General features: G+C 44.0%; 7 protein-coding genes, 2 long non-coding RNA genes and 7 other non-coding genes across 16 annotated transcripts; 5 read left to right on the plus strand and 11 right to left on the minus strand.

The window, feature by feature from the left end:
- Nucleotides 1–4171: 4171 nt before the first annotated feature.
- LOC147576443 (uncharacterized) lies at nt 4172–13006 on the minus strand. The gene is made up of 2 exons (XR_015240807.1): nt 11042–13006; nt 4172–4804 (listed from the first exon to the last, which is right to left on the minus strand). It is a non-coding gene; the product is annotated as an uncharacterized LOC147576443 (long non-coding RNA).
- Nucleotides 12621–48370, plus strand: OSBP (oxysterol binding protein). Its single transcript, XM_025915308.2, has 14 exons — nt 12621–13125; nt 17766–17974; nt 20657–20907; nt 25919–26117; nt 26373–26475; nt 26798–26852; nt 27031–27162; nt 32842–33087; nt 33362–33482; nt 41849–41952; nt 43192–43287; nt 44047–44228; nt 45368–45588; nt 45687–48370. The coding sequence occupies exons 1-14, from the start codon at nt 12758–12760 to the stop codon at nt 45827–45829; spliced, it is 2430 nt and encodes an 809-aa protein (XP_025771093.2). The 5' UTR covers nt 12621–12757; the 3' UTR covers nt 45830–48370.
- A 3182-nt stretch (nt 48371–51552) lies between these two features.
- TRNAF-GAA (transfer RNA phenylalanine (anticodon GAA)) lies at nt 51553–51625 on the plus strand. The gene has a single exon. It is a non-coding gene; the product is annotated as a tRNA-Phe (tRNA).
- A 3341-nt stretch (nt 51626–54966) lies between these two features.
- Nucleotides 54967–55039, plus strand: TRNAK-UUU (transfer RNA lysine (anticodon UUU)). Its single transcript has one exon. It is a non-coding gene; the product is annotated as a tRNA-Lys (tRNA).
- A 2167-nt stretch (nt 55040–57206) lies between these two features.
- TRNAF-GAA (transfer RNA phenylalanine (anticodon GAA)) lies at nt 57207–57279 on the plus strand. Its single transcript has one exon. It is a non-coding gene; the product is annotated as a tRNA-Phe (tRNA).
- A 952-nt stretch (nt 57280–58231) lies between these two features.
- TRNAK-UUU (transfer RNA lysine (anticodon UUU)) lies at nt 58232–58304 on the minus strand. Its single transcript has one exon. It is a non-coding gene; the product is annotated as a tRNA-Lys (tRNA).
- A 1175-nt stretch (nt 58305–59479) lies between these two features.
- Nucleotides 59480–62394, minus strand: LOC147576446 (uncharacterized). The gene is made up of 2 exons (XR_015240808.1): nt 61627–62394; nt 59480–60652 (listed from the first exon to the last, which is right to left on the minus strand). It is a non-coding gene; the product is annotated as an uncharacterized LOC147576446 (long non-coding RNA).
- Nucleotides 61414–61496, minus strand: TRNAL-UAA (transfer RNA leucine (anticodon UAA)). Its single transcript has one exon. It is a non-coding gene; the product is annotated as a tRNA-Leu (tRNA).
- On the minus strand, nt 61843–61928 carry TRNAR-UCU (transfer RNA arginine (anticodon UCU)). The gene is given in 2 exon segments: nt 61843–61878; nt 61892–61928. It is a non-coding gene; the product is annotated as a tRNA-Arg (tRNA).
- TRNAV-UAC (transfer RNA valine (anticodon UAC)) lies at nt 62211–62283 on the plus strand. The gene has a single exon. It is a non-coding gene; the product is annotated as a tRNA-Val (tRNA).
- A 10047-nt stretch (nt 62395–72441) lies between the features above and the next one.
- Nucleotides 72442–73377, minus strand: LOC112852046 (olfactory receptor 4D9-like). The gene has a single exon (XM_025915523.2). It carries the CDS (start codon nt 73375–73377, stop codon nt 72442–72444), a length of 936 nt encoding a protein of 311 aa, XP_025771308.2.
- Nucleotides 73378–86381: 13004 nt separating this feature from the next.
- Nucleotides 86382–87317, minus strand: LOC112852041 (olfactory receptor 4D9). The gene has a single exon (XM_025915513.2). It carries the CDS (start codon nt 87315–87317, stop codon nt 86382–86384), a length of 936 nt encoding a protein of 311 aa, XP_025771298.2.
- Nucleotides 87318–97114: 9797 nt separating this feature from the next.
- Nucleotides 97115–98050, minus strand: LOC112851848 (olfactory receptor 4D11). Its single transcript, XM_025915307.2, has one exon. The coding sequence runs from the start codon at nt 98048–98050 to the stop codon at nt 97115–97117; it is 936 nt and encodes a 311-aa protein (XP_025771092.2).
- A 9646-nt stretch (nt 98051–107696) lies between these two features.
- LOC112852043 (olfactory receptor 4D10) lies at nt 107697–108632 on the minus strand. Its single transcript, XM_025915516.2, has one exon. It carries the CDS (start codon nt 108630–108632, stop codon nt 107697–107699), a length of 936 nt encoding a protein of 311 aa, XP_025771301.1.
- A 17694-nt stretch (nt 108633–126326) lies between these two features.
- LOC112851847 (olfactory receptor 4D11-like) lies at nt 126327–127282 on the minus strand. Its single transcript, XM_025915306.2, has one exon. It carries the CDS (start codon nt 127260–127262, stop codon nt 126327–126329), a length of 936 nt encoding a protein of 311 aa, XP_025771091.2. The 5' UTR covers nt 127263–127282.
- A 7292-nt stretch (nt 127283–134574) lies between these two features.
- Nucleotides 134575–135603, minus strand: OR4D6 (olfactory receptor family 4 subfamily D member 6). The gene has a single exon (XM_025915517.2). The coding sequence runs from the start codon at nt 135517–135519 to the stop codon at nt 134575–134577; it is 945 nt and encodes a 314-aa protein (XP_025771302.2). The 5' UTR covers nt 135520–135603.
- Nucleotides 135604–141987: the final 6384 nt, after the last annotated feature.

Consider the following 141987-nt stretch of genomic DNA (forward strand, 5'->3'; position numbering starts at 1 on the left):
CGATCGATCCCCACATCAGGCTCAGATCCTCTGTCCCCTTCTCTCGCTGACCTTCCCCCATGATCCCTCTCTCTCACCTCTCTCTCAAAAAACAAATAAATAAATAAACCTTAAAAAAAAAGAATGACTACCTCCATTCTTTCCTCCTCTAACTCCTCCCCAACCCCCAGATCTCTTTAGAGTTCATCCCTGTTTGAAATGGGTTACACCTGCTACTCTCTTTCATAGCACCTGGGTTGTCTTCCACATTACTGTATGTATGTACATAATTATATATTTTCTCTATGCGAATACGATATATATCCATTTCTGTGTTTCTTGTTTAATACTCATCCCAAGATCCTCTGTGTTCCATGAGGAACTAGAACCTATCTGTACAGTCACCGCTCTGTCCCCAGCACTTGGCTCAAGCCTGGAGATGCTGCTCCCATAAATGCTCTATAAATATTTGTTACATGGGTGAATAGGCTAGGCTGTGTGAGGGAACCGAAGCTGAACCAGATACAGAGCTACAGATCACACGTTGGGGGAACGCACCCCTTGGTAGCTGTGATATGTCAGGAACATAAATGACTTAAGGAGAGACAACTAATGTCACAGGACATTCTACGTCCTGAGGAAGGAGCATTCCGTCTAGACAGGGAAATCAGGAGACCCTGTAGGGGGAGAATATTGTGCTGGGCAATGAAAGAAGGAAAAGCATATACGAAGCCACCAGTGTGGGAAAGTGCAGGGCAAATGTGGACGAAGACGTGTGGGCCAATTTAATTGGAGCATGGAATACATCAAGACAAAAGAGTAAGAGACTGGCTGGAAAAGAAAAGTGACACCAGAGTGTCAAGGACCTGATTTGTGAGGCTAAGAAATCTGGGCTGTAGGGGCGCCTGGCTGGCTCAGTCGGTAGAGCATCTGACTCTCTTTTTTTAATTTTTTTATGTTTATTTTTGAGAGAGAGAGAGAGAGAGAGAGAGAGAGACAGAGTGTGAGCCAGGGAGGGGCGAGAGAGACAGACACACAGAATCCAAAGCAGGCTCCAGGCTCCGAGCTGTCAGCACAGAGCCCGACGCAGAGCTCAAGTCCGTGAACCGTGAGATCATGACCTGAGCTGAAGTTGGACACTTAACCGCCTCAGCCACCCAGGCACCCCAGAGCATCTGACTTTTAATCTCAGGTTCTTGAGTTCAAGCCCCACATTGGGCATGGAGCCTACTTAAAAAAAAAAAAAAAATCTGGGCTGTATTCTGGAGGCAGTGGTGGGAAACAACAATGACTCCGTTGAAAACATTAAAAAAAATTTTCTTGGGGCGCCTGGGTGGCTCAGTCGGTTGGGCCTCCGACTTCGACTCAGGTCATGATCTCACAGTTTGTGAGTTCGAGCTCGGCATCAGGCTCTGTGCTGACAGCTCAGAACCTGGAGCCTGCTTTGAATTCTGTCTTCCTCTCTCTCTGCCTCTTCCCCACTCACATTCTGTCTCTCTCTGTCTGAAAAATAAATAAACGTTAAAAAAAATTTCTTGGGGTGCCCAGGGTGGCTCAGTCAGTTCAGTGTCCAACTTCAGCTCATGTCATGATCTCTGGGTTTGGGAGTTCGAGCCCCACATCTGAGCTGTACTGACAGCTCAGAGCCTGGAGCCCACTTCGGATTCTGTGTCTCCCTCTCTCTCTGCCCCTCTCCTGCTCATGCTCTGTCTCTCTCTCTCAAAAATAAATAAACATTAAAAAAATTTTTTTTAAACTAAAAAAATTCTTTTCAAGAAAAGTAGAAGTAATAGTATTCTACAAGAAAAGTAGAAGTAGAAAAGTAGAATCTACAATTCTACAAGTAGAAGTAATAGTATAAAAAACACCCATATTCTTCTCACCAACATTCAACAATTAACATTTTGCCATATTGCTTTTATATATATACAGATACATAAATGTATTTCAAAGTGTTTCTTGGCTTGCTTGCTTTCTTTCCTTTTCTGGATGATTTCAAAGGAAATTATAGACATTAGAACTCTTCCTCCTAATCATTTCTCCAAATATTAAGTGTTTTCCTTCATAGCCATCATACCAGCATCACATTGAATAAATATAACTGCCTGACATCATCTAATACCAGCCATTTTCTAATTTCCCCAGTTACCCCAAAATGTCTAAAAAGCTGGGGTATTTTTTTTTTTTTTTCAGAACCAGAATCTGATCAAGCATGTGGTTGTGTCTTCTAAGTTTTTAAAAATTTAAAACAATCACCCCGGACCCTTTTTATTGACATCCATTTCCTTAATCTTTATGTCTTCTATAAAACCTGTTGTGTTGCAGAACGCCTCACATTCCTGATTGATCTGATGGTCTCCTTGGGGGTGTTGTTGAACTTGCTCCCTCAGCCTCTATAAATTGAAGGTTAGACGTAAGGGCTCGATTGCATTCAGGAGTTTTCAGCATGTATGGCAAGAAAACTTCATTAAGGGATGCTGGTCTGCTTCATGCCTCAGCACACCAGGAACCTCATAAAAACACATTTTGTCCCAGGATGAATGATGCTAAGTCAGAGAACTGAGTGAAGGTGGGAACAGCCAGATTTACAGAATGTAATTCTCCTTTGTGATTGGCAAGTAATTTGAGGGACGTGCCTGGCCACCCAGCTCACATTTTCGTAGCTGTTTAATTTAGCAAACATGTTCAAGTGCATTTCATCACCACAGCATCCCGGTAAGGTTTTATCCCTGTTTAACAGAAGTAAAAACGGAGGCTGGGAGTGCTTACCGGACTTTTCCAAAGTCACAGAGCCAATAAGTAGCAGAGGCAGGACTCAGCATAAAGGAGTTCACTTTAACTCAGTTTTTAAAAAACCACAGCCTACATCTAATTGCAGATTGTTTCAAAGTGTATCCTTTCTCCAGAATTCAATAAATATTTCTCTCCTTTATGTATCACATTTTCTTCTTATTTTTTAATATTTAGTCTTGGGGAGAGCACAAGTGGGAGGGGTCGAGAGAGGGAGACACAGAGGGTTTGAAGTGGGCTGTGTGCTGACAGGCTGACAGCAGTGAACCCGATGTGGGTCTCGAAGTCACAAACCACGAGATCACGACCTGAGCCAAAGCACGCTCTGTCAACCGATTGAGCTACCCAGGTGCTCCTATATCAACATTTTCTTTAAAAAAAAAAAAAAGAAAGAAAAAGTATTTCTCTTTACTTTCTTGATACCAGAGAGGCTGTGCCAAGCAAAAGCAATTTGTTTTACACTGTCCTAACAGCTGTTTCTATTGTGTGTTTAAAATTAGCAAAATGTGGGGCGCCTGGGTGGCTCAGGTCATGATCTCGCGGTCCTTGAGTTCGAGCCCCGTGTCGGGCTCTGTGCTGACAGCTCAGAGCCTGGAGCCTGTTTCGGATTCTGTGTCTCCCTCTCTCTGACCCTCCCCCCTTCATGCTTTGTCTCTCTCTGTCTCAAAAATAAATAAACGTAAAAAAAAAATTTTTTTTTTAAATAAAATAAAATTAGCAAAATGTAACAGGTGCAGGATTCCCCAAAGCTCCCTTTGTAACAATAGCTCACAACATCCAATTTTTACATTTTTAAAAAATGTTTTTTATTTACTTTTGAGAGAGAGAGAGTGTGTGGGAGGTGCAGAGAAAGAGGGAGACACAGAATCCGAAGCAGGCTCCAGGCTGCGAGCTGTCAACACAGACCCCTAACCCGGGGCTCAAACTTGTGAACTGCGAGATCATGACTTGAGCTGAAGTCAGATGTTTCACTGACTGAGCCACGCAGGCGCCCCTAATTTTTTTTTTTTTTTTTAAGTAGTCTCCACCTCCAAAATGGGGCTTGAACGCATGACTCTGAGATCAAGTAAATCTGAGCTGAGATCAAGAGTCGGACGCTCAATTGACTGAGCCATCCAGGCAACCCCGAGACATCTAAATGTTACATGAGTTACTCAATCTGTGACTTTCAGAAATAGGGACACCCACCGGTAGGAGGAACACACACAGTCAGGTCCTCTCAAGTCTATTTGTCTCCCCACAACGTCAGCAACTCGTGGGACGGAAGTAGGAGTGTTGCCGGGTGAACTAGGGAGACCCTGGGCCCTGAGGCCTCTGCTCAGCCCATCCATCCCAAGGATGTCCCTGGAGGCTCTTGTTCCCATTATAAGAAAGAATACAAGGACGGACCAGACATAGTGGATGAGCAGTTGCAAGCAAGAAAGTTTATCACAATGACACTATGCTCTGGGCTCCAGGGAGAGCTGCACACTGTGGGGTTTGGGTGTCTACCTTTTATTGACAGCTGTTAACTTAGGGGGTGGAATATTACTTGAGGTGGGGATTTCTTGGAAGCAGGATTTCGTACCTTTTCTTCCTTATTTGGTGAGGGCTTTCCAGCCTTCTTTGTCAGCCGGCTTGGTTTGATCTGGTTTCTTGTGGCTTTGTTTTGGGCCAGGACCCACCTCTGACCTTCCTAGAAGGGCGCTGGCCACAACTTCCCCTTTTTTGGTCTCCAGGTATCCTGTTAGAAACTAACTAGCTGCCTACTCTAACATTCCCCTCCCCCACCATGGACTCTGGGCCCTTAAAATCTTTTCAGGGAAAACGGGCGATGGTACATCTTCTGTAAATACTTTATGCTGGTGTGGGAGGTTGACCCTGCCTGAGGGCTCCAGAAGTCCTTGCTATCTGAATTTTAGGAAACCTGATGGGCAGTGGGGAGTAAAAGGAAGTCACAGGCTTGGTCCAGAGGGTGTTGGTAGGTTTCATCTTCAAGGCAGATAGATTGGAATCCCTGGTGCAACCATCACTTATAAATGAAGTTGTTGGGAGTCTGGAAAAGACAAATTAAAAAAAAATTTTTTTTTAAGTTTATTTATTTATTTTGAGAGAGAGAGTAAGCAGGTGAAGGGCAGAGGAGAGGGAGAGAGAATCCCAAGCAGGCTCCTCAGTGTCAGCACAGGGCCTGACACGGGGCTCAGACTCACGATGTGAGATCATGACCTGAGCTGAGATCAAGAGTCAGACGCTCAACAACTGAGCCACCCAGGCACCCCTGGGAGATAAATATTTGACAAGAAAATTAAACAAACAAGGTCCAAAAAGCAAAAGTAACAATATAGCCACTAGTGGCCCTAAAAAGGGCAAGAACCAGGTTACAGATGGAAGGGTCTCGTGTACAGCATCCCAAATATTATTAGCAGTATCAGCCCTTTTGCCCATTTGGTGTAGCCATGTGGCTGGATCATAGAATTTTGGGATGTTTTCCTCCACGGGTCCAGTGGTGTTGATGTAGGTACAACATGCTCTGTTAATGACAGCACATACCCCACCTTAAAGCCAGCCATAACCACATTGGCCAAAGATGGAAAGGACTTTGGAGAGATTGGAGAAATACAATGAGGTGGGAAAGCTAGTTTATCCAATGCTCCCATCAGATTTCTCCAACATGCAAATTTGATATGCAAATCCCCCCCACCCCCACCCTTACCCCCACCCCCAAAGAGCTAATGCACCAATGGTATCTACTCTTCCAGCCAGTATAAAGCCTATTGCCCTTCCAGTTCTGGTTGTGGGAGTGGGCAGAATTATATACATGGACTCCTGGGGGAGCCACATATCCTGGGGTACAACTGCCTGACGTTTGAGGTTATCAATGCATTGAAATCCTTGGGCCAATACAGGCTGGGTAAAGACTGGTCCCTGTAGGTTGGGAGAAGGACGTACACAGATAAGGAGACAGTTGGGAGGGGCACAAAAGTTTGTGGGGTAATTCACTATTCCTATCTCCTGGAGCTGTTGGGCCCACCTGGAAGAGTTACTGTGTGTGCAGCTGGGGAATAGAGATTTCCCCATGGCTCCGTATCCTAGGTAACTGGAAAGTAATGGTTGTGAAGGGAGAAATTAAACAGTAATGCTGAGTGGTGTCCAGCTAGGCCATGATCCAAAACATGGGTTTATTGGGTTTTTACTTGAAAGGGTGAGATTAGCACACCAAACCAGTGGGTGGCATTATAATCTGTGTCATTTAGATTTCCTAAGCAGGCATGCCGCATTCCATGCTTGGAGCCCTGAACTGAGACACTGGAAAACTGTCTGCTGGTCCAAGGGTCGTTGGCAAAGTTGTACAGACTGCCCCCAGAGGTGATGCTATTTGGCAGCTGACCCATCTTCTGGATCTGTTTTTATGGGTTGAATTACTGGGAGTTATCTGGAAGCATGGACTTTGAGCTTAGGAATAATTGGGGTCCAAATCCCTGAAATGGGTGTTGGGAGGGGATAGGTCAACACAGGTCCCATTAGGGCAGATGAAAATCCCTTCTTGGGAAGGGGAACGTGGTCCAGTGTAGTTTTTCTGATGGAGAATTGTATTAGGAGAATGAGTGGGATAAAATAGGGAGTAAGAAAGGTCCTTCTGAGAACATAAATGACAAATCTAGCAATTGAAAAAGTTATTTCCCTGGGAGGTTATGTTGGAACCATTCTGTGGAACTGCATGGGTTAGAACAGTAATGAGAATGAGGAAAAAACAAAAACAAAAACAAAAACAAGACTTTTGGGGCCATATCGGAGGGTTAGACCCAACAGAAAGATGTCATTGTTTTGTTTTCTTTTGCTTTGTTTGAAGGGAGGTGGTTTAAAGGTAGCAAGAAAAGCAACTCAGAGGTCCAAGTAGACAAAGGTTTGCAAAGAGGAGAAGCAGTATAAGGAAAATCCAGTCAATAGCTAACATTATAAAGCAAATATTCATAGTAAGATGTCAATCACTTATCTTCTTGGAGATGTAGCATAGATCTTCCACTGGCTCACAGGAATAGGATGGAATGTCTTCACTCATCGATTGTGGGTAGTCTGGAGCCACTAGTTTTATTCTCGACAAATGAATCCACCTAGCTATACCTTAGAGCTTAGCTGCTGTTGGGGTGCTGAGAAGAACCTGGAAGGGTCACTACCATTCAGGGTCTAATTGAGCTGAACGTAAATCCTCCTTCCAGGTCTTTAATAAAACCATGTCCCCTGGCTTGATCTGGGTAGGGACAGGTTCTTTCTTGGGTTGGGCACAAGTAAAGATGATCTACTGGACCGGTTCTAACTGATTAAATGTCTTATAAATTCGTGGGTTTCTGAATCAAGTAGCAGATCTGCTGTTAAGAAAGGAATTTCAAAGGGGCTGAGTTGGAGGTTCCTTTTTGGGGCCATTCTCAATCTCAAGAGGGCTATGGGCAGGAGTTTTGTCCAGGATTCTAAGGTTTCCTGGAAATATTTGTGGCCAAGATTTTTTAAAGGGTTTGATTAGCCAAGGATTGGGGTCTCCAGGCAGCATGGAGGTGGTCATGAACTCCCAAGGCAGAAGATACTTGTTGAGTCACTCTTGCAGTAAAGAATGGGCTGTTATCACTCCGCAGAGACTTTAGGAGCCCAAAGCGTGGGGTGATTTCCTTTGGTAGAGCTTTCATTACCTCTTGAGCTTTTTCTGTTCTACCAGGATGAACGTCTACCCAACCAGTGAAGGTGTTCACAAAGACCAAGAAGTATTTATATCCCTGATGGGGGCATCTGAGTGTGGTCTACCTGCTAATCTTCTCCAGGGTGTGTGCCTTGTCTTTGGATGGTCTGGAGGAGTGGAGGTGGTCTAAGCCCTCCCCCAGAGGTGTTCTTGTGACCTAGGTTACAGGTCCTGGTGACTTCCTTCATCACCCTTGACAGGCTAATTCCTGAAAAGACTCTATTAACTAAGGAGGTTAATGTGTCTCTTCCCACATGAGAGGAGTCACGTAGTCCCTTGATGATTTTCCATTGGAATGTCTGGGGAAGCATCACCTTTTTGTCTTGTGTCCGCCATCCCTCCAGATGTAGTTGGTGGTCTTTCTGCTGAGCCCAGTTTATTTCCCTCTTTGTATATTGGGGCCTTTGTGGGAGGATTGGCCCATGAAGGAGTAAAGCTACCTCTACTGGGAGTTTGGGGCCCTAAAACCATCTTTTGGAGCTTGTTACATGTATTTGGGGCTGCCTGGCTTATAAAATGAATTCCCAGCACCAACTGTCCCTCGAGGGTATCCAGATCTACATGGGTGCTTCTGTGGCCTTTCTACCAGACGGGACTGAAAAAGAGCAGGATTTTCATCAGGTCCTTGGGTGATCTCCCTCACCTTATCATGGTTTACTAGCTTGATGATACATCTCTTCATGCCTTCCAGGAGGCACAGTACCATGTGGTCTCTGAAGGCTAGTCCCTGCTACCTGGGCTGATAATTCTGATAAGGGTCTATCTGAGGGACAGCTGTCATTCTAATGGGACATCTGTTAGGCTAGGTAGCATGAAGGACATCTGCCCAGATGTAGAATCGCTCCTCTGTACTGCAGCAATGAGAGAGAATGACCAGAAGGTCCTTCCAGGTTAGATCAAAAGACTAGAGTCAGGCTCCGGAATTCCTCAGTAAATTTGCTAGGAACCTCAGAAAACTGGCCTAAGCACTCATGGCACTGCCTGAGATCGGACATCAAAAAGGGAACATAGAAGGGCACCAGGGTGGCTCAGTCGGTTAAGCATCTGACTCTTGATACTGGCTTAGGTTGTGATCTCCCGGTCATGAGATCAAGCCCACATCAGGCTTCATGCTCAGTGGAGCCTGCTTGGGATTCTCTGTCTGCCCCTTCCTGGCTTGCTCGCATGCGTGCACTCTCTCTCTCTCTCTCTCTCTCTCTCTCTCTCTCTCTCTGTCTCAAAATAAATAAACAAACTTTAACAAAATAAAGGGGGTGGGGAGCACCTGGTGGCTCAGTTGGTTAAGCGTCAGACTTCTGCTCAAGCCATGATCTCAGGGTTTGTGAGTTCTAGCCCCACATTGGGCTCTCTGCTGTCAACACAGAGCCTGCCTTGGATCCTGTCTCCCTCTCTCTCTGCCCCTCTCCCACTCAAGCATGCACTCTCCCTCTCAAAAATAAACATTAAAACCAAATAAAAAGAGGAACATACACTCTTGTGGTCCCCTAAGGTCCACCTGCCATCTCCTGGAGGGGGCAAAGAAGCTCTTTCTTTTGGCCTGAGTCTGGTAATGGAGGGTAGATGGATTGATAGGGTGGGAGATTAGTTGCTTAGGCTGAGGAGCCAAAGGCTGTTGGGGTGTTAATCTGGTCTTGGGTTGTTTCGAGGGGGAGTTACTGAGGGGAGCTACTGCAGGGAGAATTTCTTTCTTGGGACCAAACATGTAAATGACCCCTTCCCACTGTGCATGTTTTACATTTCTCAGGGTCATCCCTGAGGGCCATAAAGGCCTGGATGTAAGGGATCCCTACCCACTCTTCTTGTCTCTTACTGGAGAGATCAAGTTGCAATCTAGTTTTATAGTTAGGACTATCATTTTCTGACTAGATCTCTAGCTTATATGGAGGCCAAGGAATGTTACAAAAGAAAACGAGCATTTTCCTACTTAGGCTGGCTTTCTTTCTTTCTTTCTTTCTTTCTTTCTTTCTTTCTAATGTTTATTTTTGAGAAAGAAGAGAGACAAGAGTGTGAGTTGGGGAGGTGCAGAGAGAGAGGAAGACACAGAATCCCAAGCAGGCTCCACACTGTGGCACAGAGCCCCATGCAGGGCTCAATCCAAGAATCTCAGCTGAGATTCAGAGCAGGATGCTGGACACTTAACTGCTGAGCCACCCAGGTGCCTCTCTTTAGGCTTTCTAATGGGAACTGATCCCAGTGTCTCAAAATATGTCCCAGAAGAAAGTCTTTGGGTATGGAAGTGGAATCTCCCATTGTCTTCAGGGAGAGAATTGACTCCTGTTAACTGAAAAGGAACAACTAAACCAGGCCTCCCAATACTAGAAGCCTGGAGTACTATTTCCCTGAGGAGAGTTAGCTCTCTCTCTCTCTCTCTGGAACCTAATAGGATCTCAATCGGGAACTCTTCTAGAGAGTTCCAAAGGCGAGTGGACTGTGGGCATCCCCAGCCTGCTGTCCATTCACCCGGTCATCATGGCTGTGGCCAGCATGCCATGTGATGACCCAACAACAGCCCTGGTGTCCCAGGGCCCACGTCTCTTCCTGGCGTCTGCCATCCGGAGAGTGACAGCCTTCCGGACGACCCTAAATGAAATGATGCCTGATAATTCACCCTGATGTCCCAGGATGGATCCCTTGGAACCGAGATCATCATGATTTCAAGATCACTGAATATCCCACTCTCCTTCTGTTGATAGGCCTCTTAACAGTTGGTGGCAAACAACAGCCACCAGAGACAGGGGTCCCTTTGAGTGTCTAAATATTTCTTGCCTGACCTGTTGAAGTCTCCTACTTGGTGGTTAGCTCTGGGGAAACTAACCTCTATTTTCCAGTTCTCTTTGCATCCCTGAATTATTTGGGTGGAGCCACATTTAATTAAGTGGTGGATAAGGCCTACCCACAGATCCACAGGGAGAGCTCTCTATAAGTGGGGTCCCTTGCCAGGGAGCAAAAGGGTTATAGCTTATTTTACAGTGATCTTTGCAGTCTGAGTTGGCAATCACGCAGCACCTGTGCAATGGGTGACAGACTGTCTCCCAGGTCCCTGTGCCCCGCCACCAAAAGAGAGTGCCTATGTAGGTATAAGAGGAAGCGGCTGAAGCCACACAAGGAGGGGTCAGAGTGTCCCTGACCAAGAAGCAGATTCCTGCAGAGACAGCCTGGGAATATCAGTCACCTAGGGACTGGTGCAGAGGATCGTTGGTGTCGCTTCCACGAGAGCCCATGAAGCACTCTCTTACATGTCTGGGAGCACTAAGGAACAGTCCTATGTGTGCATACCCAGAGGAGCCAAAGTTTTAATTACCAGTGAGATGGAAAGCCCTATGGGATTGCTGTGCGTCCTGAGAAATAATCTCAGACACTTCCATACAACTTTTAGTCACTTAAGAGTGCCTTTCAGCTGGAAGGAGCAAGTGTCCCTTTATTCTTTGGAGCTGAACATTAGTTTCTCATAAATGCTACCAGACCATCCGGTTCCCAGGTAGATCAGAAAGAGAGAGAGAGAACAAAGGAATGGTGACTTGACTAAGCAACACACCAGCCCGAGTGGTGGAAGTTGAGACTCACCGATGAAGAGGGTCCCTCAACACGCAGGTTACCTCCTTCTGACTGGTTCCCCAAAAAGATGTTGCCAGGTGGACTGGCGAGACCCGTCCGTCCCCTGAGGCCTCCACCCAGTGCATTCCAAGGATGTCCCTGGAGGCTCTGGGTCTCATCGCAAGAAAGAATTCAAGGACGGACCAGACATAGTGGATGAGCAGTTGCAAGCAGGAAAGTTTATTAAAGTGAAAGTATGCTCTGGAGAGGTGAGAGCGGGCCGGCTCCAGGGAGAACTGCACACTGGGGGTTTGGATGTCTACTTTCTATCGACAGCTGTTAACTAGGGGTGGGATATTTATTACCCGAGGCGGGGATGTGTTGAAAGCAGCGTTTCGCGCCTTTCCTTCCTTATTTGGTCAGGGGTTTCCAGCCTTCTTTGTCAGACACTTTGGGCCAGTCCAGTTTGATCCGGCTTCCTGTGGCTTTGCTGCCAGGACGGGCCTCTGACTTTCTTATAGCTGCGCTGTCCACGACTTCCCCTTTCCTGGCCTCCAGGTATCCTGTTAAAAGCTAACTAGCTTCCTACTCTAACCGGAGCACAGGACAACCTAGAATCACGAGATAAGGGGTGTGGTGCGATGATGAACAAACCAGGGAAGGGACTTAGGAGGATCTTGGATCCAGGAAGGAACTGGGGAAGCTATTACTGGACTTCCCAGGAATCCCGGTCTCCAGCTCAGATCCGGCTGCTAGCAGGAGGCCCTACAAGGTAGCTTCTCGGGCAGTGGCTAACTGCTGAGAGTCACTCTGCCCAGCGGGAAACTACGATGGTCTTAACTCTGGAAGAGGGAATGCAACACTGCACCTAAGTGGAAAAAACAACAACAACAAAAAAAAGCGTTTGGGGAAGAGAACTCGCTCTTCGCCCACTCCGAAAAGCTAGAAGCAGACGAACACGCCTCCAAGCTCTTTCCCGGATTTTAGTGGTTGCCTCCAGCCAGCCCCTCTCTCAGTACGTCTCTGTTATTGGTCAGCATTGCCAAGCATCAGCAGTCACAGACAATATCCGGAACCAATCGTCTCCAATCCCCACCCCGTCTCTCCGCCAACCTGTGAGTGACATACACGCGAACCAATGAGAAATGAAAGTGGGGATAAGAAAACGAGACTCCTTCCCCTTTTCCTCAGCTTGTTCAGCAAATGGTAGAAAAGGCTGAGCAGCTGATACCAACCACCAATCCGTAAGGATGGAACGGGGACGAAGAGAAGAGTGATGGGAGGGGGTGACGTGGCAGTGACGGAGACATACACTGAAATGAGTGGCGGAAACCCCGGCCAATCGGTGGTCGAATTGGCCGGGCACTCTGCATTCTCGGGTCCTCCCCGAGCGCCGGAGACTTCGGGAAAGCACCAATGAGCTTGAACATGAGTCTGATTGGCCTTCATTCGAACCAATCATCGGCGTGCCTGGAGGACGCGTCCCACCCCGGGCTCTCACTGGGCGGTGTGGGATGACAGGCCCGAGAGAAATGCCAATGTCCTAGGGGTCCTCCGCAAGTGACGCTCGGCGGCACCAATCGACTGCCTCCTTCCCGGCGGCCGAGCCCTCCTCCCGCGGCGGGCCTGGCGGGGCGGGGACGCTGCGCGGCCGCGGCTGATGCGCTAGCCGTGTGGGGCGCTCCGGGCGGCGACGGCGGCTCTCGTAGGCGGTTCCGGTCCTGTATCTCGGGGCGGCGGCGGCTCATGGCGGCGACGGAGCTGAGAGGGGTGGTGGGGCCGGGCCCGGCGGCCATTGCAGCTCCGGGCGGCGGCGGCACCGGTCCCCCCGTGGTGGGAGGCGGCGGCGGCGGCCGCGGAGACTCGGGGCCGGGCTCCGGGGCCGCGCTGGGCACGGTGGCCGCGGCGGCGGCGGCGGGCGGCCCGGGCTCCGGCGCCGGGGGAGTGGCGGCTGCGGGCCCGGCCCCTGCGCCGCCGGCGGGGGGCTCCGGCGGCTCGGGCGCCGGGGGTTCGGGCTCGGCTCGAGAGGGCTGGCTCTTCAAATGGACCAATTATATCAAAGGCTACCAGCGGCGGTGGTTCGTGCTGAGCAACGGGCTCCTGAGCTACTACAGGTAACTGCTTCCGGGGCGCCGTCCCCCACCGCAGCCCACAGTCCCCGCGCCGTCACCCTCTGGAGCCGGCCCCGCAGCCAAGGTCGCCCCAGGCCCCTTTTCGTCACCTGCGCGCACTGACAGCCCGCGACGCGAGCCCACCTGCGCGAAAGTGAACGCCCCGGGGCTTCCCTCTCCACCTGGGTTACCCGCTCTTGGTGCAATACCTTCCCCTCCGTCCCTGGCCTTTCCAGTTGTTCGGAGAGCATCTACTCTTCCATTGTGTTTGCGCCAGCACGGCGGTGCAATGATGAATTCTGCGAGGAAGGCGCTGTCGTAGGTGCTAAGGGGCACATGTAGGAGAGCAAAGCCCCGGCATGGTTCGCAAGGAACTTGCTGTGAAAGTCCCAAATCTTAGCTGTCTGTGCTGTCTTAGCTGTCTCCAGAATTCAAGGTTATTAGCAGCCTTTGATGTACCCGCCGTTGCTGTCTCCACGTTCAGGCACAAGGACACCAGGCACAGGGTGGCCTCCGTATCTCTCCCCTGTCTTTATGTCTCCCAGACTTGGCATATGCTTTCGCCTTCTGAACAGCCCATAACGGAGATGTGCCCTCCAGTGCTGCTTTTATTTACGCTGACCCCACCTCCCACCATGGGAATGATTCCAGTGGTCTCTCCGGTATTTCCGGGGTCTCTTTGGTTGGTTCGCTTTAAGTTTTATTAAAAGAAGAATCCATGTCTTTGGTACGATTACTTCTGTTCAACAGTGTTTTGGAATGTTTAATATATATTCATGGCAGCTCACAAGCTTGCCATAACTGTAGCATGCTTTTGGCTACTCCGGTTACGCCAGATAGAGGGGTTAAGATGCTGGATGTGGAGACAGGACATAAACATTTCCTGAGTACTGGACAGTTTGGGTAGTTTCATTGACTCCCAACAATAACCCTGGGGATCAGGAGATATTCCCATCTTACTGATGAGGAAACTGAGACTTAGTCTGGGCAACTATTCTAAGGTCTTGAGCAGTCAGGATTTGAAACCGGTTGTCTTCACACCATCATAACCTAAAACCCAAGTTAGTGTTACTTGAATCAATCAAATAACAGATAATTGCTTGCCTATAGCAAGTAAGTTTCTAGATTTCTGTTGCTATATACAAAATGTGTATAGTTTCTAGATCACAGTACTTTATACAAAATGTACAAAAGTTTCCACTGTTACTATATACGAAATGTATATAGTTTCTATATCACAGTACTTTATACAAAATGTATAAAAGTTTCCTTTAAGGGAGGGGCGCCTGGGTGGTTCAGTTGGTTGGGCGTCTGACCTGACTTTGGCTCATGATCAGGTCATGATCTCGCAGTTTGTGAGTTCAAGCCCCGCGTCGGGCTCCATGCTGACAGCTCGGGGCCTTGAGCCAGCTTCGGATTCTGTGTCTCCTTCTCTCTCTGCCCCTCCCCTGCTCATGCTCTGTCTCTTTCTCTCAAAAATAAACATTAAAAAAAAAAATTTTTGTTTTTAAAGTTTCCTTTAAGGGAGACTTTGCTTAATATAATGGCACTTCTAATTGAAATCTTTTTTGTAAAAAAGTCCTATTTGAGACCCAAAATGCTGTTAAGAGCAGCTCACTGTATTTCTTTTCCTCTGCACGTAGTCACTCTGCTATCAGGAGAGGTAGGGTGAATGAATCTCTTCCTCAACCCCACCGTATCAGCACTTAGAGGATTTTGAGGGGAAATTGAAGGTGGGAGTTGGAGGTTGTTGAGGGTGAAAAATGCCTTAGCACATCCTCACTGTTCCTGCCACATTGTGAACAGTTCTGTGGGTCATTTGCATTATTATATTCAGAATTGATTTTAATTTTAACCCTCTCTCAGTACGCATCCAGGATGATCGGTTTAAGGTTCGATCACACATCTAAAGTTTTAATGTGTGTTCCAAAGTTTTTCTCCTATTCAAGTTCCTGTTTTCCTATTATGCTGACCATCATCCTAAAGTTCGGTTGATTTGTATCCTAACTTGGCTTGTAAGTCACTATTAACACTGCTCATTTTCTTAAGTTGTGTATCAGCTGAGGACTTTACTGTGTGGTCTTTTTTCTCCAAATTCTTATCAGATCATCTTTCCAGGCCATTTGATTCTTTGATCAGTACCAGTCTTAATACTGATCTTGGTTGGACATTAATAACTTCTCTGTTGCTATCTCTTCAAGAACTTGTAACCACCTTTAACTTCTGTCTTACAAGAGTTAGGGGCACCTATCTGACTACAGATCAAACTGCTTCCAAAGCATACTGAACCACATATTGGGAAATATGCCATAGGCCTGTCTTTGCCAACTAAGATGGTCCCACCCACAAACCAACCAAGCAACAGGAACCAGGGTTATCAAATCTATGCACTACCTTCAAAATCACAGTGAAGTTCTTCCTCCCAACTATACTGGTGGTTTATTCTTCTTGACAGGGTTCTCTGTGTCCCCGTCTCCCTACAGTTATTTAGCTAATTTGTCATTTCTCCTGCTTTTCATGCCTCCAAAACCAGTCGTCTCCTCTATATGCCTTTTACAAAATACTGCTTTCTTTTTAACTGAGACCATATACTTCCTAGACCCATCCTGTGATGAACTGTCCTCATAGGCTTTGACAGGCCACTTCCCTCTTTTTACCCATCCTTACATACACAGATACATGGATGTCCCATTACTTAAAGCCGTATGTAGAATCCCGGCTTTCCCAGACACATGGTGACAGGGCCATAGCATTAGTCTTCCTGACTAGCTTCCAGAGATTGAGTTACTATTTCTGCTGGCCTTAAAGGGAACTTTCTGGTCAGAAGGCAGCACCTAATTAATACTGTGGTGCCTGAAGAACTTACCTTGCACTCTCAAAACCATGTCTTTCCAGCCTCTGCACTAATCATTTATAAACAGAGGTGTATCGGCCTGAACCCAAGAGCTCCTGAGTCAAGCCTGCCTTACTCCTAGGGTTCCTTGGTATTTCTGCAACTGCTACAGACTTTAGGTGATTTGAGAAACTTCTTTAGTTTATGAAGATGACCCAGGCAGAAGAGATTCCTAGGAAGTGGCTTGTGAAAAGTTCCAGCACGCTGTGAGGAACGCAGTACAGGGTCCGAGCAGCACCTTTGGAGTAGAAAGCCAGGGTGAGCTGGCCTGTCAGCTGCGGGTCTGAAATTCAGCCTGCATTATTCATAATGTAACTGAAGCCTGGGGGCGGGGGAGGGGAGGGGAGGTAAGGATAGAAAAAACAGGGATTCACATTACATTGTGGCAGGTGCAGGGGTGAAAAATGGCCCAGTCCAGTGAGACCCCCCTGGCCATCCCCTACTGCTCATTTGTGCCTTTGAGGAAGAAAAACCAGTTTCATGTGACACACTGAACAATAGCAAATCTGTCTTCCTAAGCACAGTAAACAGACTTTCTCAAACATACCAAGTCTTCGTTTCTGGAGATGGGGTGTGTGTCATTTCTGGCACGCAGGAGCTCTGGACGTGCCAGGTGTGTTGGGCCGCTTGGCTCCAGTGCAAAGGAAATGGCTCTGCTCTGCCCTGTGGCAGTTGGCCAAGGACTTTGACCTCTTTATGTTCCAAGTTGGTCAGGGAAAACTGTGGTCTCACCAGGCAGGTCTCTGGGCAGAAGCAGCGGGTGGGTGGAGGGGAAATTCACTCAGTTTGCAAGGTATACTGAGTCGTGCTAGTAGCTTGGTATTTTACATGAAGTAGCTCGTAGCCTGTTGTCACCAAGCAGTGATGTAAAGTTCAAAAGTTAGTCTATTAATAGAGCCGTCAGTCAGAGATGGGGAAAATTTTTACACCCAGTCCTCCGAGAACAGATTTGCTGAATCTTTCTTAGCTATTAATAGGATGGCTTAGGAGTTCCCGCCAAGCGAGGCCAGCGGACCTTTGGCGAGAACATATTCCAGAGAGAGTATACTACCTGGTGATTCTTTTAGGATTATTCTTTACCCCCACAGAAAGCTAGTCCTTTCTCTTTCCTGTCATTTGAGCTGCGGTCGATATTTAATACCCTAAGCATCTCAGCATTCCTTACACTTACGCAATATAATTCTAACCGTAGTGTGACAGTTCTCATTAAGGCTGAGTTACAGTTGGGGGGGGGGTGCAGTATATGTAAAATGCAGCTATTCTTTAAGGCGATGAGATTGTTACAAGAAATTTTGTTGCGTGAGTTTACAAACCACTATTTTATAACTATACCCCGCTAAATAAAAAGGAATTCCTGCCTACAGAAGGGCACAAGGGAACTTGTTGGGGTGATGGACATGTTCTACAATTTGTGGAGGCAGCTACGCAATTGTATACATTTGTCAAAACTCACTGCCTTACACACTTAGCATTGCCGGATTACCGTTGTAGGTCGTGAATGCTCCCGCGAAGGCTATTTCCAAAAGGCTGAGGGAGAGAGCTCAGAACTCCGAAACAACACTTACTGGCCGTGAAAGGAGAGCCCTACTGACGGTTTCTGGAATTTGAGGGAGCCATCTGAGGGAAAGAGTAGAACTTGCTGTTGCCTAGGACTGCCGTATTTTTGAAAAGGGTTATGAGAAGACAACGTGGTGAACGATACCCCATCCGTCAACTTTCTCCTTAGCTTGTCTTCATCTCATTATTGTAGGTCAAAGGCCGAAATGAGACACACCTGCCGTGGTACCATCAACCTCGCCACGGCCAACATCACTGTGGAGGACTCCTGTAACTTCATCATTTCCAATGGGGGTGCTCAGACCTACCACCTGAAGGCGAGCTCAGAAGTGGAGCGACAGCGCTGGGTGACAGCCCTGGAGCTGGCCAAGGCGAAGGCCGTGAAGATGCTGGCGGAGTCGGGTAGGGAGCGAGGCACGCCGCGTCAGGGACGCGTCCTGTTTGCCCCTGCTAGGCACGAGTCTTACCTTCTCCCTCGCTGTCGTTCAGTTATCAACCGTCCCCTAGTGTGTCCGGCTTCTCTTCGTCACGCGGTGTCTCTCCCTGCAGCAGTGGCTTGCAACGGGGGGGGGGCAGTGCTGCCCTGCAGGGGACACTAGGCAGTGTCTGGAGACATTTTTGTTGTCATAGCTGAGGCCTGGTGGTACTGCGGGCACCAGTGAGTAGAGGCCAGGGATGCCGCTAAGCCTCCTGCAGTGCACAGGACAGCGCTCACAACAGAGATGGATCCGGGCCCAGATGCCAGTAGTGCCGAGGTTGAGAAACTATCCTGGAGGCGTGACAGGTGTCTTTTGGCTTTTAATGCCATTTGACCACCTTAACAGTTTGAGAAATAATTATTTTATGGCTAGGGCAGTGTGAAGATGATTACAACTCACAATTTGGTTCTATCTTTACTTTTTTCTTTCTCCCCTGACAGTTTCTTACTTATTTTTTACATTTTTTTTTTTTTTTTTTTTTTTAAGTAGGCTCCATGCCCAGTGTGGGGCTTGAACTCACAACCCTGAGATCAAGAGTCACATGCTCTACCGACTAAGCCAGCCAGGGGCCCCTTTCTTATTTTTTGTTTAAAAAAATTTTTAATGTTTATTCCTTTTTTGAGAGAGAGACACACATAGATCATGAGTGAGGAAGGGGCAGAGAGAGAGGGAGACACAAAATCTGAAGCAGGCTCCAAGCTCTGAGCTGTCAGCACACAGCCTGATGTGGGTTTGAAACTTACAAACTGTGAGATCATGACCTGAGCCAAAGTTGGACGCCCAACCGACTGAGCCACCCAGGCACCTCTCTCATTTATTTCTTAATTGAGTTGAAACAAACCATCTTTATAGATTACCAAAATCATTACATGTGATACTTTTTTTTTTTTAATGTTTATTTACTTTGAGAGAGGGAGAGATCTCTGTGCAAATGGCAGAGAGAGAAAGGGATTGAGAGAAAGAATCCCCAGCAGGCTCTGCACTGCCAGGACGTGGGGCTCGATCTCACGAACTGTGAGATCATGACCTGAGCCGAAATCAAGAGTTGGACGCTCCACCGACTGAGCCAGCCAGGTGCCCCTACATTAGATACTTTCTGTGAAAAATCTTCATTTTGCTACCTTAGTTTCACTAAAAAGAGCAGTCTCAACATTTTTTCTTCAAGGAAAAGGCTAGGATTTCCCCTGTCCCAGTTGTTGATAGTTTAATCACACTGAGCTTATTCACTCAGACCTTGACCAAGATGGTTACCTGCTGGCTGTTGTTCATCTCCTGTTTTTCTTATCCCTTGTCACCTCCCACACTGGATTTTATATCTGTTGGTCAGTGAAAGGAAAACTCTCTGCTTGTAAGTTTTCTTGTAACGGGTTATATTTTGACTTTGGTCCTGCCTCTCGGTCTAGCAGACAGGGCAGGCTTTCCTTATTTCTTTTGTTTTGATGTTAGTGCTGATGTTAGCTCCCCCAAAGAAAGTGACACTGCTGGAAAAGCGTTTTGCTGTTGCAGAGTGTTAGGTAGAAAACTGCTAGCGAAGGGTATGACATAGCTCTCTGTTGGATGTTTTGTTGGAGGGTCATTTAACACGAGACCTTGCGTCGCTTTCAGTGCTATGATGGCTTTCGTGTCAAATGAGTTCATCACAAAGTTTCCGAGCTCTCCTTTGGAGAAGATAAATCAATGGGTCTTTTGGTGATGTGGACATTGTTTACCAAGAGCCAGACTGCAGCTCTCAACCCATTTCATACAGAGTTCTCCCATCACCCAACAGATGGTCGCTTAGACTGGGTTGGAACCCTCAAGCTTGAGTTCAAAGGCTCAACAATTCATTCCCAAGGCCAGGGGCCATTTAATTTCTCCCTTCTGTCCTCCGGGTCATTGGTTCTCAAAGTTCAGCGTGCATTGGAATGGCCTGGGCAACTTACTCAAAATGCAGGTCCTGGGCCTTGCCTCAGACCAGTGTAATCAATTTCTGGGGGTGAGGCCAGAGCTTCCTTGGCACCTTTTAGAAGAATCCCAGGGGTGGAGGGATTGAATGTAGGGGTCAGAAGGTATAGACTTTAAGTTATAAAATAATTAAATACTGAGGAAGTAACATACCGCATGATGACTATAATTAACACTGTGTAGTATATTTGATAATTGCTAAGAGAGTAGATCCTAAAAGTTCTCATCACAAGGCAAATAAACATTTTTTCCTTTTTTTTTTTGTATCTATATGAGATGATGGATACTAACTAAATTTATTGTGATAATCATTTGGAAATATATGTAAGTTCAATCAGTATGCCTATATAGTGCCATGTCAATTATAACCCAATAAAACTGGAAGGAAAAAGAAAAGCAAAATAAATGCTTGTTGTGTGGCCCAGGGCAGGGGGGTGAAAGGAAGAACCACCCCAGGTGTCCGTGGCACCACACGGCAGTCAGATCGGTGGGGGGCTGTGAACCGCACTGTAGTCGAATCATCTGGTAAGGGCGAACACCTGGTGGGTCAGATCGCCCGGCGTGAGAGCCGGTTTAGTTGTAGACAGTTGGTAGGGTTCCGACCCTCAGCCCTAGCATCCCGTAACTGGAGTCCTCTAACTCGCCCTCGGGCCCCCTGCAGATGAGTCGGGAGATGAAGAGTCTGTGTCACAAACCGACAAGACCGAGCTGCAGAACACCCTCCGGACGCTGTCCAGCAAGGTGGAGGACCTGAGCACGTGCAACGACCTGATCGCCAAGCACGGCACTGCGCTGCAGCGCTCCCTCAGCGAGCTGGAGTCCCTGCGGCTGCCCGCCGAGAGCAATGAGAAGATCAAGCAGGTCAATGAACGGGCCACACTCTTCAGGATAACGTCCAATGCCATGATCAACGTAAGTGCAGCTGGCACCTGTGTAGCTTTTTTTTTTAATGTTTTTAAATTATTTTTTTAAGGTTATTTATTTTGAGAAGGAGAGAGAGAGAGAGCGAGCAAGTGCGCGTTAGCGGGGGTGGGGAAAGGAGAAGTGGGGAGAGGGAGAGAGAATTTCTGTCTCAAGCCGGCTCCGCACTGCCAGCGTAGAGCCCGGTGTGGGGCTCGAACTCCTGAACCGTGAGATCATGACCTGAACCAAGACACCAAGAGTGGGACACACAACTAACCAAGCCACCCAGGCGTCCCCTTTGTTGCTTTTTGATTCTTCTGCTCTGGAAAAGTCATTCTCCCCAAGTGCCGGAAAATTGTAATTGATAAAGCACAGAACCTTAGGTCCTGCTTCACTGCTCAGGGGACTTAAGTTACATTGTTTGTTGCATGAAATAGAACAGGCTGCACAGATGGAATGACTTTCATGCTCTGCTCCAGCCATGGGTCAGCCCACCGTCCCAGCGTGGGAATTAACTAGGAGTCCAGAGGTCCAGCCTTGCTTCTGCAGCTGGCAGGATATCTGCCGGTGATGTTAGTTGAGTCCCTTAACCTCTCCGGTTGTGGTTTTGTCTATTTGTTTTTAATCTAGCTTTATCTGTTGGATCTGAGAGGTCTCCATGGGTCCTTTTTACAGTTGTGTTTGAGCTTCAGGTCTTACCGTACTTTGCTAGTGCATTCTGGCCTACAGTGTGGTAAGTGGGGGCTGGCCATGTGCTAGGGAGAGAGAGCTTTATAATACGAGTTAGTCCCATCTTTAGTCCTTGATTTCAGGGGTAACTCCAGGTGATAGAACAAAATACTCCAGTTTGGGTACTTTGCTTTCAAAAAGAAGGGACCAATCCTTCTGCCTCCTTACGGCTCCAGCCTCGGGTGGCTGTTGGTTTGTGGGCATTAGTGATGTATTTCAAATAGGAGGTGATAGTTCTGAAGTGAATACACGGTTTGAACAGTGCTGTTTCTCTGATGGTGACCAATTCTCACCTGGCTGGTTGTTTCACTTAGCTTGCACATGAGAACACCAGAGTATGTGTCCTAAGGCAAGTGAAAAGAGTATTCTGAGAAAGGGCTTTATGCTGGCTTTTCCTCTAATTAAATGGGATGAAATTACTTCACTAGGGCCAGGTTTTCGCTTGTTCAGAGAGTGATACTAAGACGTCTGCTTAGAACTAGTTTAGTTCACATGCCTTCTAGAGATCAAAGGTCTTCTCCTGTGACCAAGGGAAAATTTAGTTTTTCTCACTTAAAATCCCTTTGTTACTTAATAGAAAGTTGTTCTAACCTATCATTTTCTGAAGTGTTGAACATTTTCTTCAGTGCTCTGATTCACACCGGGTAGAAGAGACTAATTATTTTTGTCCACTTAAGGACTTCAGGAAGATCACCTGTCTCCCAGGACCATTCTACCAATGAGCATGGATGCTTGTGTTTCTAATGTCTAGTCATGTGCTCTTTTCCAAACTGTCCCACTTCTTAGTGACTGTATGCCTGTTTTTCAGGTCCTTTTATGATCAGGAAAATCTCAAATCATTCAGGTCAATTAACTTTGTTTATTTATTTGTTTATTTTGAGAGAGAGACCAGAGAGAGAGCAAAGAGAGAATCCCAAGCAGGCTGTGAGCTGACAATCTGGGGCTTGAACTCATGAACTGTGAAATCATGACCTGAGCTATAGTCAAGAGTCGGACATTCAACTGACTGAGCTCCCCAATAAATACACTTTTAATTAATTTATTTAAGTGTTTATTTTTGAGAGAAAAGAGTATAAGCGGGGGAGGGGGAGGGAGAGAGAGAGGGAGACGCAGAATCTGAAGCAGGCTCCAGGCTCCAAGCTATCATCGCAAAGCCCCATTCAGGGCTCTGTCCCACGAATCGTGAGATCATGACCTGAGCCAAAGTTGGACACTTAACCGACTGAGCCACCCAGATGCCCCTAGATATATTTTGTAAATAGAATAGCTCAGGACACAACAGTCTCCTGACAGTGAGTGTTGCCTTTTATCCATGTCATGTGAACACCCTGCTCCAAGTTTTCTTCTTCTCTGATGTGAAAATTTTGCTAAATCAAACACCTCTTGATTAAAAGATTTCCCATAAAACTGAAACTTAGTTTGGATTTTTTTTTTTTTTTTCAAAAATGCTTATCTTTGTTCCTTGGGGGCAATTCTTCCCAGGTTCTAAATGTTCAGAGTTTGTGTTGAAGGGAATGATCCCTTGAAAGCTAGAGGGAACTTTTGTTTTGTCATTCTGTTCTCCCCAGTACCTCCTGTGCCCCCTTCACAGCTGGTTGTTGCTTGCGGTGCATTTTTTTTTTTTTATCATTGTGTTGCTTCCTTTGTATTTTTTAGGTGATGATGGCAAGGCCTTAAAATTAACATGCTAACTTCACATCTCAAAATAGGCCAAGTTTTATCAAAGGAAGAGTACATTGCACTCAATTTCTTGTTTGCTTAGGACATAGCTTTTCTTATTACCAAAGTGAATCTGACCAAGGAAGTAAATTTGACACTGTTAGCGTATCCATTTGCTTATTCGGCAAGCATCTACTGAGCACCCTCTGTGCTCTAGGCCCTGTGCTAGGGAATATAAAACAGTTGTGGATGTGGTGCCTGCTCTCCGGGAGATTATTCTCTAGTGAGGGGACAGAGAAGTAACCAGATCTTCATAGAGTGGTGCTAAGTGCCGTGATGGAAAGGAACACAGGCTGCTATGGTGTAGTACATTCAAGGTGTTTAGCTTAGAGTGAAAAGATTAGAGAAGGTAACTCCTCAACTAAATTCTGAAAGACCACAGAGAATCTTCCCGTGAAAAAAGACAATTAAGAGCTTGGGGCCCTGAAGTCCCAACTGCCATGGTTAACCACCTCCATAACCTGCTTCCTCTGTGAACTCCTGTCCTTTTCTATAAAACGGTGACAATGCTAATAGCCACTCAGAGGGTTGTTGAAAGGCGTTTAGTAGCTAATTGACAGAAAGTGTTCAGCAAAGTGCCTGATGTATAATTGTCTCACTAAATTTTAGTTATGATCAGTATGGAAGGAAGTGAGGAAGAAGAATAGATCTAGGCACAGCTCTGGCTGTGTGGATCCCTCCCTCTCTCCCAAAGTCTGGGAACTACTAATTGACTATTAGAACAAGGAAGTAGCTAGAGATAAGGCTGGCCAGGGATTAAGTGTGGGGGAGGGGAGGGGTGCAGATCCTACTCAATGGGCTTGGTAGAGTGGATTAGAAGCGGATAAGACCGATTTTGATGGAGGCTTAACTATGATAGCTAACACCTTATTGAATGCTTACTGTGATCCCAAGATTCTGAGTGCTTTACATGTGAGGCAACCACTCTTTGAGACAGTTGCTGTGGTTATCCTCTGTTTACAGATGAGGCACAAAAAGGTTAAATAACTTGCCCCAAATTCCATAGCTAGTTAGTAGGATGGAGCTGTGATTTGAACCCCGACGGTGGACCTCTACAGTAGGTACTCTGTACTGCCTCTGAGGGTGGAGGATGGAAAGAAATGTCCACAGCTCCCAGAAATAGTAAAGAAGAATCAATAGCACTTGATAATCGGAAATGGTAAGGGAAGAAAAATTAAGAATCAAGGATGCCTCCTGGTTTCCTGGCTTGGGCAGGGAGTACTGTTCTTGGTACGGAGAACAAACACCAAAGGGAGAGGCAAAGTCAGAAAGGGAATGTGGTGAGTTCACGCTGGGCCCCAGTGATTTTGAGATTACTTTGAGCCGTTGGATGGACAATTGGATATTCTGTCTCCATGAACACAGAGCTGGAATAGTCATTAGCCTATAAGCAGAGGTTGAAACCATGAAAGTAGATACTCTGTTTACCTTTTAGTTTCTCCATAACAGGGCATAGACTTTTAAGCTTACATTGCTTCTTTCCTTCATTATTCATGAAGCAAACTTTATCAGGCTCCTACTATATGCAAAGCCAACTAAGTTAGGAGCTGGAGATATATATATATAATTAAGGTATAAACGGTGTCTTCAAGTTGCCCATAATCCATCTGGAGGACAGAACATCAGTCGCGATACCGCTGTGGATGGCATAAAACAGATGTGCAAAGTGCTATGAAATGCAGAGGAGAGATTGGCCGCTTAGGAGATCGTCACAGAAGAAGTAACATTTGCCATAGACCTCAGAGAATGAACAAGACTTGGCCAAACAGAGGAAGCGGGCAGGAAAGGGCATTCCTGGCAAAGCAAACAGCATGTGCGTGTGGTGGGCAGGCCTGAAAGAAACAAGTGTCCAAGAAATGGTGAGCAGTTCAGTGTGGCTCCACCCTCGGGAGGTGCCTGGGGAGGAGGATACAGGGCAGGTGGTGGCCACATCTGAAGGGTCATTTGCTTTCAAGCCAATAGTTAGGTTCCCAGTGGGGAGCCCATGAAGGGCCTAATATGATCAGATCTGTGTTTTGTCTCTAGATCCCTTCTTGGATGCCTCAGGTAGCTTCTAGTTGTTAAGGTTAGTTGTTTCTCTTAGACGACCAAAATAAAAATCAGTCACATTGCCCCATATTTGATCTAATTCAGGGCAGATTCCCTATTCTCAGCATCTGAATTCCTCAGCTTGAGGTGACCTGAGCTTGGTCCCGAATGTATTGAAAGCAGTTTTCCTCTGCTTGTCCTCATTTTTCTTTTAGTCAATAGATTTCTTCTTTTGGTTCAGTTCACGTAGCTGCCCTTTGTGATGTTGCCACAAATACTTCGTCTAGGTTTACTGCTCACTTGGCATTTGTGTAGGCCTCATGACCAGGAATATATAAAAGAACCGTGATGACCATGTTGAGCTTTTCTCCTGGGGCTGACCTTGATTGCTTCACGGTCCTGGCCGTGGAATAACAGGGATTCTTTGGCCGTAATATGCTAAAGTTCCTAGAATAAAGTGACTTAATGGGCTTGCAGAGGCCTGCGGGGGGAATCTCTGACTGGCTGAGTTGAGCTGACCCCTCTCCACTCTTTCCCCATACAGGCCTGCAGAGACTTCCTCATGTTAGCCCAGACCCACAGTAAAAAATGGCAGAAGTCCCTCCAGTATGAAAGAGACCAGCGTATCCGCCTGGAAGAGACCCTGGAGCAGCTGGCGAAGCAACATAATCACCTGGAGAGGGCCTTCCGGGGCGCCACCGTGCTGCCTGCCAACACTCCCGGCAGCACTGGTTCCGGAAAAGGTAAGACGCTTGGTCCTCGGGGTCGCCTGTTCACAAGTGAGCCAGGGCCGTCTTCTGCCCTTGATAGAACAGCTGCAGACTCTCGAGAACCAGTGACTCCTGTGACAGGGAACTGGAGCCGTTTACTTCTCCTGGCTTTTCCACTGCTTTCTATCATGCGTGGCCATGTTTGTGGTTCGCGCAGTAAAGATCCTGTCATGCCTGGTTTGGGTAAAGCCGAGCCATGGTGAGCGACAGGGCTGCTTCTCCCTGCAGATCAGTGCTGCTCTGGCAAAGGAGACATGAGCGATGAGGATGATGAGAATGAGTTTTTTGATGCTCCTGAGATCATCACCATGCCTGAAAATTTGGGCCACAAGTAAGTTGTCCTTGCCTCCCCCGAAAAATGAGCACATCTGACCTTCGATGTTGAGAGATATTTAGGTGGGAGTATCGTAGTTGTCAGGGTTAACTAAGATCCGGACTCTTTTCCTTAAGCGAGTGGAACACCGTCAACTTTTTTACATGAGCAAGTTCTCCAGAGATGTTTAAATTCACGCACTTTGAATCTGAGTGTTGTCGCTCGGTCACCCATTACATTACCGAGTTGTGCTTAACATTCCACTCTGCAAAGACGTGGCGAGGAGCGGAGTCTAGTTGTGATCTGTGTTCTGACTCTCGTGTGTCTCCCGCCTGTGTAGACGTACTGGCAGCAACATCAGTGGAGCCAGCAGTGACATCAGCCTGGATGAGCAGGTAACTCTCACCTGGGAGCCATCGGGTGAGGGACTCGGGTGTGATTCCCAAGGATTGGCGTGTAAAGGGCTAAGAAAAACAGAAAATGCTGATTCTTTAGTATGGGGGAAGGGGAGCTTATAAATACCGGGTTTTCTGTTCTTTGTGGGTAATTGAATGGCTTTGTTTTTGCCCTCAGTACAAGCATCAGCTGGAAGAGACCAAGAAGGAAAAGAGAACTAGGATACCATACAAGCCAAACTATAGCCTCAATTTATGGAGCATCATGAAGAACTGCATTGGGAAAGAACTCTCAAAGATCCCCATGCCGGTGAGGTTCTTACACACCCGGGCTTGCCCCGTGACTGCCCCACCCACTTGAGAGGCAGCTCGTGACATGGTCTTCGTTACCCTTATAGTCATAAACTGCCCCTTCAAATTAGCTGCCTTAGTGTAGTCTATGGATCTGGTGTGTTTCCAGAGCATTTAGAATCAGATGCATTGGTTTATAATGTTTATGAGCAGATTCCTAAGCTAGATGTGCCTGGGGGCATGCACAGATAAATAGGGCATAGTTTCTGTTTTTCAAAAAGCACATAGTTTAAAAGAGATGGACATGAAAACAGGTAGACAGTTTTACTCTCTGTGGTAGTGTTACGGGAAGCACTGTGCATACACAGGCTTGGGGAGCACAGAAGCATCGTTCCATCTGGGAAGATGAGGACCATCTCCATGGTGAAGTCAGTGTTTGGGCTAACCTCCCTGCCTCCTGTCCTGCCCTCCCCCAGTCTGTCCACACCGTTATGAAAATGGCTTTTCTTTAAAAAAATTTTTTGTTTAATGTTTATTTAGTTTTGAGAGACAGAGCATGAGTAAGGAAGGGGCAGAGAGAGAGGGAGACACAGAATCCAAAGCCGACTCCAGGCTCCAAGCTGTCAGCACAGAGCCCGACACGGGGCTCAAACCCACGAACTGTGAGATCATGACCTGGGCCCAAGTCGGACGCCCAACCAACTAAGCCACCCAGGCACCCCTGAAATGGCTTTTCTCAAATTACAAAAGTAGTCATGTCACTCCTTAGCCTAAAATCCTTAGCTGGATCCTTTTTGCTTTGAGCATAGTCCAGATTCCTCAGTGGGCTTGATACTTTCTCTCTTGGACCAGTTTCCACCCACACTGGCCGTCTAGTCACTCAGTTACCTTCAGACATGCAGAGGCATCTTGGTTTTTTCCCCCGCAGGGCATTTGCACAGACTGCTCTTTCTGCCAGGACTTACATCTGCTCTCCACCCACCCGTGCCGCTTTTCTTTTCCCAGGGCTAATACTCTTTTCTTCAGGATTCAGCTATGGCATCATCTTTTTTAGCAAGCTTTCACCGTGTGTCCGGTCAGGGTGGGAGGGCTGTCCTTTGTGTTCCAACAGGTTCCGTTGCTCGTTCATTACATAAGCATTTACTGAGTGCCTGCGATCTGCCTGGTGTTGGGCCGGTGTGTCAGTTAGGTATGGGGTCAGTGTAAAGAAACATCTCAAATCTGTTTGCGTAAACCCCGGGGTCAGCCAACTGTGGGCCTCAAGGGCGAATCTGTCTGCGACCTGTGCAGCCTGCAAGCTAAGAGTAGTTTTTATATTTTTAAATATTTCCAAAGAATCAAAGGGAGGATAAGATTTCATGATGTGAAAATTGCGTAAAATTTCGATGTTCGTGACCCTCCAGCTTTATTGGAGCGCGGTGATGCCCATTCATGCATCATGTGTTGTCTGTGGCTGCTTCCATCCTGCACCAGCCGTGTTGGGTCAGTGTAACAGGCCACATGGCAGTGTCATATGGGATAGTAAATATTTAGGCTTTGAGGACCATGTAAATATTTACTATCTAGCCTTTCACAGAAAAAGCTGGCCAACCCCTGCCTTAAACAAATATTAGCTTGACTCATTCTCATGTTAAAGTCCAGAAGTAGGTGATCCAGGGTCCGTGCCATACTCCACACTCTCAGGACCAGGCTTCTTTCTGTCCTGTTGCCCTGCTAGGGCCTCAGTTCCTAGGTCTGAAGTGGCCGCTCCTGCTGGGACCCTCAGCGTCTCTCATTCCAGCCAGAAGGAAGAAGGAAAGAAAAGAGCATGTCCTGTCTTTTCAGGGTGCTTCCTGGAAATTACATAAACTATCTTCACTTTAGTCTCTTTGGCCAGAATTTAGTTCTATGGCCACAGCTAGCTGAAAAAGAGGCTGGAAGTGAAGACTCCTACCTTCAGTGGCAGGACCTCGTTAAAAATTGGGGGGTTCTATTTCTTGCAGAAGAAGGGCAGAATGGAGAGCGGGGAAAATGCAGAAAGTATTCCCTCCCCTCTTGGGTCTTATGGACCAGAGCGTGGTTTCTGCCTCTCCACAGACGGTGTTCCTCATGGTCTATAGAGACTGTGTCTTGTTGGTTTTCGTATCTTTGATGCTTAGCCGGTGCCTGGCACATACATACATACCATTCAGTAGATGTTGAAGTGATTCATTAACTGGTCTTAGAAGACAAAGATTTAGGGGCACCTCGGTGGCTCTGTCAGTTGAGTGTCCGACTCTTGATTTCAGCTGAGGTCATGATCCCAGGGTCATGGGATCGAGCCCTACATCAGGCTCAGCACAGAACATGGAGCCTGCTTGGGATTCTCTCTCTCTCTCTGCCCCTCTGCCCAGCTCATGCACTTTCTCTCTCTCTCTCTCTCTCAAAAAAAAAAAAAACAAATAGATTTATAGGTAGGTGTGTAAGAAAATGTCAATCTCCAGACAAGAAAAGGCCATGAGTTAGCATGTTAGAGACACATAAAACAATTGGTTCACTAGCGGCCTAAAAAGAACCCCACCTGCCCTGGAGCCTTGCAGAAAGTAGTGGGAAGGTGGGCTGGAAAGGCAGGCCATTGCAGCCTTGGAAATAAAGTTCCTGGGGTGCCTGGGTGGCTCAGTCAGTTGAGCGTCTGACTTCGACCCAAGTCGTGATCTCACGTTTCATGAGTTCGAGCCTTCGGATTCGGTGTCTCCCTCTCTCTGCCCCTCCCCTCTCGCTCTCTCTCTCTTTCTCTCAAAATAAATAAACATTGAAAAAAAACCCTTTTTTTTTAAAGAAAGAAAGAAAGAAGTGCAGTTTCTGCTTAGAAATAACTTCTGAGTCTCGGTGACCTCTCTCTCCTTTACCAGTAGTTCCTTGTTGACATTGCCACTAGGGCTGCGCAGTCCTGGACCTGTTTGCCTGAAACTCTAGTCCTCACCCTTCCCTGCTTTATGCTGTGTCACAGGAGAGTCGATTCCTCCAGGCGGTTTCTCAGGCTTCTGTGCCTTGGCGTCCAGTTGGGCTCCACCAGTGCAAGGCACGAACGCGAGTTTGGAGCGAGAGAGGTGGAGGGACCCCAGGGTACTGCCCCATCCCCCCTCCCCCCCCCCCCCCCCCCCCGCCAGGTTCAGCTTCTGCGGGTACCCCTGGCCTCTGAGCCCTGGTCCTCCCACTGCTTCCCTTTGTTCCTCCAGCCCAGAGCCGTGGCTTCCTGCTGTTGGAATCTCTAGGGTTGTCTTTGTTGGCTGCCTGAGCCTCCATCAGCCTAGTACCAAATTCCCTCCTTCCTTCTGCTTTAAATCCGCAGGTTTGTTTGTTTCCCTGTTGGGCTTCTGGGTGATAAAGTGACCAATATGAAAAGTTGGGCGCTTTTAGAGAAACTCTGGTTCCTGGAACAGTTGCTGGGGGCCTGGGCTGTGCGAGTGAGAACAGCGAGGGCTTAAGGCTGCACCGATTCCAGCCCTAGGCTGTGTGCCATGTGTCTTGTAGCCATCGGTGGAACACATTGCCCGTCTCGTTTTCCTCAACACGCACGGAAGTGTTACTTCGTGTGGCCTGAAATTCTGCCGATGAGAGATTTTGTTGGCCTAGTTTCTAAGGACCTTCTGTAAAAAAGGCTCTTGAGGATTTGAGCTGTGTTAGTCCATTACCCCCTCAGTGTCCGTTTTTCTTCCACTGGTTTTCTCGAAGTGTCTCTCAGTGTTGAGAAGATGGTTTTGGAGTGTGGCGCCCTTTTTAGTTGAGGCAGGGGTAGATCCTGCTTCCCAAAAGAGGAGCGTTTTTTTTTTTTACTTTTTTTTTTTTTTTTTTTTTGAGAGAGAGAGAGAGAGAGAGAGAGGGGGGCAACATGAGTGGGGGCGTGGGGGAGGGGCAGAGAGAAAAGGAGACATAGAATCTGAAGCAGGTTACAGGTTCTGAGCTGTCAGCACAGAGCCCAGTGCAGGGCCGAACCCATGAACGATGAGATCGTGACCTGAGCCGAAGTTGGACGCTTAACTGACTGAGCCACCCAAGTGCCCCAAGAGGAGTGTTCTAATGTTGGTCCAGTGGCTCTGCATTCGTGAGGAATTTTCCCAGATAAATGCTGGGTATATTTCTCAGAGAAAAAGTAGGCTCTAAGCTTGCTTATTTATTTATTTATTTATTTATTTATTTATTTATTTATTTTTCAATGTATAGATACATAGAAACAAACATGATAATATTAATACTGGCTCTCTTTGAGTGACATATCTCAGGTAAATGTTTTCCTTTATACTTTGTTTTTAAAGTCGGTTATAGTAAAAATTATAAGACACTTCACAATTGAGAGGACAGTCAAATATTATAGTAGTATGTGGCTCGGGTTGGTGGGTAGAAGGTTGTACAAAAATACAGAATACAAAAATAGAGAAAAAGAGCATAGGAAAGAGAAGTGTTTTTGTTTTAACTGAAATATTACTCTAGGCCGGCTCCCAGTGAAAAGGGAGTTGCTTTCTTCCTTCCTGTCTTCTCTGGATTCAGAACTCAGGCTAATGTCACTTGTTCAGTGATATTGCTGTATTGTAAAGCTAAATCAGCTTTATGGGGTAGCCTGGGAACCTAACCTGTTTTTACAGTAATTTTTTTTTTTTAATTTTTTTTCAACGTTTATTTATTTTTGGGGGGACAGAGAGAGACAGAGCATGAACGGGGGAGGGGCAGAGAGAGAGGGAGACACAGAATCGGAAACAGGCTCCAGGCTCTGAGCCATCAGCCCAGAGCCTGACGCGGGGCTCGAACTCACGGACCGCGAGATCGTGACCTGGCTGAAGTCGGACGCTTAACCGACTGCGCCACCCAGGCGCCCCTACAGTAATTTTTTTTTAAGTAGTAAAGTCATCTTAAATTCCAAACGGTTAGTTTAGAAGTTAACTCCTGCGGGGATGGAGAGACAGTGTCTCTTTTGTTCACTTCTCTCCGTACCTAGTGGGTAGTACAGGGTCTGGAAACGCGCACACACACACACACACACACACACACACACACACACTTGATCCTGTGGTTGAAAGTCCTAAGTTGGCTCTAAAACTTGAAAGGCAGAAACACTCAGTCCCCTGTCAGCCTCCATCATGAACACTCCGGTCCACAACACGACTGTCCGGCCTCAGGGAAGAAATCAGAATCCTGCCCTGATGTAGAACTCAATCAATAATTCACAATCATCTCCTCTGGGGTGTAGAAGCTAACTTTTGTAATGTTTTCTTTTCACCAGTCAGGACGTGCCTGTACTTATTTATCAGCCTCTCTTTTCACCCTCAAGAATTTTAAATACCTCACTTCCTCTCTGGGTATACTTGTGCTAAAATACATTTCCTCTTTGATTCATTCCTCCTGTACCTATTTGATGACCGTTTCCCGTGGGTGAGGCATCGATAGCTTATGGCTATGCAATGATGAACAGAGAGGCACGGTTCCCATCTCAAAGAGCATACAGTTAGTGAAATAAATGAAAACAGTAATGTATCTTGCTCATTGACAGGGTCAGTCGACCAGGGAGAGAGGGTTGCTTGTAGCTTAGATCTCAGAGCTGGTCTCCTGAGCAAAGGCGTCTTCTCTTCCCAGTGATTTGCTTTATCATCTCGACATCTTGATATGTCTCTCCACCCGCAAAACAATGAAACGGTCTCTTATGGATGTGTGGGCAAAGTTTTTACATCTGTTCTTTTCCTGACAGGTGAACTTTAACGAGCCCTTATCCATGCTTCAGCGCCTTACTGAAGATCTGGAATACCACGAGCTGTTAGACCGAGCTGCAAAATGTGAGAACTCTCTAGAACAGCTCTGTTATGTTGCAGCTTTCACCGTGTCCTCCTACTCCACTACTGTCTTCCGTACCAGCAAGCCATTCAACCCACTCCTTGGGGAGACCTTCGAGCTGGACCGATTAGAGGAGAACGGGTACCGATCCCTCTGTGAGCAGGTGAAGGAGCCTCGGGACTGTGATGCGTTTACTTTTTGAAGAAAGGGGTGACTTTCCAGTTGATCCCCCTGGGTGTCCTATTTGCCGAAATTCGGTCCCTGTCATCCCAGACTGCCATCTCTTTTCCTCCAGGGCTTCAACACTGGAGGCCCTGGTATTCACCTACTGTTGTGGGGATAAAAATGTCAAGTGTGAATTCGGGGTGTTTATCATCAGTTCGTAGGCAGCATCTTTTCCTTCTCCTTCTTTAATTTGAACCACTGATTTCTTCAAGGTGAGTCATCATCCCCCTGCTGCTGCACACCATGCCGAGTCCAAAAATGGCTGGACGTTGCGTCAGGAAATCAAAATCACCAGCAAGTTCCGAGGCAAATACCTCTCCATTATGCCCCTCGGTAAGGCCGCCATCCTTGTAAGAATTAGTCCTCCAGGAGTGAAAGATTTTCTGGCATGATGGAAGTGGTCCCTGGCTTAGGAGTCAGGAGACTGAAAGTCTGATTTGGGCACTGAACCATCCTCTCTAGCTCTGGGCAGCTCGTTTGACTTCTCAGCTATCAAATGAGTGAGGAGCCAGGAGGCTCTTTAAGGATCCATCCAGGCATGAATTCTTTATCTTCTTAGCTATATTTAGTAAATCTTTAAGCAGTGTTTTAGAATACATATTCTAGCGCATGCTTAACGCCTTTTCTATCAGCCAGTGTTGTTTCCTGTGTTACACTGGCAATGTACTTCATACCAGTCCATTTACTCGTAAATCAGAAGTCTTGTGACTGCAAGGTTAGGTCTCTCAGACGGTCCCTCCCCTTTTCCTCTCCTTTCTCCCCTCTCTCTTCACCACCGGAAGGGTTAGGTATCATTGATGTATTGGCCGAACTCCAGGTAGGATGAAACTTTGTTTTAAAAGATCTTACTGGATTATAAGTTAATTTTGCACCGAGATCAGAAAGATCAGGCCTGGGAATAGGCATCCTGATTTGCAGTGTTGGAGACTCGCTACACTTTAGGGGAAATGAGATTGTTCACAAAGCGTCCTAGAGATTCTCCGACGCTCACTTGAACCAGAGTAGCCACATTTGGCCGTGTGTGTCCAGAAGAGTGAGTGCCGAAAAAGAAACACGAGCGGAAAGAGAGAAACCAAGTAGTACCTCCCTAGAAACAGAGCTGCCAGGAACTGCCTGAGCTCCTGGTGGCCTTCCATTTCCTGGTTCTAGTCTTCCATGAGGCCTAGCCGTAGCACGTGGCTAGAGTTGTCTTCTTTAGTAAATTCCCCTTTCTCTCAGAAATACAAAATATAGCAGGTATAGAAATTTCCTAGAAACTAGAAAGTAGCCAGAGACCAAACCCAGAAACGTTGGGAATATATTAAAAGGAGAAAAGAAAATGGAATGTTAGCTTTACCGCTTCATGGTTAATATGCAAAAAGATCTTAGATGAAAAGGTGACGATGATTTTGTTCTTAATGTTTATTTACCAAGGCCCTGAAAACGGTTCCAATTGCTTAATTGTCTTTGATGCTAATAATTTCACAAGTATTAGGTTGAGGGTAGTAAATGCTTGGGATGTTCTTACCTAATTTGCACAACTAGGATATTAGTGGTCCTATTGCAGTGTGACTTTCCCCCCATGGAGAAGAGTTTCAGAGGCCTGGTGAGGATCTCCAAAGGGACAGGTTATATTTAATTCTAAGGAGGGTTGTATTCATTTTTTAAAGTAGCAATAAATCTAATAAATAGCAGTAAAATAGCAGTAAATCTACCAGTGAGCTGCTATACATTTTGTCTATGAGTGGTCTAATCTGGAGTCCTTTGAGGGGTAAATATTTGAATATGATATATGTGGTGGATCTAATTTTTTAGAGTCAAAAATTACCTTTGAAAGGATTCCACTCCTATGGTTATTTAAGGATTCAGGTCACCAGGATGTGCTGTTGTCTTAAGTTCCTTCATCCATTAGATACTGAGTACCCACCATGGACCAGGCGGGAAGTATAAGTGAGCAAAACAAAGATCCCAGCCTTCATGGGGAGACTGAACAAAGAATTGACATAGTGACCGGAAACTGAAGTACAGAGAGTGGGATTTCCAGGCATTGGCCTTGGGGATGTATTTAACATTTTTGGATCAGTGAATTGGAAGGAGAATCCTGCAGTGAAATTTTCGCATCTGCAGTGGCACTCGACTCCCCTAGGGTAAATTGTTAAGCCAGTAGCTGTCACTGAAGAATGATTTATGGACAGAGTTGTGAGAGAGTAAGCGGACAGATGGTTTTTGAGGTGGTGGCAGAAAGTCTGAGTCTCCTTGTAAAGTAGGGTAGAAAAGTTAGAACTCCTGCAGTCTGGAAAGAAGAACCCTTCTGGAAAACATATCGGAAGTGTACAAAATGATGAAGATAGTGGCAGAGGATACATGTGAATCTGCTCATCAAGTGCCAGGGCACTGGAACCAGGTGGTAGCATTAATGTTGAGACACATTTATTTTAAGATTTTTATTTTTAAGTAATCTCTACACCCATCGTGAGGCTCGAACTCATGACCCCGAGATCATGACCACCGACTGAGCCAGGCAGGTGCCCCTAAAGAGACACGTTTAAGTGGGTTTTATTTTGTAGTTTTGGAGCTCTCTAACCCAAGAAGAACCACAATTTGGGAATATGAATGAAACAACTCAACTCAGCCTGTTGATCTCTGCATCAGTGACACACTACTGGGCTCCATGGACCCTGAATTTGCTCCTGAATGACACATTAGTAAAAAAAAAAAAAAAAATTCCCCTGATATATTTTATCCATTCTTCCAATTTCTACTCTTTGATTAGAGTGATTACTTATAATTAATATAATTATTGATTAGGTAGGATTTACATCTGCTATTTTGGCTTTTTTTTTTTTCTATATATCCTCTGTCTTTTTTGTTCCTCTCTTCCTTTTTAGTTCCTTATTTTGTGTTAAATAGATATTTTTCAATTTACCATGTTAATTCTCGTGTTGTTTCTTTTACTATATTTTTAAAGGTATTTTTCTAGTGGTTATCCTGGGTAGTGCAGTTAACATCTAAGCATCTTGTTGAGATTGATACCAATTTAATTTCAATAGTGTACAAAAACTTTGCAGCTATTTGGATCCATTATGTCTTTCCTCCTTTGTGCTTTTATTTTCATGTAAATTATGACTTTTATACATTATAATCCCATCATTATAGGTTTTTTGGTTTGTTTTTAGCAGCAGGCAAAAGTTTATTAGAGTATAAGATTAGAAAAGAAGAACAGTAGGAAAGCTCTCTTTACAGAGAAGGGACACTCGAAAGTGAATGCCCCCAGTGTAGTTTTATAACTGTTGCTTTATGCAGGTGTCTTTTATTTTTTTTTTTTTTTATTTTTTTTTTTTTATGCAGGTGTCTTTTAAATCATGCATTGGAAAAAAGAGTTGCCAGCAAAAAATACAGTCATACTCTTTTCTTCTTTAATAGTTTAATTATAGTTACCTTTACCAGTCTCTTCATAAAGTAGATTTAAGTTGCTGTCCCGTGCCCTTTCATCTCAGCCCGGAGGACTTCCTTTGGTGTATTTCTTTCATTCTTCTTCCTCTTTTTTTAAATGTTTATTTATTTTTATTATTATTGTTTTGATTTTTCAATGTTTATTTTTGAGAGAGAGACAGAGAGAGAGAGATGGGAAAGGGGCAGAGAGAGAGAGGGAGACACAGAATCACAGAATCTGAAACAGGCTCCAGGCTCTTAGCCATCAGCACAGAGCCCATTGTGGGGCTTGAACCCACGATCCATGGATCATGACCCGAGCTGATGTTGGACGCCCAACTGACTGAGCCACCCAGGTGCCCGATGTTTATTTTTGAGAAAGAAAGCGGGGGAAGGGCAGAGAGATTGGGAGACAGAGGATCCAAAGTGGGCTCTGTTCTGACAGCAGAGAGGCTGACACAGGGCCCAAACTCAAGAACCGTGAGATCATGACCTGAGCCGAAGTTGGATGCCCAACCAACTGAACCATCTGGGGGGGGCCCTCCTTTGGTATATTTCTTGAAGGGAAGGTATGCCAGCTATGAATTTTTTCAGTTTTTGTTTGTCTGGAAATGTCTGAAGTTTTTCTTTGTTTATGAAGGATAGTTTTGCTGGATACAGAATTCTTGGTTTGATAATTTTTTCTCCTTCAGCATTATTGGATATGTCATCCCACTGCCTTTGGCCTTTGAGGTTTCTGATAATCTTATTGAGGGTCATTTATATGTGATGTGTCACTTCTCTCTTACCACTTTGAAGATTTTCTCTTTGTCTTTCAGTAGTTTGATTGTGATGGGTTTCGGTGTGGTGCTCTTCGAGTTTATCCTGTTGGAGTTTGTTGTACCTCTTGGATATGTAGATTAATGTTTTTCATCAGATTTGGGATTTGGGTCCACTATTTATTAACTGCCCCAATTGTGAACACTGCCTCAGGCAGCCACTGTGTTAAACAATTGCCATTGGTTGTTTTGATCATCGCCACTAGGAAAAGGCTGTTTGAGGGGAGCAGGGGCTGAGTCAGGTCAGAGCCCTAGGAGTGGGAACTTAAGAGGAACCACCAGACAGATCAGATAGTGACAGTTTCTTGGAGATCAGGCTTTTGGGGAGCTTCATACCATCTGCTCCCTCCAGTGTTTGCTAGGCTGCTTCCTGGTTTTCACGTCTGCCGTGATTGTAAGGCTACTGGTTTTTAAGGCTACTGCCAAGCTGGGGAGAGGAGGATGGGAGTAGGGCAAGTTAAAATGCCACAAAGCTCATTTTTTTACCAGAGTTCTGAAGAAGTTGATTCTGATAATTTTTTGCTAGTGTTCTTAAATCGATCTTACTGGAAAAAAATTGATTTACCTGAGGCACAGGAAATATGGAAGTCCTTTACTTGACCATTCTGAAGTGGCAATATCTTCCTTTCCAAATATTTTAAGAACCTCCACTTTTAGATCTTTAATTTATTGCCAAGTCTCCAAGACACAGATATTATATAAAGGAAGGCACCCGTGGGGCTTTCTTTGTTTTCCCACTATCCCTGGGAGCGGAAAGGGACACTGCAGAACAACAGGGTGGGGCACAAGGATATGGTACTAGGCAGTACAGATACTCTGATCTTATTTTGATCCACAGCTCTGGCGTTCACTAGCTGTGTGACCTTGGAAAAATACTTTCTCTCTCTGGGCTCAGAGTCTTCATTGGTAAAATGGGGGTATGATAGGCTGAATAGGGCTCCCTCCTCCCAGAATAATGTCCACATCCTAATCCCTGGAACCTGTGACTATACGACTGCTCATAGTGAAAGGAACGCTGCAGCGTGGTTAAATTAACGATTTTGACAAGGGTAGATAATTCTGGAGTATTCCTATAGGCCCAGTACAGTCCCAAAGGTTTCTATGAGAGGGAGGCTGGAGAATCAGAGGCAGTGGCAACAGAAGCAAGAGGTGTGAGTGGTACTGGAGAGATACCACAGCCTGGAGGATGCGGGTGGCCTCAGGTCGCCGGAAAAGGCAAGAAAACGGATCTCCAGTAGAGTCTTCAGAGGGAACACAGCCCTTCCGACACCTTGATTTTAGACTTCTGACTTTCAGAACTGTAACAGTTTAACAACCCCGTGGTTTTAGGCCATAAAGTTTGTGGCAGTCCGTTCTAGCAGCAGTAGAAACCAAGGCAGGGGAGAACAGTGCCTGCAGCTGAAGTGTCCACAGGTATCTGAGTGCCCACGGTATGCCAGAAACGGTTCAAGGTGCTGTGGGCGTGTGGTGAGCAGAGCCACTCTGCCCTCACTTAGCTGGCATCCATTTCTTGAGCAGACAAAAAAAGTAACCAAAAACACCGCCGTAATAATTATTGTCCGTGAATATTTAATTTTTATCTAGTGGTGATTCCACGAAGAAATAGAGCAAGTGGAGACAGGGGTTAACGGTGGAGAAACAAGTGTGTTTGTGCTTTCTTGGACAAGGTCGTCAAGGAAATGGTCTCTGAAGAGACAATTGGAGCAGAGACCTAACTAATAAAAAGAAAGCAACCAGAAGAAGATCTGCAGGCAAGTGTCCCAGCAAGGGAACCCCTTAAAGAGAAAGGCCCTGAGAGGGGAGCAGACACAGCATGCTCGAGAAGCACCAAGGCCGCCAGCAGCTTCAGAGTGCGATCTGAGGGACCGGCAGGGGCCGGCTCTTGTGGGGTTTTGTACACCAGGGAAAGGGGGTGAGTCCTGTTTTAATTGCAGAGGGCAGAAACGGAGAGATTTGACACAGCGTTGATGGGACATGTTTGACACGGATCATTTTGACCAGAGACTATCAGGTGACCGACGTGGAAGCTGGGACCAAAACAAAGTTGTTGGCTTCAGGCAAGAGATGACAGTGGCTTTAGACGGCAGGGGTGGTGGAAGAGGTATTGAGTGAGGGATTGAGGAGATGTGTGGGCAGCACAGGTACTTGAAAGGTGGCTGTTGAGATTAAATGGGATCATGTGTGAAGAGACCAGTAGCTCAGCCTACCGCCTGGGACACAGCAGGTGCTCTCAGCAGGGCTGCTACTGTTCTCGTTAGCGTCATTGTCATCATGGCTGCTGCAGCCAGCAGGGCTATTTTAGTCTCTTGTACGAGAAAGACACATAATTAGTCTTCTGTTCGTTAGTGGCTGCAGAGGGAGCTTAGAGTTCTCCGCTCCCATAAGTGACCGCATTTGCAGCACATACGTGAAGATCTACGATCTGTTGCGTATCTTTCCATTTTTTTTTTTATTGTTTTGAATCTGTAGTCACCTCTGTTCACCTCACTTTTGGGTTTGGTGTCTGAGATGAACTCAGAAGAACAGGAGAAGACTGTATCTGCTGAGTGCCCATGATGTTTCAGGCATTTTATTGGGCAAATAAACAGACATTTGCTGCACAACAAGGTCTGTTTTTCCCGCCTACAGATTATAAAGCAGAGGCCTGGGGAAATTACACAACCTGTCCAGGACACAATACTCTCATGCAGTTCTGTTGCTGACCTCCCAGATTCATGCAGACCCCATAAGTTAAGGGCACAGTCTCCATCAAGACTGCCCTCACACCAGATGCCAGCCACGAATTTGGGGGTCCCCAGGCCATCTGTACTTCTGACCAACTGGCTTCAGTTTCGATAATTTGCCAAGATGACTCAGAACCCAGGGGAATGCTGTTCTTACCATTACAGTTTTATTACAAAGGGTACAAATCAGGACCAGCCAAATGAAGAGACATATAAGGCAACGTCTGCAAGGGTCATGAACATAAACTTCCATGCCTTCTCCTGTGGAATCAGGGCACGTAGCCCTCCTGGCACATTGATATGTTCACCAACGAGGAAGCTGCACCAAGCTTCGCTGTCCAGAGATTTTATTAGGGTTTCATTAGGTAGGCATGACTGAATCATCAGCCACATGAGTGAACTCAATATCTAGGCCTCCTTCCCTCCCTACAGAGAAGGGAATACCATTCCCAGGAGGTGGCGGGGGGGGGGGGGGGGTCTGGCTGATTTCAAGTGATTCAAAGCCCCAAGTCTCTTAATTACATGGTTGGCCTTTCTGTCCTGGCCTCCTCTTGAGCATAAGCTATCTAGGGGTCTACCACGTCGGCTCTTTGGCATAAACTATCAGGGCCCCCATGAATAACACAGACGTTACTATTACTTAGGAAATTCCAAAGGTTTAGAGGTTCCCTCCCAGGAACCATGGATGAAGACCAGACCAATTCTTTATTACACGACCCAGGATCACACATCCAATGAGTGGTGGAGCCAGGATTGAATCCAGTTCTTCCTGGCTCCAGAGCCCTTCTCCATCCACTACACCTTCTTTACTGCTACGGCCTTTAGAAGAGTGGTTTGCTTATGGTCACACAGCTAGTGACTAACAAGAGGGCCTGGCCCCCAGTCCTGACGACCAGTGTGTGCTCCTTTCCACAATTCTATTTCATTTTTCATATTGGGGCACATTGGACCTGTTCCTGTCAATTTTGCAGATGGTCTGGGCAGGCCGAGTTGGTGAAAAGAATTGGAGCTTTTGCTTTCATTTTTATTTCTACAATTGCAGAATGTTGCTTCCTAGCTAAGCTCTATCAGTTATCAGCGTTTGTCATCATTTAGGTGTATTTTATTCATAAATTTAAAAATCAGGTGAAAAAAATCAATCAGTGCTTCCAGTATTTAAGACAGTTATAAATCCTAGGGCTCCTGGGTGGCTCAGTCAGTTAAGCATCCAACTCTTGATTTTGGCTCAGATCATGATCTCAGGGTCGTGAGATTGAGCCCTGTGTTGGGGCTTTGCACCGAGTGTGGAGCCTACTTGGGAATCTCTCTCTCCCTGTCTCTCTCTGCCCCTCCCCTGCTTGTGCTCTCTCTTTCTCAAAATAAATAAATAAACTTAAAAAAAAGATTATAGCGGCACCTGGGTGGCTCAGTCAGTTAAGCGTCTGACTTCAGCTCTGGTCATGATCTTGTGGTTTGTGAGTTCGAGCCCCACTTTGGGCTGACAGCTTAGAGCCTGGAGCCTGCCTCAGATTCTGTGTCTCCCTCTCTCTCTGCCCGCCCCCCCCCCCTCGCCCCCACCTCCACTCACGCTCTGTCTCTCAATAATAAATAAACATTTAAAAAAATTATAAATCCTTTTTGGTTTATTGTTTTCCTTTTCAAAGTGAGAAATATTAATAGAAGAAAGTTAATCCATTATTATTTGTACCTAAAGTGATGCTATTATCCTAACATTTGGCTTAATTTGTGTACCTCTCTCTGTTTCCAGGTAGCATCCACTGTATTTTCCATGCAACTGGGCACCACTACACTTGGAAAAAAGTTACCACAACGGTGCACAACATTATCGTGGGCAAGTTGTGGATAGATCAGGTAAGCAGAGGTGCCCAAAGTGTACTGAAGTTCAGAAGAATACCTTCTTAGGTACGTCTTTGCAGTGTCCAGGGCATGTGAACTTGCCCCGGATTGAACTTGCCCCTGATTTATCCACCTCTCCCAACGAACTGCTCTCAGCCAGTAGCCCCACCTCAACCTTCCCAAGTTTCTATACTACAAATTCTTACTTGTAAATGACCAATTTATACCATTCATTCAATGACTGCTCTATCAGGACTGTGTCGGCTACTATGAAAGTACAGGAAAATAATAAACACGGCTCCTACTCTTCATCCTTTCGTTATTCATCAGACATTTACTGCCAGGCAGAGTCTAAGTCTTGGGGATACAAAATCAGACAAGACATTGTCCTCAAAGAGTTACTGTATCACTGGAGACCCATGACAAATATGTAGAGATTGAAAAGTATTTAACAAAATACACAAGTGTAAGAACTGTACTAAAATAACATCTAATTACTTGTCAGTTTGCTGACAAGGGCCTGGTTTGGAAAAGGCAAACCGTTATGTGAATATCAGCATATGTGTTGAGGGGCATATCATAGGCCACCTAACGTGACACACAATTGAAAGAAAACCAGAAGGCATTTGGTCCTGATCCCAACCTGGAATACCAAGGTTCTGAATACCAAGGTTCCGTGGCTTCTCGGGTCAGCTGAGACCGGAAGCCATAAGCAAGGGAGTCCAAGAGTGTAAGATGGAAAAGTGAGGAATTATGAGGCATGGGGTCCAGCAGACATTCAGATCCCCTGGGACTGATAAAATCAAGCCATGGGCACCTGGGTGGCTCAGTCAGTTAAGTGCCTGGCTCTTGATTTCAGCTCTGGTCATGATCTTATGGTTTGTGAGATCAAGTCCTGTGTCAGGCTCTGTGCTGACCGCACGGAGCATGCTTGGGATCCCCTCTCGCTGCCCTTCCCCTGCTTGCACACTCTCTTTCCCTCAAAATAAATAAATAAACATTAAAAATAAATAAGGGGCATCTGGGTGGCTCAGTCAGTTAAGTGACCTACTTTGGCTCAGGTCATGATCTCACGGTTCATGAGTTCAAGTCCTGCATCGGGCTGTCTGCTATCAGCACGCACAGAGCCCGCTTTGGATCGTCTCTGCCTCTCCTCCACTCACCCCCTCTCTCTGTCTCTCAAAAATAAGTAAACATTAAATAAATAAACAAATAAATAAATGAAATCAATCCATGATGGCTTTTGTTTTCTAGTCCGGTGAAATTGATATTGTGAATCACAAGACGGGCGACAAGTGCAATCTTAAATTTGTTCCTTATAGCTACTTCTCTCGTGATGTAGCAAGAAAGGTAAGAAAAGTTGAGTTTAAATGTTTTTCCTTAGCGTGTATCTCTTAGAAAGCCTGCTCCTTTGGGGTTCGTGTAGATAACGGATGGATAGACAGTCTAACGTACATATATCTACATCTCCTAAATATGTATGTGGTGATTTGGCAGGGGTGGGGGGAGGGGGAGGGCGGCAGGGAAGGAGAGGTAAAGGAGAAAGTCAGCAAGAAGGGAGACTAGATTGCATTGCCAAACCAAATCCTTTCTTTTCTGGGAAAGACATTGAGTAAGAAAGGAAAAGTCAAGAGCAATGAGAGATTGGAAATGGGAAGCACAGAGGAAGGACCAATAAAAGGATTTCAGGAAGAAGGATGGGCAGTTTGACCTCTGTGAGGTCTGAGTGCGAGTCTTGCGTCACCACCACAGTGGAATTGTGCCATGAGTTTTGATGGACAGTGAAGAAGAGTCGGGGATTAAATCTGCTTGTGGCTGTCTGACTTCCAGGGAGAAGAAAATACCATAATTCCAAGTACCAGTCAGATCCTTTCCCTGCATATATCATTGCAACAAAAATCCCTGTACCACAAAATGAGGAAACCCAGCTCATGGCCATTTATTTTACACAGCTCAAAAAAGTATACCAAAATAATCTGGGTGGCTCCACGGTGTTTGCCAAAGCAGGCTTTAACCAGTATTTACCCTAGGACTTTGGTTGCCAGAATAGTCAGGTAAGCTACATCACGCCGACTGCCGTACTCCAAAGCCCTGCTCCCCACCTTGCAGGTGACCGGGGAAGTGACCGACCCGTCAGGAAAAGTCCACTTTGCCCTTCTGGGGACATGGGATGAAAAAATGGATTGTTTCAAAGTACAACCAGTCATTGGGGAAAATGGGGGTGATGCTCGACAGAGAGGCCATGAGGCAGAGGAAAGCAGGGTCATGCTATGGAAAAGGAACCCTTTACCGTGAGTATCCATATCCCGGCTCTCCAGGTAACACTTTGACCTCAACCTCGGAGCAGTGTTGATGGCATTTCTGCCTTCCTTCCCACTGAATTATGTGAGGGATCAGCCAGGGAAATCAGAACTTTTGGAGAGATAACCAGAAGGTGGTCATTGTATGATTCGAGTTGTAGTGTGCCTTGTCAGGAAAGCTGAAACAAAGCAAGTCACATCTGCCAAGAAATATTTATAATTTAGAGCAAAACTATTCAAAAGCAGGTGGCTCAGTCGGTTGAGTGACTTCAGCTCGGATCATGATCTCCCCATTCGTGAGTTTGAGCCTCACGTCAGGCTCTGTGCTGACAGTGCAGAGCCTGCTTGGGATTCTCTGTCCCCTTCTCTCTCTGCCCCTCCCACACTCACACTCTCTCTCTCAAAAATAGAACAAACAAACAAACCTCTTCAGAAGTGGCTGGAGGAGAAAGATGCCTACCACCTGTTAACAGTTTAGCCTGAGGGGCGCTTGGGTGGCTCATTCCGTTGAGTGTCCAGCTTCCGCTCGGGTCATGATCTCACAGTTTGTGAGTTTAAGCCCCTCATCCGGCTCTGTGCTGATGTCTTGGAGCCTGGAGCCTGCTTCAGAGTCTGTCTCCCTCTCTCTCTGCCCCTCCCCCGCTTGTGCTCTGACTCTCTCAAAAATGTTAAAAAAACATTAAAAGAAAAAAACAATTTAGCCTGAGACCCAGTGGCCATCTAAAGGTCTCTGAGATGATATACAGGAATTCGGAATGAAGACGGAGGCCATTTGTCTCCTGTCATCTCATTTACCCAGTGTATAATAACAGCAAGATTATCCCAGAACAGGTTAAAAAGAAAGCGAAGGAAATAGGAATAAGAAAGTTCATTTAGCAGAATGTTCCCTTCCATTCTTCTTAATCTCCGCTGAGCACAGCACAAGCCCAGCGGACTGCTGGCACAAGTGATGCTAGGGGAGGGGATGGGGGATGGTCCAGTCTGGGTCTCTTAACTAGGGGAGCCTGACCTGGTCCTAGAGTCTGTCCATCTGTAGAACAGCTTCGGGGAGGGCGTCTTTGGGTCGTTGCTCCTTAACGAGGCCCTGGGCTCTGGCATCACCGTTTCTCTTCCCCATCCTTTACTTGCAGGAAGAACGCAGAAAACATGTACTACTTCTCAGAGCTCGCGCTCACGCTCAATGCCTGGGAAAGTGGCACTGCCCCCACAGACAGCAGATTGCGGCCCGACCAGAGACTGATGGAGAACGGGCGCTGGGATGAAGCCAATGCTGAGAAGCAGCGCCTGGAGGAAAAACAAAGACTTTCCAGGAAGAAGAGAGAAGCAGAAGCTATGAAAGCCACCGAGGATGGTAACGAACCTGCCTTCTACTCTATTTCTTGATGCGTGGAGAATCACTTCGTGTGTTTCTGGCTCTCATTCCGCTTTCTCCCCCCGCTTTCCCTTTAGGCACACCGTACGATCCCTATAAAGCACTGTGGTTTGAGCGGAAGAAGGACCCTGTTACCAAGGAGTTAACCCATATTTATAGGGGAGGATACTGGGAATGTAAAGAAAAACAGGACTGGACCTCATGCCCGGACATTTTCTGAAATGGCAGCAACGAAAAGGAGGAGGATCCAAAGGAGAAGATGACAGAGGATGTGCGGGAAAGCTGGCATTTGTGACTCTTACCAAGCGCTTTCCTCCAGTTTGTCTGTCTTAACCAATCATTTTTTCCAAATCAATCACCAGAAGCAGACACCAGTGGTGGTGATTGGCTGGTTGCCTTAGCTGATTGAAACTGAAATCGACATACTAGATACCTATGTTTGTAAGGGGGAGGGTGAGTGGCTGAAAGTTAGCGTTACAGCCCTTCTGCAAAGTCAAGTACTCTCGACTCTTCCTTCTCCCTCTGCCCCCATTTTAAGATGACGTCATTCACCCTCCCCTGTAGTATCCTGCTCAGCCAAGGTCCGCATGAGATTATGATTCAGGGGCATTTTTGGTGCTGTTCAGAGCAAGAGCTGAATTTAGAAGTTCCTTCAAAGAGGAAGCACATAAGACTTACCAACGGAGGCATCGTGAATGACTGCAGTGGAGCTTAGGCGTGGCGTTATGAGGCGGGGTCACAGACGGGGTCAGTTTAATGGGGTGTCCACCCAGAGGTAACTGCGGTATCGGAACGCTGGCGAGGGGGCTTGTTCTGTAAGGTTGGAATATTCAGAGTGACATTCTTAGAAGTTTCTGTCTTGCGTAAAATACCCTTCTGCGGTCCTCCCTCTTTGACAGCGACCGGAGGCTGCTTTGGTGGTTGGTAGGAGGGTCACGTTATCCCCACAAGGGAGTTTTCTGGACTTCGTCAGGCCGAGAACTTCTGAGAACACAAAGCAGGATGGAAGAGACCGCTAGTCACTTTGCCGTCCCCATTCCTCCTCACCCCCATCCTTCATTGCCTTTCTTGCCCCCACCCCCATCTCCCTCCCTCTCAGCACGATACCAGTTTGGGTCTGGGCCCCCATGCAGAGCAAAGCACTACCTGCCCTATTCTGACATCCTTCAGAATTTGAGAGAAGGACTTAATTTGGAACAAAAGTTTTCACCATCTCTCAAGCCCTACGGACTGGAGCCACCTCTAGAATAATGTGTTAAATACCTGTATATTATATATATGTAGAGAAAAATCTAATTTTTTTTGTTTGATCTTCCTCCTTCCCATTAAGAATCTTGTTTTTTGGTATCATTTGTCTCCCTGGGACTCTCTCTTGGACACACTGATGTGGGCTGGGGCCTCCCCTGTCTTCCATCTTTTAGGGGCAGGCAGATCCAGAACCTGTGTAGGGTCACATCTGGCAGTTACTGAGCAGGGACTCGATCCCTGGTCTGTGTCATGGAGTGCCTGCCCACTGCTGTCTAGATTCTGCTCTCCTGATTGCCTGACTCTTAAAAATGAAATCCTAACTCTTCCCGCCTTTTTCCCTTCTTCTGTTAGGAAGAGCGTGGGTAGAGAGGACGGTGATTTCCAGTTTAATTCTGCCTCTGTCCAAATCGCAGCATACACAGCTGATTCCCAAAAGAAACTTCTTCCCAGGACGTGGGGCCGAAAGTGCCGTCATGTTGGGGTGGGTGAGAGAACCACGCCTGTCGGGCCTTGGCTTCCTTCATTTTGTATTCTGTATTTGTTTTAGCTGTCCTGTTCAGAGATCTACCCCTGTGCAGCCCACCCTTGGTTGAGGATCACAAATTGAGGTGCCTTCCTTGTATGCTTTTTGTTAGTGTTTTTTGTTTCTGTTCCTTAACTGCTGAGCCTCAGCCAGTGTGGGTCCTGGGGGAAATATCATTCCAGAGGAAGCCATCCCTGCACGGAAATGGGATTTACACTAGACAAATGAGTACTTCTGTTCCTTCCTCGCCATCCCTCCCTTCCTATCTGTGATGCACTTGAGAAAGGGGCAGCCGCCGGGGAGTTTCCTCTAAGACCCCGATTCCCACTGTAAGTGCGGGGTTGCGCTGGGCCTTCTTGCAAGGAGGCCTGTAAAGGCTGTGACCTAATCAAGGGACTTCAGCCAGAGCGGGGATTCCTCAACCAAACTGAACAGCTCTGCTTTATCCCCCCCCGCCCCTCCCCTTCTTCCTTCACCATCTGCACTACATTTCCAGCCTGATCCCCAGTCAGATTCCTGCTAATGGAGAAGCTTTGAGTCCTTCAGGTGAAATGAAGTCACATTGAAACAAAACTATATATATTTTCGTTTTTTTTTTTTTTTGCCTTATTGTTTTTTTTTCCAAGAAAACTACTAAATTAAATAATTTTTAAAAAGTCATATCGTTTGTCTGATTCACTTGTACTCCCACCAGGGAAGCAGTGGTGGAGGAGGGCCTGGAGGACTGACCCAGTGCTGGTTCGTTCTTGGGAAGCGGGCAGCTGATCTTTGCGAGAAATTGAAAGAAGAATGGGGCATGGGTTTCTAGGCGTTCCAAGCATTTGGCAACATTCTCAAGGGCCCGTGGACAGCAGAGTAGTTTCAACAGGCCCTTCCGCTTTGATGGCATGTAACCGTCAGTGTCCCACCTTGGTTATAGGGGAATCGTGTCTAGTGCTTTTGATGTTGAGCCTGTTTCACCTCCAAAAATAAAAGTTTTCTTGAATGTAATTTCTCTTGCCCATTTAGATTCTCAGATTCTTAGCTGTTTCATGTAGGGATTCAATTCTGTACTTTGAAACGTAAGCAATGGAGGATTGATTTAAAGGCCTTGGAGAGCATTAGGACTGTGAAAAGGCTTGGTTAGGTTTTCACTGTAAAGTTCAGGGCAGGGGGGAGGTGGGCAAAGGAATCAAAGGACCCAGATAGGCTGCACATCAGGGCAGGCTCGGGCCCTGCCTTGTGACTGGGCATCTGCTCCTGGGCCCAGCAGGCTGACTTAGAGATTCTGAACATTGTCTGGCTCACACACAATTTTAAGAGGTAAATGTTAGAATCGTCGTGTTGAATATGAAGAAAGGCACTGGGAAAAGGCACAAAAAAAAAAAACCACCTAAATTCACCCAAGGTCACACAGCGCATGGTTGGGCACAGTCATTCGAATTCAAAGCTGGGTTGTCTGACCACTGAGTCTGTGACCCCCTACAACTTTGTGTCCTAAGAGAAAGTGGGTTGGAAGGCAGCTGGCAGTTAAGTCATTTCCTCCTGGATTAGGTCATATGATGCAGAGGCTTAGTGATGTGGAGAGTGCCACCTTGGAAGTCGATCTGCAGGAAAGAGCAGCCTTGAGGTTCAGCCTCCAGGCTCCTTGATTTCCCAAGGCTCTCACGTCCACAAAAATGAGCTGTGTCTCCAGGGATTGTGCTAGCCTGGTTCTTGGGAAGGCCACTCATCTGTTCAAGTCATTTGCCTGATTCACACTGCTGGGCTTGACGGTAATTCAGCAACTTACCAGGTTTTTTTCTGGCAAGCTAAAAACATTGCAGTAGACCCTTGCACTTGTGAGACCTACATCCGGCAATCTTGAATAGCACTGTGCTACACAATTTCATCCAAAAGGGGCAAATGTAGCTGGAACATAGCAACAATCCTTTCTTTAGTCTTTTCATGGGCTACTGTGACCTGATTGGCTGGGATGTGGATCCCGAAGGGTCTACCATACTCATGCTTCAAAATGATGACCCAGCAAAAGTACAAATTAGTACACTTGTCAGGGACCTCTGAGGTCCCACACATTGCAAGGGCCTACTCTACTTTCAGCGAGATAAATGAAAACCAACCCTAAAAAGAGGTGTAGAAAAATCTTCTTTGGAATTTTTTCACTATAAGGTGTATACCCTGTGAAACTCTAAGATTGCTGTCAAAATTTAGAGCTTGCTTCTAAAAGTGTATAAAGCTTTTGCCCAGTGATCTGCCCTGCCCTGTGGGAAGCATTCCAAGCCGCTCATGGTTTTCCCTTCCAAGCTCATAAAGTAATGGGTAGTTCTATTCTCAGGCCTTCCTCCCTACTACCTTTTCAGTTCACACTGACCCCTCAGGGGAAGGAGGCAGGGTGGCCAGATGAGGTCTCTTTCAAGGCAAGAACTAAAGAGCTCAGAATCTCCTATAAACAACCTTGCAGAGATCACATCTGAGTTTAACCAGGTGATTTTAAAAGTTAATAAAGAACCAGTGGGGGGCGGGGGGGCCTGGGTGGCTCAGCTGGTTGAGCATCTGACTTCAGCTCAGGTCATGATCTAGTGGCTCGGGGTTCATGAACTCAAGCCCTGCCTTGGGCTCTCTGATGTCAGTACAGAGCCTGCTTTGGAAGCTTTGTTCCCGTCTCTCTGTCCCTCCCCTGTCATGCACTCTCTCTCTCTCTCTCTGTCTCTCAAAAATAATAAAAACATTAAAAAAAAAATTGGCCCTGAGACATGGCTTGCTTTCTTTCTCTTTCTCTTCTCTTCCCTATCTCTCTCTCCTCTCTCTCTTCCTTCTCTTTCAGCATCGACTCCAGTCTGCTATGTAACATACATTAAGGATGCACGTGGCGAGAAAGAGCTCTGACAAACAGGCAATAAGAGCTGGTGAAAGCACCGGAGAAGGGCCACCAGCCTGCAGGGGCGGGGGGACGACGGAGACATGTTAGAGGGGAATTCTAGAAGGAGGAGAATGTATCTGAGATGCGAGTCACAGGTTTAATAGGGAAGGGCAATGTATAGAACACTGCGTGGACGAAGATGAAGAGCAGTGTAGGAAAGCATCCTGAGCTTGGGTGGCTGCGTGAGCCGCTGGATTTCAGAGTCAAGGAGAAAGCACTGATCTGGCACTGGAGAGAGGAAAGGGTTTCTGGAAGGCTGTATCCTATCTGAAGAAAGAAGTCTTCATCTTTGCTCTCAAGTAGAGAGCCTGTGCAGGATTTTTAAGCAGGGTGATGGGTTCCAGTGTGGAAAGTGAATTACAGGTGGGAAGATCAATGAAGAGGTTGGGGAAGATGTGAGGATGAAGAGAAGTGGAGGGAGTCCAGAACTACTGAACTTGAATGAACAGCACTTGGGTCTGATTATGGGTGGCGAGCAGAGAGGGAAGAAATTGTGTTTTTCTTCCTCGGGAAATGCAGACAGAAGGTGATAGAAAGGTAAGTTTAGAGGGAAAGACAGTTCATTTTTGGACATTCTGAGCTGGATGTCCCCATGAAGAGGTTGGGTAAGCGATTGAAAGTGTAGATCTCTTGGTAATAGTTTTTGTGAGACTGAGGGAGGCTGCACATTAAATTTCACCTGGTCAATTTACAAAGTACACAGTCCTGAGCCCCCTCTGCAGAGAGCCTGATTCAGTTAGCGCTAGGGCTAGCTCAATTTTATATATGTGAATGTTAGGGATGCAAAGTTATGAAATAGGTGGAATAAAATTAACCCATTAGGAGATATTATTAAACCACAGCTTGCTTCTTAGAGTTTGAGAGAGTCTCAGCCAATCCCATGTTTTGACAGTGTCTGTATATTTGAGAGTTTGAAGATGTCCAGGTGGGGTTACAAAAACGGAGGCATATTTTCACGACTTAGGTTTGGCAAATCAATGCTTTTAACATACAGATGCCGCGACTCTACGCATACCTCATCTGGAGGTGACACTGAAGAGTCACATTTTACACATGGCCGTCCTGTTCAGTTCCATACGTTTCTTGAGTCCAAACAACTGAGAAAAGTAAAATTATTTGTCATTTCTAGCTTATACACGGGGAGGCTTTGCTTTATCACCTCTATAATATTTGCTAGATGCTTACCTCCAGCTGAATCTATTCTGACCTCTTCTGTGACAACGGAACAAATACTATTTTATTATGGAAATACGGAAAACAGCTTTTACAAGCTGCCGAAATAGCTCAGCTGGGAGAGCGTTAGACTGAAGATCTAAAGGTCCCTGGTTCGATCCCGGGTTTCGGCAGTGGTTTTAGAGGTCACTGCCAGTGGCAGCTCCTTTCCAGGGAGCAGTACACGTCTTCTAATGAAAGAATCCCAGGCTGCCACCCTGGGGGGCATCCTCCACGCACACGAGCTTGGGGTGTAGGCGCTTGGGGTGTAGGCGCTTGGGGTGTAGGCGCGGAGGGACTGGCCTTTTTTTTATGTCGTTGCTTTTAAACTGCTCAGTTTAAAGTCAGGGTCCCTTCCCTGACCTTGGATCTGGCTGAGACCACGCTCTCCGCACGTACTACACAACTCTCGCTTGCTTGATCAGTCTAGCCCTCTCTCTTCTTTCCTGTTTCCAGCGACGTTCCGGGAGCTGCTGGAGGTAGAACCTTTCCCCGCGGGTGGGAGCCCCTGGCGCGCCCGGGCTCCGCAGGGCGCTTGACGGCCACGCAACTGCCACGCGCGGGGGCGCGGAGCGCGGGGCGCGCGGGGCTCGATGGGGATGCCGACATCCCGGGCTCTCTCTCCGCCAAGGAAACCTTCGATTTCGGTTTGGTCCACCTGGTTTAACAGAAACAAGCACCTAGGTCAGCTTTGGGTGGTGGTGGTGGTGGTGGTGGTGACGGTGCGGTGGTATGGGCAGCCCTCTCTGGTTCACGTCTACAGCAGGGTTACCAAATCAAATTCCAGGACACGCAATTGAATTTGAAATTCAAAGGAAGGACAAATGTTTTTTAGTATAAGCATGTTCCAAATACTGCGTGGATCATACGAAGTACACACTCTTTTCCCAGAAACTTAAATGTAACTAAATTTTTATTTGGTAAATCACAAACCGCTGTTGGACATCACATACACATACATATGCTCTGAACTCTATGCGCCCCCTGCCCCACCCCCCCGCGCCCCCGCAATTATACTGAGAAATTACTCAGGATGATCCGGATTTGCACAACAGACTGGTAGTTCCTTATTCTCAAAATCTCGAAATGCACAAAATGGGTTTGCGACCATCACCAACAGAGGAGGCCACAGCAGGGATTCCCAGGAAACACAGGGAATCAAACCGTCCAACCTGACCCAGGCTTCCAGAGTTGTTCACACTAGCCTGGGGGGGGGGGGGAATTTGGAGGCTCTGGGCTGGATGATGATGATGATGATGATAGTCATTATTATTATTAATATAACTTGTTAAGATGATGAGTCACTCAACTCAAGGCAGTGCAATGGAACCAAATACACTTAGGCATGCCTTCTTTTGGGCTGGGTGCCAGGCTGGGACATGGGGAGAGAGAATGGTGATTCAGTTCTCATATTCTAAAAACCCTAGATGTGATGAAAGGCAACATGGAGAAATACTGCTTTGGAACCTATTTATATGCCCTCCCCTTTCTGTTCATCTGTGTCAATATGCTAGCTGATGAGGGGCTTTGTCCCCCACATCTTTGGGTTCTTGGGTGGAAGGATGCATTTTGATAAGGGACTCTTGAAATCTAATGATGGTCAAAAAGAAGGAAAAGAAAATGATGTATTAAAAAATTGGGTAGTTCAGAGTTTGCATGGTGTACATTGGCATGTGTGACAGGGAATTTTATAGGTCACCTTGGCTAGGCTACGGTTGTTTAGCCAAACACCAGTCCTGATGTTGCTTGCTGTGAAGGTGTTTAGGGGTGATTAACATGTAAATCAGTAGACTTCGAGTAAAGCAGATGATGCTCTGGAACGTGGCTGGGCCTCTGTTCAGTCATCTGAAGGTTTTAAGAATGGGGTCTCCTGATGAAGAAGGCACTGTCTGCAAGCTGGTAAATAGAAAACCTGCCTGGGCTTCCAGCTTGCTGCCTTCCTGAAGTTAAACTCAAGACTACAACATCAACTCTTACTGGAATTTCCAGTCTTTTGGGCTACCCACCTTGCACTTGCCAGCCCCCACAATTGTGGGCCAATTTCTTAAAATCTCTCTTTTTCACTGTGGACCTCCCCCAGTTTCCAGCCTGAGGAGAGAAGGAGGATCTCTGCGGGAAGTACTTGGGATCCAAGCAAGACGCTCAGAGAATACAGGGTGTCTGCCTGAATCACCATTCTTGCCCTGGTGGCATCCACCTACCCAGTTAATGTCTTTTTTTCCCTACCACGTTCTACTCTGCCCGCGTTCTAATTGTCCATCTGTGTTGCCAAAGCACTTGAATATTCCTCTATTAAAGCACTGGTTATGAGGCTCCCAAAGGTTTGGGGTGTAGCAGATCTATTACGGAACCAGGCTGGATCGCTGACGGAAGAACCAAGCGGCACTCGGAGAGCTTGGAGGATCGGAGGTTGATTTACATCGATGGGCTCAGGTGAGACGGTCTCTCCAAAGTTCCGAGCCACCAAAGTCTGCTACTTCCGCATTAGTGGCAATATGGTGCGAGGCAAGCGGGGCAGGAAGAAGACCCCAGGAGAGTCTTCAGGAGGGGCCTGGAATTGCCTATCAGTTCTGTGGGCCATCTTATGATTTTTTCCCTCTCAAGGGCAGGGTTTGTTTTTTTTCCCCATCAGATCCACAAGGGCAGGGAAGGAGAAGACTAGGGATGGTGCTGGTCACCAGAAGGTGCTACCCAGGGAGGACGGCAGTTAAACTGACGGGCGAGGGGGAAGGAGTGAAAAGAAGGTAGCATGCCAGTTGGAGGGAACGTGTGTAAAGACCCAGAGGACCGAAAGGTAGCAGGGGATCTGTAATGTGCAAATAGTAGCGTGTCCTGGTGAAGGGAGACGGGTTTGCCCCCGCAGGGCGGAGCGCGCGTGCGCAGAGGCCGAGCCTGAGGGGGCGGGGCGGGGGCGCGCTCTCTGGGCCCAGGCCCAGGGTGGCTGCTAGCTCTTTCTCCCGAGCCCTGGTCGCCTCTTTCAGCTCCTCCGCTTCGCGCTTCTTTTGAGGTGGGCACCTGAGGACAAGGGACTGCAAAGTGGTGCTTCTCGGAAGAAGGGACACCTGCCACCTTTAACACGGAACCGTGGTCTCCGAGCCTGTGCTCTTTGCTTTTAGGGCAAAGACATGCGTGGGCCGGGGTGGAGGGACGGGTGTGTGCAGTGAAGCAATGGCTTCCCCTCTCTTCAGGCTTTTGCAGAACTGAAGATTCATGTTTGCCAACGAGTCTCTAAATAAAAGGGGGCGCGTTTTATTTTGTTATATTTAAGAAATCTGCATTCAGCTGCCAAAGAACGACCTGACACCGTCCCCGCATGCTCTCCTCTTTACCTCCCGTCCCCGCGGGGTCCGTGGGCCGGAATTGGATTAGTCACACGCAAAGGACGAATCCGGGAGCTCGTTCTGGGCGGTGCTGTCAGCTCGCAGCGCAAACGACAACAGGGTCTTCATGCACCAAAGGGAGGCACTTCCCGTGAGCCCGGATAGCTCAGTCGGTAGAGCATCAGACTTTTAATCTGAGGGTCCAGGGTTCAAGTCCCTGTTCGGGCGCGACAACAAAACTTTTTCCTAATAATTTAAAAAACAAGTACAAGCCTTCAGGATCAGCTTTCGTTATCCGGGTGCTTTCCGAGAAGGGAGTAAAATCCTGGAGCTTGTAGACTGCGAGGAAAAGCCGCGTCCCAGCGAGGACACACATTGCAAACCCTTGTGCAAAGGCCCCTGGGAGGCTCGCAGTGCATTGTTCGAGGGAATTAAATATACTGCTTTATTCTGCAACCACCGGCGGGGCCGCAGAGGTCCCAATTACCGCGGTATTCACAGGAAGGGGGAACGAATGCTTCTGGACGTCCCTTGGACTCCCCCGGTCACCGTCCTGCTTCGCCGTCCTGCGGGAGGTCCCCGCTGACCCTCTCTCTGGGGTTCCCTCCCGCTAGGTGTCTGGGATTACTGCACGGTTCCTGCACCTACACGCCACTTTACTACCCTTCTAGAGAATATTTCTGCACGCTGAAAAGGAAGAGAAGGCCATTTAGAAACCGAAACACCAAATAGAGCGGTCTTCTCTCTAAATAAAGTCTTCTCTCTCCTCCCCAACCCCAAGTGTGATCCTGAACACAGGGGAGAAAGGCGGAGATGGCAGCATTGCCGTGGGAGGAAGAACGTGCGTGTTGGAAAGAGTGCCTTCAAGGGGCTGGGGTGGGACAAGTCCTGGTGTCACAAAGAGAAAAAGAGCTCGCACTGACTACAGTCTAACAAGGGAAGCCTTCGGCTCCTGATAAGTATTGAGGAAGTTGGGTTGTGGACAAAAGAGAAAGACTAAAACTAATTTCCCTGGTAGGTGGAGGGGAAGGTACGTCCTTGCTTCACTAGAGAGTGAGCCTTTCTTGTCTCTGCCAGGCAACGGAAGAAAGTCCATCTTGATCTCAGCAGGATGGGAGTGTAGGTTGATTGAGTCAGTTGCCCCCCCCCCCCCCCCCGCCCCAGCTGATGGACTGTGCTCCCCAGGGAGTCCTGATTAGTGGAGCAGGACCCGGATGGAGGTAGCACTCAAGAGGGAGGGAGGGCCTTCACCCTTCACCCTGGAGCGCCTTATGCTGTGCCTACACACACCCACAATTAGCTCCGTCTCCAAAGCGCAGCTTCATCAGAAGAAAGGGAATCAGAGCAATAGCATCTAACTTATGAACGTGTGATTAAATGAGTAACAAGGCATGCACAGTGCTTGGTAGAGTTTTGCCCCAAGGTAAGCATTCAATATTGTAGCTGTTACCATCATTATTTTTCTTTCCAAGAGTTTTCAATCTAGGGAGGAAAAACGGATACATATGGAAACACGTTAAGGAACCATTTCAAGGAAACATACTCCCAATATGCCCAAGATCATAAGCACATGTTCATGTGATTTGTGTTGGTTGATAGGTGCTGAAGGGACAGCAAGAGCGGAGTGGTTTGGTTGGGCCAGTCAGGCTATTTTCTTGAAGAAATTGAATCATGGGGCCAACCTGGCATCCCAGGGAGAGAAAGAAGGCGAGGAGCTGTGGCAGACACTCGAATTTATCCTCTTCTCTCTGAGGGAGTCCCTTGGAAAGTGATCAAGTGCACTTTTGGCAACCTTGAAAAGTGAAGCGTCTTTGCTCCAATTATTTCCTGACTGAACAAGAATAGAGCAGGCTGAGGCAAGGCGAGGACAGAGGTGGAGAGCATTGAGGACTCCTAGTTCTTACCTCCCTCCTCAATTCAAGTTCACTCCCTCTGCCTTTCCCCATAGGGGGGAAAGTGAGAAAAAAGGAAAAAAAAAAAAAAACCAAAAAAACCAAAACCAACCAAACAAAAAACCCCCAAACCCTAACATCTGTTTTGACCAAGACCTTTTGGGCTTTGGAGCTGGACAGCTCTGGTTCAATTCTGGATGATTTGAGGCGAATCAGTTATTTCATTTAGAAATCAACCTTACGGCAGGGGTGAGGCATGGGCTGGGAACACGGTAGGCACTTGTTAGTAAGTGGCCGTTTACTCCTTTTAGGGCTCTGGGGAGAGGTAGAGAAAGCATTAGGAAGAACGCGAAATGCTCCTCATATGACAGGGATGAATTTTCACTGTTCTCCAAACCTCAGAACGTAATTAGGAACTGGAAAGGCGGAGGAAATAAGAGAAAGTTCTTTTTTCTTTCTTTCTGTTAAATTTCCTTAACAGGGTAGCGAGGGTTCCTACCTACGCCGAAATAGCTCAGTTGGGAGAGCGTTAGACTGAAGATCTAAAGGTCCCTGGTTCGATCCCGGGTTTCGGCAGGGTTTTTGCCGACTCCCAATGGGACTCGGGTGCTTTCCTTTCCGTAGAGCCCCGCCCAGGGCCCCCGCGCGCGCCTGCGCAGCACCGGTGCTGGTCTCAGAGCTCGAGCCAACCCTTGCGCGTGCGCAGCGGTAGTGTGTCTGTTGCGGGGAAGCGGGTCTCTTACGCGCGTGCTCACCCTCGCGCTTGCGCAGCGGCCGTGCGGGTCTCAGCGCGCGCGCTTGGCGGAGGCTACGGTGGTACAGGGAAGGTTCGGAGGCTTAGTCCTCGTCGGGAAGCTCGGAGCCGTGGAATGCCCCGCACCTAGCCGCACTACCGCACACTAGGCTCAGTAGTGTTTGTTCGCAGTTCCCAGTGTGGTCAGCGCGCCAGGCTCGCAAGTTTTTCTCCTGGGCGACAGACGTGCCTTCAAAAACCTTTGCAAAGCCAGACCCAAAAGCCAGGGACCCTCGTGGGCGCGTCAGAAATCTGGTAAAGGATGGTTCCCAGCCGGAAATGTGACTCAGAAGCACGTGTCTCTATCTGAAAGAATCTTTGGAACCTCAGCTTTCTCACCGCGCCTTTAAGAAACGGGGCGCCAACAAGTGCTCCTGGCCAAACGCTGCGCAATTACTGTCAGGAGCATTGCTGTCGGGAATGACGGGGGTGCAGTTTATTGGTTGTGGGTCTATAGACTTTTGTATGTAAAAGTAATACACAGAAGTTTCAAGGAAAAAAGCAGCCGAAGGCACCGTAACACTCCAAAGTTGGAAGAGAAAAAAGCCTGAGCGTGGAAGGCTCGTAATCAGGAACTGTGCGCATGCGCGAAGTCCGAGGCCAGTCTGGCCCTCAGGGGGTGCCCCTCCCCCCCAGCACGGAAGGGAGCCCAGTGGGTTTTGCATGATCCCTCACCTGTTCGCTAAGTGTCGTGTTAACAATCTCAAATTTGTTTCTGGAATTTAAAATAACCTCCGCCCGAACAGGGACTTGAACCCTGGACCCTCAGATTAAAAGTCTGATGCTCTACCGACTGAGCTATCCGGGCTCGCAAGGGAGGCCCTCTCCTAACCCTATCCGCAGTGAAATAGGCCATGTGGCTGCACTCTTTTCTCACTGAATTAATATCCTGAGTCCTTTTACTGATTTCCTGAAGGTGAAACTACAAAATCAAGATCCAGTGGGTGTTGGGCTGAATGGAATCGTTTTCTCTCCCATCAGAGATAGACTATAAAGAAAAAACCTGCCTGCCTCACCTGCCCCGCCCCCGGGCAGCTCCCCTTCCCCCCCCCCCCCCCCCCCTTCCGCCAACTAAGTACTAGCATCCTAAAGGGAACATCCCCTAAAGAAGTCTCCAGATTTAGGAACTCTGGGCGTGCTTCTGGTTGAGCAGCGGGATTTTAATTCCAGTGTTGGTCTTTGGAGAGCCCCAGAGCGTCATGTGGGTGGCGCATTATGAATAATTGATTAGGTGTCTGATAATCTACTCGACAGACGTTCATCGAGTGCATGCTGCTCTCCAGCACTAAGCAAATTTAGGCTGCCAAGACCCAGTCCTGGTCCTCAGTGCAGCAGAAAGATACACTAACAGACGCAGTCAAGCGCTTTGATGGTGGGAAACTGGCTTTCTTAGGCGCCCGGCCGACACCAGAAGGGCAGCCAAGTCTTCCAGGGGGATAGAGAAGCCTGAACTGAGCTGTGAAAGGTAACTCGGCCCCTGTAGTCTTGGAAAGAGAATTCTGAGCAGAGGGAACAGCAAACAGGAAGTCGCCCAGGGAATCTGAACATTTTCCCAGAGCTTTTGCTGAAAGGTTTTGGCCAGGTGGGATTTTATATGTTGAGGAAGTCCTATGATCCTGGCAGCTGTGTCTCGCACTCAACTAATTTTTTCATTCATCCTGCTCCCTTGTTGCCATATGATTTCTTGGGGTGCTGGACAAGATCCCTTGAAAGGAAGGGAATCCTATGATGGAGAACCTCACAACCATTTTAGCCCTGCTTGGGCTTCAGAGACACTCCCTTACGTTTGGGAACGTTGAGGCTTGCATTCTTTTAGGAAATGCGTATGATCAGGAACGTATCAGGAATGAAATGTATCAGGAAGTAGGAGCAATGTTTAAGGTAACCTGTTATGGAAAGATATCCATGTTATGTTAAACAAAAACACAAGGTGCTATACAATATGTATGGGATAATATTTGTGGGGAAAAAAAATAAAGGATCTGTATATGAATATACATTCTTTAATCACACATTTTGTATATTTGGGGTTTACCTATACATGAGATGTTTAAGGATAGAAGACAGTTCAATAAAAATGGCTACATTTTGTAAGAGGATGCTCTCACCATTTCCTTTGGGTACATCTGTGTTATTGGAGTAAAAAAATGCATTCTTTTCATAATAAAATAAATGAAAAAAATGTAATCTGCTAAATTATTCCATCCTTCTGGGATCACACAGGGAGCCCTTCAAATCCAGGCATCCTTGATCCTGTGTTTTCTACAGATCCCAGCAGAGAAAGGGTAAAAGCACAAATTTTCTTCCCAGAATGGGGGGGGGGGGAGGAGAGGATGAGAGGGAGTCCCTCCACGTCTCATGGTTTGGGAGGGGAATCGCTCTATTGAAAAACCACAAATGGATAAGGTAGTGTTCACAAATGAGGATGTGGATCCCTAAGAATCAGATGACAAGTCTAGATTCTACCAAGAAAACCAAAACCAGCTTCGGCCCCCCCCCCATACCCCCCAGGAGAGGAGCTGCCTGTGCTAGGAAGTCAGTCCTGGGGGGCTTAGCCTTTGGCCTAACCTCAGCTTCTTACAACAGGGCTCTGTTCACAGGGCCCACTCAGTACAGTGCTGAGTGTGAGAGAGCGGGAAAATCTGCTTCCTGCTCTCCTGAGACAAGACTAGATCGACAGGTACCAAACACTGAGAACCCAAGTCTCAAACTGTATGTCCTCAAGAGTTAACAGTGTGAAACCGGACTACTCAGCATAGAGAGGGTTCACTGAAGCCGGAGCTGTTTACATGTCATTTAACAGCTGCAATGCTTTTTTCCACTCCCTTCCGTCCTCCCCAACCCCCCAGTCTTGAAATGCCATCCTCTCCCCACTTTCCAAGTTCCGTTGGTTTGGGAAGTTCCCTCTGAACTTTAAAGACAGGGATGAGGACTTGTCCAGAGATCCCCCGCTTGATCCTCTCCAGATCGGGTTACGGGTTACACGTGCTGGGGGCCTCTGAGGCTGTCACTCCTGCTGCACTCACCACAACCTACCTTCAACACCTGTCTAATTGGGTCAGTCTTCCCTCCTCCAATGTTTCTGCTGGGAGGCAGAGAGTTCCCATGTGTCCCCGGTGCCTGGTCAGTGGCTGGCATAGATCAAGCTCTCAAAACCTGTTGTGGAATGAATGAGAGTCATGGGTCACGGGAAGGTTTTAGTGAAGATTTGGAGAGCAGATTTTGGGAGTTCTTGGGAGTTTTTGATTGGTAGAGAGAGGGGGAGAACCTTCCTGTCAAGGTGAATGATTTCCACAAGTGGAGTAACTCTGCCCTGAGAAAGTTCTATGCCACTCTATTGGGCCTCCCTGTTTTATTTACTTGACAGCGCTTATTTCCATCTGAAATTCTGTTTATTTGCTTGTTTATAAACCATCTCTTTCCTCTGTCACTCTGTGATGCAAGTGCCGCTGGACAGGGATCTTGTTGGTGAGGACCTTGTCTTTTTTGTTACCTTTCTTTTTTACTTTTCCTTTTCCAAAATTTTTTGCATTCCCTTAACCCCGGCGTTTAGAACAGCACTTGGCATACAGAAGGATCTTAAGAAATAACTGTCGACTAATTTCACAGGGTGAACGTTTTTACTCCCCCATCCCAACGTAGTACAGTTTTACACAGACCCTTTCTTTCAGTTTTCCAAACCATCAATTCTGAATTTGCTGCTACACTTTCCGTGTCTGGCAAAAATACCAACCCTCAGAATAAGAGGTCATTGTCATGTAACCATTCCGGCCGTCTTGGTTACTCTGATTCCATCATAGTCTCTCAGCCTAATAAGATTGAAAACACACAGAGGGTCCTTACTGTTTGTTTACCATCTTGAAAGCCCTGGGGAAACTCGAAGAATGAGTTCGTGTTTGGAAAAGCAGAAGAGCTGTTACCAGAAGTGGGGTTCGAACCCACGAGGATATAAATCCATTGGATCTTAAGTCCAACGCCTTAACCACTCGGCCATTCTGGTACGCTACAAGCTCGCGCTTACTTTTAGTCAACTTGAACAATATAGAGTTATGGAGGTATCCAAACAATTAAAAATTTGGATTGAGATGTAAAAGGACAATGTGAGGGCGAAAAAAATCTCCGAAACTTACCAGGTCGTGCCAATTTCTCCGCCTCCAGTCACCGGAAACCCTGGGGTCCCCTGAAGGCGACTGGGAAGACTCGGGTGACAGGTCTCCCAACAACTTCACACGAGAAGACACCACAGGGAGTTGGAATGAGTTTCCTTCCTTTTCATAGTACGCGAGTGAGATGGGGAATTTTAAAGGTGTTAAGGTGGGTTTTTTCTTCACTTCCCAAAACAAAAGCGACTCTGGTGGGACTCGAACCCACAACCTTTGAATGCCTCCATCTGTCTAGAAGTCCAATGCGCTATCCATTGCGCCACAGAGCCAGGCAGCTGGGCCCTTCCGCGCTGCTTACATCAAGGCAGGCGCAACGTCTGCCCCGGGACACCCGCCGCGGGTCCGGCCGCGCCTTCCTTCTCGGAGAAGTGGCGGAGCCCGTGCAGCCGAGGAGAAGCGTGGGTGGGAGCTGCGCTTGGCAGCCCGACATCCTTCTGATAGTTCCTCTCCGTAAGCGGTCGCTGGGCATCAAGTCTCAGTCTCCTCCCACACTGGAAAGAGAAAGGTCTTTATGTGCACTTATTTCACCCTGGAGAGCCATTGCAGCGCGCGGTTCCATAGTGTAGCGGTTAGCACATCTGCTTTACGCGCAGAAGGTCCTGGGTTCGAGCCCCAGTGGAACCATGAAGCTGTCATCTTCCCTTTTAGCGATGTTTTCAGGTTTTGCTTTGTCAGCCAGATCTTGAGTTTTACTCCGGGAAGCGAGAGACGCCGCGGTTCCGCCGGGACTTGGCGTTGAGCCAGGCCGCGCGGGCTCCGGTCCGGTGGGCGCCTGCGCAGATCGGCCGCCGCGGCTGCCCCCGGGTGGCGCCTCTGGAGAGGTGCAGGCCGCCGGGCGAGGCTCCGGGCGCAGCGCGCCTCGGCGCCTGCGCCTTCCCGACCGCAGTCCTGCCTCCCGGTGGCTGGGCAGGAGTCCTGGGCCCACCTGCTCCTCCGCCACCTTTAAAGGTGGCGGTCACCGCTCCGTGGGGGGATACCCGGAGGGCCACCTCCTTCTTTTGTTGATCAACACCAACTCCACTGACCTCATTGTTTATTGAAATTAAAAATCTTTTTGAAAAATTACATGCACATGTTAAAGATTTCAAAGAGCTCCACGTGTCTTACAGTGATGTGCCCCTCTCACAAAGCTTGTCTCCTTCACCAAACTCTAGCCCAGCTCCCCTGAGCCCTCCTGTCAGTGAGGCCTGTCAACCCCGGCCTAGGAAGACTTGAACAAACAACAACGCTGAGTTTCTAGCAGCATCCTAAGGTGACCCTAGGTCCACTTACAGTGCTGAGAAGACTGGCCAAACAATTTACTGTTGGTTCCAGCCAACGCCTGACACAGGGCCCCTGTGTTTCAGCCTCTGTGGGAAGGTAGGAGCCTGACTTCCTTAGAGTTAAGAACCAGTTTAGCAAACCCACATGAGGTTTTCAGGGACCAACTCCACCTGCTTCCAGATTTTTGTAATTTTCGCTCCCTGGGTCTACTGAGCTGCCATCACTCGCCTCCCGGTCCCCTCATGTACAAATCGAAGGTGAGTGCAGTTGACGCTGGACACTTTTCCCTCTTGCCATAGTATATTACTGATTAGAGTCTGTGCTGTTCCCTTTAACTCGTGTCCAGCTTTCTCTTGGATACCTCCTGCCTTTCAACTGCTGGGGGTTTCTTTTGTGACCCTTCCGAGCTATTCTTTGCACTCTCCAGTGTAGACGTGTATTTCCTTTATTAGCCACTTCGGATTTTTGTCCAAAAGATAGCATACGATTGGTACTGCTCCCCTCAACCCAACACTATTCTGGAAATCTTACTATGTCGTTCTTAAGTCTGCTCGATCTTTGACTTCCAGCGTTTGGATGTACCATAATTGTTTAGTCTGTGGTATTTGATGAACAATTAACCTGTGGTCCATCTTACAATGCTGTGGTGGATTTCCTTGTTGATTGGTTTTGGGGGTAGATCAACATAAAGAGTAATAATAGCAAAATCTTGACTAGGCGTTTCCTACGTGGTTAGGCAGGAGACTCAGTTGACTCAGGGGATACTCAGGATGATTGTGTTATGATCTAACCCATTTGGGAGACGAAGAAGAAGCATAGAGAGGGTGATTGCCCAGGGTCACACTGGCCAGGGACAGAACAGGGTACCAACCGAGGCAGGCAGAGTAGTGCCTTTTTGTTTTAGAAAAGGAATTGCCAGGCATATGTATGTTATATTTCTATGAATGCTTTCACCTCCAAAGAGCTTGGACAATATTATATTCCCACCAACGTTAGCGTGCTTTGCTTCATCTCAGTCTCTCTTAAATAAAAAGTATTAACGGGCTTTTGGGTCTCTCTGCCTTTTGAAAGGGGAAAATGTCTCAATTTACGTGTCTTTTATCAGAGTAAGGTTGAATATTTTTTCATATGCTTAAAAACCCATTCTCTTTCCTCCCTATCTTCCTTTTTCCCTTCCTCCCTTCCTTCCATCCTGCAATCTGTTCAATCCTTTTGTACAGTTTTCTATTGTATTGTTAAGGTTTTCTTACTGATCTTTTGGTGCTTTTTATAACTATAGATTTAGATATGTTTGCAAATGTATTTCCCAGACTTGCTGTTTGCCTCTTAATTTTATTTTTGCTACTTTGTGCTATGCAGCCATTTAAAACGGTTAATGTAGTCAAATTCATTATCCTCTTTTTTATTTATTTTTGAGGGGCGGGGCTTTAAAATTTCTTGCCTGGAAAGTGCTTCCCCATTCTGAGAGTATATTCCAAAAGTGATGCTATATTTTCTCCAGATTATTATTTCCTTAAAATTTATCTGTTACATCGTTGGTCCTTTTGAAATCTCTATAACTAGTGCTGTGGTCTGAATGTTTGTGATGCCCCAAAGCTCATATGTTGAAAGCTAATCCTGAGGGTGAAGGCTGGGGGGGGGGGGGGGGGGCTTTGGAAGGTCCTGAGTATAAAACCTTATGTGGGATTAGTGCCCTTTTAAGAGAGATGCCAGAAAGTTCCCTCACCCCCTCTGCCATGTAGGACAGCAAGAAGGCAGTGATCTATCAACAAGGGTGTGGCATTCTCACCAGACACCAAATCTGCTAGTTCTTTGACCTTGGTCTTCCCAGCCTCCAGAACTGTGAGATGGGTTTCTGCTGCTTCTAAGCCACCCAGTCTGTGATATTTTTGTTACAGTAGCCTGAACAGACTAAGACACTGGATAAACCATGAGACAGGGACATTAGACCCCTATAGAGGGATTTTATAAATCACTCTGGAGGATTGGGGTGTGTAAATCAGTCAACTTGGTAAAAATCACATAGTTTTCAAAAATCAGACTGGTTCTGCCTGTTTCTAGCTTCAAGTTCCTTAACATCCTGTCCTTAGAACTTTCCAGGAGTTCTGCTGATGTCGGCTTCCCTTCTGGTACTCATTGGGCTCATCAAGCCACCTTCCTTCCGCTTTTCTGTGTTGCATCGGCTGGGCTCCTTCCCTTCTCACAAAGGGCATAGCTTTGGGTGGCGTAGTGCAGACTATAGAAGCTCAGCCTGTGGACTCCAGAGCCAAACTGTGGCTTCAGTTCCCGGTTCTGTCGCTCTTGGTTGTGTGACTGTGGCACAGTACATAACCTGTCTGTGCTGTGTGACACTGGCTTGGTTGCTTAACTGCTCTGTCATAGTTTCCTCCTCTGTAAAATGCAGATAAAGCTCAGGTGAGATTCTCAAGAAGATTGAGTAAATTACTGTATGTGAAACATTTTATGTATTTATTTATTTATTTATTTATTTATTTATTTATTTATTATTTTTAGAGACAGAGAGAGAGGCAAAGGGAGACAGAGAGAGAGAGAGAGAGAGAGAATCCCAAGCAGGCTCCACACTCAGTGCAGAGCCCAGCTCAGGGTTAGTGGGATCATGACCTGAGCTGAAATCAAGAGTCAGTGGCTCAACTGACTGAGCCCCCCAGATGCCCCTGTACATAAGTATTTCAAATGACATGCATGGGGTAAACACTTAGCAAATGTCATCTACCATCATCATCATCATCATTATGATTTGGCAGGTAAGTCTGGTAAGTTTAGGTAGAACAGTATGGTTTTCCCATAGGGACGTTTTAATTTTTTATTAAATGTTTATTTATTTTTGAGAGAGTCAGAGAGCAAGCAGGGAAGGGGCAGAGAGAGGGGAGACAGAATCCGAAGCAGGCTCCAGGCTCTGAGCTGACAGTAGAGAGCCCGATGTGGGGCTCAAACTCACGAACTGCGAGATCATGTCCTGAGCTGAAGTCCCCAACTGGGCCACCCAGGTGCCCCCCCCACCCCCCCCCACCAGGGTATTTTCAGAAAATGCTAAGTGCTCAGAGCATGAGCTCTGCATTTACTGACCTCTCTTCTTGCCTTTTAGGGGCTCAGTCTTCTTCCTTTGTCTTTTCATATGGTCTGTCCTCTGCTTCCCCTTTTCATAAGAGCATCAGTAATACGGGACTAGGGCCCATCCTAATGGCCTCGCCGTAGTGCAATTACCTCTATAAAACCGTCTCCAAATAAGGTCACGTTCTAACTTTCAGTGCCATGAGATTGTTCAGCAGGTGGTGCTGAAGAGGAGAAGGCCCTCCCCTACCGAGCCCCCCAGCGCCCCCACACTTACCATTTTACCAGCAATCTTACTCGTAGGTATTTACCCAAGGGCCATGAAAGCACCCATTTACACAAAGTTGGATGTGTAAATGTTCATAGCAGCTTTAGTCATAATCCCCACACTGGAACCAAACCGAATAGACTTGACCGGCGAATAGGTAAGCAAATGGTGGCACAGCCATGCCACTGAAAAGCCCTTAGCGAGAAAATGGAATGAACTTCCGATGTACGCAACAACGTGGATACATTTCAAAAGCGTTTTGCTAAGTGAAAGAAGCCACATGGGAGGGGCGCCTGGGGGGGGCTCAGTCCTCTAAGCGTCCGACTCTCGATTTCGGCTCAGGTCATGGTCTCAAGGTTCGTGAGACGGAAACCGAGGTGGGTTCTGTGCTGATAGCGTGGAACCTGCTCGAGATTCTCTGTCTCCTTCTCTCTCTGCCCCTCTCTTTCTTAAAATAAATAAATAAATAAATAAATAAATAAATAAATAAATAGAATGGCTTGGTGCAAATGTTCATGTCTTTAGCAAAGGTGCACGTTGCCTTTGACCTCAGTTCTTTCTCAAAGGCACGTGGTTTTATGATGTGATTTTTCAGTGCCATGACGTTGTGCAAGACGTGATGCTGGGTGAAAACTTGAAAGCCCTCAGTCCTTTGGGAGCCCCACTGTCCCCTATTTTCTTGGACTTTCAGCCTGCTGGCATCTCCCGGGTTATTCAGATAGGCCCACTGACCTTCAGGATTTAGAACGTGGCTCCTTTTAGTGGCTGTCACCCGTCCCCTGCGTGCTGACACTGCACAGGGGTAGTGAAGGGAGCAGAGCGGAGCACAGGCACGCTGTTCCATATTAATGGGTCTGAGGGTTTGGTAACTGGACCTGATGGTCTGGGGGGCTTCATACGTGCCCAGTGGTTTTCAAGCTCTTTTCACTGGAGCACGTGCTAAGAAATACGTTTTATTTACATCAAGACCACTATACTCAAGTAGAGTGAAATAAAGGTTTCAGGAATGAAATGGCCTGAAATAAAGGTTTCAGGAAATGATGCTTTATTATTATTATTTGAAGAATTCTGTGCCTTTTATTCTACCCTAAACTATTCAATTTAATTAAAAAAAAAAGTGCACGCGCAGACCTATTAACGACTCACACCCCTTAGAGTTTCTGCAGTTTGAAAAACACTGACCTGGGGGGGCACCTGGGGGGCTCAGTCGGTTAAGCATTTGCCTCTTGGTTTCGTCTCAGGTCATGATCTCACGGTTCCTGGGATCAAGCCCCGCATCGGGCGCTGCACTGACAGTAGGGAGCCTGCTTGGAATTCTCTCTCTCCTTCTCTCTCTGCCCTTATCCTGCTCACACAGTGTCTCTCTTAAAAATAAATAAATAAACTTAAAAAAAAATAAAGAAGACAATTAAAAAAAGACAAGACAAGAAAAACACTGACCTGGAGCAGTGCTGTCAAAGTGCGGTGAAACACAGGCCCCTCACACCAGGACCACCGGAAAAAGGATGTGGATTCCTGGTATCCAGGAAGACTATTGATCTCTTCACTGGTGCCTGGGACTTTACATTTTAAGTAAACGGCTAGATGATTCTGTGCCCGCTGAGGTTTGGGAACCACTGGCTCAGGAGCACATTGGCTGCCCTCGCAGAGGCTTCCAACTGTGATCTGTGGATCCCTGAGGACTACAGTGGATGTACTTCTGGGAAACATCTACAGAGTGGCTTCTCTTGATCTGTGTGTGAGTTCATGTGCAAAGTCGTTTGTCTCAAAGAAAGATCTGAAATTGGAGGAAAGAAAATGCATGCGATAAGATGCATTACTTCATCTCTGGAAGTAAAAAATTTCAGTTAAGTTCTGTCTGCCAAAGGCAGAATCATGGAAGGGGAATGGCTCCCTTTAGAGGTAAGGAAATTACAAAACATTTTGCTTTGTAGACCCTAGTCCTGATTGAAGAGGAGCTTTCTCAGAAATACAGCTTCCTAATGTGGGAGATATTGAACAATTTAGCAAAAACTTAAATATCTTGTATTAGAGGGGTGCCTGGGTGGCTCAGTTGGTTGAACACCCGACTTGAATTCAGCTCAAGTCATGATCCCAAAGTCAAGGGATTGAGCCCCACGTCTGGCTCCACGCTGAGCGTGGATGGAGCCTGCTTAAGATTTCCTGTCTCCGTCTCTCCCTCTCCCTCTCTCTCTACCTCCTTGCCCCTCTTCCCCGTTTGCACATGCACTCTCTCTGTAAAAAAAAAAAAAAAATCTTGTATTAGAATCCATATGTTAAAAGATTGTTGTCCAACAAGACATTCTCATCACCTTAAAGGAGAAGAAACATATTTGCTTGGGAAATGGATTTTAATCGATACTACTTGTCTGTAAAGTACCACAGTGTTTTTGTAAAAAAATTTTTAAATGTTTATTTAGTTGAGAGAGAGAGAGAGAGAGAGCATGAGCAGGGGAGGGACAGAAAAGGAGGTAGACACAGGCTTCAGGCTCTGAGCTGTCAACACAAAGCCCAACACAGGGCTCAAACCCATGAACTGTGAGATCATGACCTGAGCTGAAGTCAGATACTTAACCAATTGAGCCACCCAGGCACTTCTAAAGTACCATAGTCTTTTGGGAATGCCATAATCAATTAATTTTCTCTTAAAAGTAAGCGTGTGTGTGTGTTTTAAAATTGACATGCTATATATATATATATATATATATTTTTTTTTTCCTGTTCTAAGCAGCCTATATGTAAGCATACATGTGTATATACAGGACACACACATATTTTTTTTTGTCTCGTGAATCCTCAATTCATTATTTACCTCTTAAAGATGAAATGCTAAAAGAGTGTATGAAGAAAGGAAGTTTAAGTTTTAAGAAAAACATGATTTTTTTGTAAACAAAGTGATTTATAAGGGGGGGTAGGAGGATGAACAAAGTAGATGAAGGGGATTAAGGGGTACAAACTTCCAGTTATAGAATAAGTAAGTCACGGAGATGAAAAGTACAGCATCGGGAATATAGTCAGTAATATTGTGATAACTTTGTATGGTGACAGGTGGTGACTACACTTACTGTGTTGAGCACTGCTGGTTAATGTACAGAGTTGTTGAATCACTACGTGTGCACCTGAAACTAATAGAACATTGTATGTCAACCATACTTGAATAATAAAACTTTCTATTTTATTATTATTTTTTTAATGTTTATTTATTTATTTTGAGAGAGAGAGAAAGAGAGAGAGAGAGAGAGAAAACGGGGGAGGGGCAGAGAGAGAGAATCCCCAGCAGCTTCCGCACTGTCAGCGTGGAACCCGATGCTTGAACTCATGAACTGCAAAATCATGACTTGAAGTGGAATCAAGGGTCCGACGCTTAACCGCCTGAGCCACCTAGGTGCCCCAAGTAATACTAATGAAAAAAAAAATTTAAAGTAATTTACAAGGAAGAAAATATCTGCTACTGTTGATAAAAGAACACACTGGTGAGGGCAGAATGTGATTCTGTATTCTGGTTCAAAAGGAAGTTTGAATTGTTCTTGCTGTTTTTGTAACATGGGTAATTCGATACAAAAGTCAAGGCTGAGGTCAAAAGTGAGGTGAATGGTTTTAATTCTAGGCAGGAAGTAACAACCACCCCAAAGAAGCAAATGTAGATCTTTTAAAAAAGATCTTCCAGGGGCGCCTGGGTGGCGCAGTCGGTTAAGCGTCCGACTTCAGCCAGGTCACGATCTCGCGGTCCGTGAGTTTGAGTCCCGCGTCGGGCTCTGGGCGGATGGCTCAGAGCCTGGAGCCTGTTTCCGATTCTGTGTCTCCCTCTCTCTCTGCCCCTCCCCCGTTCATGCTCCGTGTCTCTCTCTGTCCCAAAAATAAATAAAAACGTTGAAAAAAAAAATTTAAAAATAAAAAAAAAATAAAAAAGATCTTCCAGCTTTGGTGAAACAGCCATGAGTCCAGGATCTGGCATAAGCACGTGGGGATTTTGTTACCAGTGTTTGCCTTGCTTTGCTGTGCTGAAGTGTTCCACCCTCCTGCACCTGGGTCTCTTGGGCTACCTTTGGACTTGGAGTCACCCCATCACGTCCACCCACTGCAGCTTTCCAGTTCTACATCTCCTCTACCCTCGGAGGACACCTGGCGCCTTTGACTAATCCAACAAACCATCTGAAATGAATCCCCAGAGGCATACCCCTGAAAATAGACTCAGAGATGCCCCCTCCCCACCGTCAAGACCAGCAGATTGCTATGGCCATCCGGAGACGTAATTAACTCCGGAAGTGGTGGCATTCTATCTAGCTTGTCCCCCATGAACTGTGTCTATCTTAGGAAATATTCTAAGAGCAGGGATTTCAAGCCAGCACCAGGGAGGAATACTAGGCAGTGTTAGAGATGTTTGGGATGGGCTATATTTTGGCAGGCTTCCCTTGTGTTTTTCTTGGAATCGCGCAGCGCAAATGGCTCTTTACTTCTTTTACTTCATGCATCCATCAGAGATCGCATGGGAGAGAAGCCTGGGATCCAAATGCAACCCAAATTCTAGTTGACCACCAACTTCATCTCTTTACTTGACAAACTTAATAGGTTTCCAGGAGACGAACTCAAACAAAATATTGTTTTCTATTCTCTTAAAAAGGAGGTCTGGATAATGAAAAATGAGTTTCTTCTTCTTCTTTTTTTTAATGTTTATTTATTTTTGGGAAAGACAGAGAGAGAGAGCAGGGGAGGGGCAGAGAGAGGGAGAAATCAACTGAAATAGGCTCCAGGCTCTGTTAGTACAGAGCCTGACACAGGGCTTGAACCCACAAACCGTGAGATAATGACCTCAGCCGAAATCGGGACACTTAACCCACTGAGCCATGCAAGTACCCCAAATTGAGTTTATTCTTTAAAAAAATTTTTTTATGTTTATTTATTTTCTGAGAGACAGAGCACTAGCAGGGGAGGGGCAGAGAGAGAGGGAAACACAGAATTCAAAGCAGGCTCCAGGCTCCATGCTGTCAGCACAGAGCCTGACATGGGGCTCGAACTCACCAACCATGAGATCATGACCTGAGCTGAAGTCGGCTGCTTAACTGACTAAATTGCCCAGGTGCCCCTGAGTTTATTCTTAAGCCGTTGTTTCTTTTTTTTTTTCAACGTTTATTTATTTTTGGGACAGAGAGAGACAGAGCATGAACGGGGGAGGGGCAGAGAGAGAGGGAGACACAGAATCGGAAACAGGCTCCAGGCTCCAGGCTCCGAGCCATCAGCCCAGAGCCCGACGCGGGGCTCGAACTTACGGACCGCGAGATCATGACCTGGCTGAAGTCGGACGCTTAACCGACTGCGCCACCCAGGCGCCCCTTAAGCCGTTGTTTCTTGTGGACTTGAGTCAGGCACATTCTAGCAATGCACACAGGATAGGATTCCTTTCTCTGGAGGGTTGGTTGGGAATGAATGGCTGGAAATGATGTTGAAATTCTTAAAGGGGCCCGAAGCCCTCAGGTATTTACTCCTTGGTCAGGTGAAGACAAGCAAACACCTTTCATAATACTACACTAGAGGAGAGATGTTTGTGGATGGGCTTGTTTCAGACCCTATCAAATCCCGTATGAGGAGGCAGGAGTAGGGAACCATGCACTTAGCTGAGGGTCAGATAACTCAGATCCAGCCTTGCCTCCACCATTAGTTAGCTAGGAAACCTTTGGCGACACACAAAACTTACCTCAACTTCTGCAAGGGAAACCCAGAGGTTTCCATAGAAAGATGTACCCTGGGTCCTCCAAGGTTGGCAATGGAAGATGATTTCCACAAAGGGAGGGATGGCTGGGCTTTCTGGCCTTGACTCCTGGTCCCTGGAGATCATTTTGCTAATTACTGGTTGGGCAACAACAGCCAGAGCTCCACAACTGAGAAGTCACTTTCTCTCAGACCTCATTTCCTCACCTGTAAAATGAGGTGTTTGGGTGATGCAAGCTTTGGAGTTTCTTGAATAGAGACCAATTTGTGGATTGAAGACTCTAAGTCATTGACAATTTCACCAAGAAAAAACGTTTCAGAGAAGGCCATTTCAGGACACTCTTATTAGAGGATGCTGTTATAAGACACAGGGGAAACTTTGGCCTCAAGATGGTCTTATTGATTGGGGTCTGCTACTGTGTTGTGAGAGAATACTTTTCAGTTCTGACTCTCAATCTGGACTTCATAGCCATCTATTCTTTTTCTGAAGGTCCAAGTCTTTTCCTCAGTCTCTTCATGGCTGACTTCATCTCTTGGTTCCTGAGGGTGTAGATCATGGGGTTCAGGACCGGGATGATGACCGTGAAGGTGATGGAGACAGCTCTGTCCATGGGAAGGGCAGTGAAGGGCCGGGCGTAGACGTAGATGCAGGGCACAAAGTGCAGGGTCACCACAGTGATGTGGGCGGTGCAGGTGGAGATGGCTTTCTTTCTTCCCTCCCCGGCGTGAGACCTCAGCATCGTCAAGATGACTGTGTAGGACACAAGGAGGAAGACAAACCATAGTGTAGAGATTAAGCCATTGTTGGAAATCATTAAGACCTCAAGAGCAAAGGTGCTGGTGCAGGCGAGTTTGAGGACCTGGGGGACGTCACAGTAGAAGCCATCAACAACACTGGGTCCACAGAAGGGGAGGGGCAGCAACAGGGAAATCTGCACGATGGAGTGGACAAAGCCCCCCACCCAGGAGGCCACGATGAGGGCAGTGCATCTCCCCCTGCTCATGATGGTCACGTAGTGCAGGGGCTTGGAGATGGCCATGTAGCGGTCGAAGGCCATGACAGAGAGAGAAAAAATGTCTGCCCCCCCGAGGAGGTGGAAGAAGAAGATCTGAGTGATGCAACCATTGAAGGAGATGGTCTTCGTCCTTGACAGGAGGTCTACGAGGACCTTGGGAGCGGTGATGGAGGAGAAGCAGATGTCCAAGACAGAGAGATTGCGGAGCAGGAAGTACATGGGCGTGTGAAGGCGGGACTCGCAGGTCACAGTGACCATGATGAGGAGGTTTCCCAGAAGAGTTGATGTGTACACCAGAAATAACATAAGAAATAAGGCCAAGCTTAACTCTCGGGACTGGGTCAGTCCTTGAAAAATAAATTCTTTCACCCTGGTGTAATTTCCCTGCTCCATTGTGTTATGTTTCTTCGTCTTCAACTACCTAGGGAGAAAATGGAAAATACGAGGTGTATCGTTAAAAACAAAAGGAATGTGAGCTGTAGGACTGGAGTGTCTCAAGGGTTATTTTTGCAGTTATTTTCCTTGTGGGCAGGGATGCCTACAATTCAGGAAGATATCCCCAGTAGATGGTGTGTTTAGAGTTCCTCAGAGTAAATGAAAAAGTGAGTTTCCAATGGATGTGATTAATCAAAGCACCAAAATCAGCATGCTATTAAATTCTTTTGACCTTTTTTTTATGGTTGCATAATTTTACATATCCTGTACCCCTCTTGAAAAGTCCCTAGAGGGGCGCCTGGGTGGTGCAGTCGGTTAAGCGTCTGACTTCAGCCAGGTCACGATCTCGCGGTCCGTGAGTTTGAGCCCCGCGTCAGGCTCTGGGCTGATGGCTCAGAGTCTGGAGCCTGTTTCCGATTCTGTGTCTCCCTCTCTCTCTGCCCCTCCCCCGTTCATGCTCTGTCTCTCTCTGTCCCCAAAAAAATAAATAAACGTTAAAAAAAAAAATTTAAAAAAAAAGAAAAGTCCCTAGATGGCCTGAGAAGCAAAGAGGACTCATTTTGTTTTTCAGCGAGAACTCATGTATCTCATTGTTAGGACGTGGGAAACATGACGGGGAAAAGTATAAAACAGGGCCTGAGACGGTACTGGAAGCTTAGAGCGTCTTGTCTCACCATCTTCCACAGTAGATGATCTGCTTGGCATAGTCTGTGCAAATTGTCACGATGCTTGATGATCAGCACTAAGGCAAGAAAAACCATTTCCAGTTTGCCTTCTCCCCTGAGGATAAAGAGGTTTGCAGCAGCTCATGCAATCTGAGCACAAGCTGCTTTTGTTTTCAGTTTTTCTTCTTTTTGGCGGCTTGTTCTCTTTGGTCCACATGGGACTTGGCAAGTGCTAGCCACAGCCCCTGCTCCTCATAACGCTCTTGGCAAAGGCTTTCTCACCGAGGCCACTGCACAAATGGCTGTCTTTTCTCGGGCTCCCTCCCTTCTTAACACCTACCTTTGGATGGCACTTCGTCTCACCTCACTATTTGTAGAGGCTTCGGTTTTGTGCAAAAAAGCATGGATTTTAGAACCAGTAGACCTGGATTTGAATACAGACTCTGTCTTAACTGAGTAGGTGGCTCAATTAGTAGGTGACTCTGAGCTTCTGTGTATCATCAGTACAAGTGGGCAGAATCATGTTTGTGTCATAGGGTCGTGAAGTTCGAATGGACTTGTTTAATTCTTTAACCTGAGTTCCCACAGACCACATGTCCCCTCATGCTGCACCAGTTAACATTTTGCTGGGCCAGTCTTCTCGCAACATTATTTGGGAGATGCTGGTACACTTCTCCTATAAAAGATGGTGTTTTGAAATAATTGCAATGAAGATCAACTATAGTATTTTTATTAAATGTTATTTATTTATTTTTTTTTTTTAAATTTTTTTTTTTTTTTTTTTTTGAGAGAGAGAGAGTGAGCAGGAGAGGGGCAGAGAATGGGGGGACAGAGGATCCAAAGTGGCTCTGTGTTGACAGCAGCAAGCCTGATGCAGGGTTCGAACTCATGAATCAGGAGATCATGACCTGAGCTGAAGTCAGATATTCAACCAACGGAGCCACCCAGGCGTCCCTCAAATATAGCATTTAAAAAGCAGATACATTCCACACAATGGAATATTATTTAGTTATAAAAAGAAATGAGCTACTGAGGCACGAGAAAACAAGGAGGAAGCTTAAATGCACAATTCCTAAGCAAAGGAAGATCATCTGAAAATATATATACTGTATGATTCCAACTATATGACATTCTTTCTGGAAAAGGCAAAACTGTAGTAGAAAAGTTAACGGTTGCCAAGGGCTGGGATGTGCAGGTGGGGAGGGATGAATAGGTGAGGCACAGGGGACTTTTAGGGATTTTTATTTTTAATCATGGATACATTGTTATGCCCAAAATTCATGATCCCTAAAGACCACCAGGGAGCTGAGTCCGATGCAAAAGCAAAGAGCCTTTATTCGAGCTAGCTCGAGCTCAATCCCCTACCTGCACTGAGGCAGCGGTGAGATACCGGAGAGAGAGAGGGAGTTTCAAAAGCAAAAAGGTTTTATAGGGATCATGGCCTTAGCCGATTGGCTGGGGAAGGGTCGTGGCCTCAGCTGATTGGCTGCCAAAGTGTGGTCCCAGATCAGCAATTATCAGCGTCACCTGGAACTTGTTAAAAATGCAAATGTTGGGCCTGGTGGTCACAGACCCACTGAATCAGAAACTCTGGGGGTGGGGCTCAGCAATCTGTGTTTGAACAAGTCTTCCAGCAGATTCTGATGCACCTGAAGTTTAAGAACCACTGTGTCTGAGGTTGTTTAACATGTTTGGCCTCAGTGTATACAGAACGTTTCTCACTGGTCACCTATTAACCATTGGCTGTCAGCCTTGCTGTGCTAGAGAAATACCTACCACCAAACACCATCCCCAGAGACTGATTAATTGGTTTGGGGAGGGGTCAGTTATTAAAATGCTCCCAGGTCATTCTAAGCCTGGACAGGGTTGAGGGCTCCTGCCTCTGGCCCCTACCTGAGAGAAGCCCTCCCTCTTCTACTCACACTTTCCACGCCTCTCACACTCCCCTTCCTCCCACCTCAGACTTCGGAAGAATGCATCAATCGGTAGCCTGCTTTCTTAGAAAACATAAGTTACTCAAGGCGGGGATGCGTGGTCTGAGGTTTGAGCGGGAACTTCTTTCTGCAGCCATGTCGGGGACATAGTCACTAGTCGGCCAGCCTAGGTCTGCTCTTTCAACATGGCATCACACATTTGTCAGATCCAGAGAATGTACAACACTAAGAATGAGCCCCAACGCAAACTAAGGACTTTAGTTAATAAATGTATCAATCCTGGTTCCTCCGTTGTTAACGAACACAGCGCACACCCATGCAAGATATTGATAGTGGGGAAACTGGGGCGGGGCAGGGGAGGAGAAGGAGTGTGGGGCTCTCTGTACCTTCTGTTTAATTTCCCTGTAAACCTAAGCTACTCTAAGAACTAAAATCTATTAATTTTTTTAAAAAGCAGATATACCAAAGGATAAAACGATTTAGAACATTTACATTTGGTAAAGGAACACATTAAAAAAAAAACCTTTTAGGGGCGCCTGGGTGGCGCAGTCGGTTAAGCGTCCGACTTCAGCCAGGTCACGATCTCGCGGTCCGTGAGTTCGAGCCCCGCGTCGGGCTCTGGGCTGATGGCTCAGAGCCTGGAGCCTGTTTCCGATTCTGTGTCTCCCTCTCTCTCTGCCCCTCCCCCGTTCATGCTCTGTCTCTCTCTGTCCCAAAAATAAATAAACTTTAAAAAAATAAAAAAATAAAAAAATAAATAAAAAAAAATAAAAAAAAAATAAAAAAAAACCTTTTAAGGGTGCCCGGGTGGCTCAGTTGGTTAAGTGTCTGACTTCGGCTCAGGTCGTGATCTCGTGGTTCATGAGTTCAAGCCCCGTGTGGGGAACCGTGCTGATGGCACGGAACCTTCTTGGGATTCTCTCCCTCTGCCCTTCCCCTGCTCTCACACACTCTTGCTCTCTCTTTCAAAAGAAGTGAATAAACTTTAGTAAGTAAATAAATAAATAAAAACTTTTATTACCAAGCATCACTTTTTTTTTTTTTAACGTTTATTTCTTCTTGAGGGAGAGACAGAGTGTGAGTGGGAGAGAGGCAGAGAGAGAGAGAGAGAGAGAGAGGGGAGACACAGAAGCAGAAGCAGGCTCCAGGCTCTGAGCTGTGAGCATAGAGTCCGACGCGGGGCTCAAACCCATGAGCTGTGAGATCATGACCTGAGCTGAAGTCTGATGCTTAACCAAAGCCTGACGCTTAACTGACTGAGCCACCCAGGCACCCCACCAAGTGTCACTTTCTATAAATCCTAATTCAGTGCTTTCCCCCTGCTTCCCATCCTGTTACAAAGAGAAGAACATTTGCAGTAAGTCCTGCTTTGGGTGTCGACAGGCATCCGGCTTTGTGGTTTTGTCACCTGCTTACAATAAAATCTCCCTTTTCAGATCTCTCTTAAAAAAGCTCCATCCATCCCCAAAAGTTCCCTGTGCTCCAGAGAACTGCTGAGTTCTTGACCCAAATGATTCTGTCCAAACCTCTGCACCCAGACAGGTCCCAAGTTTATCAGGGCCTCGGGCAGCAGAAGTCTGTGTCCTTAGGATGACACCAGCCACCCCCCCCCCCGCTCCCCATTCCCCCATTCAAACGCCTCCCCGAAAAAGCTCATCAGTGCCAGGAAAATTTTCTGTGTGAGAGAGACCCCTGACCTCCCTTTCTCAGAGCATTTACTAAAAAGGGCTTGTAATGGTGAACATGTATTTCTTGCAACTCAGTTTTTCTACAAGGACTGGAGAGCTGTTCCTTTGGTTGTAATCATCAGGAAGGATGGGCCTCTGTCTCCCTGTCTCTGTGCGAGGTCAGAATGCTGACTTCCGTAACTGCCCGCCGGCAGACAGAGCAGAGGCCTAGTCTCAGGGACATGGACCCGCTTCTTGCCATCTGTCCCTTCTCTGACGCTTGCTTCTCCCTCATTCCCCGTCCAGAATGCCCGCCCGGTCACCTCTGTGCAGATCAGGTTGGAACTCACGTCCCCCCACTGCCAATACTTAATATGGTCCTTACCACTACTCTAATATCTGGCAGGGCTCGGCTGTGATGCTGCTTTGTATTCCTTCCTTCCATATTCTGTCCACACCGAAGCCAGCAGGGGCCTGTCGTGAACTACAGGGTCCTCTGATCTCACTGAACTGTCTCTTGCAATTTCTCATCAGAACAGAAATTCTCCTTTGCTCAGTTTCCTCCTTGGAGCCCAAGCCACACACAGCTAACTTTCTAGGCTTTCCGCCAGTGATCTACTGACCCATCAATAATTCTCAGGGAATGTCACTGTCTTCAAACATTTTTAGTTTTTAAAAGGGCCAGACATTTTCTCATTAAAAAAAATTTTTTTTAATGTTTATTTATTTTTGAGAGAGAGAGACAGAGCGCGAGCAGAGGAAGGACAGAGAAAGGGAGACACAGATTCTGAAACAGGCTCCAGGCTCCAAGCTGTCAGCACAGAGCCTGACGTGGGGCTCCTACCGAGGAACTGTGAGATCATGACCTGAGCAGAAGTCTGGCATTTAACAGACCGAGCCACCCAGGCGCCCCCAGAGTAATATTTAAAAAAAAAAAAAAAATTTTTTTTTAATGTTTTTATTTATTTTTGAGACAGAGAGAGACAGAGCATGAGCAGGGGAGTGACAGAGAGAGGGAGACCCAGAATCCAAAGCAGGCTGCAGGCTCTAAGCGGTCAGCACAGAGCCTGATGCGGGACTCAAACTCACGGACCCGGAGATCGTGACCTGAGCTGAAGTCGGACGCTTAACCGACTGAGCCACCCAGGCACCCCCAGAGTAATAGTTTTTAAAAAAAAGATTAAAAAAAAATAAACTCAGAACACACGTAGTGTTTTAGGGAACACACAGAGGATTTTGCTTTTATTTTGAGCTGTGGCGGAAGTAATATGGCGTGGAGGGAAGACACCAGCTTGGGGGACAGGAGCTTCGGTGGGTTCACAGCGATGGGGGAATCTCTAAAGGCAGCAAACTCCGGGAGGCTCAGTCTTTTCCTCAGTGAAAGGGGAACACTTGCTGCCGTCAGTCCTTCTGAAAGTAGGCCAGGGATGCCTGGGGGGGCTCAGTCAGTAAAACACCAGACTCTTGATTCGGCTCAGGTCACCATCTCACGGTTTGTGAGTTTGAGTCCCACACCGGGCTCTGTGCTTGACAGTGCGGAGCCTGCATGGGATTCTTTCCCTTTTTCCCTCCCTCTCTGCCGTTCCCCTGCTTGTTCTCTCAAGTTCATCTTGTTCTCTCCCTCTCTCAAAATAAATTAATAAACTTAAAAAAAAAAAAAAAGAAAGTAGGCGACATCTGCACAGCACAGTACAATATTAAATGGACCCATTGATTTCTAGGCCTTTGGAGCTTTAATGCTGAGTTGTTTTATTTATTTATATTTATTTATTTATTTATCAAAAAAATTTTAAAAATGTGTATTTATTTTTGAAGGAGAGGGAAACAGGGTGTGAGCAGGAGAGGGGCAGAGAGAAAGGGAGACACAAAATCTGAAGCAGGCCCCAGGCTCCGAGCTGTCAGCACAGAGCCCAACGCCAGGCTCAAACTCACAAGCTGTGAGATCATGACCTGAGTCAAAGTCGGATGCTTAACTGACTGAGCCACCCAGGTTCCCCTGAATTGTTTTAAATCCTATTGCCTCAACTACCTCATGACTAGTCAAGGGCCGTTCTGCCCACTGCCTACGAATGGTTAAATCTCCATTAACCACAAACTTCAATTATTTCTTGATATTTAACTGTAAGCCGACTGGTGATGTCAAGTCAAACTGTTGACATCAAGGATTTCTGGGGGCGGCTTATCGTAGTGGTTGAGAGAATGGGCTTTGAAACCCAGATGTGTGAGGTTCTGTGCAGAAATTAGTCCTGGATGTGACCAATCACCCAAATTACCAAGAAATGCCAAAAATGGTGCTCTGCTGTGCACAAAATATATGTGCAACTAGGAAACGAAAAGGTGGAGAATGTATGGGTCTGTTTGGAACAAAAAAAGAGGAAAGAAAACAGACAAGCATCGTTTGTAAATTTGCTTTTGTTTTTGTTTTTGGCAAGAACAAACTCAAGATCCCAAGTGCTTCTTCAGAAGCATGCCCAGGTCGACCCGTCTTCATAAAACAGGTTTATTGGGGTACCTGGGTGACTCATTGAGTTGAGTGTCTGACTTCAGCTCAGGTTTTGGTCTCACAGTTTGTGAGTTCGAGCCCCACATCCGGTTCACTGTTGTCAGAGAAGAGACCGCTTGAGATCCTCTGTCCCCCACCCCCCTGCCCCTTCTCTGCTCATGCTTTCTCTCAAAAATAAATAAACATAAATGTTCAAACCCCTTTTGTGATTCACCATAACATTTCAAAATGGGCTGTGCATGGGCACACACACACAGACACACAGTCGGACATGTGAGCACCCACTAAAGTGCCCTCATAACAAAGTGACCTCATTAAAGGTCCCAAACTTGAATCCCTTACCTGAGAAGCAGAGCCTGCCATTTGGTTGCACACACTGACCTTAGGAGACGCTAACCGTCAAAGAATATTCTCCTGTAGGGCAGACGTGCATCTGAGTGTTGGTTGGGTCAACGTCTTCTTTCCTACTGTCAGAGGCAGACGGCAGCTCCAAGAATCACCTCTGCACGGTCCTCCCACGGTCCCACCACACTGCTCTGTGGTGCCTCTGACATGAGCACCAGTCTCCCAGGCCCGGACCCGATATTTCACCGCAGGGAATAGTTTTGGATGTGACTGCTAACTCGAACAGCTAGACTCTCCTTTTGGGATGAAGCTCCCTTGAGTGTTATTAAGAAGTCATGTACTGGAAGATGTGTGTAGATGCCTTGATTTCAACCCAGTGAGACCTTTGTCAAACTTCTAAGATACAGAACTGTGAGATAATTAATGTATGTGGTTTGAAGCCACTTCGTTTGTGGCAATTAGTTTACAGTGGTGATAAGAAACTAATACACTCAGATTCCTCAGATCAAACTATGTAGAGGCCACATTTTACACGTACTTACGTGTAAAGCTTACATGTAAAGATCCTTCATGAGGTCACGTGGAGGTCTATGGTATATGAACTAAGATCAGTTGGCAAATAAGACATAAGGAAAAACAAAGGGGATGTGTGTATGTTTGAACTTAAAGAAGAAGGTAAGATGATCTGCTATTGAATAAAGGTCTTCTTTAAGTAAACCTTTTCCCATAATTTTCATAAATTGAATCACTTCTTTTAGGAAGAAAGAATAATTATCCTTAATCAAATGTATTCATTTGGATTAAAAATAACCTTGGGCTTAGAGCCCCTTTGCCTGAAGAGGGGCTCATAGGGGGAGCCTGCCTCCTTAAGAGGTAGGAGTCTGCTTCCGTAAGTGGTAGAACCTCAGGGAAAATGAACAGAACCCCCAGTAGGCTGTATTTCAGCCCATTCCAAGCTTTTTTCTTCCTAGGCAGATGCTTTGCTTGATGTCCTATTGATACGTGTAATCAGAAGCATCATAAAGATTGGGAAATGCATCTTCTCCCTGGAGAAGTGGGAGTAGGAGCAGATAAAAGATGTGTTCGTACTGTTCATCCGTCGAGTATCTAATGGCAAAATGTTTACTGAGCATCCACCATGTTCCAGGCCCTATGATTCCGGAAGTCCTAAAAGCAGAGAGTTGCATGTTGCTTCCCATCTCATTCCTTAATATCATTTTTGAAACCTTGTCTCTCACCATAGACCATAGATGGATGGTCTCGCTTGGATATCGCATATCATAGATATTGCATATATATAGACATTTGAAATGTCTATAGCAGGGGTGTCTGACTGGTTCAGTCGGTGGAGCATGTGACTCTTGATCTTGGGGTTGTGAGTTCAAGCCCCATGTTGGGTGCAGAGATTACTTAAAAATGAAATCTTTTTAAAAAGTTGATCTGGTCTAATCATTTGATCTGATCATTGTTATTTTTTTTATTAAATTTTTAAAAATATTTATTTTTGAGAGAGAGAGAGACAGAGTGTGAGTAGAAGAAACACAGAGAGAGAGAGAGGGAGACACAGAAGCTAAAGCAGGCTCCAGGCTCTGAGCTGTCAGCACAGAGCCTGACACAGGGCTCAAACTCATGAACTGTGAGATCATGACTTGAGCCGAAGTCAGACGCTTAACCCACTGAGCCACCCAGGTGCTTCTGATCAATGTTATTAATACAATTGATCTGATCATTGTTATTAATAACTAAATACTTCTCTAGCTGTGGCTGATACTATCATTCTATCATTCTGCTTGTCAATAAGGGCTCAGTACCTCTGAATCATCTCTGACATTCCCCACGACCCTTTTTTTTTTTTGTCTTTTGTAACCTTTTCTGAATAAATTAATTTCAGGTTTCTTTCATAATTTGCAATAATTTTTCATAATTTACTTCTAGAACTTCGTTGGTCCTGGACCTGATGTTCGTGCTCTTGTGCAATCCCCTCGTCTTGTGTGTGGACTGAATTTAGTGATTTGCTTCTGGTGAACAGAGGTACAGCCAAAGTGATAGGATGTCACTTGTAAGAGTAAGCTATAAAAGACCGACTTCTATCTTGCTGCACACTCTTTTGCCTTGATTGTTCAGTCTGATGAAGTAAGCTGCCATATTGGAGAGAGGCTGGAAGATCGTCTCCAGCCAACATTCAATAAAGAACTGAAGCCCTTAGTCCCGCAGCTCAATGTTTGGGCCAACAATCATGTCAGTGAGCTTGGAAGCAGATTTTTCCCCAGTCGAACCTTGAGATGAGACAACTCCCAGCTGACATTTGACTGTTGCTTTGTGAGAGACCCAGAAGCAGAAGATTTAGCTAAGCCATGCCTAGTTCCCAACACACATAAACTGTGATTTTTGATTTTTTAAAAACCTGCTTCCTTTAAAAAAATGTTTTTATTTATTTATTTTAAGAAAGAGAGAGAGAGAGGAAGAGAGAGAGAGAGACAGAGAGAGAGAAAGAGAGAATCCCAAGCAGACTCCACGCTGCCAGTGCAGAACCCAACACAGGATTCAAACCCACAAATTGCAAGATCATGACCTGAGCCGAAACCAAGAGGCAGACACTTAACTGACTGAGTCACACAGGCACCCCAAAAACTGTTGTTTTAAGCCACTAAGTTTTGGGGTAATACAATATAATAGTAATAGATTACTAACACAGCACTGAACTAATAGTCTTCTTTATTGAGTAAGAGCTATATTGACAACATTCTCTTTCAGACTTGAAAGAGTTTGAATTTCTCAAAGAAGTCCAGAATGGCAGGATCACTCCTAAACCAGCTGATTTGTGCATACAGATATGTTGATTTGCTTATGAAAAATACAGTGTAAATGTAAAATCAAGCTTCTTTATATAGAAAAAAAAATCATAGGTGATAGGACCAAGCATATGTGACCTGTGTAAGATAAGCTAGAATCAGTTTATATGTATTAGTTAATTAAGGAAATGTCTCTACCTGGAGACACAGAATCTGAAGCAGGCTCCAGGCTCCAAGCCATCAGCACAGAGCCCAATGTGGGGATCGAACCCACAAACCACGAGATCATGACCCAAGACGAAGTTGGACATTCAACTGACTGAGCCAGCCAGGCACTCCAAAAGAGAAGTAAATTTAATGTTTTCATGAATTCAATTGCTATCCCTCATGCATTTGATCAGGTTATTTTGCATGTTTAAACAATCTAAGACAGCTTCCTGGGTGCCTTTTGCTGGATTGCTGTCATTTGTAGGGTCCTACACTTGGGAACATAAACTCTGATTGTACACATCTTTGGTTAGTTAAAATTCCACCCAGTCACAAAGGTTTTGTTCAAGATAAAGTCAGCAGAGGGACAGAAAAGAAAAAGGCATCGTTGTGAAAAGTACATAGGATCTGGAGAACAATGATACCAGAGCAAAGATGGAGCCAGGTGGTAAATGATCATTTGTTCCGCAGATGAATCTAACTGAAGACAAAACTTTGTCTTTATTGGAATTTTAATGCTTGGGGAAGTATGTCTGATATTGGAAAATAATTCGGAACATTTTTGAGTGGTGGGAATGGAATAGAACACAGGAAAGGACAATCAACAAACAGAAAGACACTCATCTCTGTAGAAACTTCTGCATTAATAAATGTTTGTTTACAATTAGCCTATGGCAACTATGGGGAGAAATGAGGGTTGTCTTCTATAAGGGTCTCTTCCAGACCTATCTTCTTTGGGCACTTTACTCCAGTGTTTTTTCTTTGCGGAACTGGTCTTCCAGTTTATTGTCATTCTAATTCCCAGGATTACCTTGATCCCCTTCCCCTTCTTTTATTTATTTATTTATTTTTTTCAACGTTTATTTATTTTGGGGACAGAGAGAGACAGAGCATGAAGACGGGGGAGGGGCAGAGAGAGAGGGAGACACAGAATCGGAAACAGGCTCCAGGCTCTGAGCCATCAGCCCAGAGCCTGACGCGGGGCTCGAACTCACGGACCGCGAGATCGTGACCTGGCTGAAGTCGGACACTTAACCGACTGCGCCACCCAGGCGCCCCTCTTCCCCTTCTTTTAAATTAAATTTTCTTTCCCCCAATTTTCTTCATTTCAGTTTAGTTCTTTGTGCATTCCAAGGGTCTAGCAGTATTTCCAACACATCTATATATTAAGAGAATCCTTTTAGAGACAAAGTCTTAGTCTCTGTAATCTTATCCAATTGTGATTTCTTAGCAATGAATCATAAATGTGGAAGAGATCATTAGAGTTCACCATTTTTCATGTTCTCCTTTTCTTTCTGGGAATAGGGCTAGATTACATTCTCCAGATTCCTTTGCGGGGACGTGGGACCATATGATCAAGGGCTGGCTCATGGAATGTGATCAGAAGTGGTACATACCACTCTCAGGACTGGCCAATAATGATCCCTCCCCTCTCCCTATAATTCTTAATCCTCTCTCCCTTTCTCCATTTGTTAGATGAATGGAGAGATTCTAAGGATGTAGAGAGAGGTAGAGCCCAAAGTGGAAGAAGCTTATCTGCATGGAACAGCTCTTTCTAAAGACCAGCATTGGTTTGTGCCATGAGCAGGAAATAAATTTCTACTCACTGCAAAACATCTTTTGAAGCTCTCAGGTAAAGTGCCCACAACATTTCTTTTAAAGCTCTCTGGTTATTAAGTACTTTGCTTTTGTCATAGCATTTGATCTACTCTGATTGACACATGAATGCCAGCTTCTGTGGCTTGAGCATAATCATGAAGAGAGACATCATCTAGTGAAGTCAATAGGGCCCAGCAAAATATCAGCTGGACTGTTAGGTAAAACTTTTGCTAGTACTATTCTCATTCCTCTCATTACAGACACTAGAAAATTCCCAGATTCAACAATTAAACCTTCATGCTTTTCATGACCCTTTATTTACCTTCTAATGGATTGAGTGGAAAATATTAAGGAGTTTTGGGGTCCCTATGTGCAGAAACAGTGAGGAATTTGGGCCTGGCTCACCTGTGATTGGGATAATCTTGCTATACAGTGAGGAGACAGTTTTTCTCCAGGGGGAGTGCTTAGCATCTCTATTTGCTTAAGCCTTGCACAAATCCAGGTGAGTTGTCCATAGCCTTTACCCATCATTTTTATTTCTTGATGAATACTCCTGCTCACAGTATTATCTTCTGTCTAGGAGTAAACCATAGCTTTGGAGTGATTTGAGGATCCTCTCTCCCAATAGAAATCACAGATTTACATTGCTTAAGGGACAACAAATGGAGTTCTCTCCTAACTTTCCTTGTAAATGTCAGCTAGTGGTACTCACTCCATGAGTGTACTACTTCATGGCTACGTTGAGCTCACTGTTGCACAAATGTGGCATACTCTTACACCGTTCTTTCCATCTGTAATACTGATTTCTTTTCTTGTTGTTTTTCTCTGTCTATTCCCCTTGACAAGGTCTACTCACTGTAAAACGTCTTTTGAAGCTCTCAGGTAAAGTGCCTACAACATTTCTTCATTAGAGCATCTTGGGGTATGGCTCTTGGAAAGTGACTATATTTAATCTTTCTGCAGCAATCTGAATCCTAGTACTGTCAGGCACACGGTGCATGTTCTGTGAGATATTTGCAGAATGAATAATTGAAAGTGAGCAATGGAAGTCATGAGTGAGCCTCAGCTTAAAGCAGTGTCACCTATAAGTCCTCAGCACACACTATACTATAGGACCAACCTCTTTGAGGACTCCATGATATCCATAGATGCCCTTTTGTTTTTGGCATTAAAGTGATCTCTTCCCATTTTGAGAAAGTGAAATTTAATGTCTACCTTTACATTTAGGTGCTATCTCATTCTCATAGAATTTAAATCCTTTCTGAATGCCCTAGTCGTTTTTTTAGTCTCCCCATGGCTGACTTCATTTCCTGATTCCTCAGTGTGTAGATCATGGGATTGAGCAAAGGGGAGATGACGGTGAAGGTGACAGAGATGGCAGTATCTGTGGGGAGGGCAGTGAAGGGCCGGGCGTAGACATAGATGCAGGGCACAAAGTGCAGAGTTACCACGGTGATGTGGGAGGTGCAGGTGGAGATGGCTTTCCTCCTTCCCTCCCCTGCGTGAGACCTCAGCATCATCAGGATGACTGTGTAAGATATGAGGAGAAAGAAGAAAATCAACCAACTGACCAGTCCATTATTGGAAATCATCAGGAGCTCCAGAGTGAAGGTGTCGGTGCAGGCGAGTTTGAGGACCTGGGGAACATCGCAGTAGAACGTGTCAAGAACATTGGGTCCACAGAAGGGGAGGGGCAGCAACAGAGAAATCTGCACGATGGAGTGGACAAAGCCCCCCACCCAGGAGGCCAGCACCAAGCTAGTACATCGTCCCTTACTCATGATAGTCATATAGTGAAGGGGTCTTGAGATGGCTACATAGCGATCAAAGGCCATCACAGAGAGAGAAAAAACATCTGCTCCTCCAAGAAGATGGAAGAAGAACATTTGGGTGACACAGCCATTGAAGGAAATGGTTTTTCTCTCTGATAGAAGATCAACTAGGACCTTGGGAGCAGTGATGGAGGAGAAGCAGATGTCAAGCACAGAGAGATTGCGGAGCAGGAAGTACATGGGGGTGTGAAGGTGAGACTCACAGGTCACAGTGACCATGATGAGGAGGTTTCCCAGCAGAGTTGTCATGTACACCAAAAACAAGAAGCCAAACAAGACCCAGCTCAGCTCTTGAGACTGAGTAATTCCCAGGAAAATAAATTCTTTCACTCTGGTGTAGTTTCCCTGATCCATTGGGTCACAGATCCTTTTTTCAAGTATATCTTTGGAAGAAATAACAGAGCAGTTAAAGAGTGTGTTATATAATCTCCTGTTTTCTTTTGTGGCACTTGAGTTTTGGTGTTTGCCTTAGGAAGAAGCTCTTGCAATGCATGAGCTGTGCCTGCAATTCAGCATGCCACCAGTAGGTGGAGGATTACCTGTGTTTTTGACTCCATCATCCAAGCAGATAGGTTTTATCACTGTGGTCACTGAAATACAGGTGACAGGTCTGTGAACTTATTCAATTGTACTTTTACCATATAATCTGAAACTGAAAATAATAATAAGTGTAAATTCGACTCTATGAAGAATTTTGCTCACAAAAGATATTACAAGAATTAAAAGATAACCCACAAATGGGACCAGATGTTTACAATATATATATCTGAAAAAATATTCATGTGCAGAATATATTAAAAAACTTCTACAAATCAGTCAAAGAAAAAGATGATGACTGAATCAGAAAATGGCAAAAGACACCAACCAAAACTGTACAAAATAGAACATCCAAATGCCAGTTCAATGTCATTAGTTATCAGGGAAATGTAAATTAAAATTACAGGAAGAAACTACTGCATACACACAAACATGGCTAAATTGAAGACGATGAGAAATACCACATGATGGTGAAGATGTATATCAACTGGAATGTACATACATACACTGCTGGAGGGTGTATGAAACTTGTGCAGTCAAATTGCTGTTGGGTTATAGCGGCTAATGCTGTGCATGTATCAGTTAGGATGGAAATATATACATAAGAACATCTATTCCACTCCTAGGAAATATAACATATGCTCATAGCGCTGTGTGTAATTGCTTCAAACTGGAGAATGACAAAAAATACCCATCACCAGTAGAAAAGATACACTGGGTCAAATCCACACAGTATTGTTCATCAGTGGGGATGAGCTACACTGTGTGTAATGGTATAAATGAACCTCATTATGTTTATAACGTTGAGCCAAATAACCCAGGCACAAAGGAACGTACACTCTCTTAGTTCGTCCATATAAAGGACAAAAATATACAAAGTTAAAGGAAACATGAGGGAGATTTCCGAGGTGCTGAAGATGTTCTGTTTCTCGATCAGGGTGATTGTTATAAAGGCATTTTCAGCACGTGTGAAAATTCATTGAACCGTGCATTCACGGACATTTTTCTGTATGTATGTACGTTATACTTCCGTAAAATGTAAAAAATAATAAGCATATTGCGATTGTAACATTTTAATCTCATGTCTAAAGAATGAATTTCATTTCAAGTGAGAGTTGATGGATTACTCACTTTCATAATGGCTACTTTTATAGTTAAAAGGCAACCTGAGAGTTGCCTTCTTATATTCCTCACACTTAGGGACTTATTTTATTTTTGGTAGAGAGAACACATGAGCAGGGGAGGGGGCAGAGAAAGAGGGAGACAGGAGCTGTCAGCGCAGAGCCTGATGCGGGGCTTGAACTCCCAAACCATGAGATCATGACTTGGGTTGAAGTTGGATGCTTAACCGGCTGAGCCACCCAAGTACCCATCACTCAGGGACTTCAGATCATCCCAAATCCTTGTGTTATGCAGGATGCCCGCTTGTTCTTTCTCTGACTCTGGTTTTTAATTTTTGGATTTCTTTTTTTGTTTTGCTCTTCTAATCGTAGGAAAAAAAATCCTTAAGTGACCACTGCTCCTCATGGTAATATACTTTTTGCTCACACAAAAAAAATAAGATAAAGAGCTCCCTCCTCATTCCAATATCATTTGTTCAGATTCATCTCAGTCTCCCTGTGTTGGAGGTTTATGTAACGACATGGAGTGACAAGAATAGATGTTTAGAATAATGATTTTGGTAGATTTCAAGACTCCAGGATCCCAGAATTAAGAATCCCCTGCACTATTACGTACCATGGCTAGAAGGTGGAGAAATCATTCCAAAAGGAGTCTGATCAACCTGGAGTGTAGAAAGGATGACAGCCACCCACTCCAGAATCTTGCTTTTGAATCCTCGAATAAGTTAACAGGTTGCAGATCTTCTGTTCAGGAAACCGCTGTGACAATGTATGTATGATGCACATGTATGTGCTTATATATATTTACGTAAAAGGGGAATTATTATGAAAAATTGGCTTGCACTATTATGGAGGGTGAGAAGTCCCACAATTTGCTGTCCGTAAGCTACACATGCAGGAAAGCTGTTTGTGTAATTCAGTCCTAGTCTGATGGCCTGAGAACCAGGGAACCAGTGGTATAAATGATGAGATGAAATGACATGTTCCAACTCAAGCAGTGAGGCAGGAGAGAGGGGGCAAGTTTCTCCTTTCTCTAACTTCTGTTAAACCGTTCAGGCCACCAAAGGATTGAATGACATCTGCCTTAGTTGGGAAGGGCAATTCATCTGCTCTACTGAGTCCATCAATTCAAAACTTAACCTCATCAGGGGCACCTGAGTGGCTCAGTTGGTTAAGCATCCGACTTCGGCTCAGGTCATATCTCATGGTTCAATGGTTCAAGCCCCACATTGGGCTCTGTGCTGACAGCTTGGAGTCTGGAGCCTGCTTCGGATTCTGTGTCTCCCTCTCCCTCTCTGTCCCTCCCCCGTTCATGCTCTGTGTGTCTCTCAAAAATAAATAAAACGTTAAAAAAATTAAAAAAAATTAACCTCATCTGGAAACACTCTCACAGACACACTCAGAAATAATGTTTAATCTGGGCACCCTGTGGCCCGTCAAGTTGATACATAAAATTAACCATTATGATGATGTTGAGATGATCTTTTAGAGGGAAAGGTAACTCAAAAATCTGTCCTTCCTTCCTTTTTTTTCTTTTAATTTACTTATTATTTACTTATTTTGAGAGAGAGAGAGAGAAAGAAAGAGTGCAAGTGGGAGAGGGGCAGAGAGAGGGAGAGAGACAGTCCCAAGCATGTTCTGTGCTGTCAGCACACAGCCCGATGCGGGGCTCCATCCCATGAGCCGAACTGTGAGATTATGACCTGAGCCGAAATCAAGAGTCAAAAGCTTATCCATGGAGCCACCCAGGGGCCCCTATTGGTCCTTTCTTTAAGAAGTTTATGGGGCACCTGGGTGCCTCATTTGGTTAAGTGTCCGACTCTTGATTTTGGCTCAGGTCACAATCTCACGGTTTATGAGATCGAGCCCCAAGTTGGGCTCTGTGCTGACAGCACGGAGCCTGCTTGGAATTCTCTCTCTCCCTCTCTTTTGTCCCCACCACACCTCCCATGACCTCCCTCTCAAAATAAATAAATAAACATTACAAAAAGAAGTTTACCATTAGAACAGTGAGAGTGTTGTAGCTTGTGGAATCAGTGGAAAGAAAAGTGGGGGTGTACAAAATCATGGGGGACATACACAAAAACCATTTCCATTTAGGTACGTAATGTTTGTAAACCCTGTCTGGGACTTCTGCTGGACAGTATCATCCCACACTCGCATTTGGGATACACGTGCGAGGATCATCTGGAACACTTACGCAATTTAGGTTTTATCACTTCCTAGCTGTTGTGACCTTTGGCAAGTTACTAATAGTACCAAACTCATGAGATTCACAGGGCATGGCTTAGACATAGTTTTCGGCCTACACCATTATAATTTATCTGTACCATGATGATAAATGAGACCTACCTCATACACAGGATCCTTCTAAGGAGGAGGTGAGGTTGTATGTCTGTCTTGGAAACTGAAAGGTACTGAGGAAGCTGATTCTGCCAGTGATGACTCAGTGTCACCAGCCTCAGGTGAGTGCTTCTGCCTTATACCTGCCGGGTCCATCTGTGGGGGCTTGTCTGAGAGTGGCTCATCTTGCTATTTTTTTTTAAGTTTATTTATTTTTGACACAGAGAGAGAGCGAGCGTGAGCTAGGGAGGGGCAGAGAGAGAGGGAGACACAGAATCTGAAGCAGGCTCCAGGCTGTCAGTACAGAGCTTGATGCGGGGCTTGAACTCACGAACCATGAGATCATGACCTGGGCCGAAGTCGGATGCTTAACCCACTGAGCCACCCAGGGGTGCGGCTCATCTTGCTATTGACCCCTATGGTTCAAAGCTCTCTTCCCAACACTTTGGGGTAAATGAAAAATGCAATCTCTCCTTTAGCAATAGTTTTCTTTTCTGCTTAGGGATTTGAGCTAAGCATATGTCCAAAAAAAAATTCAGAGTATTGTATCACATATCTGCTTATAAACACCAATAAATTTATTTTTGTATGCAGTCATAAATATAGGTATAGTCATAAAAAGTCTTTAGATAGAAAATGAACTATAGGGGCGCCTGGGTGGCTTAGTCGGTTGAGCATCCGACTCTTGATTTTGGCTCAGGTCATGATCCCAGGGTCTTGAGATCCAGGTCTGTGTTGGGCTCTGTGCTGAGCATGGAGCCTTTTTGGGATTCTCTCTCTCCCTCTGCCCCTCTCCCCCACTCGCGTGCTCTCTCTCTCTCTCTCCCAAATTAAAAAAGAAAGAAAGAAAATGAACTATAATCCTCAGTTTGAAAGGCAGTCATCAGGCTATCAGGCCCGGCAGGCAGGGGAGGGTGGTAGTGGTGGTGGAGAGGGTCCATGCAACTTTCAAAGTCTCAGCCTTATGCAAATATGGGCAGGATAATGGAGCTCTGCTCTGCTAATTTTTTTTCCTGCTTTTAGTGAACATTTATGGAGTGTTTCTTATTTGCTATACCAACTGTTTCACTTTATCTCTTCCAAAACCTGTAATATCCAGATGAAATAGTTATTATTTTGATTTTGTTGATGAGGACACTGAGGCGCAGAAAGATTAAGTAACTTGCTCAAGGTCTCACAGCTGGCAGAGCCTTGTCTCAAACTAAGATTTGTCTTATTGCAAAGACAGATGCTCTTAATTACTGCACCTGTACTTGTTCCCAGTGTTGATCAGCCCGTCCCAGAAAACGATGCAGAGAAAAAATAATCTTTTCCTATCAAGGGAAAGTAGTATGCGAGTGTTAGGAGATTGCACATCCTCTCCTATGAGAGGATGTCAGAGTGACTGAACAAAAAAAGAAAAGCAGAGTTCGAAAGAACAGGCTTTGCAGTCTTCAGAGGTACCTTCACCAAGGTACTACATGCAGTGCTCCAGTGCAGGGCTCAGAAATGAGATCTGAGTAGCATTACTTTAAATATAAACTCCTCTTGGATATAATGGATCTGCTGGGTTCCTATGGATGCTATCTTTTTACAAAGAGTGGGAAAGCTACTTTGAAAGTATATTGTGCATATTGCATCAAGACACATGCATTATAGTGAGTGTGAGGGGGAAATGGACAAAGAAATACAATCTTATGTGTCTTTGCAAGGTCAAAATACAGATCATAAGAATTTCTTAAAAATCACTCCCAAGGTGGGGCACCTGGGTGGCTTTGCTGGTGAAGCATCTGACTTCGGCTCAGGTCATGATCTCATAGTTCGTGAGTTTGAGCCCTGCATTGGGCTCTGTGCTGACAGCTTGGATCCTGCAGCCTGCTTCAGATTCTGTGTCTCCATCTCTCTCTCTGCCCCTCTCTCACTCATGCTCTTCCTCTCTCTCAAAAATAAATAAACATTAAAAAGAAATCACCCCCAAGGAGACCTCTTCCTTTGGAAACAAGCTTGTCAAGCTTGGACAGAGCCTACAGCCTGAGGGCTACCCTCATCCCAGCTTCCCACTGAGCAAATGCTGCACATTCTCTACATGGAATGGAATTTCTCATGTCACAGTTTTCTCTTTCCCAATATTGAAAGGCCTCTATCCTTAATTGAATCCCTAAAAATTTTAGGAGCATGATTCATGCTCATCAGCACATAAGGGCACAGATAAACAAGCTAACCATTAAAACACCTTACTCAAAGCCCCCATACTTCCATTCCCAGCCAAGAAACATATACTAAATTCAGGAATTGTTGTCTTGGTGTATTTTTCCAAGGCAGTCACCCTCCTGAGAGCTGGGATATTAGCACCATCTCACTTTCAAAACACTTTGAATCTCGACATCTCACCAAGTAGAATATATCACATCCCTGAAGCCAACTGAGCTTCTTGTATTCTGTAATCCTTACTTCCCCTTTTGTGAAAAACCACCACTTTTATTTGCTTGATTTGAGTTATGGTTTCAATAGAAACATTCTATACACTTGTGGCATTTCTGAAAAATCAACACTAACAGCTTTCCAGTTTCAGAAGATTCACACATACCAATACTATCCAACTTCAGTCTCCAAATGGGAAATTGATCTTCTTATGAAGCTCCGGCTGCATCTGACAGGAAGTACGTTCTGGGGAAATACTGTGTTTAATGGAAAGCCAACCTCAAGGTTAGTGATTTTGTTTCTTTCTGTAGGTGGGAAAAGGAAGCTTCAGGGAATCACATCCAACTGACTCCTCCACTTTGCCCTATAGTGCCTCGGCCATCTCAATTAGTCCCTCAGCCACAAGCCAAATATAGGAATGAGCAAAGGGAATACTGTTGGGTGTATGCAGGGAAGCTGAGTGGCCAATTCAGCGGAGTTCCTATGGGACTCCCTCATCTCCTCTCTGCCCCATCTCACACATAATGCAGAGGTCCCAATGCACATTCAGGACACAAGCTTTTCTCTGGAGGAAGTATATGAGACAGTGCATTATCCCCCTTGGCTCAAGAAGAAAAGTTGTGTTCAACGACACCATCCCCATACGGAACTGTGCAGTCTTCCTCCTGACCAAAATCGATTTGCTTGCAATCAGCTGGGAAATGAAACTTAAGTAAAAGAGTACCAATGGAAAAAATTAAAGCTCTGTGGCTACCGATAGGGCAGCTCTCAGAGACTGGACAGTGTAGATTTATCTGTGCAATTTCTGTTTAATGCAATAGGTACATTGTCCCTCTGCAATTACCTTAATCTACTACATCTCTGAAATCCACAGTTCACTTAGGACCTAGGAGCGTAGCACAGTGACAGTTCTTGATATTCATCAATTTATTTATTTTGGAGTTATTTTATGTTATTGGGTTCACAGGTACCCAGAGATGTTTATCATTAAAACGTTTGATTCAGGGAGTAATGCAGGAAAGGGTAATTCGAAAGCTCTACGTATACCCAGAGTTGTTAAATTTCCTATGGCTGTTAACAGCAGAACTGCAAAAATAATAAAAGCTTATTTAAATGGAAAAAATGCAGCCCACCCACGTTGTGATTTTATGTCATCCATATAAATGATGTATGTTTGTGTAATCAGATGTATTGTTTTTCCCTTCCCCTGAATTATTGATCAGGTTATGTTGTATGTTTATTTAGAGATGGTTGAGGAAGTGTCAGGAGCCATGGTGTGGAAGCGGTTTCTGGGTTCTCGACCTTTGGGATTATGCTCCAGTGATACAATGATTCACACCCCATATATCTTCGGTGCCATCCAGTTCTGACATAGCAGTAAAAATATGAGATACGAAGGAAAGGATAGGACATATTTGCATGAAATGGACCATAAAGTGGCTTGTGGTGTGCATTTTTTATAGGCAATTTCATAAAGAAAAGCCTAAGGACTCGAGACCAAAGCTATACAAGTAATGTAGCAGGACTCTATGAATGGTGACTTAAGTGTGAATTATTCTTAGAATTTTCATGCTAGAGGAAGTAGGTTAATACTGTAAAAAGTTGGAATTGATTGATCAAGTGACAGGAATGGCAAATGATTGAGCCAGTCAGTTGACGAAAGATTACAAGGCCAGCCCAGATCCAATGACAGATATAACTGAAGTTCATCCCCAATACTCACTACCCTTTGGCTAACTTTACTTGGGCTCTCTTCTAGCCTACTGAGTCTGTCTGACTTTTTTGTCTGACCCCTTATATCACCTTCACAGCTAGGGTTTATCTTTGACTCATTATTCTTTTGGTATGAAACTCTCCTGTGCTGTATCTCATCAGCTATAGGATGTCTCTTTGATGTGAATGAATAGCAAGCAAATCTATTGTCATGTTTTAAGGACAGAACACTAGAAATTTTAAGATGATAGATGCTTTGAATTCAGTGTACATTACTTTGCTTTTTATGCCATCAGGTTTTTTTCCTTGATAATGAGGAATACGGGCCATATTGGAGAAGAGTGCAATAGGCTCATGGGGGACCGAATGTGTGTTAGGCAGAGCAGTAAGGGTGATATTGAAAATGACATTTGTCTTGCACTGAACATTTACTACCTGCTGGGCATTGTGTGTTTCACGTATACCATTTCCTTTTTAACTATATCAATGACTCCATGAAATGGACATTATAAATATCTTTGCATAAATGAACTATAACCTGAAGAGAGATAAAATAACTTGCTCAAGGTCACACAGCTGGTAGATGGCAGAGATAGGATCTGGATCCCGGTCACAAGGCTTTACTTTTTTACTTTATGTCTTTCCCATGCTCTCCCAGATAAAACACTAGCCTATACCACATTTCCCCAAACACCAACAGATTGAAAACAGACTGATTAGAATTTTACTTTCTTGAACACCTCCTCTCTTCCTCTTTGGTGGGAAGAATGTAAATCCTTAATAGTGAAGCCAATGAGACTGGAATTGATTCTTAAATAATGAGAATGGGTTGCTCTTCGTATAGGATTCCTGAGGTTCTGCTTTTGTCTAAACTTATCATGAGAATGTGCATCTGGCTTGTCTGGCTCTGCATGTGATAAATCCTTTTAGGCCCAAGTTTCTTCATTCCTGATAGGAATCCAGTAGGACAACCATTACATACTACTTGAGGTTCTCAGTGGTCACATCCCCATATGGAGTTTAAGGTGAGAAAATTCCCTAATCTGTGATAGGACATATGCACCCATATATGTGTACTACAGGGGCACGGATCATAAGATCTTTCTTAGAACAGGATTGCAGTTTGGTGTAGACAGTTCTGGTAATGTAACACATTGCCTTCTTATGGCAGAAGGACAATAGATTAGGTATCTGAAGACTTTTCTCTGCAATTCACTTGATATAAGATTTTGAGCAAATCACTCATACCTAGACTTCTATTAACTTGCCTGTTGAAAAAGGTGTTAGAGTCAATCTATGTCTTTACCTGCCATATAGTTGTCCTTGAATAGAAACACATCAATCAGCTCAGTCCTATAATACTAGTTATCTGCATGCTCACCAGAAACTTAAGTTATCAGTAACCTATTAAATAGGAAAATAAATTGCTATCTAGTAAGTATAGTTGGTTTATTGACAATGTATTTGGTTATATAAATATGACTTTATGGAAAAGATAATGAAAGGAGTCCTTGGTGATGAAGAGGTTGGAGATACTTATACTATTCCATTACAAAAGGCATGAGTCTTCTCAGTCTCCTCATGGTTGTATTGCAAAAACAACATGTACCTCTCTGGCTAACAATTTGATTTCTTTTTTTTTTTTTTCAACGTTTTTTATTTTATTTTTGGGACAGAGAGAGACAGAGCATGAACGGGGGAGGGGCAGAGAGAGAGGGAGACACAGAATCGGAAACAGGCTCCAGGCTCTGAGCCATCAGCCCAGAGCCTGACGCGGGGCTCGAACTCACGGACCGCGAGATCGTGACCTGGCTGAAGTCGGACGCTTAACCGACTGCGCCACCCAGGCGCCCCAAATTTGATTTCTTTTGTAACATGAAACCCAGATTTTGTCATTATTATTGCATGCTGAGCAGAATCTTTGAAAGTCCTCTGGGTCTTAGAAGAAATCTAAAAGTTAATCAGAAATCCTTGAATAAATAGCAGTTTATTTCATGGACAAATGTTTTCAAGGGTGCTGAGGAGTGAGCTACCTGTCTATTCCCTGTCAGAAGGCATGAGTCTTCTCTTCAGTCTCCTCATGGCTGACTTCATCTCCTGGTTCCTCAGCGTGTAGATCAAGGGGTTCAGCAGCGGGGAGATGACAGTGAAGGTGACAGAGATGGCTTTATCTGTGGGGAGGGCAGTGAAGGGCCGGGCATAGACGTAGATGCAGGGCACAAAGTGCAGGGTCACCACAGTGATGTGGGAGGTGCAGGTGGAGATGGCTTTCCTCCTTCCCTCCCCTCCCTGAGACCTTAGCATTGTCAAGATGACTGTGTAGGATGCAAGCAGGAAAAAAAACCACAGGGTAGTGACTAAGCCATTGTTGGAAATCATCAGGAGTTCAAGTACAAAGGTGTCTGTACAGGCGAGTTTGAGGACCTGGGGGACGTCGCAGTAGAAGCCATCAACAACATTGGGTCCACAGAAGGGGAGGGGCAGCAACAGGGAAATCTGCACGATGGAGTGGACAAAGCCCCCCACCCAGGAGGCCACGATGAGGGCAGTGCATCGCCCCCTGCTCATGATGGTCACGTAGTGCAGGGGCTTGGAGATGGCCATGTAGCGATCGAAGGCCATGACAGAGAGAGAAAAAATGTCTGCCCCCCCGAGGAGGTGGAAGAAGAAGATCTGAGTGATGCAACCATTGAAGGAGATGGTCTTCATCCTTGACAGGAGGTCTACGAGGACCTTGGGAGCAGTGATGGAGGAGAAGCAGATGTCCAAGACGGAGAGATTGCTGAGCAGGAAGTACATGGGCGTGTGAAGGCGGGACTCGCAGGTCACAGTGACCATGATGAGGAGGTTTCCCAGAAGAGTTGTCATGTATACCAAGCACAAAGAAAGAAATAGGACCAAACTCAGGTTTTGGGACTGAGTAAGTCCCATAAATATAAATTCTTTTACCCTTGTGCTATTTCCCAACTCCATTGAATCATGTTTCTTCTTCTTTGTGCAGCTTGGGAAAAATGAAAAGTATTATCACAGAAAGTGTTCACTCTCCCTTAACACATCAGGTTTAAAGAGTTAGGTATTAGGACTGAAAACTAGGGAGCTGCTGTTAACACATGAAGGGCTGTTCTGAAATTACTGCTAGTGTGTGGGAAATGACATCTGATTAATACAAGCATGCATGTAATTATTCTTCTGTAAATTATAAATACTTTAGATGTGACATAAAAATAAGTATAGAAGTTCTACATGTTCAAGATAAACAGGTAGATGTGAAATATTCAGGAAGGGACTCTTGGAGCATGAGGGATAAAAAAATGGAGTCAATTTAGTGTGTGGGAAAGGCAATGTGTTTAGTTTCTTTTCCAGATTGCATGCTCCATGTAAACGTTTAAAAAAAATTTTTTTTAATTTTAGAGAGAGAGAGAGAGAGAGAGCACATGAGCAGGGGAGAGGGGCAGAGGGAGAGAGAGAGAGGGAGAGAATTCCCAAGCAGGCTCCATGCTCAGCACAGAACCCAACATGGGGCTCCATCCCATGACTCTGGGATCATGACCTGAGCCAAAATCAAGAGTTGGAGGCTCAACCGACTGCCCTTGCATGTTCCATTTAAATGATTTAAGAACCACTATCTGCAAAATGGTTCTCTTTGGACTGAACTCCACAGAAACACTCCTCCCTTATTTATTTATTTTTTTATCTTATTTTTTATTTTATTTTTTATTTTTTTAATGCTTTTATTTATTTTTGAGATAGAGAGAGACAGAGCATGAGCAGGGAAGGGGCAGAGAGAGAGGGAGACACAGAATCTGAAGTAGGCTCCAGGCTCTGAGCTGTCAGCACAGAGCCTGATGCAGGGCTTGAACTCACAGACTTGCTCGAACTCACAGACTGTGAGATCATGACCTGAGCTGAAGTCAGAGGCTTACCCGACTGAGCCACCCAGGCGCCACTCTCCCTTTTTTAAATCAAATTTAGGTGCGCCTGGGTGGCTCAGTCGGTTGATCACTGACTCTTGATTTTGGCTCAGTCATGATCTCACGGTTCATGGGTTCAAGCTCCAAGTTGGGCTCTGCACTGACAGCATGGAGCTTGATTGGGATTCTCTCTCTCCCTTTCTCTTTGCCCCTCCCATGCTCTCTTTCTCTCTCTCACCCTCTGTCTCAAAATAAATAAACTTAAAAAAATAAATTGCAAATTTAATTATATGAAAAATAAAAAAAATTAAGGTCATGAAGTTCTTCTCATTGATATACAATAGGCTCATGTATTTGAAGTGTATACTTTGATGTTTGGACATAACCATATACCCAAGGAAATCACTATATTTAAGATAGTTACCATATCTGTCACTCCAAAAGTGTTCTTGTTATATGACCCTTTGTTATATGTCCTTTTTGCCCCTCTTTCTTCAGGCAGCCACTGATATGCTCTCTGTCAGTATATATTAGTTTGTATTTTCTAGAATTTTCTATACATTGAATCCTATAACATAGACTGTTTTTTTTTCCACTCATAAAATTTATCCATAAGTTTGTGTGTGCCAATATTTTTTTTCCATTTAGTTGTATGGATATACCACAGTGTGTTTATCCATTCACTTGATGAACAATTTGGGTTGCTTCTGGTTTTTTGGCTATTACATATTAAAGCTGCTATAAATAATCATGTACAGGTCTTTGTGTTGACATATGTTTTCACTTCTCTTGGGTAAGTACCTAGGAGTATAATGTTTGTAACTTTTAAAATTCAATAATAAGAAAACCAATATCCTAAATAAAACACAAAGAGACAAACGGTTTGAAAAGACACTTCATCAGGAGGACATAGGAATAACAAATAAACACATGAAAAGATGCTAGCATCATTTACCACTGGGGAAATGTCAATTAAAATCAGAGTACACACCTATGAGAATGGCCAATATAAAAAAGACAAATATATCAAGAATAGGCAGGGGCACCTGGATGGCTCAGTAGATTAAGCATCCAGGTCTTGATTTTGGCTCAGATCATGATCTCACGGTTCATGGGATTGAGCCCTGCATCAGGCTCTATGCTAACAGCGTGGAGCCTGTTTGGGATTCTCTCTCTCCCTCCCTCTCTCTGCCGCAACGCCCGCTCATGCTCTCTTTCTGTCTCTTAAAATAAAATAAATAAACATAGAAAAAAGAATAGACAAAAAATGGAGAGGTATTGGAACTCTGGTGGGAACGTAAAATGGTGTGACCCTTTGTGAAAACAGCTTGGCAGTTTCTTATAATGTGAAATGTATACTTACCATATAATCTTACTGCTTTTGAATTCCTTTCGTTTTCTTTCACGAATCCTTGAAACAAGGCTTAATTTCTTTCTTTGAAGTTTATCTCCTGTTTCTGACCATAATCAGAAACAAAAGAAAGGTGAACATCACTTCCTCTCAATTTTGTGTGTGTGTGCTTTTCAGGTCAAACGAAGATATTTCTTTTCACTTAGCTCATATTCCCACCAAGTTTTATGGCATCTGTGTGAAATTTTGTCCAAAGTCTATTTAATACGGAAAGCTGAAAAGAACTACTAAGTGGTATCACAGCATACAGCAGGTACCTGGGGGGCTTGGGCACCACCCTGCCTGCTCACATCCCAGCTGGGCACTCACTGCTTATGCAAACATGGGCAAGTTGATTCACCCCTTTGGCCTCAATCTCTGCATCAGTATTTGGAAACAATAGCATCTCCCTCATATGATTCGTGTGAGGATTAAGTGAATTAATCTTGGAAAAGCATCAATACTTAGAGCATTGCCCAATCCATAATCCATAATAAGTGTGATTCTATGTGTGTTATCGCAAAGAAAACTGCTAAGTCAGTTACTCTCACAGACACACAGCATCTTTAAATAGACTGCCAATCTTTTAGAGGGACTGTATATTTCCCAGGACATGTATTCTAAAACAGATTCATCAGAACATACTGTTTTTTGTTTTGTTTTGTTTTGTTTGTTTTGTTTTGTTTTAGAGAGAAAGCGAGGAGGGGCAAAGAGGGAGAGAAAGAATTGTAAGCAGGCTCCTTGCTCAGCATGGAACCCAACATGGGGCTCGATCTCAGGACCCTGAGATCATGACCTGAGCTGAAATCAAGAGTCAGATGCTCAACCGACTGAGCCACCCAGGGGCCCCAGAACACACTGCTTTCATGAAACTAGGAGATGTTTTTCTTTAATGGCAGTAAGAATGGCCCAGTGGGTGGTGACAGTGTATGATAGTAAGAAGAGCGCTTGCTTGATCTGGCTTCTTGTCTGATATCATCTTAACAAACCAGAGAGGTCCAATACATGGTCTCTGCAGTGAGAGCCTCCTGGGATCAAGTCCTGGCTTGGTGATTTGGGCAAGTGAGAGACTTGACTTCTGCATCCATAGAATGGGGCTTATAATACCCATCTCACAGGGTGGCTATGATGATTAGATGAACTAACACATGTGAAGGTGTCAGCATACAGGCTGGTTATCTGTTATGATTAGTACTATGTTGATACTGGAGGATCTTTAGTAAATGGAGTGTGTTGAACTGAATGATGGCTCAACTATCAATCCTGACTAGTTAAAGAGAGAGAGAAAATGCTCATCAGAAAATATCAACTCAATAGTTATTGAGGAAATCCAACCTAGCTATGAAATTCTTCCACAGGGCCCCCCATGTAAATAATAGATTATCTATATAAAAGGGTAGAAAGTACCTCAAACCCTGAGTCAGGCTTGTTAGAAAGGAATACATCCCATGTTCACAAACTACCTTCGGTAATTCAGACAACATCCTCCAGATTCTCCATCTTTTCATATCTATATCTATATCTATATCTATATCTATATCTATATCTATATCTATCTATATCTGTCTATATCGTCTATATCTATTGATATCGATATAGATATAGATAAGGATGTAGATGTAGATATAGTGTATATATAGTGTATATCTATATATAGTGTATATCTATATATAATATATATTTATATCTATCTATTATCTATCTATCTATCTATCTATCTATCTATCTACACTTTTTGTTTGAGAGAGAGAGAGAGAGAGAGAGAGAGAGAGAGAGAGAATCCCAAGCAAGCTCCATGCTTAGCACAGAGTCTAACACGAGACTTGATCTCATGACTGTGAGATCATGACCTGAACTGAAATCAAGAGTCAGACACTTAACAGACTGAGCCACCCAGGCACCCCTTATTTTTCACTCTTATACATAGACATTCAGACACTACAGACACACACACTCATGTAGAGTTATACTTCTTACCTAAAATCTGCAACCTTCTCTCAAGGGTTCCATCTTAAATTATGTTCACATGAACCTCAGGAAGCATTCAGCTTCAGAAAATTGTGCTAATAGCCCTCTGAAGGCCAGTGATTTCAGTGGCTACTTTTCTATCTTTATGTGCAAAAGACAGACTCAGGAAATAGTATTTTCTTGTCTTTCCCATGTTAATTCATAGTGCCCCGTTATATTTACCAATTCCTTAATCCCAAAACTGGTGTAAGAATTATCAGAGGGAATATAGTTGGATGTGGCTGTGGAAAAATTCTGCTGATCGTGAGATTGTTTCTGTGGGAGTAATTAAGACATAATTAGGTACATACACTTAGGAACACACATTTTTGTTAGGGCCTAAAATTCTGTAGCAGTGAGAAAGATTCTATCCTTGGCCAAACTCTACTCAGGCTCCCCTGAACTTTTTTTTTTTTTTTTTGAAGTTTATTTGTTTATTTGAGAAAGAGAGAGTGAGCAGAGAAGGGGCACAGAGACAGGGAGAGAGAATCCCAAGCATCCCCTGTGCTGTGTGACCCCACAAACCATGAGGCACAGGGCTCGAACCCATAATCCATGAGATCATGACCTGAGCTGAAATCAAAAGTCGGATGCTTAACTGCCTGAGCCACCCAGGCACTGCTTCCCTGAACTTTTTAACCAGGGCTCAACCTTTGGGTCTCTGTCTCTGTCTCTGCATTGTCCAAGTTTAGCTATAATCCTGCCAATCCAGGTTAGCCAGAATCCCGCACCCTCCATAGCTGATCACCCTCATTATTTGACCAGGCTCCTCATCTTCCACCACCCCCAGCTTATATCTGATCAACTTGGTAAAGAAACCCATTAGGTTGGTGTAGCCCGAACCCCCCTTTTGCCCTGGTGTTTCCTCTTATCAATTTTCCTGTTGGGAAATAAACATCTATTCTTTGGGATTCTGAACAACTTCCTCAGGCAGTGACACCCATGCAGGGGGAGTCCTGATGTGTGACATACAGGTATTAGAAGGACCGTTGGACCCACTGGGGTTATCAGGCAGGAGTGAAGGAGTTCTCAGTGGGCTGATAACCATTCTGGGTGACAGAATTCTCACAGGATACACATGCAGCCAGGAAATCCCCACTGGATCCACCAGCAAATTCTTGCTTGACCTTCAGAGTTTTTCCAACTTCTCACCAACTCCACCCTAATTACCATAAGTCATGTCTTCATTATTTCTATTGCAGTAACTTCTTCATTGGTCTTCCTGCTTTTGTCCTTACCCCTCTTCAATCTATTCATCATAGGAGCCCCTGCAGCTCTGTTAAAACACCATTATTCTGCTCTTTGACACCTTGGACCTCACCTAATGTGAAAGTCAAAATCCTTACAATAATCTAAAAGGTCCTAATGCTGGGTCCTGTGGCCCCATGATTTCTCTGACCTCAACTACTACCTCTCCAGTTCTTGCATGCTCTCATCTAGTTACAAAGGCCTCCATGCTGTTTCTTGAATGGTCTGGGCAATTCCCTACCTCAGGGCCTTTGAACATCTGATTTGTTGACTGATATTTGTATCATGATGTAAGCATTTGAGATCTAAGATGTAAAAACAACCCAGAAGACCTTCCAGCAGCTCTCCATAGCATAATAAATAAACAAATAAATACGTGTTGGTATATTAAATAACGTTTTCCACTTCATTCCAACGTTTTTGATGTATTTGCATGGTCTGAAGCAGTTTCATAGGTTTCTATCAACTTTAGGGAGTCATGTTATCGGAGAGTAAAACCGAATTAGTTGTTTTCTTAACCAGATCCTCCAATGATTTGAGGAGCAAAGAAATGATTGAGAAACAATGCGAAATCATTGAATTTGTTTTGATTTGACAATGGTTATGTAGGTTTACTATAGCCCACTTGTTGTGCCAGATGCTGGGGATCCATTAATGAATAAAGCATAATCCTAGTGGGGGGAGATAGGAAGAAAGAGAACAGGGAATTGGAAACAGGATGCCGAGTTCTGTGCTAGAGCCAAGCACTGGGTGCTGAGGGAATGCAGTGGTGGGGTGGCCAACGGGTCTGGGGTTCAGAGGAAGGTCAGGGTAAGAACCTTGCATGAGGTCACAGAACACATAATTTGGTGAGGTCTGCATACTTACTCAAGCTGTGCTAACTTCAAGGCACCTGCTCTCAACCACTGGACTGTGGGCTTTAGGTGAAACAATCTTCAGGTAATAGTTAACTTATTAATATTAATGAGTCAGATGATGAACTTAATTCAGATCTGTTTACTTCATAAAGATGTGATTACCTCACGAAAGATCTTGTAGAACCCCAATGCCCAAAATGTATTATGTCTCTAGTATGTGTCTCAGCTCCCTTCCTGATAACAAGGCAGGAATGTAGTGGGAATGTCTGAGTATATACGTAGATAGGCACTTTTTTTTAATTGAAAACTTTATTTAGACAATTGTAGATTCACATGCAGTTTTAGGAAATAACAAGGATCCCACCTTAATGCAGTCTCCCCCTATAATCATTTACATATGTCAAAACATTGAGTTGTACATCTTAAGTATACACCATTTTTATTAATTTTGTTGATCTAAAAAAAAGGAGGGACTGTTTTCACTGAATTATCATTGGGCTGTTGCTGGGCAAGGAGAAATTCTTCCCTTCTCTTGTTGGGATACATAAAGCATTCTTTGTGGAAATATTAGCAAGGTGGGTTCCTTTAGTCTCCAGGGAATCAAGTTTGGACACCCAGGGATCTTGATAATGGCCAAAGTGGCTGATAAGAGTATGGCATCTAATAAGTCTTGGACATGAAGGCCATTTAAAATTTTGTCCCTGTTGGAAGTGAGGAGGCCTCACTGTTTCCATAGCATTCCAAAGTCATGAGCTACTCCAAAGGCATACCTACCATCAGTTTTGATATTTGCAGTTTTGTCCTTGGCTAAAAATGCAATCCTGAGCAAGAGTGTACTATTCAGCCCATTGGGCCAAGGTAGCCAAGAGCAAAGGTACCCTCTCAGTGACTTCAAAAGGAGTTGCCAGAGCATTCCCAGCATGGCATTTATCATGTTCATCTTTTATTGTTTATCTTTTTAAAGTTTATTTCCCTATTTTGAGAGGGACAGAATGAGAGAGCGTGTGTACACACAAGTGCAGGTGAGTTGCAGAGAGAGAGGGAGAGAGAGAATCCCAAGCAGCCTCTATGAAGTCAGTGCAGAGCCCAACCTGGGTCTCGATCCCATGAATCATGAGATAACGACGACATGAGCGGAAATCAAGAGTGGGATGCTCAACTGACTGAGCCCCCTTCAGTAACTGTGGGACAATCTTTAACTATGGCTTATGGTTCAGCCTTAGTTCAGAAGACACAGGAAATTACGGGCTTAGCATTAGGATCCTCAGAGGGTCTAATTTTAGAGGAACAGGTTCTAATGGGTTTGGAGGAGGAGAGAGTGGGGAGAGGTTTGCAGAACATGGGAAGTTCAGTGAGAGAACTGGAGGGTATAAAAATGGGGATGGAGATAATGAAGATGGTGGAGGGGAGAACGAAGCCTCAAAAGAATTTTTTGTCTTTTTTTCCATTACCTGTTTGCCTCAGTTAATTTAGAAATGGTATTTTACAAAGAAGTGATTTTGGACTCCTGAATACACTTGGAAGCCTCAATACCAGCTGAAACAGGCATCCCATCTGTTTGTGTTATTTTATTTTACTATTTTATTATTTATTTATTTGTTTTTTAAAAGTTTATTTATTTATTTTGAGACACAGGGAGAGAGAGAGAGGACCAGTGGGGAAGGGGGGGGGGTAGAGAGAGGGGAATAGAGGATCTGAAGTGGGCTCTGTGGTGACAGCAGAGAGCCTGATGACTGGCTTGAACTCAACGAACCACAAGACCATGACCCAAGACAAAGTTGGAAGATCAATCAACTGAGCCACCCAGGTGCCCCTGTTTGTGTTATTTTAGAGCTGTGGTATTCTAATCTAAGAAAAGCAAATTTGAGGAGATCAAAAGTGCCCCCTAATGGCCCCTGGAATTCCAAATTAATTTTGATTAAGTTGGTCCAATTAGTTTAAAGTGCTCCTTTAGGATGGACCATAGTGGTTTTTTTTTTAATAGTTTGAAATTCTTTTTTAAATGTTTATTCATTTTTTTTGAGAGAGAGAGTGTGAGTGAGGGAAGGGTAGAGAAAGGGAGACACAGAATGGGAAGCAGGCTCCAGGATCTGAGCTATCAGCAGAGAGCTTGATGCGGGACTCAAACCCATGAACCATGAAATCATGACCTGAGCCGAAGTCAGACTCTTAACCCACTGAGACACCCAGGTGCCTGAGACCATAGTTTTCAAACATAAAACCAGACTGGGGCCCAGAAGGAGGACCTTCCTGAGAGAATTTGGCAGATTCAAATGCCATTAGTCAAAACCAGAGACTTGGTTAATAGAAGAGTAGTCACAAGGGGCAGTGCCTTCCTAAAAGCAAACAAACAAATGAACAAACAGATCCCAGATACAGTTGTGGAGGTCAACCAGAAGGAGGGAACCTGGATCTGGTGGAACTGAAATAGAAACGATGACTCAGGGGAGCAGAGAGTGCAAGGGGCTCCAGTGTGTACCTCACACGCTTCCGGGGGCCATTATTTCCTTACCAGTTCATCCCCTTCAGGTTCCTTTGTGGTCACCAAGTAATGTTGACCTTAAAAAACAAAAGAGCCAGTTATTTTACCAGAAAAATGAGTTTATTTGGGAATGGTCCAGGAACTGCTATTCAGAACAAGCAAACTACAGCAGACCATAGGCAAATGGCAAGAACAGGGGAGAGAAACTTGCTTTTATAGGTGAAAAGAGGAAGCTGGGAGGGGCTGTTTTTGCTGAGTTCTCACTGGCTGGGCTGTTGCTGGGCAAGGAGAAATTCTTCCCTCTTCCTGCTGGGGAAGGCCAGCATGCCTCCTACAGCCAGTGATAGTGTGAGAGCTCCCCCTTCAGAACTCCCCAACTCCATTTTCAATGAGGTTTATTTACTTTATTTATATTCGCATAATTGTATCTCAATAGAATAGAAAATTCCAAATTGATAAAACTGAGTATATTTTGATTCTGTTTTTCTTATTTCTTCCAAGGTTGTATTGCAAAAACAACATGTACCTCTCTGGCTAACAATTTGATTTCTTTTGTAACATGAAACCCAGATTTTGTCATTATTATTGCATGCTGAGCAGAATCTTTGAAAGTCCTCTGGGTCTTAGAAGAAATCTAAAAGTTAATCAGAAATCCTTGAATAAATAGCAGTTTATTTCATGGACAAATGTTTTCAAGGGTGCTGAGAAGGAGTGAGCTACCTGTCTATTCCCTGTCAGAAGGCATGAGTCTTCTCTTCAGTCTCCTCATGGCTGACTTCATCTCCTGGTTCCTCAGCGTGTAGATCAAGGGGTTCAGCAGCGGGGAGATGACAGTGAAGGTGACAGAGATGGCTTTATCTGTGGGGAGGGCAGTGAAGGGCCGGGCATAGACGTAGATGCAGGGCACAAAGTGCAGGGTCACCACAGTGATGTGGGAGGTGCAGGTGGAGATGGCTTTCCTCCTCCCCTCCCCTGCCTGAGACCTTACTACTAATAATATGACCATATATGACACCAAGAGGAAGAAGAACCACAGTGTGGTGAGCAGTCCATTATTGGAAATCATCAGCAACTCAAGCATAAAAATGTCTGTACAGGAGAGCTTGAGAACCTGGGGGACATCACAGTAGAAAGTGTCAAGAACATTGGGTCCACAGAACGGGAGTGGAACCAACAGGGAAATCTGCACAATGGAGTGGACAAAGCCCCCCACCCAGGAGGCCACTATGAATCCAATGCAACGACCTCTACTCATGATGGTCACGTAGTGCAGAGGCTTGGAGATGGCCACATATCGATCCAATGCCATCACTGATAATGAAAATACATCCACGCCTCCGACAAGGTGGAAGAAAAACATCTGGGTGAAGCAGCCATTGAAGGAGATGGTCTTTCTCTGTGACAGCAGGTCCACCAAAACCTTGGGAGCAGTGATGGAGGAAAAGCAGATGTCGGCAATAGATAAATTACGGAGCAGGAAGTACATGGGGGTGTGAAGGCGAGATTCACAGGACACAGTGACCATGATGAGGAGGTTTCCCAGCAGAGTTGTCACGTACACGAGAAGCAGGAAAAGAAATAAGACCAAGCTCAGCTCTTGATTCTGGGTTAGACCAAGGAAAGTAAATTCTTTCACCCTGGTGCAGTTTCTCAGCTCCATGAAGTCATTTTCTTTTTCCCTTTTGTTCCAAGCTACTTCCTATGAAAGTACTTGGCTGTTTATTTTATTTTCTTCTTAAGCACTAAGACCGCAATTCAGAATCTTGCCCATGTGGATGTAGTGCTTGTGATTTGTTGAGCCATCCAAATTTTTAAGATTGCAATCACTTTGGTGATCAAATCAAATGATCACATGCAAAGTCATTCAATAATTCTTTTCCTATAAAACTAATTTTGGAATGAATAAGCATTTATGTTAGTAGGGACATTTACATAGCATATTTTATTTATTTTGGTTTTTTAAATTTTACTTTTTTATTCCACGCAAATTGATAGAATGTCAGGACCTGTCTGAAGCATATGAGGTTAGACATGTTTCCAGCCATTGCAGGCTTACAGTCTACAAGTTTAATGTTCATATTGGCAAATATTCTGTTGACTTCAAAAGGGTCTTGTCTTTCTAGACAGGGATGTGTTTCTGTTCCTTATTTCAATGTTGCTGAGTCACTTTCCTTGCTCTTGGCTGCTTTATGTTGAATTTCTTAAATCTGCAACCTATTATTCCATGTAGATAACTTGCTATTGTGATCATTACTTTATACTAATCAGATTATTTGCTTAATAATTATTTAAAAATATTAAAAAATTGTTACTGGAAAACAGAGTAAGACAAGGTATAAATCCAAATCTCAAAGAATAACATTTTTTTATTGTGATAAAAACACTGAAACATAAATCTACCCTCTTAACAAATTCTTAGGTGCACAGTATTATACAGCAATTTTCTAGAACTTTTTCATCTTCTATAACTTAACTGGTCCTTGCCAGAGTTTGAGGGAGAGAATAAGAATAACCTGATTTTGAGGAGTGGTCTATTCTGTATCCATCACACTTTTTTCTGTCTCTTTTTTTGAATCACAGCTAAAAGAGGGAGAGGTCACACAGCGAGAAGAGACATTGGTATTATTAGAATTATGCCTGCTTTTTAATACACTGTTATTGATAATTCTTAGGAGTTTTTGTAATTATTATTTGTTCTACCTTATACTTAGTAAGGGAATATTTATTGCAATCTTCGTATAAGATTAAGTGGGACCACTTTGTCCAAGTGTTGACAGCCTAACAAAAGTGGGTGATTAGCATACATTGATGAACATGATGCATGATAAAATGTGAAATGGGTCGTGAGAAAAGTGAAGGTAGATTTGGTGGGAGAGGAGGGATGGTAGAGATATCCTGATTTCCAGGAGCATCAACAGCTCCTACTTCATGAATGCTTATTATGTGTGAAGAGTTATAAAAAGTTAATCCATTCAGTGTTTCCCACCATCCTTTAGTAAGTATTAATGCTATTCTTGTTTTTCATATGGAATGTATTATGAATCTACATTTGGCTGGAAGGAAGGAAGAGATGGAAGTAGGAAGGAAGAGATGGAAATAGGATGGAAGAAATAGTATTTTTCCCCCTTCGATCTTTTTTTTTTTTTTTTAAAGTTTGTTTTGGGAGAGAGAGAGAGAGAGAGAGAGAGAGAGAGAATGAGCAGACAAATGCATGATGTCCTCCCTTACACTGAATGGGCCATGGTTCTGTAATCCCTTTTAACACAGCATCCCTCTTCCCCATAGTGAATACCTACCTTTATTGTTTCTATCTTGCGAAGATCATCTCGGCTCTGAAGTGTTTAATATACCTGGAAAAATATCAACGTCAGACTATTTATACATAATCAGAACAACAACATGTCAATTTCACTATGCATAATCTTAACCTTAGCTGAAAGTTTAACATCTTTCCTGGATTCCGTTGATCCTGAAATTCTAACTAAAAATTGTATCCTTTGGGGAACAATGCAGAATAGTACACTTGGAGACAATAATTCTTAAAAATTTTGTTTCTGAAGGTAAAGCCTTTTGGAAAACTAAATTGTAGTATCTTTGCTTTCCTTTCAAGAGAAAACGGGCAGATTCAAAGCATCACAGATTCAAGAACTTCTACTGTATCTCTATCTTATGTACAAATCCCTCAGCCTCAGGCTTAATATAAGAATTGCAAAAGGAATATTATTGGGCAGGGAAGAAGTCAAGTGCCTGATTGTGCTGGTGGAGATGAAGTTTCAATGGGATTTATTAAAAAGTCACCATGATAGGCACATGCGTAGACACACGCAGATGGACACATTTTGATTAGTGTCCAAATGATTTAGAGGCAGTAGTGGAAATCTATTCTCTTATCCACAGCTCAATCAGAACATTGTTAAAACATGCCAAATATGGTGTCCAAGAGACCACAAGGGTCCAATTTTCATGGCTTGCAAGACTCAGAGGACACTATATACAACTGAGTTTCAATTAGGTTGCCAGAAAACGAAAAGAGAACTGGACTTAAACTCCTTTGCTGCTAGTTCAATTTCTAATTATACACAGGATGATTATAGTCTCATGATGTTGTTGTAATCTCCACATGTAGAGAAGCATGATTTAGGTGGTGTTTGGGGAATGCACATTTCCCCTGTTTTCCTATATTCTGCACATCTCTCAATTTGGATATAGCTAGATAAGTATGTTAGTAAAGCTCTCTAAACAATAGCTATTTAAGATTAACTCAATTTATTGAATGGCTTGACTTTGTATAGAATGCACTTCCACTGTTTCTAGAATGGTAATGGGTTTGGATTTACCTGCTTTTCCATTTTGTTTGTGTTTAAGTATATTAAACTAATCTACAAAGATAAAAACTGCATGAGACAGGTTGTATATTTGAGATAGGTAATCCCTCCACTGGCTTTATTGAGATATAATGACATATATCAGTGCCTGTTTAAGGCATATGATGTATTGACTTGATACATTTATGTATTGCAAAGTGATTATTACTGTGGGGTTAGCTAACACCTCCATCACCTTACATAATTACTAATTCCTTTTAGTGGTGAGCTCACTTAAAATCTACTCTCCTAGCTCGGGGCGCCTGGGTGGCGCAGTCGGTTAAGTGTCCGACTTCAGCCAGGTCACGATCTCGCGGTCCATGAGTTCGAGCCCCGCGTCAGGCTGATGGCTCAGAGCCTGGAGCCTGTTTCCGATTCTGTGTCTCCCTCCCTCTCTGCCCCTCCCCCGTTCATGCTCTGTCTCTCTCTGTCCCAAAAATAAATAAACGTTGAAAAAAAAAATTAAAAAAAAATCTACTCTCTTAGCAACTTTCAAGTATATAATACAGTATTGTTAACCATAATCACCATGCTTTACATTAGGTTCCCCTCAAATTTTTCATCTTATAAATGAAAGTTTGTACCCTTTAACTAACATCTCCCCAGTTCTCCCACCCCTCAGTACCCGGAGAACACCATTTTATGTTCTGTTTCTATGAGTTCAGATTCCACATATAAGTGAGATCATACAGTGTTTCTTTCTCTGGCTTATTTCACTTAGCATAATGACCTCAAGATCCATCCATATTGTTACAAATGACAAGATTTCCTTCTTTTCTATGGCTGAAAATATTCCACTGTGTGTGTGTGTACATATATACATATGTATATACATATGTATAATATACATACATAAATATACATATATTTATCCATTTATGGACACTTAGAGTGTTTCCCTGTATTGGATATTGTAAATAAGGCTGCAATAAACATGGGTGTGCTCGTACGTATTTGAGATCTTAATTTTATTTCCTTTGGATATGTGCCCAGAGATGTGATTGCTGGATCATATGGTAGTTCTATTTTTAATTTTTTGAGGAATGTCTATACTGGTTTCCACAGAGGCTGATCCAATTTATATTTCTGCTAACAGTGGAAACAAAGGTTTCATTTTCTCCACGTCCTTGCCAACACTTACCTCTTGTCTTTTTGATGATAGCGATCCAAACAGGTGTTAACTGATATCTCATTGTGGTTTTGATTTGCACTTTTCTGGTGCTTAGTAATGTTGAACATGTTTCATGGACTTGTTGGCCGTCTGTGTGTCCTGTTTGAAGAAATATCTTCCATTCCTTTGCCATCTTTTTTTTTTTCTTGAGACAGAGAGAGGGCTTGAGTGAGCAAGGGGCAGAGAGAGAGAGAGAGAGGGATGAGAGAGAGAGAGAGAAGTAGGGCTCACCCAATGTGGGGCTCAAACTCATACACCATGAGATCATGAACTGAGCAGAAGTCAGATGCTTAACTGACTGAGCCACCCAGGCACCCTGCCATTTTTTTAAAAAGTTTATTTATTTATTTTGAGAGAGAGAGAGTGAACAAGCAGGGGAGGGGCAGAAAAAGAGGGAGAGAGAATCCCAAGCAGACTCCATGCCTCCATGCTGTCAGCATGGAGACGATATGGGGCTCAAATTCATGGACTGTGAGATCATGACCTGAGAAGATCCAAGAGCCCGGCGCTTAGCTGACTGAGCCACTCAGGTGCCCCTCCTCTGCCACTTTTAAATCAGATTGTGTGTGTGTGTGTGTGTGTGTGTGTGTGTGTGTGTGTGGTTTTTTTTTTGGGGGGGGGGGTTTAAAAAAAAATTTTTTTTTTCAACGTTTATTTATTTTGGGGACAGAGAGAGACAGAGCATGAACGGGGGAGGGGCAGAGAGAGAGGGAGACACAGAATCGGAAACAGGCTCCAGGCTCTGAGCCATCAGCCCAGAGCCCGACGCGGGGCTCGAACTCACGGACCGCGAGATCGTGACCTGGCTGAAGTCGGACGCTTAACCGACTGCGCCACCCAGGCGCCCCGGGGGGGTTTTGAGTTGTATGAATTACTTATATATTTTAGATATTAACCCTATATGATTTGCAAATACTTTTTTTTTTATTTTTGACCGATATTCTTTATTGAATTAAGGAAATTTTCTTTCCTTTTTAGCGCCAAATTTTATTTTATTTTATTTTTGATTATGAATGTCTTTTTTTAAGAGTTATTTTATTTTTAAATTATTTTTAAACGTTTTTACATTTATTTATTTATTTATTTATTTATTTATTTATGTTTTCACTCTCATGTGGATTCAGAGAAACTTAACAGAAGACCATGGGGGAGGGGAAGGAAAAAAAAAAGTTAGAGAGGGAGAGAGCCAAACCATAAGAGACTCTTAAAAACTGAGAACAAACTGAGGGTTGATGGGGGGTGGGAGGGAGGGGAGGGTGGGTGATGGGTATTGAGGAGGGCACCTGTTGGGAAGAGCACTGAGTGTTGTATGGAAACCAATTTGACAACAATTTAATATTAAAAACTTTTTTATTTTTATTTATTTTTAAATTATTATTATTTTTTTAAATTTTTAGTTTATTTTTTAATTTACATACAAGTTTCTGCTGCTTCATTATTGGTATACAGAAATGCAACTAATTTCTGTACATTGATTTTTATATCCTGCAACTTAGTTGAATTCCCATATCAGTTCTAGCAGTTTTCTGGTGGAGTCTTTTGGGTTGTCCATGTAGAGTATCATCTCATCTGTGAAGAGTGAAAGTTTGATTTCTTTGCCAATTTGTATGCCTTTTATTTCTTTTTGTTGTTTGATTGCTGAAGCTAAGACTTTCAATACTATGTCGAATAACGGTGGCAAAAGTGGACATCCCAGTCTTGTTCCTGACCTCAGGGGGAAAGCTCTCAGTTTTTCCCCATTGAGGATGATATTAGCGTTGAGTCTTTCATATATGGCTTTTATGATCTTGAGGTATCCTCCTTCTATCCCTACTTTCTTGAGGGTTTTTATCAAGAAAGGATGCTGTATTTTGTCAAATGCTTTCTCTGATCTATTGAGAGGATCATGTGGTTCTTGTCCTTTCTTTTATTGATGTAATGAATCACATTGATTGCTTTGTGGATATTGAACCAGTCCTGCATCCCAGGTACATATCCCACTTGGTTGTGGTGAGTAATTTTTTTTAAATGTATTGTTGGATCCGATTGGCTAATATCTTGTTGAGGATTTTTGCATCTATGTTCATCAGGGAAATTGGTCTATAGTTCTCCTTTTTAGTGGGGTCTCTGGTTTTGCAATCAAGGTAATGCTGGCTTCATAGAAAGAGTGTGGAAATTTTCCTTCCATTTCTATTTTTTGGAACAGCTCCAAGAGAATAGGTGTTAACTCTTCCTTAAATGTTTGGTAGAAGTCCCCCTGGAAAGCCATCTGGCCCTGGTCTCTTGTTTTTTGGCAGATTTTTGATTACTAATTTGATTTCCTTACTGGTCATGGGTCTGTTCAAATTTTCTATTTCTTCCTGTTTCAGTTTTGATAGTGTATATGTTTCTAGGAATTTGTCCATTTCTTCCAGATTGCCCATTTTATTGGTGTATAATTGCTCATAATATTCTCTTATTATTGTTTTCTTATTTCTGTTGTGTTGGTTGTGATCTCTCCTCTTTCATTCTTGATTTTACTTATTTGGGTCTTTTCCTTTCTATTCTTGATCAAACTGGCTAGTGGTTTATCAATTTTGTTAATTCTTTCAAAGAACCAGCTCTGGTTTCATTGATCTGTTCTACTGTCTTTTGTTTTCTATAGCATTGATTTCTGCTCTAATCTTTTATTATTTCCTGTGTTCTGCTGGTTTTGGGTTTTATTTGCTGTTCTTTTTCCAGCTGCTTAAGTGGTAAGGTTAGGTTGTGTATCTGAGATCTTTCTTCCTTCTTTAGGAAGGCCTGGATTGCTATATCTTTCCTCTTATGACTGCCTTTGCTGCATCTCAGAGGTTTGGGGCTGTGATGTTATCATTTGCATTCGCTTCCATGTACTTTTTAATTGCCTTTCTAATTTCTTGGTTACCCATTCATTTTTTAGTAGGATATTCTTTAGTTTCCAAATATTTGTTATGTTTCTAAATTTTTTCTTGTGGTTGATTTTGAGTTTCATAGCATTGTGGTCTGAAAATATGCACGGTATGATCTCAATTTTTTTGTACCTGTTGAGGGCTGATTTGTGTCCCAGAACGTGGTCTATTCTGGAGAATGTTCCATGTGCACTGGAAAAGAATGTATATTCCACTGCTTTAGGATAAAATGTTCTGAATATATCTGTTAAGTCCATCTGGTCCAGTGGACCAGTCCATTCAAAGCCATTGTTTCCTTGTTGATTTTCTGTTTAGATGATCTGTCCATTGTTGTAAGTTGGGTGTTGAAGTCCCTACTGTTATGGTATTATTGTCAATGAGTTTCTTTATGTTTGTGATTAATTGATTTATGTATTTGGATGCTCTCACTTTTGAAACATAAATGTTTACAATTGTTAAGTCTTCTTGGTGGATAGACCCCTTAATTATGATATAATGCCCTTCTTCATCTCTTGTTACAGTCTTTATTTTAAAGTCTAGATTGTCTGATATAAGTATGGCTACTCCGGCTTTCTTTTGTTGACCATTAGCATGATAGATTGTTCTCCCTCCCCTTACTTTCAGTCTGAAGGTGTATTTAGGTCTAAAGTGGGTCTCTTGTAAACAGCATATAGATGGATCTTGTTTTCTTACCCATTCTGTTACCCTATATGTTTTTATTAGAGTGTTTAGTCCATTGACGTTTAGAGTGAATATTGAAAGATATGAATTTATTGCCATTATGTTTCTTGTAGAGTTGGAGTTTCTGGTGGTGTTCTCTTGTCCTTTCTAATATTTGTTGTTTTTGGTCTTTTTTTTTCCTTCATCTTTTCTCCCCTCAGAGAGTCCCCCTTAAAATTTCTTGCAGGGCTGGTTTAGTGGTCATGAACTCCTTTAATTTTTGTTTGTATGGGAAACTTTTAATCTCTCCTTCCAGTTTGAATAATAGCCTTGCTGGATAAAGAATTCTTGGCTTCATATTTTTCCAATTCAGCACATTGAATATATTCTGCCACTCCTTTCTGGCCTGCCAAGTTTCTGTGGATAGGTCTGCTGCAAACCTGATCTGTGTTCCCTTGTAGGTTAAGGACTTTTTTTCCCTTGGTGCTCTCATGATTGTTTCCTTGCCTGAGTATTTTGTGAATTTGACTATGATATGCCTTGTTGATGGTTGGTTTTTGTTGCATATTATGGGAGTCCTCTGTGCTTCCTGGATTTTGATTTATGTGTCTTTCCTCAGGTTAGGAAAGTTATCCACTATGGTTTTCTCACATAACCCTTCTACCCCTTTTTCTCTCTCTTCATCTGTGACCCCTATGATTCTGATATTGTTCCTTTTTAATGAGTCACTGGTTTCTCTAATTCTTAAATCATGCTCTTTTGCCTTAGTCTCTCCCTCTTTTTTTCTGCTTCATTATTCTCCATAAGTTTGTCCTCTATGTCATTGACTTACTGCTCTGCCTCATCGTCCTTGCTGCCGAGGCATCCATTTGAGATTGCAGTTCAGTTATAACATTTTTTATTTCATCCTAACTATCTTTTACTTCTTTTATCTCTGCAGAGAGGGATTCTAATTTATTTTTGACTCCAGCAAGTATTCTTATTATCGTGATTCTAAATTCTGGTTCAGACATCTTGCTTGTGTCTGTGTTGATTAAGTCCCTGGCTGTCATTTCTTCCAGCTCTTTCTTTTGGGGTGAATTCCTTTGTTTTTTTCATTTTGAAGGAAGACAAGGAATTGATAAGGTAAAAAAAATTAAAATTAAAAAATTAAAAACAACACACACACACACACAAATCAAATAAATGATTTTAGATTCTAGGTGTGTTTTGGTCTGGTTATTGAAAGGAGCTTGATAGATTAGAGAAAAGAGGGAAAAAGAAAAACAAAAAAAGGAAAACATTTGAAATTTTCAGAAAATGAATATAATGAAATAGGATAAAATGAAATGATGAAAATAAAATAGAATTTGAAAAATTTACAGAAGTAAAAAATATGGTAGAAAAAATATTTTTAACAAAAATTGAAAATAAAAATAAATTTTTTCTCTTTCTGTATTTAAGAAAAAGAAATGAAACTAAAAAGAAAAAAAAGAAAATTGAATAGATGGGCCAGTGAACAGACTGAAATATGGTTGAGATTACTTCGTTTTCCCCTAGAAGGCAAACTTTGAAGCACTTTATAGTCCGTAAACTATACAGACAGAGAGATTTGTGATGTTTCTGAAGAGCGAGGCTGTTCCAGTTGGGCGGGGCTTAGTGTAACAGCTCCGTTATTCACAGGTGGTGCTGCTTAACTTACTGGGGTGGATTGTTGTGTCACTTGTAGGTGTGTATGCTCATGCGTGGGAGGGGTGCAAATGGTGTCACCCAGCTACCCAGTCTCTAGTATTGGAACTCTGTTCTTCCCAATCAGCAATCATGTACCTGTCCTTTGTCTTCCATCCACTTCCCCATCCACTCCCCACTTTTACACTGTTTGTGACCAAGCTGTCAGGTTGCCAGGTGGCACCTCTCTCCTGAGTTTTATCTCAGATGCAGCTGTGTTTCCCTACCTCTTACTTCAGAGGGACTGTGGCTTTTACCCGTTCAGATCCTCTGCAGGAGAGTCTCACTGAGCAATGGCCAGGTGCCGGCCACGCTCAGGAATATTCGCAGGACTGTGCTGCTGCCGATGACCAGAGACTGTGGCTGGGTGCCAGCCCCCCCAGAAAAAGTTCACACGATTGTGTAGCAGCAGCATTTCAGGGATTATGGAAAATCACAACACATATTTGGTGCCAGGCTTCACCCTCAACAACCCTGCTCCAGCACAAGGGAACGTGGTTGTTCTTCAGGGTCTGCTGGGACCGGGTGGCCTTATAGCCTCTACTGAATGTCCTTCCAGCAGGGGAACTACCTCTGGAATGTGGTGAAGATACCTGGACCCAACTCTGCTCCTGGGGATTCACCCTTTTCAGCAGAGCACCACCAGGTATTGAGCTGTGACATTTCAGACTCTGTGCTCCCCCTGTTTATAGAGTCTTAATGGAATTTAAACCATCTTCTTTCTCCTTTCTCCCTTTTTAGTTCAGTGCCTGCAGGTGTTTCCACTTTTCCACTTTCTTTCCAGCTGTCTTTGGGAGGGTGCTTTTCCTGAACTCCCCCACCCCCCGGCCCTGGTCTCTGTCCTCTCTTTGCAAGTAAAAACAGCTTCCTGCCCTCTGCAGCTTCTCTCTCCCCCAGTTCATCTCTCCACACCACGTACCTGCTGAGTTCTGTGTTCAGGTTGTGCAGATTGTTGTATTAATCCTCAAATCAGTTTTCTAGGTGTGCAGGATGGTTTAGTGTTGATCTGGCTGTATTTCATGGATGTGAGACAAAAGAAAACTTCCATGTTGGTCTGCCATCTTGGCTCCTCTTCCTGATTTGCAAATACTTCTTCCCCCATTCTATATGTGTTTTTTTTTCATTTGTTAATTGTTCTTTTGCTAAACAGAAGTGTTTTGTTTTGATGTAGTTCAATTTATTAATATTTGCTTTTGTTGCTTGTGCTTATGATGTCCTATCCAAAAAACCATTGCTAAGCCCCATGTCAGTGAAATTTACTACCATATTTCTTCTAGGAGTTTTATGGTTTCAGGTCTTAAATCTTAAACCTTTCATTGATTTCGAGTTAATTTTTGTAAATGATATAAGATATGGATCTAATTTTATTGTTATGCATGTGTTTATCCAGTTTCCCTAACACCATGTATTAAAGAGACTATACTTTCCTCATTGTACATTCTTGGCCTCTTTGTTGTAAATTAATTGATTGTATATCTATGGGTTTATTTCTGAGCTCTCTACTCTGTTCTATTGGTCTATATGTTTGTTTTTATTCCAGCACTGTACTGTTTTGATTACTATAGCTTTGTAGTATAGTTTGAAATCATAAGTGTGATGCTTGCAGCTTTGTTCTACTTTCTCATGATTGCCTTGACTCTTAGGGGTCTTTTGTGGTACTGCATAAATTTTAGAATTGTTTTTCTTATTTTAGTTAAAAAATGTCATTGGAAGTGGATAAGGATTACATTGAATCTGTAGATCTCCTTGGGTAGTGTGGGCATTTTACAATATTATTCTAATCCATGAGCATGGGCTATCTTTCCATTTATTTATATCTTCTTCAATTTCTTTCATTAATGTCTCATGGTTTTTAGTGAATGGATCTTTTCTTTCCTGGTTAAATTTATTCATAGGTCTTTTATTCTTTTGATGCAGTTGTAAAGGGGATTGTTTCTTAATTTTTCTTTCTGATACTTATCTTCTTTGCTGGTAGGTGGATTTTTTTTTTTTCCCGGTTTACCCTTCTGCTGATGGAGGAATGGTCAAATCTTTGGTTTCCTGCTTTGTATCTATTTTTGGTCCTGAGACTTTCCCTTTTCTGTGATTTCTGTTTGTATTTAAGCAAGTAAACTTAAGCAAACATTTGCAAGAAGCATTTCTAATGTGTGTATGCATGTTTAAATCAGGACTTTATTTCAGGATATATAGTCTTTCATGTTGCACAAAATAGCTCTATTACATTTTTTCCATGGATATAGTGTACATAGGTGTATGTAATTTGATCTTAAATATAGGAAACTAGTTTAGATCTTTTGTTATTTTCAATGATCTTTCAGTGACTTTTTATGTATTATTTAGTGTATAGCATCACAATATCTGAGAATAATGATTTTTTTCCTCTCCAGCTTTCCAAAGTTTATATACTTTCTAATTTTTCTTGTTTTTAAATAGTAAGTGAATTCAAGTTTAATATCTAATATTTGTGGTGAGAGTGGGTATCATTGTCTGGTTATGTATGGTAATGGAAATTATTTTAATGTTTAATCATTAGGTGTAATGTTTGCTCTATGGTTCTAATAGATATTTTTTATCAAGATAATTCACTTTTTTCATTTTTTAGAGAAAAAGAGAGAGAATGCGTGAATGAGGGGAGGAGGCAGAGAGAGAGAGAGAGAGAGAGAGAGAGAGAGAGAATTTACAGCAGACTCCATGCTCAGAGAAGAGCCTGTCATGGGGTACCATGCCATGATCCTGGGATCATGATCTGAGCTGAAATCAAGAGTCAGATGCTCAACCGGCTGAGCAATACAGGCACCCCAAGATCATACATTTTTGGTTCAGTTCCTGACTTCATAGGTGTTTTGTTTTCCAAGGATGTGGGTTGAATCATATGGAATATTTTCTGCATCACTGAGGTAATCACATTGTTTCTTTTTTATTCTGTTATTACTGTGAATTGTGTTAATAGTTGCCTTTGAATTTTTGGAATAAACCTTACTTGATGATAATCTGTCATTGTTTTAATTCATTGGTATGTAATTTGCTAATGTGTTATAAGAACTTAAAATTTTTGTTCCAAGATGTGATTGGTGTGTACACATAGATACATGATAATATTAGATTTATCAGGTGCTATTATCTAGTTTATAGATAGGGTTGTGCTGTCCTTACAGAGTGAGTCAAGATTATTACTGTAATTATTATTTTTATAATATATTATTACATTTATATAATTATTTCTATAATTCATTAAGAAATTGGAATTACTAGCTTTTTGAATACTTATTGAAAATCACTCACAGGGTTCCTGGGCGGCTCAGTCAGTTAAGTGTCTGACTCTTGGTTTCCACTCAGGTCATGATCTCATGGTTTGTGGGGATCTCATGGTTGTGGAGCCCTACACCGGGCTCCATACTGATAGCTTGGAACCTGCTTGGGATTCTCTCTCTCTTCCTGTCTCTCTGCCCTTCTCCTGCTTGTGCTCTCTCAAAATAAATAAACTTTTTAAAAAATTTTTAAAAATCACTCTCAAAACAATTTGGGCATGGAGCCTTTTCAAAAGGTCTATCTTTAACAACTTTTAATTTTTTTAATGTTTATTTTTGAGAGAGAGAGAGAGAGCATAAGTGAGGGAGGGACAGAGAGAGAGAGAGAATCCAAAGCAGGCTCTGTGCTGACAGCAGTGAAGCTGATGTGAGGCTCGAACTCATGAACCACATGATCATGACCTGAGCCAAAGTCGGATGCTCATCTGACTGAGCCACCCAGGTGCCCTGACAACCTTTTCAATTCATCTATAATTATTGATCTATTAAGATTTTACCCCCATTCAGTCAATTTTGGCAACCTATATTTCCCATGGAAATTATATTCTGTCTTTCATCTTATAAAATTTTAAAACTACATTTCAGTGCACTAAGTCTTTACTTCTTTCCCTTAATAGGACGCAAGTTCATAGATAGCATTTGTTTCTATACTCAACCAGAGAATTGTAACTCTCAGATGTGTCTGGGTATTTGGGGAGGAAAAGGGGGGTTCCTATAAGATAAATATCTTTATGGTTTCCAAAATGAGGAATTGTAACAGTAGTATCTTTGGTCCCCTAAAATAAGGAAAATAGCAGTTTCGAATTTTCTTTTTATACCAGAAAATTGATGAACTGTATATAAATAATGTAATGTGTGTTATAGCTGATCAGAATTTAGTCATTAAAAAATCTATTTTGGGGGTGCCTGGGTGGCTCAGTTGGTTGAGAGTATGACTTTGGCTCAGGTCATGATCTCACAGTTTGTGGGTTCAAGCCCCATGTCGGGCTCTGTGCTGACAGCTCAGAGCCTGCAGCCTGGTTCCCATTCTGTGTCTCCCTCTCTCTCTGCCCTTCTCCCACTCGTGCTCTGTCTCTCTCTGTCTCTTGAAAATAAATACATGTTAAAAAAATTAAAAAGAAATCTATTTTGTACTAGTGAGTTGATGGCAGTGTTATGTATTCCTAAAACATAGGATTGACCAAATGAAGTATGTTTGCTTTTCATCTGTCTCTCTTTGGAAAAGTGTGTGTGTGTGTGTGTGTGTGTGTGTGTGTGTGCCCACGCATGGGCACACACATCAGGAACTGCTTACTTACATCTTTAAATATTGAATTTCTTAAGTTCTAAGGTGAAACTTTCTTGTTAATATTTCTTTATTGCACATTTTAAAAATCAGTAATAGAATTCTATTGCATCTAGGTACGATTTCAATGAAAGAATGTGTTCAAGATATTGTGCTACACTTCATACACTCCGTAAAGGAACATATATAATAGATATTTCTCTAAGTGCCAGAACTACTGTGTTATTTCATTTAAAGAATGTACTATACACACTATAGTGAAAGGGACACACTATGTAACATCACAGGTATAAAAGATGCTTTGAAGAATGACAGAATTACATTGTGGATAGTGTTTTTTCAAGGAACAAATGTTTTCAACTCATGGGCAGAATTTAAAATACTCTGTAGTGGCATTAGTGAAAAAAAGATGTTTCTAAGACCACCACTTGTATATAAAAATAAGATCATGTTACTTCATTCAAAGATTGTGCTCATCACACTATATGGCACTTAAAACAGTCTGTACTCATTTGTTTTGTTTCTTAAATACCATATATGAGTGAAATCACTTGGTATTTGTCTTTCTCTGACTGACTTATTTCACTTTGCATAATACTCTGTAGCTCCACCCATGTTAATGCAAATGGTCTTTCACGGTTTAATGTCCCTGAAATTAAGATGTGTCTTACCATCGATGAGTACATGTAATATGGTAGTGCTTCATTTTTACCACATAGTTGTTGTTAAAGTGGCATTTTTATAGTGGATGACCTTTTCAATTCAAATACAAAATACTTGGAACTTCATCTCTGTGTCTCTTTTCATAAAGTGTAGAAGCAGTTTGCTGGGTGTCAAATGGTCTCACTGTTAATCAATTACATGGGGAAATTCAGAGGGTGTCAAGTGAGGTCTTGACTTCAGATTCAAATGTTTTATTCCATCTTATACAGAGTCTATAAAGTGGTGACAGCTTGGGATTGGCTCCTCTAGCCCAGAGCACTTTGTGTGTGTGTGTGTGTGTGTGTGTGTGTGTGTGTGTGTGTGTGTTTTAGTTTATTTATTTATTTTTGAGAGAGAGAGAGAGAGAGGAAGGAAGGGGCAGAGAGAGAGGGAGACACAGAATGAGAAGCAGGCTACAGGCTTTGAGCTGTCAGCACAGAGCCCGACACAGGGCTCGAACCCACGAACCATGAGATAGTGACCTGAACCAAAGTTGGACTGTTAACCAACTGAGCCACCCAGGCGCCCCAAGCCCAGTGCACTTGTACTTGAGATTTGTGCACGGGTGTGGTGCTCATTCCTGCACTCCTTGGAGAAGCACATGACCAGCCTCCCTTGGTTGGTCCCCCTCCCACCCCTGACCCCTTTTCCTTGAAATTCATCTTTCTTTAGCTCCTACAGCCTCTTCATCTCCAACAGAAGTATTATCCTTTTATTGGTTTCCTTTTGCTGCTATAACAAAATCACCACACATTTTGTGGCTTAAAACAACATGCATTTATTGTCTTACAATTCTGTAGGTCAGAAATCTGACATGAGTATCAACTGGTCTAAAATCAAGGTGTTGGCAGACTGCATTCCTTTCTGGAGGTTCTAAGGCAGATTCCATTCTCTTGCTTTTTCTAGCCTCTAGAGCCTAGCTACATTCTTTGGCTTGTGGATCTTTCTACCATTAAAGCTAGCCATGTTAAGTCAAATACTCCTCACATTACATTACTCTGACCTCCTCTTCTGTCTACGTCTTCCACCATTAAGGACTCTTGTGATTACATTGGGCCCTCCCAGATAATCAGGATAATCTTGGTTTAGTATATGTGCTTCCGAAGCAAGCACAGGATAATCTTGATTTAAAGGTCAGCTCAGTAGCAACCTTAATGCCATCTGCACTCTTAGTCTGCTTTGCCATAGAAGTAGCACACTCACAGATCCTGGGGTTTGGGACTTGCACACCTTGAGTGGGGGGATTATTCTGCTTATTACGATCCCCTCTTGTTTAGTTTCTGTATTTCATTCTGAAATCTCTGAACTCTGAATGCTGGAAGGTTTTTAGAAAATCATTTGGTAGTAAAATCTCATTTGACCTGAACTAATTTTGTGGGAAAATTTGATCTGAATTAGTGTGAGGCCATGCATAGTTTTTTATTGATTACACTCAGTGAAACTATTTATACATCTTATCACAGATATATTAAAGTGTTTGGGTATCAGGTCTCCCCAAGGAGGAAATGATGTAACATACAATACATGCACTGTATTATCTTTCTAAAATCTAAGAAATGCTAAAGTCTAAAACCTATTTCATCCTAATAAATTAAAATAAGGGAATGTGGTCCTATATTATTACTATTACTATTCTTCTTCTTCTTCTTATTAGCCTGTAGTTACATTTCAATGAAACTTCTTAGTCAGTTTTACTAGGTCCCATGCTACAGAGGAGGAGAGAAATGAGAAGAGGAAATACATCCCATCCTTCTGTATACAGTTACCAGGCATCCCAAGGGGTTGTCTGGATATCCTCAGAGCACAGGCTTATTGGAACTCTAAATCAATGAATTTGTACTTTCATTTGCCTTGAGTGTTGCAAAACATTCATTTGCCCTGAGGTGTTTCTTTTTTGTTTGTTTAAATTTTATTTATTTATTTTGAGAGAGAGAAAGAGGCAGAGAGAGAGAGGGAGAGAAAACCAAGCAAACTCTGCAGCATCAGCACAGAGCTTGATGTGGGGCTCGAACCCACAAACTTTGACATCATGACCTGAGCCTAAGTCGGTCACTTAACTGACTGAGCCACCCAGGCACCCCTGCCCTGAGGTGTTTCTATTCAATTGTGTACACGGTTTTCAATAGACATTTTGGGACCTAACACTTGATTTGGTGATTTTATTATTATTTTTTAAATTTTTTTTAACGTTTTATTTATTTTTGAGACAGGGAGAGACAGAGCATGAACAGGGGAGGGTCAGAGAGAGGGAGACACAGAATCTGAAACAGGCTCCAGGCTCCGAGCTGTCAGCACAGAGCCCGATGCGGGGCTCGAACTCACGGACTGCGAGATCATGACCTGACCCAAAGTCGGCCGCTTAACCGACTGAGCCACCCAGGTGCCCCTGATTTGGTGATTTCATGAAGACATACCTAGATGCTAAGACCTTGAGTATTAGATCACCGTACACTCTGATTTAGCCATTTCAATTTCCTTTGGCTTCCATGAAGAAGTATATGTTCAGAAAATAAAGTCCGTTTTCAATGTTAAAAACCAAGATTAAGTAGAAATTGGCATCTTACATTCATTCCATTCCATTCCACAGATTCAACCAACACTTACAGCTTTTTACAGGTCAGGCACTATTCTGACACTGGGAATATAAAGGAGAACCAGCTCTACTAATGTGAAGTTTTGTGGGCGTATTTTAACACACTTTGGTAAGGGAAATGATAAATGAGGGCACATAGGAAAAATAAAAGTGTTTATTGGGTTGGATATAGCTTTTTCTTTTTTCAACCATCAAATTGACTTATGCCTGAGGCTGTGGTATAAACATTACTGACAAAGCAGAGGTAGAGAAAAATGTTTACAAGTAGTGCTTGGTACACAGTATATGCTTACGAAATAGTTTTAAGGTAACCATGGCTGCACTGGGACCTAGTTACTAGAGCTTGGCTATGTTGAGGTAGGTGTCTCTTGCCTACTGCACGTCTGGACATCACAGTGCTATCCTTCATCCTGTTGCCGGGACACCCAAGACCTTCTATTATATTTCACATTTGTACCTTCCTTGCTGTCAGTTGCTCTTCAAGGACTATGTTCTTCTTGTTTAACTTGGTGTTCCTTCTCAACACCAGTGTTTCAAGTCGCTGATCCTTTGTGTCTGTGCCATCCTGCTATAGTTAATTGTCTACGCATTGCTGAGCCCCAATATGTAACATCTAATATTTTAAGAATATATTTCAATTATATGCTGGTATCTTGATCAACAATCTATAATGAGGTTATCCCCTTTCAGAAAACATAAGTCTTCCCTTCAATCTCTTCATGGCTGACTTCATCTCCTGGTTCCTGAGGGTGTAGATCATGGGGTTCAGGACTGGGATGATGACTGTGAAGGTGATGGAGACAGCTCTGTCCATGGGAAGGGCGGTGAAGGGCCGGGCGTAGACGTAGATGCAGGGCACAAAGTGCAGGGTCACCACAGTGATGTGGGCGGTGCAGGTGGAGATGGCTTTCCTCCTTCCCTCCCCAGCATGAGATCTCAGCATCATCAAGATGACTGTGTAGGACACAAGGAGAAGAGCAAACCACAAAGTAGTGACTAGACCATTGTTGGAAATCATTAAGACCTCAAGAGCAAAGGTGTTGGTGCAGGCGAGTTTGAGGACCTGGGGGACGTCGCAGTAGAAGCCATCAACAACATTGGGTCCACAGAAAGGGAGGGGCAGCAACAGGGAAATCTGCACGATGGAGTGGACAAAGCCCCCCACCCAGGAGGCCACGATGAGGGCAGTGCATCGCCCCCTGCTCATGATGGTCACGTAGTGCAGGGGCTTGGAGATGGCCATGTAGCGATCGAAGGCCATGACAGAGAGAGAAAAAATGTCTGCCCCCCCGAGGAGGTGGAAGAAGAAGATCTGAGTGATGCAACCATTGAAGGAGATGGTCTTCATCCTTGACAGGAGGTCTATGAGGACCTTGGGAGCCGTGATGGAGGAGAAGCAGATGTCCAAGACGGAGAGATTGCGGAGCAGGAAGTACATGGGCGTGTGAAGGCGGGACTCGTAGGTCACAGTGACCATGATGGCAACATTTGCTAACACAGTTGTTACATAAACTACAGATAAAAAGAAAAATAAGAGCAAGCTCAGCTCTTGAGACTGGGTAAGTCCACAAAAAATAAATTCAGACACCTTGGTATAATTTCTCAGGGCCATTGGATATTTCTTCCTCCCTGTACAGCTTTGAAAGAGAGAATAATATTACTGAGGCATTGAAATCAAGCAAAGTTTGGGGTGCCTGGGTGGCTTAGTTGGTTAAGCATAGGATTCTGTGTCTCCCTCTCTCTCTGCCCCTCCCCCTCTTGTTCTCTTTCTCTCTCTCTCTCCCTCTCTGTGTCTCTCAAAAATAAATAAACATTAAAAAAAAAAAAAGAAAAAAGGGGCATCTGGATGTTTCAGTTGGTTAAGCATAGGAATCTGTCTCCCTTTCTCTCTGCCCCTCCCCCTCTTGTGCTCTCTCTCTCTCTCTCTCTCTCTCTCAAAAGTAAATAAACATTAAAAAAAAAAAAAAAAAAGGAAAGAGGGCGCCTGGATGGCTCAGTCAGTTAAGCATGCGACATCCGCTCAGGTCAGGATCTCACAGTTCCTGGGTTCGAGCACCGCGTTGGGCTCTGTGCTGACAGCTCAGAGCCTGGATCCGGTTTCAGATTCTGGGTCTCCCTCCCTCTCTGCCCCACCCCCCTCATGCTCTGTCTCTGTCTCAAAAATAAATCAACATAAAAAAAAAATCAAGCAAAGGTTTATCTCATCTGTGGAAACTTTGTAATACAGCTTGAAGTGTGGGATTGTGAGGACTCCTGCTTTGGTTTTCTTTTTCAAGATTGCTCACACTCTTATTTTTAATCATATTATCTTATTCTTCATGAACTTGTTGTGTCACCTGGGGAAGTCACTCACTTCTCCTTGCTTCAGCTCCCTCATTAGTCTAAAATGTGGTGTGGGCTGGATCATTCGTTTCCCTACTGTACTCGTTGGGGCCTTTGACATCTGTTAAAATCCACCTCTAGAGGTTGCTGAGGAAGAGAACTGAGGAAGGCTTCATGGAAGGTGCTCCATGAACCGGAGCATCTCTGATTTTATTCTCATTGCACTTTGTTTCCTTAAGAGCCATTGGAATAAACCAACACTCATAGGCCTTTCAGTGACAACATAATAGGGATCGATTTCATCAGCATGTTATAATTTTATAAGCTACTGCACACCTAATAACAATCTATTTTTTTCAAAGTTTATTTTTTACTTATTTTTTAAAAAATTTTTAAATGTTTTATTTATTTTTGAGACAGAGAGACACAGAGAATGAGCAGGGGAGGGGCAGAGAGAGAGCGAGACACGGAATCCGAAGCAGGCTCCAGGCTCTGAGCTGTCAGCACAGAGCCCGACGCGGGGCTTGAACTCATAAACCTGGAGATCATGATCTGAGCCGAAGTCGGACGCTTAACCGACTGAGCTGCCCAGGCGCCCCTCAAAGTTTATTTTTGAGAGAGAGAGAGAGACAGAGTGCGAGAGGGGGAGGGGCAGAGAGAGAGGGAGACGCAGAATCTGAAGCAGGCTCCAGGCTCTGTGCTATCAGCACAGAGGCAGACAGGGCCTTGAACTCATGAACTGCAAGATCATGACCTGAGCCGAAGTAGGACGCTTAACCGACTCAGCCGCCCAGGCACCCCTACAATCAATATTTCTAATATCGCTCTGAAGTTAGGGGGAAAAGTGTTAGCATTCCCATGTCAATTAATACTGAAACTGAACTTAATAAGCATTAAGCCAATTTTTCACAGTCATATAGAAAATCAGCGGCACAGGAAAAGTAGTAACATAAGTCTCTTCTGTCTCTTGGTTCTAGGATCTTTCTACTCTTCCGTGCTGCCTGCCAGCTTCAGGCTATATAAATCCAAGAATAATTTGCATAAGGGACTCTTTACACAATTTTCTGGTCCTTTCAATGGTGGGTCTCATCAGCCCCTCCATTTCCTCTTTCCATGATCAAGGAATTGTAGACCATTGCCCTTCTATTATATTTCAGAAATGACAAGTCTTCTTTTCATTTATTTATTTTTTAAAAAATTTCATTTCATAGATATGCAGACATTAGGGTTTAACACAAAGAAGAGGACCAGGATGATACTCGAGATGGTTCTGCTCACAAAGACAACAGCACGGTCCAGGCATGCATACATAGAGGGCATGAAGTGCAAGATTACCACGGGGTTGTAGGCAATACAGGTGAGCCCTTCCTATACAACCCAGAGCAGTTTCTGATAAGCTTAGGCTTTCCACTGCCGGATGGAGTACGGATCGACAGCCAAGGGAACAATGGTAGTGCCCCCTCTGCGGAGGCCATATGTTCTCTTACTAAAGCATCCTGTTTGGGAAGGGAGTGGCAAATCCAATTTAGAGGATTTTCAATTCATTCTGTTTAGCCCTTGGGATTCAGGAGCAAGCAACCTTTTATTGCTTGAGTGTCAAATCTGAAAAAAAAAAAAAGTTCCAGGGAGGCTTAAGAGACAGACAGAAGGATGTAGAGAAAGCTAGCAGTGAAGCCAGACTTTGGCTCTCAGCAAAATACATATTCTACCCGTGCCATTTTGATAATTTCTGAGAAGTTTCATGATGGTGGCAGTGGTGACGAAATTAACTCAGAGTTTAGAGGAAAAAAGCCCTCCTCAGCCTACACATCTGTCTGAGCCATCTGGCACGAATATCTAGGTGGTCCCCAGATCATGCCCACCTGGGAAGCATTGCTCTTGGTCTGCGTAGAAACAAGTTCTGAGAGCCTTGAGAAATCATGTGGCTGAATAAACCCCAAACACACATTGCATCTCATTTGCTCTGGAGAATATCACTACTTGCCTTGTGTCCTGTTTATTCTGTCTCTGTGGGCACAGTCATCTCTGCAGCAGGTACTGGTGGCTAGCACGTTTTATCCAGAAGGCTTATACTGAGCCACTCACATTGCAAGGAACCTGGGCACTGGGTAAAAGTTCTGAGGATTTTACTTTCCTCACCTGTCTCAATTTGCCCCCTTTTCTTGGTCTTCAGTTAACCCCTTGTCATTTCTCCTTAGATGGTTGCAACTTTCCTAACTGGTGTCCTTTCCTTCAGTGTAGTTTTGTCTAATTCATCCTGTCTGTCTTTTCCAGAAATGTAATTATAAGTCACAAATGGCACCATACATAGTCCTTTGTTTGAAAATCTTCAATGGTTCCCTATTGCCTACACAATAAAGATTAAACTCCTCTTGATATCTGGTGTCCTGTTTCCTTTGATTCTCTGTTTCGGGTGTTTAAATTGTTTAAAGTTTATTCTGTTTATTTTGAGAGAGGTGCAGGGAGAGAGAGAGAATCCCAGGCAGGCTCCACAGTCAGTGTGGAGCCCACCATGGGGCTCGAAATCATGAACCGGGAGGCCTGAGTCAAAATCAAGAGTCAAACACTTAACCGGGACTGAGCCACTGGGGTGCCCCTCGGGGTGTTTAAATGTTATGCAAATTCTTGCTGGCTCACGCCTTTGGATCTGTGTTCCCATTGTTCCCTCTATCCATCATGGCCTCCCCAACCCCCACTTCCAGAATCTCCTATTTTTCCACCTTCACAAACACTGATCTTTCAACACTCAGGTTCAGAGTCTCCTTTTCTGTGAAAACTTTCCTGACACCCCTTTGTGACTCATCATTCCCTGCATTGACTTCTCTTCTGGTGCTTGTAACAGATTATTCCATCTAATTTCTTACAAATCTGTCTCTCCTTTGTTCAATATAATTTCCCCATACCCCTCAAGTTCATCCTGCCTGCTCAGGGTTCCATTCATCCTGAGATCATCAAAGCTTTACCTAGTCTGGAGCATATATTAGGTGCCCAATAAATGCTTTTTAGATTAATGAACAAATGTAGTTGATAAGTGCACATCATGCCTTACAAGCATTGGCACTGGAGTGTTGGGTGAGTGAGAAAGATCTTGACAAACACAGGCTAAGAAATTCTTTTGTTAATGTCCTTGACTTGACCTCAGGGATGCCAGAGAGAGATGCATTTTCCAGGCTATAAAATAGCTTTGTGACCTTGAAAAAGTCACTCCTCTCTGTGCCTCAGATCCTCAGTTGTAAAACAGTGTTATTGGTGTGGAACAATATTAAGGGCTTTGGAGTAGGGCATACCTGGGCTGGAATTCTGCCTCTTCCTTCTTTGTTACTTGGAGCAAGTCCTCTACTTTCCTCCTCTGTAAACTTGGAAGCATAATACTTACTTCATTGGGTAGCATAAGGAGCAACTACGTTCATGTCTGTAAAGTACCCGGCACATAGTAGGCATTCAATTAACTTGATTCCTTTCCTTTCCCCCTGAAAACAGGATCATCCCTGTTTTCCCTGAAGAGTTATTTAAGAAGACTTTTGCAGAATATAAAATGTTATTCAACAGAACAACAGTTTCTCTTTGAAATCACTTGCTTGTTTGTGTTTCGGTGAACTTGTGTGGGTTACCCAAGTGGACCGGAGCGTTCATGTGCTAGGTCATCAGGTTTGGGAATAAAGCTGGCTCTGGATCAAAGGCCAAAGAGACCCAGTGAGTCATGGGCCGTGTGTGGATATGGAACTGCCTTTGAAACCTCTACAGCTTTTAAGGGAATTTGGGGCATTTTAAAGTCTTTTTTTGTTTGTTTGTTTTTTGTTTGTTTTTTTAAGGAAGTGCCCATCTTGTGTAAAAACACTCTGCGATCCCCATGGACAGACCCTAAGCCGCAACAAAATCTCTCCAAATGCATCTCAGTTGTTTCACCAAATACAAGCTGCTGACCCCATGTCGGGGGCCCTTTCTTCCTAGAAAGATATCCCTCCTTTCCCAGCATTTAACATCCACTTCCATTTTCTCTCACTAAAGTTTTGATCCTTTTTTACAGTGTCTGGTACACCGGGTACATTTTTCATGTTCATCTTGTTCATGCATAACCCACAGTGTCTCACACTGACTGTTCCACGTCCTTACCTAAACCTTTGGTATCCAACCAGGAATTCACGCCATCTGAGACCCAGTGGGGTGCCAGTGTGTATGATGCCAGGGAACCTTCGTGTTAGAACGCCAAGTCTTTCTCGCGATTGGTTACATTAGACTTCAAGGTCTTCTCTTCCACCTTCACACTGGAAAGGGCAGACTCAGGGATCATGTCATCTTGGCTCTTCTGCCTGTCCCAAAGTGTCCCTGCTGTGTATACTGGTCCCTCAGGCCCAAGCCTAACATGAGAATTAGCGAAGGGAATTTACTGGATGTGAGTGTGGAAGGAGAACGGACTCTCTTTGATCATTTTGGAGTTCCAGCGGGAATTATTAAAGTTTCCAAGTCATTATTGCATACAAGTCCACACACACACACACACACACACACACACACACACGCACGCACGCACATATACAGATGCCCATGTTTCTTTGCTTTCTACATTCTTGTAAAACCCCAGAAGACATAAATCTATCTGTTCTGATGCTCTGGGTTTTAGGGAAACATATTAATAGAAACATCTAATCCCATATGATCATTCATTCTCAATGTGAGCAGCATGCTGAAGGGGACAAAAATTGGTTTTTAAGGATGACAAAAATCTTAGATATTACAATGACGTGTGGCCTTCAAAGAGCCTCAGTACATTAAAGGATACACAGTCTATCTTTGGTATTAAATTTTCTCGTGGGAGAACAATTAGGAAAAATATCTGGGACACCTGGGTGGCTTAGGTGGTTAATTGTCTGACTCTTGATTTCTGCTCAGGTCATGATCTCATGGTCATGAGATTGAGTCCTGCACTGGGCTCTGCACTAATACCATGGAGCCTGCTTGGGTTTCTCTCTCTCCCTCTCTCCCTGCCCCTCCCCTGCTTGTACTCTCTCTCTCAAAATAAATAAATAAACTTAAAAAAAGGAAAATATCTAATAAACTTCCTTGGGACATAATGATTTGGAAAAATTTGAGAAGTGCTGCCATATGATTAAAAGTCTTGGCCTACTATCTCTGTTTTGTAGGACTCAGAGAAGATCACAGGTATATACCACCTACCAGGACCTTTTTAGCCAAATATTAATGCATTATAACAATTTGCAAAAAATTGTCCTGTAGGTTGTAATTTCCTGAGTTTCTTTACTAATTGTCCAATTTTTGAATGACTCCTGTAGGCTGAAGGGTGGCATTTGAGGTGAGCATAGGGGATGAAGGGACATTTATTGTCTTCCTACATATTTATTTCCTGGGAATCCTTTTCTTAGGAGAGAGGTGGAGCACAACACAGACCCAATGGCTGTTCCTAAGTGACCCTGCATGCGATATATTTCTTTCCTCTCCTGGAACACAAAACGGGTCCTGAATGTGTGAAAAGGTATTTCCTAGGTATTTTTGTTGCTGCTGTTCTAAGCGACTTGTCTTGCTTGCGGTGCATACATAGACAAAACCCGTAGTGTTGCTCCAGCTATAAGATCTCTGAAGGTGAGATGGGGAGAGAAGAGAGGGAAAAAGAAAGTTTAGGTTAACATAAATTAAATTACCGGGGCACTTGGGCGGCTCAATAGGTTGAGTGTCCGACTTTGGTTCAGGTCATGATCTTGCCGTTCATGAGTTTAAACCTCACCTCAGGCTCTCTGCTCATCGCACAGAGTCTGCTTTGGATCCTCTGTCCCCTCTCTCTCTGCCCCAGCCCTGCCTGTGCATTCTCTCTCTCTCTTTCTCTCAAAAACAAACATTATAAATAAATAAATAAATAAATAACCATTGTGGCTTTTGTGCAGATATATTCCCAAACTATACAAGCACTTTTAAGGTTAATTTCAGTAGGCAAATTAGTAGAATGGACCTGAGAACAGGAGATTCTTGGTCCAAGCGTAGATTTGTCCATGTATATATCTGACTAAACATGACTTAAAATATTTCTTCTCTTTTCACTAGTAGGTAAAATATATTGAAGATTCTGTACTCAAAATATTAAATCAAGGAATGATTTTAGTAATTAACTGGAAATACAGAGCCACCAGAGAGAGCATGCATGAAATAAACACATCCATAATTTCCACATATGCATATTTAGGATTAGAGGGCTAGACAATAGGGAACCTGGATTCTGTGCCTGATTAACGCCATGAGCAGTGCTAATGACCACCCTCTTAGCATTTATTATTCTTCATTCTCATGGCAACCCTGCGAACAGTGTCATTTCCATATTTCAGGTGGTAAAAGTAAGGAAAATATGTTAGCATCGAGAATCACAGGTTATACCAAAATAGCATCAGGTTATTGATTTTCACCGTATATCCCCTACTTCTCCCAAGGTCACAAGCCCAATAGCTCATGTTCAGCCTCATCTCATCCTTCCTGGAAGAGCGTTGAGTGGCTATGAGGATATTCAGAAATGACTGGCAAACGAGCTAGCAGTCTGTTGCCCCAGGAAGGCAGTTTGAGGAAAGCAGAGCATAGATTTCCGGTCTCAGTGTGAGTGCTCACCCCAGCTTACTGCTCTCAGAAGGTCCAAGCCTTCTGTGTAGTCTTTTCATGGCAGACTTCATCTCCTGGTTCCTCAGGGTATAAATCATGGGGTTCAGCATGGGTGTAATGACCGTGTTGTTGATGGACACAGCTGTGTCCATGGGCAGTGTAGTGAAGGGCCGGCAGTAGATGTAGACACAAGGCACAAAGTGCAGAGTCACCACGAGGATATGGGAGGTGCAGGTAGACAGGGCCTTGTTCCGTCCTGCCCCAGAGTGAGATCTCAGCATCACCAGAATAACGGTGTAGGATCCCAGGAGCAAGAGGAACCATAGCAGGGTCACCAACCCATTGTTAGAGATCATGAGAAGTTCCAGAGCAAAGGTATCGGTGCAAGCCAGCTTAACTACTTGGGGCACATCACAGTAGAAGGCATCCAGGATGTTGGGGCCACAGAAGGAGAGTGGAAGCATCAGAATTATCTGGACAATTGAGTGCAAACCACCGCCCACCCAGGAAGCCACCACCAAACCCACCCACACCTCTCTCTTCATAATGGTCACATAATGCAGGGGTTTGGCGATTGCAAGGTATCTGTCATAGGCCATCACAGAGAGGAAGAAAATATCTGACCCACCAGCAAAATGGAAGAAGAAGATCTGTGCCATGCAGCCATTGTAGGAGATGGTTTTCCTCTCTGATAACAGATCCACCAGGAACTTGGGAACAGTGACAGATGAAAAAACAATGTCCAGGACCGATTTGTTCCGCAGCAGAAAGTACATGGGAGTGTGAAGGTGGGACTCACAGGTGATGGTCAGCACAATGAGGGCATTGCCCAGCACGGTGGTTACATATACAGCAAGGAAGGCCACAAACAAGAAACATTCCAGCTCCTGGAAGTGAGTGAGTTCTAGGAAGACAAATTCCTTCACATTGGTGTGGTTGCTCTGGCCCATGGTTGGGACCACCCTCCTCCATGTCTATCTTGGGAGAAGGTACATTAGGGTTAGGAGTATGGTGTCGTGAAGGGACAGCATCATTTATCCTATATTGTCTTAAGGCTATCTCGAGCATCCAGATCATGACTACTCAGAAAAACTGGGCTAGGGTCTCCCCTCTTATGGCCTGGAAATTCTTTATCTTGATGATTCTTCTTTCCTATTGGAAATACCCTGAGCGGACAGCAAGAGCCATCACACTCTGATGCCTTCCCTCTGAAAGAGGGAGATGGCAGGACTATGGTCATTTGACTATGTCTTGCCTTCTGTCCTGCAAGAGTATGTATGCAGAACTTTACTCTTTACCAAAGTCTTTCACCTGAAATATCTTGATTTTTATTCTTATGATGTTTGTGTGGGGTCTAGAGAGTGGTGATGATCATCTCCATGTTATATAAGGGAAGCTGAAGTTTAGAGCAGTTAATGACTTGCCCACATTTGCACAATTGCAAAGTTAGTGAGTGGCAAGTCAAGGATTCAGATGCAAGTAGTTTTTCTGACTTGACAAAGACCGATGTTAATTGGGCACCTTGACCTTGGCCTTCTATTCTTTCCTTGCTGAGAATCCTGCTAAATCAGTTTAGCAAGAAGACCCTACCTTTGGTATTTGATCAAATGTCTCATCCCTGATCTTTGATACATAACTCCTTGTAACTAAGTCTTTGGCTTGTCTTTGCAAGAGTCCTGTTAAGCCAGTTTAGTAAGAATCCCATTGTCTTTGATGTGTCCTTTTAGTAATTTTCCACCTACTGACCCACTTGCCCTGCTCCTGGGCTATAAATCCCCACCGTCCTTGTTGTATTTGGAGTTGAGCTTAATTTCTCTCCTTTATTGTAATAGTTTTGACCCCTGTCGCAATAGTCTTGAATAAAATCTGTCTTGCCATTTTTTTTTAATGTTCACTTTTTTTTAATTTATATATGAAATTTATTGTCAAATTGGTTTCCATACAACACCCAGTGCTGTCTTGCCATTTTAAATAGTATCCAGTAAAAAAAAAAATAAATAAATAAATACATAAATAAAAAATAAATAAATAGTATCCAGTGAATAATTTTTGTTTAATAGACTGCAGAGTTTCCCCCTGAAACATTTCTGCAAGATCAGAGATTCTGGAACTTACTTTGGCTTATCAGAATTATAGTGGGGAGATCAGGCTTAAGCAGTTAATTAAATACCCTGACTACTTAATTCTCACCTCCTCCTTAATTTTTTTTTAATTAATTTTTTTTAGCATTTATTTATTTTTGAGACAGAGAGAGACAGAGCATGAACGGAGGAGGGTCAGAGAGAGGGAGACACAGAATCCAAAACAGGCTCCAGGCTCTGAGTTGTCAGCACAGAGCACGACACGGAGCTCGAACTCACGGACAGCGAGATCATGACCTGAGCCAAAGTCGGACACTTAACCGACTGAGTCACCCAGGCGCCCCCCTCACCTCCTCCTTTAAAGGAAAAGAAGAATCAGGCCCTCTTAAGTACTATACCCCTGCACTCGGAGACACTTGGACCTCACCAGGTCCAGGGGCTCTTGATAGCGTGAAGAGCTGCAATCATTGTTCAGAGCACATGCAGGTATCACCAACAAACTGATCATTAAAGCTGCAGAGGTGACTTAACCCAAAACTCCTCACTTCAGGGGTGAGCAGAGGAGATTGTTTATTTTTTGAGAATCAGTCTGACTTGGTAAAAGATGGAGAATTTTTTTTTTAAATATTCTTTTTTCTTGGTTTTTGTTGTCATGAAAACACGTAAGATCTACCCCTGTTAACACATTTCAAGTATACAATGAAGTATTTTTAAGTCCCATCTTCCCTACCTCCTCCTCCCCCTCCCCCATTACCATCTTTCTATTCTCTGTTTCTGTGAGTAGAGCATGTTATGCTAAGTGAATAAGCCAGACACAAAAAGATAAATACTGCATGATCTCACTTACATGTGGATTCTAAAATAGTCAAACTCATAGAAAGATAGAGACTTTTAACCAGGGTTGATGACTCCAACTTCAGGGATTTTCTACTATTTCTGTATGATAGCAAATTAGGTTTATTTGATTTTTTTGTCAAATCAGATTTTTGGCCATCTGAGGACAAAATTCTTTTCAATAAGAATATCTGTATGTCCAAGGACTTTCATATCCCACGTAAAATTTAAAAATTCAAGTAGTTGGGATGACTGAAATATGGTTCAACAATAGAAAATAGTCTAGGTATTTGCTGCAATGAAATTATATCTGAAGGAAATAGGCTAAGAAAGAAGAGAATACACTAGATGAAAAAAGAACCAAGCACTTTCCTTGAAATAAAAGTATAGTGAACATCAAACAACATATTTCTGCAAACAACATATTTCTTGATGTTTCTTTTTCCAATTCTGTTATACTTGGGTGATTTTTATGTTTTAACCTGAATGTTTGGGGCCTATAGAAATCCTCTTAAATAAACTTCTCTGTTGATTTTCCTAGATTCCTTGTATTCTTACTATTAGAACCATTTAATTCCTGTTGAAAAGTGAATTTTTTCTTTAAAGTTTCTTTTAGTATGATCCAATAGGAATACTAAGTATGACAGCATCCAGGAACAACACATTGCCTAGAACTGGCACTCTGTGTTTTTTACTGCCACCTAACAAACAGCAGAATGCTTTTTGAACGGTATTCTGCATTTGGGATTATGTTATTGCCTGTAACAAGAAATACAAAGTGGGCTACAAAGAAGAGCCCACTTTAGGATTCTATTAAGGCCAGGATCTACTCAGTGTCCCGGATTTGAGACCGAAGGGGAAACCAGGGAAACATTTGTCCTTGATCCGAGGGTAAGGGAGAGCTCCCTGGGAAACCAATGAGATTCTTCCTCTTAGATGATGAAGACTAAGTATTGGGGCATTTCCCCCTCCTTTGACTACCATATACTCAAAAACACATATGTGGTTTGGGGCACCTGGGTGGCTCAGTCGGTTGGGCATCTGGCTTTGGCTCAGGTCATGAGCTCACAGTTCACAAGTTCAAGCCCTGCATTGGGCTCTGTGCTGTCAGCTCAGAGAGTGGAGCCTGCTTTGGATTCTGTGTCTGTCTCCCCCCCAATTGTTCTCTCTCTCTCTCTCTTTTTCTCTCTCTCTTTCAGAAATAAATAAACATTATTAAAAAAAAAATATATGTAGCTTAATTTCCTACTCCATCCTTCTTTCTTTTCTTTCTTTCTTTCTTTCTTTCTTTCTTTCTTTCTTTCTTTCTCTCTTTCTTTTTCTTTCTTTCTCTTGAGAGCATGAGCAGGGGAGGGGCAGACAGAGAGGGAGAGAGAATCCCAAGCAAGCTCTGCACTGTCAGTGCAAGGCTCGAACTCACCCATTGCAAGATTATGACCCCTGTCAAAACCAAGATTTTGACACTTAACCAAGATTGAGCCACCCAGTCGCCCCTACTCCATACTTTTTCAAGTGTAGTCTCTTAACAGTTTCTTTCTTACATTTTATTTTATTATGTGTGTTTTGTTGTTGTGTCTGTAAGATCTCCTTAATCCTTTGTAGAATGCAATGGGAAAATACATTGGCTACTAAGGTAGAGAATGGTTTTCATAGGAATATGACAATTGGACAGATCAAGAATAAGCATTGGTCACGTGGGCTAGACTGGAATGGGGGTATGCTAGCCAGGTGAGCATAGCAGTCTGACGAGGCAGGGGTCAGAGAAGGAATATGGAAATTAGGGGTGGGTAGGTAGCACTGGGAGTCAGGCTTGTAGAATATACAGGAGGTGCAGGGTCACAGAGGTCATACATTAACCTCTTCAGTTTGCCTAGTTGGGCCTAATTACTATTTTCAAATAATGCTGCTCTCAACATTTTTTAATTACATTTTCGTGTGCATCTGTAAGTCCAGAAGCAAGCTCACTAGGTCAAGTGATATGTTAGTGTTCTAGTTTTAACTGATGATTAAGGTTTTGTAAAGAAGCAGCTTAATATTGTGTTCGAATGTTTGATTTGTTTTTAGAAGTAGATGCTATGAACTGAAATAAATGATAATACTTTATGACTTCTCATGGGAAAAGAAGACTGAAGACTTTGTCCTCTTAGTAATATAAATGTCAAAAAATAATTAAAATATTAGAATGAAATTTAACTAAATATTTTTATAATTTTGGGGATAGAGAACTTTGTAAGCATTTTGCCAAGTATGATTAGATTTGATGAAAAATACGAAACTTTTATGTTTTAAAAGCATGAAAAAGAAGTTAACTAAAAATAAATTAAAAACCTGGGGAAATATACATAAAAAACATGATATAAAATCGGCTTAATATCTTTGATGTATAAAGAGCATTTGTCAATCAATAAGAAACATACTTTAAAACAAAAATGGGTCAAATTCACAGAGAAATATAATTGATCAGTCCACACTTTAAAAGATGGTCAACTCCATGTATGGTTGGTAGGAGTGTACATAAGGACAAACTTTCTGGGGTCATTCTGGAAATATGTGTCAAAACCTAAAATATGCAAATCCTTTCATGCAGAAATCCTACTTTAGGATTTGTGCTAAAGAGTTAATAAACCAAGTGCTTAATATCTAAGTACAAAAAAAGTTGCTAGCAAAAGAAATTAGAAGAAATTAGAATTTAAGTTAGTATCTGATAAATAAAATTCTTTTCTTCTTTTTCTTTTTTTAAATATTTATTTATTTTTGAGAGAGAGAGAGAGACAGAGCGTGAGTGGAGGAGGCCAGAAAGAGAGGGAGACACAGAATTCAAAGTAGGTTCCAGGCTCTGAGCCATCCGCATAGAGCCTGACGTGCGGCTCAAACTCACAAACCATGAGATCATGACCTGAGCCAAAGTTGAATGTTCAACCAACTGAGCCACCCAGGTGCCCCATATAAAATTGTTTCAATAAGTTATGATACAATAGGATAATCTAGTATTACAGTCATTCAAATTGATAATGTAGAATTTAACTTATGGACAAGGTAATATTCCTTTTTAGTGACAGATCAAAACAATGAATGTATCATATAATGTTATTTTGGGGGAAAAAATCTACATATCTAGAAGAAATCTGGAAAGATATAATAGTAGCAACCATTACCTGAGAGTAATTGGATTTTGGTAATTTTACTTTAAAAATATATTCTATTGTATCCAATTAAAAAAATGACTTTAAATGGCTTCTGATATAAAAAAAAACCTAACCTCACACATATTTACAACTTGAAGTGGAAGGTTTTTCCTCATTAATTTGAGCTCTGATATTATGTTTCTTGTATTTTCCTTTTCATTTTCTGTAAAATTGTCTTAAGAAAGGTGAGTTCTTAAGAAAAGAGAAGTGTAGGGAAGACAGTTCTAATTAGTCTTGGTATTTAATGGTTCCATGAGGCATTGGCTGAAAATGTCTAGCAGAGAGCCTGGGACCAGCCAAGTCAAGTCTCTGGACACTGATGTTGAAGCTACTTACTATTGGCTTTTCTGTTGAATTAATACAATTCCACTGGTTCTTCTGGCTAATCATCTTAGAAGATTCCAAACTATACTTGCAATGTCAGGACAGGATAGAATGGTGACCTTTTTTTTTTTTTTTTTTTTAATATATGAAATTTATTGTCAAATTGGTCTCCATACAACACCCAGTGCTCATCCCAAAAGATGCCCTCTTCAATACCCATCACCCACCCTCCCTTCCCTCCCACCCCCCCCGCCCCCATCAGCCCTCAGTTTGTTCTCAGTTTTTAAGAGTCTCTTATGCTTTGGCTCTCTCCCACTCTAACCTTTCTCTTTTTTTTTTTTTTTCCTTCCCCTCCCCCATGGGTTCCTGTTGAGTTTCTCAGGATCCACATAAGAGTGAAAACATACGGTATCTGTCTTTCTCTGTATGGCTTATTTCACTTAGCATCACACTCTCCAGTTCCATCCACGTTGCTACAAAGGGCCATAGTTCGTTCTTTCTCATTGCCACGTAGTACTCCACTGTGTATATAAACCACAATTTCTTTATCCATTCATCAGTTGATGGACATTTAGGCTCTTTCCATAATTTGGCTATTGTTGAGAGTGCTGCTATAAACATTGGGGTACAAGTGCCCCTATGCATCAGTGCTCCTGTATCCCTTGGGTAAATTCCTAGCAGTGCTACTGCTGGGTCATAGGGTAGGTCTATTTTTAATTTTTTGAGGAACCTCCACACTGTTTTCCAGAGCGGCTGCACCAGTTTGCATTCCCACCAACAGTGCAAGAGGGTTCCTGTTTCTCCACATCCTCTCCAGCATCTATAGTCTCCTTATTTGGGAAAAGATATTTGCAAATGACATATCGGACAAAGGGCTAGTATCCAAAATCTATAAAGAGCTCACCAAACTTCACACCCGAAAAACAAATAATCCAGTGAAGAAATGGGCAGAAAACATGAATAGACACTTCTCTAAAGAATGGTGACCTTTCTA

This window comes from Puma concolor, chromosome D1 (assembly GCF_028749965.1).
Source record: "Puma concolor isolate L17-30 chromosome D1, mPumCon1.1.hap2, whole genome shotgun sequence".
NCBI lineage: Eukaryota > Metazoa > Chordata > Mammalia > Carnivora > Felidae > Puma > Puma concolor.

Coding starts and splice junctions, on each gene's coding strand:
- LOC112851848 (XM_025915307.2), bottom strand. CDS start 98,050: ATGGAGTTGGGAAATAGCACAAGGGTAAAAGAATTTATATTTATGGGA.
- LOC112852043 (XM_025915516.2), bottom strand. CDS start 108,632: ATGGAGCTGAGAAACTGCACCAGGGTGAAAGAATTTACTTTCCTTGGT.
- OSBP (XM_025915308.2), top strand. CDS start 12,758: ATGGCGGCGACGGAGCTGAGAGGGGTGGTGGGGCCGGGCCCGGCGGCC. Junction 43,288..44,046: donor CTCGTGATGTAGCAAGAAAG/GTAAGAAAAGTT, acceptor CCCACCTTGCAG/GTGACCGGGGAAGTGACCGA. Junction 44,229..45,367: donor TGGAAAAGGAACCCTTTACC/GTGAGTATCCAT, acceptor CTTTACTTGCAG/GAAGAACGCAGAAAACATGT.
- LOC112852041 (XM_025915513.2), bottom strand. CDS start 87,317: ATGGATCAGGGAAACTACACCAGAGTGAAAGAATTTATTTTCCTGGGA.
- LOC112851847 (XM_025915306.2), bottom strand. CDS start 127,262: ATGGCCCTGAGAAATTATACCAAGGTGTCTGAATTTATTTTTTGTGGA.
- OR4D6 (XM_025915517.2), bottom strand. CDS start 135,519: ATGGGCCAGAGCAACCACACCAATGTGAAGGAATTTGTCTTCCTAGAA.
- LOC112852046 (XM_025915523.2), bottom strand. CDS start 73,377: ATGGAGCAGGGAAATTACACCAGGGTGAAAGAATTTATTTTTCAAGGA.